Source organism: Aptenodytes patagonicus, chromosome 1 (assembly GCF_965638725.1).
Source record: "Aptenodytes patagonicus chromosome 1, bAptPat1.pri.cur, whole genome shotgun sequence".
Lineage (NCBI taxonomy): Eukaryota > Metazoa > Chordata > Aves > Sphenisciformes > Spheniscidae > Aptenodytes > Aptenodytes patagonicus.
The window spans coordinates 1,012,537-1,152,111 of record NC_134949.1 but is presented as its reverse complement, the minus strand read 5'-3'; the positions used below and the strand labels follow the sequence as shown (position 1 = coordinate 1,152,111).

The 139,575-nt window shown below is 50.1% G+C and overlaps 5 protein-coding genes and 1 long non-coding RNA gene across 15 annotated transcripts; 4 read left to right on the top strand and 2 right to left on the bottom strand.

Moving 5' to 3' along the window:
- The first annotated feature begins 16,944 nt into the window (after positions 1-16,944).
- NET1 (neuroepithelial cell transforming 1) lies at positions 16,945-28,862 on the top strand. 2 transcript variants are annotated; one of them, XM_076345796.1, is made up of 10 exons: positions 16,945-17,073; positions 21,560-21,667; positions 22,478-22,645; positions 23,430-23,492; positions 23,939-24,035; positions 24,158-24,234; positions 24,730-24,987; positions 25,248-25,418; positions 26,314-26,500; positions 26,885-28,862. In XM_076345796.1, the coding sequence occupies exons 1-10, from the start codon at positions 16,981-16,983 to the stop codon at positions 27,283-27,285; spliced, it is 1,623 nt and encodes a 540-aa protein (XP_076201911.1). In that variant the 5' UTR covers positions 16,945-16,980; the 3' UTR covers positions 27,286-28,862. The 2 variants fall into 2 exon arrangements, with proteins under 2 accessions (XP_076201911.1, XP_076201964.1); XM_076345849.1 differs by lacking the exon at positions 21,560-21,667.
- A 4,890-nt stretch (positions 28,863-33,752) lies between these two features.
- On the top strand, positions 33,753-34,831 carry LOC143155642 (calmodulin, striated muscle). The gene is made up of 2 exons (XM_076328612.1): positions 33,753-34,331; positions 34,539-34,831. Exon 1 carries the CDS (start codon positions 33,828-33,830, stop codon positions 34,293-34,295), a length of 468 nt encoding a protein of 155 aa, XP_076184727.1. The 5' UTR covers positions 33,753-33,827; the 3' UTR covers positions 34,296-34,331; positions 34,539-34,831.
- Positions 34,832-46,751: 11,920 nt separating this feature from the next.
- Positions 46,752-57,163, bottom strand: ASB13 (ankyrin repeat and SOCS box containing 13). Of its 3 annotated transcripts, XR_012995961.1 has the most exons (7): positions 57,099-57,163; positions 54,746-54,933; positions 53,728-53,878; positions 52,128-52,262; positions 50,589-50,780; positions 48,086-48,265; positions 46,752-47,742 (listed from the first exon to the last, which is right to left on the bottom strand). XR_012995961.1 is itself a non-coding variant. In XM_076345533.1 (6 exons), exons 1-6 carry the CDS (start codon positions 57,139-57,141, stop codon positions 48,138-48,140), a joined length of 837 nt encoding a protein of 278 aa, XP_076201648.1. In that variant the 5' UTR covers positions 57,142-57,163; the 3' UTR covers positions 46,752-48,137. The 3 variants fall into 3 exon arrangements, 2 of the variants coding, with proteins under 2 accessions (XP_076201648.1, XP_076201779.1); XM_076345533.1 differs by having other exon boundaries at positions 46,752-48,265; XM_076345664.1 differs by lacking the exon at positions 52,128-52,262 and having other exon boundaries at positions 46,752-48,265.
- A 1,960-nt stretch (positions 57,164-59,123) lies between these two features.
- LOC143155641 (uncharacterized) lies at positions 59,124-63,162 on the top strand. Of its 2 annotated transcripts, none has more exons than XR_012994439.1 (5): positions 59,124-59,404; positions 60,057-60,157; positions 61,851-61,994; positions 62,617-62,751; positions 62,848-63,162. It is a non-coding gene; the product is annotated as an uncharacterized LOC143155641 (long non-coding RNA). The 2 variants fall into 2 exon arrangements; XR_012994438.1 differs by having other exon boundaries at positions 59,124-59,518.
- Positions 63,163-68,314: 5,152 nt separating this feature from the next.
- TASOR2 (transcription activation suppressor family member 2) lies at positions 68,315-119,165 on the top strand. Of its 6 annotated transcripts, none has more exons than XM_076344990.1 (24): positions 68,315-68,416; positions 82,324-82,469; positions 83,983-84,078; positions 85,645-85,717; positions 87,119-87,210; positions 87,875-88,012; positions 88,140-88,264; positions 88,361-88,380; positions 88,480-88,579; positions 89,347-89,447; positions 91,079-91,182; positions 94,030-94,102; positions 94,215-94,289; positions 98,103-98,912; positions 100,165-100,401; positions 102,179-103,103; positions 104,208-104,742; positions 107,386-110,988; positions 111,867-111,992; positions 112,538-112,691; positions 113,329-113,434; positions 117,304-117,485; positions 117,906-118,020; positions 118,370-119,165. In XM_076344990.1, the coding sequence occupies exons 1-24, from the start codon at positions 68,374-68,376 to the stop codon at positions 118,371-118,373; spliced, it is 7,983 nt and encodes a 2,660-aa protein (XP_076201105.1). In that variant the 5' UTR covers positions 68,315-68,373; the 3' UTR covers positions 118,374-119,165. The 6 variants fall into 6 exon arrangements, with proteins under 6 accessions (XP_076201105.1, XP_076201195.1, XP_076200928.1 ...); XM_076345080.1 differs by having other exon boundaries at positions 98,100-98,912; positions 100,165-100,335; XM_076344813.1 differs by having other exon boundaries at positions 98,100-98,912.
- A 1,329-nt stretch (positions 119,166-120,494) lies between these two features.
- On the bottom strand, positions 120,495-138,326 carry GDI2 (GDP dissociation inhibitor 2). Its single transcript, XM_076345395.1, has 11 exons — positions 138,153-138,326; positions 129,687-129,794; positions 128,664-128,763; positions 127,430-127,564; positions 125,826-126,024; positions 124,576-124,707; positions 123,900-123,999; positions 122,729-122,900; positions 121,879-122,023; positions 121,560-121,614; positions 120,495-121,484 (listed from the first exon to the last, which is right to left on the bottom strand). The coding sequence occupies exons 1-11, from the start codon at positions 138,195-138,197 to the stop codon at positions 121,329-121,331; spliced, it is 1,347 nt and encodes a 448-aa protein (XP_076201510.1). The 5' UTR covers positions 138,198-138,326; the 3' UTR covers positions 120,495-121,328.
- Positions 138,327-139,575: the final 1,249 nt, after the last annotated feature.

Here is a 139,575-nt window from a genome sequence, read left to right as displayed (position 1 = left end):
AGGTTAATACCCTTGTGATCATCTCTGCAGGTTGTCTTTTGAAAGACACCATCAGGCAGGTTCCCAGGAGACACCAAGAAAAGCCTTTTTCAAGGGCAGTGGGGAGGTCAGAGTGGGAGGCATCTCATGCATTTAGCTAGATGAGTCCCACCCCAGCTTGAGCAGAGGGGTATCGTGGCAGTCCCACGAGGTACATTGCCTTACAGTGTGCATGCCAAAATAAAACACTGCTTGGGATTAAAACCTTATTATAATGCCTGTATAATAGGAATTAAACATGTTGGGCAGTAAATGGAAATCTACAGTGGTTGCTTTAAACCTACGAGTGTAAGAGGACAAGATGATAGTTGTATGATAACTTTAAATTTGAGCTTTTTGAAAGACTGCTGTAGCCAAACTGACTTGATTATACCCCAAAAATCTCTATTTGGTTGGAAGCTGAGTGCACCAGTACAAATGGGCCAAAGTCCATTTTGGACTTTGCCAAGAACACTGCTTGTTCTCAGTGGCAGCTTCGTACCTGCGGTCCCATTGCTCCCCACGGGCAGGAGGGCACAACTCGAGGTGCACCGAGGACCCCAGACAACGCAGCTGTGGGGCAGCTACAAGCAGCCCACATCCATACTGGGATGACTGGGAGTTACTCTGAACAGTTTGCAAGCATCGTGTGGCTTCCAGGCCACAATTTGGCTGCCTCTGGTGTTGGAGATCAAGATTCATGGAATAAAATTATGCTCCGGCTTCCCAGCATAAAAGCTCATGCCTGCCTTAGAGACTGAGGTTTAGTCCATTCCGGTAGCTCTTTATAGCTGTGCAGGGCACAGTTTGCAGACCGTTAATTATCTCTTTGCTTTTCTATCTGTAGTCAAGGAAGGTTTAATCAAACTCATAAATTTTGGTCTGGGCAGTCTAGCAGGTTAGATGGTGGGATTAAACAGTGAGGATTTTTCTTTCTCATGAGAAAAAATGGCTCTATTTTAAATTTCAAAGAAATCCAATGCTTATTCCCAGATTTTCTTCCTGAGCGGTATGTACTCTTATAAATCCCAAAGAATGTTCCCTTCCAGAAGTTTCTTCTCCATCTAGCAATCAGTGTACTGGTATGCAGTTCTTGGAAATGCCACTTTCCTTTCTGGAGCAGTGTCACAGACACAGTGATTGTATTAAAAGGTTTTGGCTGATCCTAAGGTACCTGAAGGTCGTGTGGTCTGAGGAAAAGTTTCCTCTGCTTTTACATAAATTGTAATTCATGTGTATGGTACTTTGAACAAGCTTATTTTTTATATTTATATATTTTATAGATTTTAGGTATTTATTTTAGATATCTATGTATTTAGATATCTAAGTATATATGTATATATAACATAGATGGCATATTTACTATTCTAACCACCTTGAAGCCCATGACAATGTTCCTGCTTCCCGGTTTTCTACTGCAGATGCTGCTTGCTTAGCATTTTCACTGCTCACATGGCAGCTGCCTTGCTGAAACCCCCAGAGCAGGTGAAATGCTCCCCAAACAGGTCCCGAGGGGACTTCAGCCACCCCAGAAGCTGCAGGGAAGCGTTGCTCCTATTCTGTGTGACCTACTGAAGTGGCCGAACAGCTCTTGCTCCCTGTCTGGATCAAAGTATATAATTTTCTGCTAAGGCTGCTTCAGCTTTTTATGTGTGGCAGACACATTCCTTCACCACGAGTGGGGAATGAAGAGAATATGCCCTTCTTGCATGTAGCAGTCTTGTCTTTTTGGCACCAGGTGCCAGATAACAGTTTTGGGTCACCTCCTTGGGTCATCCCAAGAAACAAAATCCGCTGCTGGGACACTGGTCCTTCCTGGAGCAAGGAGCACAGAACCAGCTCAGGCATTCAGCAGTTAGCTAAATTTCTTCTCAGATTTGAGTTTGATGTAAAATATGGTGTCGTGTATTAACAGACATATGCTAAGCAAAGGGTCAGCATAGAAATGTATTTCTGGAGGAAAAGTGCTAATAAGCTCACCTGTGCAGTCTACATCTGCTGCATAAAATGTTTGCCTCATCCCCAAAAGCATCTTGTATTCTTTCACGTTTTGCTTCCAATGAGGTACACTTCATATAACATTTATCTTGTTGATCTGCGTTGGCTGGTAGAAGTGCAAAAGTATTTTCTGGGTGGTTGACTTATATTTTCCAAATACCAATCCAGAACACCCCACCCTGTACAAACCTTTTACAGACAAATGCTTTTTTCTCTTCCGATACGGAGAGCTGCTGACGTTAAATACTACTAATACTCTGTGAGATGAATTTTCAGTAATGCCTGAGCAATGCTGGAGTGCAAGTCTCCTGAAAGTCGGATGGATTTGCATTCCTATATTATTTCCAGGTTTTTGATAATCCTGTGGGATCTTAGTACAAAGAAGAAAGGTACAGCTGGTGAGGAGATGCCTTTTCTGTCTGAGTTTGTGACAGCAAGGGGGAAATCTTCTCCCCTTTAGGTGATACAGCTGGCTGCCTTTGAAAAAAAAGCGTGTGGCCCATTTGGGACTAAAATTCTACATGCAGAAACCCAATGACAGACAAAAATGTTTCTCCATACTACAGCCAGAATAAGCTTTAAAAAATTGTTGCTGGAAACATACCTTAAGTCCACCAGACAGTGAAAGTTGGAACGTAACTTGTTTGCTTAACTCGGTGCTAGTACAATAAATGACTTGCATAAGGCAATTCGTTTACCATTGTTCAAAGAGCAAGGATTATACAAACGGTCTATTGTGTGTAGTGCTTTCTGGTGGTTTAACTTTCTTGGATCACGAATGACTTAATGAAAGACCACAACTCAATTCCTGGTTGTAATTTTATGGGAAACTACAAGGCTGCATTGTCAAAGGTGCAGTTTGTTGCCTCCTTTCATTTCAGCTTCATTAACCTTGGAAAATGAGGCCACAATATTATTATTTATTATTATTATTATTGTTTTATCCTTCCTTTTGGTCAGATTGGCAGGTTTGTGGTCAAAGAGAGATTTTTTTCCTCCAGACCAGCCTGCAGGGCCCAGTGGGAGGTTTTTGCCCGCATCTGTTGCACAGAGCCATTTATTGTAGTAAACCGGTATTTTTAATCTAACACCTGCAGTCGTGGTGGGGAATACTGGCAATCCTTTTGGTCTCTCTTTCCCAAAGACTGTGCTACATCATTGTCTTTGCAACTTTTGTGCTAGGAGCTGAAGATGTATGATACAGTCAAAGCTGTGGAAAAGAGATGTAGTTTATCAATTACTGCAGCAACCTATAAATTATTTACCTTACTCCTTTTTTCTACTCACAGGTACCCTCTGAGACGAGGCAGCTCTTTCACGTTTCTGACTCCAGGACCACACTGGGACTTCACCCTGGTGAGTAAAACAGCTGGTGGGTGCATATTGCAAAAGCATGCAAACAAAAGCAGGAACACAGAGGTGAAGGTCCCTCTGCCTGGAGGAGAAAGAAAATCAACACATTCCTCTCTACCTGGCTAGACACTTTCTGAGCCACTGAGGCTTCTGAGTTGTAGCTGGAGGGTGCTTTTTGCACACAGGGATTAAGAGAAGGCGGGATATCCTGGACACTGTGGTTTCTTTATAAACTTCTTACTTTCTGATGTGTTTCAGCAGTCCTGCTAGCTAAGCTGGCAATGCAATAGGCAAGATGTAAAACATGGTGTAGAAATAAACCCTTTTTTTTTTTTTCTTAAATACAAAAATCTGTATTTTATTTGGTATAGAGAAACTACCTAGGGCAAGTGCATGGCCTTGTACTCTCTTCTCTCCATCCTATAACATACATCCCTTAATATGGAACTGGTTCATATCCAGCCTCTAGAGCTGGTAGAGAAAGATGGACCGCTCTGGAGAGTGGTTCAGAGGACCTACACTGGGTTTCTGTTCTGAATTGCTGCTTCATGAAGTCTATCCCTCTTCATGTACTGAGGATTGCAAGGCAATTTGTCAGCTGAAGTAGGCGCGTAGCGCCTAGTGTTGTGTATATAGATCTTGTCCCATCTTAAAGCTCATTTTCATGAGCTGCCTAAGCTGATTTGCCCCACTGCCCCTGGAAGTGGTGATCACATCCTCAGCCAGCAAAGTGATCTGGCTGAAAAACTTGCCTTACCAAAAAGAAAACAAAGAGTTTTGGATGAGCTGATCCAGCTGACTGCACAAGCTGTATGAGTGCCTGTGTCAGCACGAGGAAGGGCGTGAGAACATCTCTGGAGGTGGGGAAAGGGACAGGACTACCTTTTATGAAGGAAATCCCATCTAAAATCAGATGGAGCTTCCTGTGAAAGCATGCATTTAGACAGGCGCTTTGCTGGGTGTGCCTCGAAGGGCAGCCATGTGCAATTTTGAGGCTGCACAAACACCAGTCCAGTGTGAGAAGGGGATTAAACAAAACCATAAGCTCTTGTAGATTTTTCTTTTGCTTCATTTTAGAAACTTTCATCTGGTGACTACAGCTGCATTAGACATATACGTTTGAATATTACAAAGCCCTAGAAATTATATTCTTTCAAATTTGAAAATATTGTGCTCTAACATCACAAATTAAAAGCATTTTGATTCCTGTTCTTTGCATGTTTTTTTAATCTGCTTTCATTTGGCTATACACAGTTCAACTCTCAGTTACAGTTAGAGTGTATTGTATATCATGACACAGACTGCAGAAAACAAAGAAAATGTTTTTGAAGGACGTAATTCCTTATCTGCATTCCTCCATCATCTCCCTCATCAACCTGGTCCACCGCCACTCCTCCCTTCACACCCAAGTAGCTTCATTTCCAGCTACAGATGGTGGGTAGCCCTGAACTCCAGCCCTTTTCTGGAGAGCCAAGCTTTCCTGTGACTAGCTAGAGGTTAGTCTCGGATTAATACACCACCTAACACTGGAAAAGAAGTAAATACAGGAGGGAAAGAATAACAAAGGAGAGCACATAGCTGTGCAGTTCGGTTACCCAGCAGACATACCCTTACTGCATGGCTGGGGACCAGATCTCTGCTTAGAGGCTTTGCCAATGTAATTACACTGGCATACATTGACCAGAGCGCTGTATTTTGGCAGCAGCCTGTAGGAAAGCAAGAATTATACTTTTCTCGGTGTCATGTCACTCATGTGCTGGAGTGTGTCACACACAGGCTTTTGTTCCCCGTGACCACCAAGTACTCATATGCTGGTCACAAATAGCATCTCTTCATGCCATAGTTTGTGCAGCTGTTTGGCCAAAAGTCTGTAAAACGTACCTGGCCTGAGTCTCAGGGGAAGCGGGTAACTCAGCCAAGTGTCCTTTTCATGCCTGCAGAGGTGGAGTGAGTTTAAAGAGAAGGACTACTACGTGTTCTGCACAATTCTAAGAGAAGACTAATGCAGTTTGGGTTAAAACATCCTCTGGATGGCTTCTGCCTGGAAGCAAGGTTACTCATGGTCTGTTTTCCTTTCTTCCTTTTCATTAAGGAGGATTCGTTTATGAGAAACAGGCACTTGATCTTTGTTGACTTAACGGTCCTGATGCACATTCCTCACCTGAAGCCTTATTGGTGTTTTATGACTTCAGGTGGGCAATAAGCAGCAAAAACCAGACTGATCCCTAAAGAACAAAATATCCTGGTTTAAGGCAAAAAGCCCCTTAGTAGGAGAGAGGAAGACTAGACGACTAGAATTGTTTTTAAATTGAAAACCAGTACTTTCTTAAGAAGTGTTCCTGGAGCTTTAATCGGAGTCCTTGAAATGTAATTAATGTTCATGCTGGTGGTGGTGTTTAGTTCTTTCTAAAATAAAGTCACAAAATATTTAGGTTTCCCCTCCTGATTAGTATTTTTTATGCTTCTCCTTTGCCATACCTCTTTGAGAGCCTAAATCAGGTCTCACGGTTTTTACAGTTTAATAACTTTCGTAGAAGTAACTTTTTCCACATGACTTGAGTTTCGTGAGAAGGTTAACGTATCAGCTCTCTGATTGTGACCGTCTCAAAAATGTGAGAAAACAGTACCGTAGCAGTTGCTTTTCTATCATGTGGCTTTAAACGCCCAGATTTGAGCAGTCTGAAGAGGCCATTTTCTTGGAATCTGTTTCTGTTCTGGCACCACACAGGAATGATACAGCTGGCTCTGTAGTGAAATGTCTAAGTTTTTGTATGAAACTATATTGGGCAAAGGAAATGGGGTCCAGCCAATGCAATACTTATTGCATAAGTCTAGCCAGTTTAAAAACAAAACTTTGGCTTTCCTTTCGTGTCTGGGCTTTGGTCTGGAGCTGTATGTTAAAGATGTTAATATACTTGACTACATAAGGAAGGAATAATATTCAGACCAAAAAGGTGTGGTGTCTTTGTCTTTATTGCGAGTTTTCTTCTGTTAAATAGATGCTAATATCCTTGACTTACATATGGGAAACATAATCTGCAAACCAAAAAGGTGTGGTTATAGCAGTCTTATTGCAGGATTTGATAAATAACCAACCCTGAATATTTTACTAAACCTAAAAAACCAAATGTCTGCATTTGCATGTGTTCTCAAGTCTGCCAAAGGTCTGTTCAAAAAGTATGGAGTGTGCTGGGACATTAATTCAGTGTCAATGCTACAAATATGGTAAGACCTAATGTCTAATGTGAGAATTTTTTCCTCTGTAGTTAGCAAGTCTATCAGTGAAGGGACTCACATGACAGAGTCAGTATGTTGTCTTTGCAAATACAGGGGAAAAAACAAAACAAAACAAAAAAGAAAACCTGAAATCATTGGGGAACTTTGTACTTGAATCCACTTCTGTAGCTAGTTTGAATAGCTGAGAAAAAAAACACAGCACCAAAACCCAAAATATAAGAAACTAGTGAGTGCACTTCTGTAATGCCTCACCATCACACGTGTGTATTTAATAGTTAAATGGTAGAGTCAGCATAGTGTGGACAGGCAAGAAGACACACTGGAGCCTAAAAACGCATCATACAACAGGACTAGCAAACAAGAGAACAGGTTTTTGAGAACCCTCCAGGGAAGCTGGACATCCCCTCAACAGCATCAGATTTTCAAAGGGACCATGGAAACTAGGCTTGTCAGCATTTAAAAATAATTTGAATGAATACTTGTATTCAAACATTTTAAATACACTTACAATGATGACAAACCTCTTAAAGCTGAAACTTTTAAGTTATTTGACTATATTATTAAATTCGAAGAAAACAGGAATTGCATAATTGCTCCTGACAGAAAGTCAAGCTGCCGGACTGGTAGAGCACAAAACTGAAATCTGCTGAAGTTCAGAGTGGACTTGTGGTAGTAGTTCCCCCTGCAGCTGCAGAGAGGGTGTTTTCCCCATTTCACCTAGTTCAATGTCTAGTCTGTTAAACTGATAAACAACATGTAGACCCATATAAAAATACAAAATAGTTTCTTTTCTTTTTCCTTTGTGCTTAATGAAGTGGAAGAGGATGAACTTGACTCATTCTGGACAAGGGTCAAACACAGGATGAAAATCAACTACTTGTTTCATGGGTGACCAAACAATTTATGCTCGTGACCCATGTTTTTTTCCAGACCAGGTGATTTGCAGGCTGGCACAGTCTAACAGGATGAGTCCACAATTAGTTTTCCATTATCTGGGTAATGAAAAAATAATGTAGAAGCCCAGATAATACAGAAATAGCGGGTGGTATCGGGAAGCTCAGTGCAGAGATGTCTTTGATCATTGTTCCACTGGCTTGTGCTCTTCTTCGGAAAGGAAAATAGCTGAGAGCTCCCTGGCAAAAAGCCTCATCTTTCTTCCACAAAAACGCTTATTCTTTTAGCCCGTTGCATTCCTAGCAGGGATGCTTCAGCCACAGCTGTCTACTGGCCATGTCCAAAGTAATGAATTAAATAGATGATCGAAATGCCCTCACATACACACATTCAGCTGTTTAGGGAACCGCACTAAAACAAATCCCTGATACACAGTAAGAATCCCCTGAATAAAATATATTTGGGTATTAGGGCGTAGCTGAGGAGCAGGAACAACCAACCTAATGCAAAACTGCTTTATGTTGGCACTGTCCCCAGGGTGAAACCTGCAGATCTCCTCACTCACAGACCCCTGCCCAAGCCCAGCCGTGCTGGTGAGCAAACATTATGAGAGTTCGATGTGGCATCTTCTGGTGACCCCTAGAGATCTCAGATCCTGAGGATCACCAAGTCTGAGCCTCTTGGTACCTAACGCTTTCAGAAAGCCCAGCTTTATTGCTGGATTGCTGGCCTCAGAAACCACAAAAAATGTTTCATCTAACTAAATGAATCTCAAATCATTTCACAGTAGTAACCGCTGCGTTCTGTCCTGCTGCTGAGATTTCCTGCTGAAGACTTTACTCACAACCACAATTATGAGAGTACAGAGAAACAAGCTTAAAGGCATATAATTAATAGGTATCGATCAGGTGACAAACATCATGAAACTGCATAAACATGCTTTGCATTTGTTTTCAACCTTTATTTTTTTGAGTTATTATGGTTAGTTGGGGGTGTAAAGAAAGAAACTCTCTCTAGTCTGCTTTAAAAAAACCAGAGCCTTCTTTCTGAACGCAAATAGAGTGTACAGCTATAACTCTGTTTCATTTCTTACAGAAGAGGAAGCGTCGAGAGAAAGATGATGATGTAGTCAGTCTTTGCAGCCTTGACTTTAAGGTAATCAAAACATGTTCCTTTACAATATTGTGTAATCGCCTACTTTGTTGACTGCAGTGGCTTCCACTGAGGAATGCTATACTTTCTGTGTTTGCGTTTCACCATCCACAGTTTAGAGACGTGTACAGCTGTGTTTGCTCTTGCATACACCTCTGGGGTGGGCTGAGCCCTGCTAGGGATATCCATAACACTGTTTGTGATCTGTTTTAATCATCTGAATGCTAAATCTGCCACGGTTTTAATGTTGTGTGAAATAAATGCGTGTAACCCATACTTAGCAAGAACATAAGCATTTTCAAGTGCCGGGAAGCAAAACTGTGCAAAGCCCCTTCAAATGTTGCTTTTGTTTGACTTTAGTTAGTGCACTTCATTGTATTGCAAACAAACCGGACTGGCTGGGTGGTAAATTGTTCTTAAAGCTATGGATTAAATTGACTTACAGAAATGAGGGTGGGGAGGTGCAGAGTGGCATCTTTTTCCAAGGACTATCCAAGCTTGGTTTTCTGAAAGAGAAACTACTTCCCGCTGTCCATCTGCCCTGAAGATCTCACTGTCAGACACTTCTCTGAAGAGGGGAAGGAAGAGAAACAGGGTTTTTCCTAGGAAGGTAGCTATTGAGAGTTACCTAAGTGGGGTTTACGGTTTATTAGACTGGGATTAAAAGTAATTTGTTAGTGTGGAGTTTCCTGTTTGACCTAATGACCAGTGCATCCTCTGTTGTTGTCACTTACTTTGCATTTGTGCATTATTTATTAGCCTCACTTAACCTGGCTCCTGCTGGATGCTTTCCATGACCGATTGTCCTGTCCAACAGGCTAACTCTGGGATTTGACCTCTCTAGACTAGATCTCCTGTTCCAGATAAGACCATCCCTGTAATTTCCCAGTAGGGGAGGGAAAAGAGCAAAAAAGATTATCTGCAGAGGGCTGTGACACAGCAGTGCTGATGCCTCTGAACTGACTGTGTTTTGGGCTTGTTTTGTTTCTGGGGTCTTTCTGGTTTTCTGATGCAGATGGGAGTGTTATGGCTAGGAAATCTGCCCTCAGGGAAGAGGATTTTCTTTTCTTTTTAATTGGACCACCTTTTTATGTGTTGGACAAAATTGCATGAATTAGTGTTCCTCCCACAAAGCAATCACTTCAACGTGAAACTAAAATATCAACAGTAATTTGTGTACTCGCCTTTTAAGAGTTTTAACAGAAATCTTCCAAGGAAAAAAGGAAATCCCTAGGCTAATACAGTCAAAAGTTCAGACTGCAGCTTTTGTTTAACCTGACTTTTTAACTTGTTCTTTTGAAAGGGTCAGGCTCTCCCAGACATTTGCAAGTTTGAGGCACATCCACCAAATACACTCCAGTATTCTAGTTAAAATGCATTAAAGGTACTGATTGGATGGTAATTTTCAGGCTTTTTGATACCAACTCTCAAGGTTATTAGAAGTTTCAAAAGCACCACAGTCGACTATTTATAGTCAGATTTTCAAAACACATCACCAGGGCTTCTGAGTCTCATTGAGCACTTATGCTGTAGTACAGATTATACTTTGCTGTGTCTAGATTTGATGCGGGTGAACCAATAGCCTAAAATTTGGTTCCATCAGACACGGATGTATCTATTTCATTGATGAAATAAGGTCACAAGAGAAGATCAAGATAAGTTAAGAATGTTATATGTAGGTCAGACCATATATTGTTTATCCCCATCTTACAGATCGGAACTGATTTTTCAGAGTTTGTCTCTATAAAGTGTCTAACTCCACAACATAACTGTTACTTCATCTCCACTATCTCCCCTGGCAAATGTAGCTCAGCTGACAAGGTGCTCTTTTGTCACCATACTTGTAATAACGGAGGAGTTTTGCCAGCATACTGCATTCACACTCCTACTAGACATAATTGTGCTGACAAAACTGCCATGTAGATGGTGATCCCACGAAGGGCTGCTTTGGAGCAGGGAGTTGCATCCTAGTATCCCAGACTTGGCACCCTACCCAATGTATGTTTTTAAAATAAAGGTAGGGGGAAGGGATTATTTAATTTGGATGTGTACCTGTCTCTCTGAGAAGGTTGAGCAGTCCTTTAATGATGTTTAAACCTCCCATATTCTAGATCATTGTTCCACATACCAGGAAGATGGTATGCAAAATGGCAGGGGAGATCACGCCAGCCCAGACAGACTGCAATGCCCAGGCTATTCTTGTTTATTTTGGCTTGTTAACCTCCTCCTTGCTGCCCAGAGTCCTACTCAAAAGTGAACCAGATCTGTTAGGTCTGTTAAGCTTCTAGTTTGACATACAGCCTTTAGGCTGTTTTAGGGTTTTAACCCTCCAAACATTACCAAAATATGAGTGGGGAGTTACAACCTGAGACCGTAGTTACAGCATACGCTTCCTTCAGCACTGAGCCACCCCTTCTCTTGTGCCAAAACACCCTCCTTTTGGGAGAAAGAAGGTATTTTCTCCACAGACCATGTCTGGAGTCGTACTACAACGTGGGCCGTTGATAATTGTCTGGATAAGACAGAAGGGAGAGTGAACTGCAGTGCAGTGACAAAAACAAGAGATTGAGGACAGGAATTTCTTTATAAAGCAGATCTTTATGCTTTAAAACTAAGGGTTATTTTTGCATTTCAGGTAGGTTTATGACCAACTTTTTGTTAAGTGATCACATATGAAACGTTTCCATATTACCTCCGCAGTTACGTAAGGTGTTGAATGATTCATGGGCGGAAGCAGAACTGTGTTTTTTGAAGGTGTGTGTATCTTGATGTTTGTTAGCAACTAGATAAATACTTTTCGTTATATGACAGGGAATAGACAGATGCGACGGTGTATTTTACCAGAGGCAAAATGAAGCCAGACTGAGTAATGTGTAAGACTCATGTCTTGTCTGGATGGTGTTTTCTGTTGGTTATGGCATGTCCTTGTAAGGCTTTAGGAAGAGGGATTTCAGAGAGGAAGTGAGGTCTTAGTGAGGACTCCTTTTATGCACCACCATGCTGTGTCCTTCTCGAAGCCTTACGCACCTTTTTGGGACCAATTCTGTGAATATTACTCAGCCTGGATAAGACTTCAGCCCAAACAAGCCCTAGAGTTGTACTAATGTTGGCAGCAGAGAGAGACTGTGACAATAAAGCTGACAGTGACAGTCTCTCCGGGGAAGGCAGATAAATACTGATTTTTTTTTTTTTATGTAAAAAAAATTACTTGGGAAAAAAGAGAAGGGGGAGAGAGAATCCTTGTGTGTCTGCATTCTTGCTGGTCCAGATCACTTGAAACCATCAATGAGTGTCTTTCCATGGTCAGAGTCCCCACAAGTAGCTTGGCTTCAGACAGGGATAACACAGCCTCAAGATCATCACTAAATAATGCAAGAAACTGCAGCTTTAACTCCTTCCTTTAGAATATATACACACAAGCTTTAAAGAAACAACAAAAACAGTCCTTCCCTCCTCCCTTCCCCCTCCCAAAGATACAACCGCTCTGGAGGACTTTTATGGGAATTTTATTGGCGTGTCTGATTCATGCAAGAACGTGCCCATGCATAAGTTACTAATTTGTATTTGGAAATAGACTTTGATCAAAACGAACATCTCTGGCATTGGCTACACCATGCAACTCTGAAAAACAACATTTGGCACGTGAGCAGGTTGGGAGCCGAAATCAACTGTAGCTTCTCGCTCCATTACTCGGTTGTCAGGGTAGATGTTGTGTTTAATACTATCATGAGATTGGATAGTCCATGTTTTCTGGTGTTGTATTCATATTCATAAGATGGAAATTGCTTTTCTGGCCTGAGCGCACAAATGTTCACTTCAGGGATGGTTGAGGCAACTCGTTTTCTACAGAGGTCTGCAGAATATCATAGGTTGTATTTCAGTAAAAATGCATCTGCACTGTGGCTTGGGTTTTGGTTTTTTGGGGTTTTTTTTTGTTTTTGTAACTATATAATGGAGTTGAATAGCGGCTAATTATAGTGACCTCCCACCATCCGAAATAAATGCTGGATTCCAGACAGGCTTGTAAACTTTTCAGATGACCCAATAGTCTTTTGATGGATCATAGCCTACTCTTGCTCATTTTCCAGAATACTGCTCTGAATTTGGCTCTGAATATAAATATCTGGGAATGGAATGTTAAACACAGCTCATGGACAGTAAACAACTTTGTGTATGGCAGAGGGGGTCTGACTCCTCTGGGTGCGTGAACATGTATGGGAGAAGATGATTGCCTCTGGAGATCTTATTTATCCCAGTCCTCGAGTGTTCTGCATGTTACGCTATATATAGCACATTAAGAATAGCCGTAAAGTGAGTTTTTAGGTGGATTTCAGTGCCTAGTAAATAGGATTTCAAAACATACACACACAACAATGAAAATGAATATGCTATGAATGCAATGGATGCTTTTATTTTCTCCGAGACTTCAAGCCGCCAAAGGGATTAAAATGTCGCAGGTTCTTTCTTTGAAGAAATTGAATCCAGATGTCAGGCACATCAGAGGCATCCAGGACCTGTGAAAACTGGGAAAACTGCCCGCTGAGGAATACCCGCCTGCCTCCGGGCTCTGTTAATGCACCGGCTCGAGTCATCTCCTCTCCAGCCAGTGGCAGAACAGAGATCTTTTGTCGTTGGCTCTTGTCAGCAGCAGCAAACATCCTTCTTTCAGGGTTAGGTATAAAATAAAGCAACCCTGAAGTGTCCTGGCTGAAGGTCGGGGCTGTGTAACCTGGCCAGACCTGAACTATGAGGATATTGAGGGTGCTGTAATGACTCTCTTCCACTGAAGGTAGGCTGAAAAACACGATCCAGGCCTGCTAGGGTTTTACATTAACTGTGTCTGCCTGCCATTCCTGCATACAATTTGCTTGAGTCCTGCCAAGAGAAGAGATAGGAATGGGCTGTGAGTGCCGGCCACCCTGGACACAGGTGCTGGAGGACATATTCAGCTGTTGGGGCAACATTCCTGCATGCCACGCTTGGCAACCCCTGGCACTAGCCAGATGCCATGTGTCGCTTAAACAACTGAGTATTTTTAACTGTGAAAACTTACATCAGTCTGGAATTGTACACTGGAATTTGGATGCATGTTTTCTTAGGAATTCATCATTTGTTAATCTAAAATTTATTTGATGATACTTTGGGGCTGAAATAACAAAATGGCATGTCAATACCCCAGAGAGCATTTTTATTTAGTAGCAGCCCTACCCAGAATAACTTGCAGGAGCAAGGAATGTCGCAGGTATGAGGCCGCCCAGGACTTCAGGCAAACAGCTCTGTGTAACAGCAGTCCTCCCTTCTCCGTGGAAATGAAAACCCAAGCTAAAAATAAAACAATGAGGGCTGGTTGACTCCTCTGTCACTTGAACTCTTCCCAGCTCCCTAATTTGATAGTAGGATAGGAGTCACCGAGGTACTTTGCTCCTAGAAGTGAAAATTCCCATTGGAGTTTAGGGGAGGAATGCTATTAATACCCACTGGCAGGAGAGCAGGAAGAACTGGTCTGTTATCCATCTCTCGTCGCAGCAACCAGCCGGGCTGCATTCTCGTGGCTTCAGAGCCGCCATGGCGTGGGCTGATCCCTGCCCAGTGGGCTGGAGGGGCAGGGGAAGGCACAAAGGAGGTTGGGGCAAGGGCAGAGGGGTAAGGGGGCACTGGGAAGGTAGAGGGAGATGGTGGTGTGTAGAATAATATGCCCTGAGTTAGAGGGAAGTTACAATTACGGTGCAGGGTGCGTAGGGTACAAATCTGTAAGTCTGGCTTCGTTGCTTCTGCAGCACGAAGAACAACTCTCCTTTCTTTTTTCCATTTGTTTTGGCTTTCATCAGAGAGTTCCCAAGTACCACAGCCTTGTTTGGGATGGTTCGCCCACTGGAGTGGCATTTGCACTACAATGAACTTTACTAACTTAAAGGTCATATTCACACTGCCTCTTGTATGTGTTGTAAGTAGAGCAGAGGCAGGTAAGTAATGTGCAGTGATAGCACCGTGCTCTGAGCTGCTCTAAGGCCGTGCTGATTATGTTGCTGTAGAGGGGACACCGTGGGCCTGGAGAATGGTTGTTTTACCTCTGCAAGATCACCTTCCACCCTTGCTGCCTTCAGGCTTCTCCAGATTTATTGCCTTCCCCGCGTTGCATGTTGGTCAGTGAGTACCCATTGCACAGCACGTGTCTCCACCGCTCAGGGTGGATTTTGCCTCAAAATGGCGCTTGATGATCTATACAGATATAGCGGGCATACAGAAATTATCCCATCTGCTACAGGGGCAGCTGGGAACCACTTGTTTTCGGGTTTTTTTCATTGCTATAAGGCCTTACCCACCCCTTGCTTTGAACGAAGGGCAGTTGTCCCGGGTATGTAACACTTTGCACGTGGCATGCCAGGAGGCATACAAACAGTGAGCCCCGTTGCATCAGGCCAGAGCTTTACGTTTCCACAACATGACATCAGCAGGCTGCATCAGCTGAGGCTTGCATCACCATGAATTAGTTAGCCTCACAAGGTGTCACGAAGAAAATCAGGGATCTCCCTGCCGGTGAATCACGTGCTTCCCCGGTGCGCAGCAGGAGGTCCCTTCCCCGAGGGCTCAGGAAGGAGAAGGACTATTTAACACTTACGTCACAGAAAACACTTCATATGGCATGAAGTGCTTCAAGACGCAGGACATCACGTTCTGGTCCTAACAAGAAGAGTTTAAGTGCCACCTTTGCGTGCATGACTCTGCTTCACGCCTTCCCTCTCGGCTCCTGATTGTTCATCCCCTGTTTTTAGTTGATCTGCACAGCCTGTCTACATCTCACTGAAAAGAAATGCGCTCTCGGGGTCGAGAAGCGTTCCTGAATCTTTAGACCAAGTTTAACAAACCTTTGACCTTAGATTGTAGGAGAAATAGGCATGTTTGATACTCCCCAAAAAAATGATCAAACTCAATGGAGGGTTTGCCTGCTCCTCCCCAAAGTCATCGTCCCTTTGGTCTTTTGTCCATCTTAAAAATGGTTGACTTCAGTAATCCAAAAAAGGATTACCCATATCTGAAAGAGTCAGTCTGTCCTTTCAACAAGGGTACGGAAACTCACTGTATCCCAAGTTTCTGAGAATCCTGTGGTGGACGATCCTAAATGTCCTGGTCTCGTATCGCAGAGGTTAAACGGGCGCAGATTTGCTGAGAGCAGCTCTCCACGGGAGAGAAGCAAACAAAGCTAAAAAAAAAAAAAAAAAAAAAAAAAAAAGCCGGGGAGGGGACGGCAGGACTTTCCTCCTGCCCGTTACTCTGAAAAATGCCGTTGCAAACCCTCTGCCCATCCCGCAGCGGCCACGTGGGAGCCGGGGACCAGCTCGGCGGGGACCCTGCAGTACTCCCGGCCACCCCAAATTTATCTCCTCCGAGAAGAAGGTTGGTTAGCATAGGTCGGCAGCGACGCAGCTGCCCTCCTATTGCCAAATAAACTCGGTTTATTTTTACCAGCACAAGAGACCTTTTATTTTGGAGATTTGTAGCGGTGCCAGGAATAATATGACTTAAACAAACAAACAAAAAATACAAACCCTTTGCATCTATGACCAGGCCTGCTGGGACAGGCTCCCCTGTTAGAAGAGGGGGAGAGGCTCAGCCCAGCCCCTGGCTAACAGAGCCGTGCCAGCAGAACCTTTAAAGCTGAGAGCAGACTTAAAAGCACAGGTCTAGACAAGAATTCTTTTTTTTTTTTTTTTTTTTTTTGAGCAAGGAGGGCTGAGACCGGTAAAAAAAAAAAACTCGCAGCGGCAAATGATTTATACTCCAGCGGTGGCAATGAGAGCTCCCGTCAGGAGGAACGCGTCCCACCGCCACGCTTGCAAGACGGCTGTAGGCGGCGGCGGCGGGCCCTCGTGCTGCGAGTGCCAGCAAAGAAAATGAGGGGAAAAACCCCCAAAACCAAAACATATGTTTGGCTTTGTCTCTTTTCAGCACGAATAGTGAAAGCCCCGTGCTTTTCAAACCGCTTTCCATCATAGGGTGTGATGGAACAGTCCCCTCGACCCCCAGTGGGTGCCTGCGTCGCGCTGCCTTAAAGTAGAGCCTCTCAGAGGTCCCATTTTTGGGGAGTTTAGGAAGAAATAAGGGCTGGGAAAGGGGCCCAGAGGGTCCTCGCCCCCGGGCACCCTGCCTCTGGGGCAGGGGGCGTAGCTAGTAGCCAGTGGGCGTGGTTTGGGTCTGCAGGGGCGTGGTCGTGACGGTAGCCCCGCCCCCGCCGGTGAGGTTGGGGCGCGGCGCGGCGGCGGGCGCAGAGCGGGGATGAGCGCGGGCTGAGGCGGCGGCGGCGGGAGGGGGAGGCCGCGGACAGCGGCCATGGTGGCTCACGACGAGCTCGGAGGGCTGCTGCCCATCAAAAGGACTATCCGGGTGATCGACGCGCAGAACCAGTCCTTCAGGGAGCAGGAGGTGAGGAGGAGCGGGGTTGGAGAGGGGAAAAGGGGGGGGGGGGATTGAGGGGAAAGTGGTGGGTTTGGGAGCCCCCCCCAACCTTCCCGCTCTCCGCGCCTGAGGGGAGGCGGCGAGCCGGGTGCGCACCCCGCTGAAAGCCGGCCCCGGAGTGAGGTGCAGGCAGCGATTTAAAAAAAAAAAAAAAAAAGTCTTTGAAAAGAAACAACAACTTCATAGTCCCTGGAGGGGGTGTTGTCCTGGAGGAGTGGGACCAGGGAGCCGAAACCGGGATTTTCATTAAAAAAACGCCTGTTGCTCTGCGCGCTCTTTCCACTGACAGGATTTTTCCTAATTAGGGCGTTTGTTTGCTGCATAAACAAAAAAAACCACCTCATGGGGGTTGGTTGGGGTTTTGACTTTTGTTTTGAAGCGTTGTTATTTTTATCATCTGTTGTTATGTAGATGAGAATTATTGCATTCTTGGTAGATGCTCGCATGCCTCCTGCTGCGACAGAAGGCAAAAGTTCAGCAGCCAGGTAGGGTCTGGCTGCCCTGGGCAGGGTTTTATTGCCGAGATTAGCGGTGAGATGAGGTGGAAAAGAAAAAAAGGCGGCTCCAGACAGCTCTGGGGCTTGAGGGGCTCCTGTCTGAGTTGCCAGTCTCTTAAAATCCTGGCTTTAAAACAGCCAAACTTGGGCAATCTCATTGTGCAAAAGGGAAACCAGATGTTGGGAGAGAAATAACATAAACCAGATCTCTTAAAGAAGAGTAAATCGCCTCTAATTCTTAAAACCTGTATTTTCTGTAGGGTATAACCAGCACACTGGGTATCTGAAGTTAAATGTTGGGTCTGGGCTTGAGTAATGAATTGACTCCTAAGCCAACACCCCTATTGATGCCAGCTACTGAGTTGCTATCAAGAGCCATTGAAGTTATCAGCGGAGCGTGAGGCAAGATTTCTCTCTCGGTTGCGAACAGCTTGTTGAATTTGAGAAAGGCAAGGGTTGTAATCTCCGTACTGACATGTCAAGCCGGAGGCTGGTTGTTCAGTTTGAGCGCAGACAGCCGTTTTCAGAACAGAGCTTGAGATTCAGCAAGCTCCTTGCACATGAATCTTCAAATAAGATAGTCAGGTGGCGATGATTTCTGGCAGGAATTATTTGAGCAGGTGATTAAAATCCCTTTTTGCTGATTTGGCTTACTAGGAAAAGTTTTGCTGTGCGTGGTTTTTAGATTTGTCACCGTGTTTGTACACGTTTGGGACTGGCATGTAGGACATTGCACTCTAGTAAGTGATCCTTGTAAAAAACACTAATTATTACCTAGTATGGGGGAAAGGTTGTAGGCATGCATACTGCTAAAAGAAAATGTTTGTTGCTCAAAAGCAGAGCCTGGTTTTCTTTTGAGCACCAAGGTGCGATCTTTTCACAATGTGAAGAGTTAACCTGCACTTAGAAGCACTTGAAGAAATTCCACTAGTGTGAAGTCTTGTCTGCCAGCTGAGGCACCGAGGCACAAATTTAGCTTTTGTGCGTATGTTTATGATATATTTATATTCACCTTTAATAAAGAGTCCCCTGGAAAAAAAAATTCTGAATGGAAGCAGAAGTGCTTTTGAACTCACTGGGGTTTTAATTATCTGTCGGTGTTGTAAAGCTTAACACTACTAGCTTGTTACAGAAACTTTCCAGACTTCATTCTAATCTGAGCTTCTGTAAGTAATACAGCGTGGAGACAGGCTAATCATTGTTTGCAAGTACAGAACTAAAAAAAAAAATACTGAGCCAAAGTTATCCATAGCATGAACTGTACTGAGTCTCGGCTTACACCGCGACTGAGTTTGACTGTAAGAGGAGTACATGACCCCAGGCTGAAACGCAGATCTCGGAGAAGGTGAGGTTTCTAAGGAGAGGGATTTTTTTTTCCCCCCTCCCTGCCTTGGATCAAACGATATCGCTGGAAGGAGAAGAAGAAGAAACAGATGCAGTTTTTTGGCAGTTGAGCCATTCATGTCTGAGAATACTCGCAGGACAGAAAGTGGGATTTGTTTCTCTTTAAGAGAGGGGAAATGGCCTTTTGCTAAGCTGAATTTATAGCGTACAGAAGTTTTTCTGTTGGCTGAACACCCCAGGGGAGCACATCGCATGTACAGAAAACGCTCTGGTCACGCCGATCTGTGCAAAATTCCTCCCTCCTCAGAGCAGAGGAGGGTTCCTTGGGAGCCGTGCTCCCTCTTCAAGCCTGTCTTTGCATGTCTCAGTATGTCTCGACTGTTCAGAAAAGTGGCGATCTATAATCCCAGGGAGCCCAACAGAGAGGCAGAAATGCCTTCTGCCAGACCTTGTGCATATGCATGTGTCGCTTCAGCCTAGCACAGATGTGCTGGGAAGGCATTCACACATGTCCCTTAGCGCAGATAGTGTGTCATTGTATCTCGTATCTGGAAAGGCTGCAGAGTTGACCCTTTAACAGCGAGCTGCGAAAGACTGTACAAGCGTCCTAAAGTACTGAGGTTTCTTGCTATTAATTTTCAGTGTCACGTTTTTCTTTTCCATGCTATTTATATCGCTGGCCTTGACAGAGCTGTGTGTGGCTTATGTCTGTATATTTTCTGCTTACGTTCCTGCAGTTTCTTAAGCTTCTCTTGGCTTGCGTCCCTTTATTCTTGTACGCTGATACATGGTTGTCTAGAAGTAAATTACCTATCCTTTTCCTCCACTCAGAAACATCTGCAATTAATTAAAGTTTCCTTGTCTTCTTCTGAGCCCGGCCTAACTTTCCAGCCTTCTGCATAATGCTCTTCCTGACTGACTCGGTCTTGAGTGCAGTGGCTCATGGTTGGCAAAGGAAAGAAGCGACCGCAGTGTTCCCGGTAGTGTGCCTTAAACCCAGCTGAGGGTCGAGTTCCCAGGGTTGAGGACGCTCTCTTGTAGCTTTTCCTCATTTCTATACTACCTTCATAGTCCTGAGATTACCCAAAAGTTTCAAGCACAGCTTTGAACATGCTTTGTGCTGTGCCAAGAGGTCTTTCTGTTCTGCATCACTCATAAATTGTTTCTTTTCATGTTTCCCCCCTGCAACTTTGAAGGCTTAATTCAGTGTGAGCTAACCTCCTCTGTTGCTTAACGCTGCGTGTAGGCAGGCAGACGGGCCACTCCTCGGGTCATGTTGCTGAAATCAGATCTTACATATGCAGCTTTTATGCTTCCTCAGTCTCATGACTGGAATCCAGCTCTGTGTGTTCCTATTCCCCTTTTTTGTTTTCAGCGTTTGTCACTTCTGTTGCTATGCAGAAGCAAAGGGTTTGGGCACCTTATCTTGCAATCTCAGACTGGAACTAGAGACAGTGGAGAGCTTGTCCTAAGCAGTCTTTTCAGTCTTGGCCTTTTAGCCTTTTGAAATGTAAGAGGAGGGACTCAAATGTAATTAACCAAAAATGCCTGATAAAGCTTTGGTAAAATTTCTACTGAGATGAACTCAAAAAAGAGGCTGCTTCCATCAACTCATCTGAACTTCATGCTAAGAATCTTCCTTGTGATGATGAGTCACGTCCAGCCATCTGCCAGATGTTGAAGAGCACTGGGGCACCTCATGTAGCCTTTCTCCTAGCTTTAAGCTCCGAGTCCATCTCTTCCTGGCGTCCCATTGTGCACACCTTTCCTGTACAGTCCTTACAACACAATATTTTTGATATAAAATACGTAGTGTTGCCAGCATGATTTTAAAAACTGATCTGAGCTTAAGCAGCAGGAGGTTTCCATGGGGCGTTTCCTTTTTCTTGGCAGCATTTCGGTCAGGACAGAGTTGAAAATGCTCTGGGCTCCCGGCAGGGATTAGTGGTGTAGAAAAGCAGAAGCTCCATCTTTCAAATCTAAACAACGTGTAAGAAAAATTATGATGACTTGCGGGGGGTGAGGGGGGAGCAGAAGGGGGAGGAAGCTTTGTAAACTGAAGGTTTTAAACTTTATCCACTTCGTGTGTGTGTGTCCCTCACAGGAATGTTCAGCATGTGGTCATTTGCTATTTGTTAGAATAGCTGCTGAGGCCGTCCTGGGCTCCGACGTCTATTTTTCTCTCCAAAATAAAATTAAAATGGAAAAATGCATTCTTTCTACAAAGGAAAATATGACAAAATGGTGAAGCAGATCACAGCTCCATCTTTAGATGACAGTCACTTGCCTTGCAGAGGAGAATGCTTCAGTCTATTTATGTTCAAACCTTAACGGTCCCTGTTTGAGCCCTGTTTTGAATTCTGACTGATGTGTATGTTATCTTGCCTCTTTTACACTGGGCAAAGTCTCTGCAGTTTAATTGCAGCCTTAAAGTTCAGACAAATATTTACAGCCTCTGCTTTCCTTTTAAGATGAATAGCTACTTCAAAACACTCTCTTTGCCGTGTTTCCCACTCCTTAAGTGGGTTCTTGCTTTTTAAACCTGCCTGGGCAGCTTGAGAAATGAAGTAGGAGTCACAGCCAGTACAATTTGTTCTCTGCTTTATTTACAGGAGCCAAGCAATAAGCGGGTTCGGCCTTTAGCACGGGTCACATCCCTGGCGAACTTGATCTCTCCTGTGAGAAATGGTGCAGTTCGACGCTTTGGGCAGACAATACAGGTAAAAAGCAGAGTCTTTGAGTCCTAGAAGTCTAGAGACACAGGGAAGGTACTGGCTGTATGGGGGTAAAACAGGCACTGGGATTTCAAGGCATCTCTTGAAACTCTCCTATATTATTCATGCAAGGACAGAAAGCTTGTTTGGGACTTGGGGATGAAGAAGAGTTCAGGAGTTCAGAGGTAGCTTGCTAGATAACCAGGTTATTGAGGGTTTAAGCAGTAAAAAAAAAATAAACTGATTCAGATAGGGAGAATTAGTTGATAAACCGTTCCAGTACTTGAGATACATGTATTGGAGCATGTGCTTAAATGTGAACTGACCTTGCTGCTCAGTGATCTTTCAATAATGTTAGAGAAGCGTTGTCTAAGGAACACTACACCCCATACATGCCGATAAGACCGCTTCTGTGTCTGCGCTTCAGTAACATTGCAAATCACGAGAGCAAAGTTCAAGTGGCTCCTGATTAGCCCCGTTATAGGTGGAATTATGATCCTAGTTTATTTACTTCCTCATACCTTGGAAATAGACCCAAGCTTTACCTGCCCGTCCTCCTCCCAGGCCCTGCTGCTGGATCAGTGCAGGGAGAGGCACATGGAAAAGCTTGCCAATCCCTGGGCTTTCAGGGCTTTCTCAGCAGCTTGATTAAAGTGTTCCTTTGTCTGAGGAAAAGTGTCTGGGTGTGTTTTCCTGCCCTGTACAACAGAGGAGGATGAAGGATTGGGAGGGGTATGGATAATACTATAATACTTCTGTACTTCTGAAATGGTGGCTCTACATATTTTTTGTTTTACTTTTTTTTAATCCCTATAGTCGTTTGCCCTTCGCAGTGACAGCAAGTCTCCTAGCTGTGCCCAGAAGTCATGTAGCAGATCTGCTGCTCCTACTCCTCCTAAAAGAAGAAACAGCGTACTTTGGTCTGAGATGTTAGATGTCAACATGAAAGAGTCCCTGAGCACCAAAGAAATTAAGCGCCAGGAGGTAGGCTGTCTGTTAAACAGCAGAACTGGGAAAGGCAGCCGAGGCCTCGGCTTGGGCTGTTTCCTCGGCAAGTAAAGGAGTAATGAGCATCTGTGGGTGACTGTATCTTCCTGTGCACCTTCATTTCTAAACCGCTAGATTTATTTCTGCATTAGGCATGGGAAAAGGTAGGCTTCTCTCTCTTGAGTCACTAGGGAGTTCGTCTCCCCAGTTTGACCCTTCAGAGATGCCAGACCCTTTCCATGGGGGTGCTCCGCATTTCTGAAATTCAAGAACCAGCCACACTGGTTGCTCTGCAGCAGACCCAAAGTCAGGTTCCTTGTAAAGCCAGCTGTCTTTCTCTTAAAGCTCTTGACAATTGGTTGGAAGCCAAATAGCAAGGCCTTGGCTTGCCTTTTTCCTGTAGTTCTTAGACAAATCTTCTAGTGACAATACAGAAGCTGACTAAAGACGCCTGGGATTTGACCTCTGTGGTTTTCTGGGGTTTGTTTTTTTCGTACTTGCCTGTGTAAAAGCAGTGATTTAAAAGGCGCTAATATTTAATTTGGCTTGTGCATGAGCGTCAGAGCTTTCACACAGTTGTAAGTAATGTTGCTTTCTCGGAGCTGGGAAAGCCGGCAGATTTACTTGAGGTTGTCATGCCCAGGTGGCATACAGTGATTCAGATGGCAAAACTGCCTATTGAAGCTGCACAGACAGGATGTACATTATGTGAGCTGAAAGGCTCTTTCAGAGGAAGACCGGGATTAAAAATGACTCTCGATGCTTATTCCCTTCCTCGCAGGCAATATACGAAATGTCCAGGGGAGAGCAGGACCTAATCGAAGACCTGAAGCTTGCCAGAAAGGTGAGTGGTTTTTCTCCTGCAGTCAGTAACCATATTACAGATAATAATGAAGTTTCTTTGCACCTGCAAACATTGCATATCAGCTTTATCAGGCCCAGAATCCACAGTTTGAAAGCTGGCCTGGAAAGTTGACGTGAGCAGTCCTACAGTACTGGTTTGATTGCAACAAACCCATCCAAAAAAGGATTGCGCTTTGCAGTCCTGCAGAGCTAGTTGGGGAATCCCTCTCCCAGATGAGAACAGTTCAGACAGGAAAGTCCTTTTCATTTGAAGGCCTTGATGCCTTCGTACAGAGGTGAATCTTTTAGCGCTCAAAGTCGATGTTACTGTTTCTGTTGGCTTCACTTCGTATCTGTCCTGCGCGTGATACATCCCCTCATATTTAAATTGTCGGCTTTTGGGCTTGGGAGATTTGAATATATTTTAATACTGACGTTCTTTGACAGGCCTATCATGATCCCATGCTGAAACTCTCTATCATGTCCGAGGAGGAACTCACCCACATATTTGGAGACTTGGATTCTTATATTCCTCTCCATGAAGGTAAAAGCAGCTGGATCATTTTCACATAATGTGCTGACTAAGAGTTAAACTCTGTGCTTTCTCACATTAGAACAGCTTACTGGGGCATTGATGCAATTTCTATTCTTATGTTTCAATTCCAGACTTGTTGGCAAGTTTAGGAGAAGCAACAAAACCAGATGGAACAGTGGAACAGATTGGGCCCATTCTTGTGAAGTGGGTGAGTACATAACTTCGAGGCAGCAGGCTAAAAATGCGCTTAAAGAACATTTAAAGCTAGAAGCCGAAAAGCTGTGGGCTTTTGTGGCCTTGAGCGAAAGATTGAAACGGAAATCCTGGCTACACTGAAAACAATGGGAGTCTGTCAGCCGTAATGGGCCACGATTTCACCCTGGAGACTTACACTAGTGTGACTGCAATTACTTGCTGATTTATGTTTGAAATGTCTATATCTTCTGGACTGTTTGTCACTGATGGGATTTCAATAGTGTTATCGCTGTTTATCTCTCAAACATCTGAACTTCAAAGGCATTGCACGCAGGATGCCCTTGTTCTCACAAAAGACTAGCTACACATACAAGATAGTCTGTTAGCTTTTTTTATTGGGCAGGGTATCGCAGTAAGGGAAGTAGGACTCCCCAAGTTTGACATGTTAATGTGATTTGCTTTTCCTACGTAGAATTTGACTCCTGAACGTTGTTCTGTTCTCCTGCAGTTACCACGACTCCATGCCTACAAAGGTTACTGTAGCAATCAGCTGGCAGCCAAAGCACTTCTGGATCAGAAGAAGCAGGACCGGAGAGTGCAGGACTTCCTTCAGCGCTGCCTCGAGTCTCCTTTCAGCCGCAAGCTAGACCTTTGGAGCTTCTTGGACATTCCTCGAAGTCGGCTGGTCAAATACCCGCTGCTCCTAAAAGAGATCCTGAGGCACACTCCCAAAGACCATCCCGATATCCAGATTCTGGAAGAAGCCGTAAGTAACAGTGATTTCATGAGCATTGTTCTGACATAAGCATGTCATTCTGGAGCTTCAGAAAGCTTTGTGAAACCCTCAGCGATTTCGTGGGGTGGTTTTCTCGGTGGACACAAATCTGTGACTGTAACCCCTCATGAAAGCAAATGAGAGATCAGTCCACATGGATTCCATCATCTGGAGTTCTTAAATAGCACTTAAAGGGAAGATATACAAACAGAGGCCACTATTTAATCATTTGTAAATGTTTTGGTTTATAGATATCTATAATCCAAGGAGTCCTCTCTGACATCAACCTGAAGAAGGGGGAGTCGGAGTGCCAGTATTACATTGACAAGCTGGAGTACCTGGATGAGAAGCAGAAGGACCCGAGGATTGAAGGCAGCAAAGCTTTACTGTGCCATGGGGAGCTGAAGAATAAAAATGGACATGTAAGTCCCTCATGTTCGTGGTAATTAATTCTCAAGTTTGGAAACGTTCCCTCAGAGGTAGTTAAAACTGTTTGCCTGTTCTAGCAGGACCAGGAGCCCTTCCATCCTTAGGGTTAGTTTAGACAATTAGCTAAATTTAAAAAGCAGAAGAGAAAGCACCTGATGGTAGTCTGCATTTCAGGGTGTAAGGGAAAGTTTCCTGCTGACAGCTTTACAATTGGCCTTCAGAAGCTGGAAAATAATTAGCACAGAATTACCATAGAAAGTGTGCTCTGTGCCCAAGCACTCCATCCAAAGGGATTTCCTGCCGACTGTTTACTTTCAGGTGCTTTGACGTTCCCCATTATGAGCGCTGGCGCACAGCTCTTCCGAACAAAAGCGTTCCTGCAAACGCCTGTTTGGCTTTTGAGGTGAACTGCCAGAAGTTTATCTCCCACTGCAGCAGCGCTGAAAGACCCTGCTGTACTCGAGGGTTTGCTGCCTTTTCTTCTGGCTTGCAGGAGTAACCTCGTTTTAAACATCAAATCTTTTTCTGTTTTCTTTATTTTTTTTGTTGGTTGGGGTTTTGGGTTTTTTGTTTAATTTGGCCATTACACTTCTGTACACATGAAGCATTTTCTATTGTCAGAAAAGATATTGCTTCTAATCATCCTATTCTTGGCATCTCTAAATCATAATTCACTTTTTAAGGGTTGTTAAAATAATAAACCTGTTGATGTAGGCCGAGTCTGTGCCACCACTGCCAGTGCCCCTACATTGCTGTAACAGGAAACTGTCAGAAAGTTAACGTGGGTGAAACTTCAGATAACGTGGCCTTGAATCCCAGAGGATGTGTGGCCGATTTGAATACAGGGTACGACGCTTCGCTCACATTCAGATGTGTTTTCCCTTTCAGAAACTCTACGTCTTCCTCTTCCAAGACATCCTGGTTTTGACCCGGCCGGTCACTCGCAATGAGCGTCAGGCCTACCAAGTGTACAGGCAGCCGATCCCTGTCCAGGAGCTGCTCCTCGAAGACCTGCAGGATGGCGATGTGAAAATGGGAGGATCCTTCCGAGGAGCCTTTGGCAATTCCGATAAAGGTACGGACCAAACCAGTTCATCTGCGTGGTGGTGTTCATCTGTTGGTGAGGAGAGATTACACCTGGGCATAGATCCCCGTGGACCGAGGTTCCTTTCGGATAGCAGACGTGTGACGTGTTAACGTCCACCTTTAGACTGTCACTGCTGGGCTTTGCAGTTTTATATTTGGTGGCCATGAACTTACATACGGCACTTTGCAGCTGGTGCTCAGATTAGAAAACATCTATTTCAACACGTTTTTGTGGGGCTTGGGGAGTTTTTTTGGTGGGGTTTTGAACGCTTTCCCTGAAGCAGAGCAGGGCAGTCCAGGTTGCTTGTCTAGCAATGGAATCTCTAAATATTGAGCTAGGAACTGATCTGCTTTTTCCTATGTTTATCCTCAGCTAAAAATATCTTCCGAGTTCGTTTCCAAGATCCCTCCCCGGGCCAGTCCCACACGCTGCAGGCCAATGATGTCTTCCACAAGCAGCAATGGGTTAATTGCATCCGAACCGCCATCGCTCCCTTCCAGCGGACTGCTGCCGCAGCAGAGCTGAAGGAGCTGCCAGAGCTGAGCGAGGAGTCGGAGGAGAACAACCCCTCCGCGCCCAACATCAAAGCCCAGAAGAGGCAGTCTGCCATGTCTGGCGTAACCGACATGGAGCTAGACGAAAGCACATCCGAGTGTGGCTCCATCCTGGACTCGGAGGAAGCCAAGGGCCTGAAAACACACAGAACACCATCTGGGCACAGAAAAACGAGGGAGAAGCAGCTAAGTGGCAAGCAGAAAGAAACGCTTGTGTAAAGAGGAGCCCAGCAACATCCTGGTGGAAGACTGTTTATTTATAAATAACGTGTACATTTTTCTTGTAATGTGAGCATGATTGGATTCACTCTACTGAACAGAATATTTCTTTGGGTTTTATGTTGTAATGGCAGCTACTGGTATACAGTTAACGCTGTTGAACTGGAGTCTGTTTTTACAAACACGGCCACTTTGAACCTGGTTTTAATGCTGTGAGTGATTCAGAAGCCCTCGTGCTTTCGACTGCCCGTGGCAGATTTGAAGAGCACGCTTTGGTTTCTGAAAGATTTCCACGCGCGCTGTTTGAGGCTGGAAAGCAGTAAAGCTAAAGGGGAAGTCTGGGCCGTCACCGCGAGCCTGGCAGCACCTCCCTTTGCAGGGGGTTTGGATCAAGAGTCCTTCTAAAGTGGACTCGAAACCTGAATTCACGTTTTCTTCTTGTCTTGTACAGCGCATGGTTTGCGGTGTACGGTTATCATAATCCATGCAACTCTTCATGTTGAAAAAGGAGAAAAAAAAACAGACCCCAAGTTCAACAGGTTCTCAATTTACCTACTGGAATCTTTCATCTTAGTGTGTCCTTTGTACATTCCTCATTTTCACTCTTGTAACCTGCCAGATATTTAATTTTTTTATTAGTTGTTTTGTTTCAAGTTTGGGGGTTTTTTGGTTTTCTTTGTTTTTCTCTTTTTTTTTTTTTTTTTTTTTTACTTTTGTAGTTTGTTGTTGTTGTTGTTCAGACTTGGCATTTCCTTTCAAGTACTTGATCCTTCTTGCTCTGAGGTGTGCGTGTACATACTGTTTCTCACGTCACTCCACAGTTCTGCGGAGCGCAGGCAAGCCATGGCGTTACGAGCCGGTGGCTGGGAGGAGACGCTCAACGTACCCCGTTACGATGAGCGACGTCAATGGCTTGTGTGCGCTCCGGACTACTGAAAGAGAACTGCATTGCTAACGGGGTTTAGGAAGGTTTTAGGCACGTTGTAAAGGGTGTGGGGAGGGAAGAGGAGCAGCAGCTAGAGGGGAATAGCAGGGAGCGAAGGTAGATTTTCTTGTTACTGTTGCCTTTTGGAAATGAAACGCCTCCCGCAGGGAGGCAGGACTGGAGGCAACCAAGGGGTTATTGCATGTGGTAGAAAGGTAGAGAAAAGAAAGCGTTTGAAGCTGATGAGGTGTAAGGACGGAAGAGATAGTGGTTGTATATACTCGTAACGGCGACACTGCCATGTTCTAGCGGTCCAAAGATTCGTGTGAGGGGGTGCCAGCTTGGTAACTGCGCTGCAAAGCATCGCAGGAAACAAAGCGGTGACAGATTTGAGCAAAGCCGACAGGTTGTTCCTGTCATTCGACTGGAGATGATGGGGCGAGGACAGCGATCCCGCGATAGCCGTCCTCGAGCCTTACCTGAAATCCGTGCTCTGAGCACCGTAACTCGGGTGTAAAGGGTTATTGCCTGTCACGTGTTCGGCCAGTAATGTTGGAAATGGGAAGAGGGTGTACATAGACACAAACGTGTGGTTCTCTGTAAATGTATTGTACAGTTTCGAGTGCCAAGTACAATTAAATTCCTGACAGCCTCTTGCCTGCCTCGTCTGAGTCGCTGCCATGGGTGCTGCCAGACGGCAGCAGATAAGCACGTACCTGCACTTCTCCAAGCACACGCAGCTGGCCTACCGCCGCACACGCCGGGCGGAGGGCTGTAGCTCGCACAAGGAAGCCGTGGTTTTATTCAAAACCCTTTTTCTGTCACGGTTCCTCTTTGCACCACTGCAGCCGGAGAGGAGGCGAGCCGGCGGTTTTACAGCTCCGTGTGCAGCGTGGGGCCCGGCAGCCACCGCCCTTCGTGTGTGACGGGTGGTTGCTGTAAAACAGGGCACAGCTGCCTGACTCACTCCAGCGCTTGCATCACTCTCCTCCATTTCTGGGGGAAAAGGGATCGGCGGCAATAATCCCTGCCCTCCCGGGGCACCGAAACCTCCTTCCTACAGAAAAGAAACCACCCCGCAGAACCAAAAGGCTCCCCATTTAGCAAATATTTTCAAATCCTCTCCTAGGCCAACCTTCCGAAGCGGCCCTGAGCGGAAGGGGGACGGGGCAGACTCCCCTCCACCGGGGCAGCTTCCCCGGGGCGGTGGGGAGCACCCGGTTACAGCAGCATGACGAAACCGTCGGGTCTCCGCAGCCCTCCCGAAAGCTGCGGCCTGACCATGTAGGGCGGTGTCTGGGCAAGCCTGCAGCTCCCGGGGAGAGCGGCCCCGGCTCCACACCAGCTCCCTCGGGCTGGCCGCGCTCCCCTGGGTCCCCCGCTGCGCCCCCGGGGCCCTGCTCGGGGGTGAAGGCACAGCTCAGTTTGCAGGGACAGGGTTTACAGCTGAGTTTTGACCTATGAAGCTGAGTTTTGATCTGGAGGGGACTCAGCCCTTCCCAAGCAGGGCGAAGCCAGAAAAAAGGCTTTTTGCCAACAAAAAAAAAAAAAAAAGGGGGGGGGAGATTAGTGAGATGCTGGGGTACACGGCTCGTCCTCAACAGAGAGGAAATCCTGCAGAGCGCCTGCTTATCCTCCCACGCGTCGGGCTGGGGCTGAACCTTCGTCTCGTTGTCCTGTAGCCAACAGACAGCAAATTAGCCAAAAAACTTAATTTCCCTTTAAAAGTAAATTCCCCCCCGACTCCCGGTGGTTCCTATCCCCGCTCCGTCCCTCCTGGAGGAATGTGCAGACCGCAGCCGTCCGCCTCAGCCCTCGCTTTGCTAGACTAAACAAGCCGGGCTTTCCTGGTTTCCTCCTGTGCTGAACTCCGTCGGGTCTTGGCCAGCCCTCCCCTCGCCTGTGCTGCCAAACCACTGAGCCAAGACCCCCCCCCCCCCCATCCCATGTACGGGGGGGCCCTGGGACACAGTGGGGTGAAATACCCAAGGGCAGAGGCGGGACCTGGGCCAGCGTCATGTCCCCAAGCCCCGCTGAGCCCCTACGTCCTTGGCCACCCTGGCCGTAGCGACATCCCCATCGTGGCCAGGGAAAGGAAAGGCGTCCGTGCCCGGCGGACACGTGGGCACCTCCGCCTTCGGTAAGCAGCTCCCCGGCCCCGTTATTTACCTTTGGAGATCCACCCAGCGGATACACGCGGAGAGGAGCCAACACCACCCCAGTTTACAGGTAAGACCTTCCCGGAGTTGGGGTCAGAGCAGGGCACGTCCCTGATCCGAGCATCTCCCCAGCACCCCGATCCCAGCCTCCCTCCTCCGCCGCGGTGACTTCTGGCAGGCCCAAAAGTGGAACCGCGGTCCCTTCGCTCGGGCTAGAAAAGCCCGACCTCAGGAACGCTGCCCTGCAGACCCTGCAGTTCGTCCTCGGCTTTGGAAACCTCCGTTAAAACGATGCCTAAAATAAAACACAAGCCACCAAAGCCCGAATTTTACACCCAGCAGCTGCCGTCCCCTGGGGACCCCTGCAGCCGTTGCGGGATCATGCCCAAGCTCAGCCTCTCCAAAATCCCGTTTTCCACATTAAACCCCGATGCAATTTATGCTGGGCTCTGCGGAGGTTCCTCCCCGTCCCCACAGACGCTCACGGGACCGTCCGGCCTCGGTGCGTCTGGGCTCGCGCAGGGGCACGGGGCCCCACGGAGGTTTCTTTGTCGGAGCGGTCTCCCTCTCAGCCTCCAACTTTCTCTTTTTCCATGAATTCATCAGCCTCCCCCCCACCTCAGCCGCCGCCTCGTCTGCAAATGTAAACCCAGATGTCGCCGCACACATCTGTGCACATCTGTGCTTGCGTTACGAGCCGCGCAGGCTCGGGATAATCCAACTGGGTGCTTTAACCGTCTGGTCTGGTCTTTTTTTTCAGCCGTTACCTGGATCAGACCGCTCAAAGCAAGACGCTGAGGTTGAGCAGGGCGATGCCGCCTGGAAAACGCCGTGTGAGGCTTTAACGTTGGCCGCTTGCACCCTCCTTCGTCAAAGCATCGACCTTTCCAGCTCCGGTTGGAGACATCCCGGGAAAATCGGCTGCCAAAATACCCATCAGCCGGCGGCTGCGTGCTCCTGCCTTCCGCCGTGGTGGCCTCGCCGCTTTCCCGTCCTACCCCGCTGCCCATCTCGGATACCGTAAATAGGACTCAACCATAAACAGCGGGATTTTATGGGCCAGCAGGCAGTTTTATTAGGTTAATTATCCTGCCATGCTAATGAGGGCACAGTTAAGCACAGTCAAAATCAAGGGCTGGCTTGACCTTCTCCCAAAGAGTGATGCAAATGTGGGAGGCAATGGGTGCTGATGATGGAGAGGTCGTGGGTGCTGACAGTGGGTGCTGACAATGGGTGCTGGTGGTGGGGAGGTCGTGGGTGCTGACAATGGGTGCTGGTGGTGGGGAGGTCGTGGGTGCTGACAATGGGTGCTGGTGGTGGGGAGGTCGTGGGTGCTGACAATGGGTGCTGGTGGTGGGGAGGTCGTGGGTGCTGACAATGGGTGCTGGTGGTGGGGAGGTTGTGGGTGCTGACAATGGGTGCTGGTGGTAGGGAGGTCGTGGGTGCTGACAATGGGTGCTGGTGGTGGGGAGGTGATAGGGAAGCAAAACCCCCCAGCAGTTTCCAGCTTCGCTCAGCCCCAAGGGACACCCAGGACAGAGCAATCTCTTTGTCCTCAGCAAAGTGACCCAGGGTCCCCCCAACCAGCCCACCCTCATTTTTGGAGCTCAAACAACTTCCCCTGTAGCTTGAACAAACACCTTAATCCTCCCGGGCTTTGAAAACGCCCGGTTATCTGATGGTGTTTGCTTCTCCCAGCTGGGTTCGGGCCAGCTCCCCCTCCTCTTGGCTCCTTGCTTGGCTGCCCGGGGCTTTTTCACAGCAATTTTGATTCAATCTTATTAAATCTGGAGCAGAACAGCAAGTGTGGGCAATTAGACAGACAATTAGGGAGCAGCTCGTTGTACAAGAGGAGCTGCCAGGACTTCCCCTCCCTGAAACGCGCTCGCGGGGCGAGTAGTGCCGTGCCTCTTGCCAGACAGGTTCCCGGCACGGCTCGGCCGATTCCTCCCTGCAACTGCAGCATTTAACGTGCCCGGAGTTTTTTCCAGATGAGGTTTTCCTCGAGGCGGTGATCCCCTCCCAGACTTTGTCCTACCTGGAGGCCCCATTTCCCATGCGTTCCTCAGTTGTCCCGTGGGTTGGCTTCTGTTTTGTGGCCTTCCCTCCAAAGCCCACAGCTCTAATTCCTCACTGGGTTAAACTGGGGTAAACTGGTGCCATTTTCTTGTAGCCAAGAAAGTCAAACTATCTTCTGCTTCCGCCTGATCATCTGGTCCATTAGCTCCTTGGCCCAGCTGGTGAAGGTCGCTTGGCTGTTACGGGCACGTAGGAAAGAGGGATGGATGGTTGGAGGGAGAGGTGGATGGATGATAATGGGAACGCATGGATGGACGGACAGATGCATGGACGGATGGTTGGAGGGAAGGATGGATAGTTGACTGGATGGATGGTTGGGCAACTGGACGTATGGGTGGATGGACAGATGAATGGATGGATGATAACGCGGTTGGGTGGATGGATGCACGCATGGATGGACGGTTGGGTGGCTGGGTGGCTGGTTGGTTGGTGGGATTGATGGATGGATGGATGGATGGATGGATGGATGGATGGATGGATGGATGGATGGATGGATGGATACATGAATGGATGAACAGATAAATGGAGGGATGGATGGACGGACAGAAAAATAGCCCTCATTGTCATTTGCCTCTGAACCCCGCTGTACTCCCTGCTGTAAGAGATGAGTAAAAATGAAAGCAGGCCATTACAACATGGTTAACCCTCAGTCAGCCCCGGGGTTAACCCCTGACTAACCAGGGCAGGACTCATGACACCGCTCACCTGATGCACCACCACATCAGCTGCCCCGGGGGCCACGGGGCTCTTCTCGGGGAGCCCAGAAGAGGCGTCACAGCTGATTCAGGTCTCCGTCAGCGCGGAGCACATCAGCTCCAGGCAACCAGGCTCTGCCTGGACCTGCACAAGGGAACCCTCCCTCGGCAGGTTTGACACGCTGCCAGCATCGCCATGGTGGCCCTGGGGCTGGAGAGACTGGGGGCACCCCTCTCAGCCGCCCCATGCAGGGCTGGAGGCCTTTGCACAACTCCACACTCCACCAAAATTGCCTTAAAATAGCCAAAAACAGTGTGTATCACCCCCCTTCCGCCAGCGCCCTGCCTCTCCCCAAAACCACCGCTTTGCTGCAAGCCACAGCGCAAATCCCTTAATTAGGTGGTTCGTTAGGAGCCGGCCCCACAAAATGCCACCGGCAGCCGGGGTGGCCCAAGGGGGCTGGCGATCACCCTTCTTCTCCAGCACCCTGAAACTCCCCCGCCCGCTCCGCCAGGATCTGGCTGAACCGTGTCTGCTGACCCCGTGGCTCGGCCTCTCCTGCGTGCCCCAGCTCCTGCCTCCTCCTCCTCCTCCTCCTCATCCGGGGAGAGGCAGGGAAGGAGGGAGGAGGCCCCATCCACGCCTCCCTGCCGGCGCGCCGCAGCGTGCCGGGGCAGAGCCGCATGCAAGCGGGGAGCACCATGGCCGAGCGGCTGTCGGAGGAGCAGATCGCCGAATTCAAGGAGGCTTTTTCCCTTTTCGACCGGGATGGAGATGGTTGCATCACCACGAAGGAGTTGGGCACTGTCATGCGCTCGCTGGGGCAAAACCCCACCGAAGCGGAGCTGCAGGACATGGTGGGGGAGGTGGACGCCGACGGCAGCGGCACCATCGATTTCCCCGAGTTCCTCTCTCTGATGGCAAGGAAGATGAGGGACACGGACAGCGAGGAGGAGATCCGCGAGGCTTTCCGCGTCTTTGATAAGGATGGCAACGGCTACATCAGCGCGGCAGAGCTGCGGCACGTCATGACCAACCTGGGTGAGAAGCTGACGGACGAGGAGGTGGACGAGATGATCAAGGAGGCCGACTGCAACAATGACGGGCAGGTCAACTACGAGGAGTTCGTGAGGATGATGACGGAGAAGTGAGCCCCCACCACCACCACCTCCAACCCCATCCCACAGGTAACTCGCTGGGATGCAGCTTCGTGCCCAACCCCACACCCATGCAAAGCCCCAGACCAATGGGGGTCCACCCCACCCATCGCAACGGCCACCCCAAATCTTGGATATTGCCCATCCCGACCACCTCCTGCCCTGCAACTCTTGCTGGCGGTTGGAAAAATCGATGTTCGTGGAGCTTTTTTTAATTTTTCCTTAATTTCTTTGTAGGGAACAGAGGTCGTGGTGATACCCCAGCCCCTCCATCCCCTACTGCCTTCTCTCCACCATCCTGGGCTGGAAAATCCTCATTTATCCCAGCCGGAGCGTCACCAGCCAGCGTCTCTGTCGGATGCGGGCGTCCCACCTGGCAGGATGGAGCTCAGGGTGTGCAGATGGACACGGGGGGTTACCTCCCCACTGCTCCCCACGAGATGCACCCCTCGTGTCCATAGAGGTGCCGCTGGCCACCACGTGTCCCCCGGCACCACGCCGAGTCCAATAAAGAAATGTCCTCCCGCGTCCTGGTGGCTGCCAGTGCTTCCTTCAGCTTCTCTTTGGAGTCCCTGCTAAAAAACAGCCTCCCCAAATCACCGACATCGGTGCATCCCAGCCAGGGTCAAGCCCCGCATCACCCTCCTCCTCTCCCCCCCCGCCTCCTTTTTCCCTACAAGCTGGAAAGATGCCCCTGATGGGTGCTGGGCACCCTCCAGCTGCAGCCCCCTGGGTTGTGGCCGTCCCCACTCCAAATCCCCATCGCTTTTGGGGTCTATCTGCACTCCCAGGGTGTTGGGGGCCCTTTTCTCTCCGCCCGCCCAAGCTAAGAGGAGAGTTGGCAGCTGGGCTTAGCCCTAATCCCCATCCCAAAGATAAGTAGAGCAGGATTCACCTTTCCTGGCCATAATCCACCCTGTCATGCTCCCCGTGACTCAGTTTCCCCACAAAGAGGGTGAAACCCAATTGCAGCAGCCCTCCCGCCCCGGGCTGAGGTGATTCCCTACACAGTGGGATTCGAAGCTGAATTAATTATAATGGGTCTTATTAATGCTCAGGCACTAACGAGCAAACGGGGAGGCGGTGTGAGCGGGGCATAGCTGTTTCACGGGGGATATCGCAGCTCCGGGGATGTTCAAGCTGCCGCGAGGACCTCACCCCCCCCCCACATCCAGCCTATCCCTGGGGCCGGGATCTTTGGCAATCCCGGTTGTTTTTCCAACACTGGGAAAAACGGGCAGGTGCCTGCACGCCGGCCGGCAGGGCTGAGCACATCCACGCTCGCTCCACCCCAGGCACGGCCCCCAGCCCGGCACCCGGCACCTTCACCACGTGCTGCCCTCTTGCTCGTGCACCCAACCTGCCCGCAGCTCTGCAGGGGACAAGAGCGGGGCAAAGCCTGGCAAAAAAAAAGCCCAAATCCAGCAAAATCAAGACAAGCGAAGGGGGTCACACCAGGCTATTGTGCCTGAGCCGCTAAAATTAGACCTTCCAGAAAACATGATTATTTATTAATGCTGTTTCAGAGGCAAAATCATACCCTGTATTTTTAGGCTTGACTTTTTCTCCTTCTATTCTGGGGTGGTTTAATTTCCAGAGTATTTTTTCACACTGCTTATCCTGAGCTGGTTTTTCTTAACGATGGTCTTTAACAGGAGGCTGGACCCTGTCCAGAACACCGGCCTTGCGGCCCCATCAGCAGCGGCAGTTTATTTGTGCTTTTGCACCGGAGACGTTTGCCCATTTCTCCCCCAGTTGGATGCTCAGGAGAGCGGCGGGAAGGTTTCCACCAGCGTCGCTCGGGATGGACAGACAGACAGACGGGAGGGTCCTGTTTGCTTCAGCATTGCCAAGGGAAGGGATTTTGCTTCCCAAATCCAGCTTTCGAGGCCCAAATCGCCCCGCTGGAGGGGAAGGAGCTGACGGGGTGTGCAGGATTCGTCTCGGAGCTTGCACACTGCCTCCCGCCACGCGGGGCAGATCCGTGACTCACGGGGCGGTTTGGATCGGGCATTGCTTAATGATTAAATGAATTGAACGGGTACAGGCGATGCACCCGGTGCCTGGGAGGTGGGGAGAAAAGGGGGGACGTAGGGTGCCAAGGGAGAGACCCGCCATTGCCACCCCAAAACCTGGTCAGGATGGTCCCCTGCACCTGGGGATGGAGATTGCAGGATGGGACCTGGGGTAGGGATCACCTGGGATGGGTCCTGGGGGATCATCTAGTGTGGGACCTGGATTAGGGGTCACCTGAGATGGGTCCTGGGGGATCACCTAGGCTAGGACCTGGGGCATCCCTTGAGATAAGACATGGGGGATCAGCTAAGAGGGGTCCTGGAGGAGGGTCACCATGGAGGGGTGAGACATGGGGGACCATCTAGGATGGGGCTTGGGGGATTATCTCAGCTGAGTACTGGGAGATCCCTTGGAATAAGACCCGGGGGATCATCTAAGATGGGACCTGAGGGGGGACCACATGGGGTGGCAGAGGAGGGATCACTTAGAATGGACCATGGGGGATCACCTGGGGTGGGACCTGGGCGTTCATCTAGGATCAGACATGGGGATCACCTAGAACGGGACACAGACGATCCTGCAGGATAGGGCATGGGGGATCCCTTGGGATGGGACTTGGGGGGATCTCCTGGATGCAGACTGTAGCAGCTGATCCCATCTCCACAGCTGGCAAACAAACTTCCACCACCTTTCCGTATATTTTCCTCCAGCCTTTCCAACAAAAAAGCCACCAAGGGCTCCAGCACCACCCGAAAACAGGGGCCCAACCGTACCCCCCCATCGCTCCCCTTCCCCTGCTCACAGTTCTGCTTCACCTGGACACAGGTTTTCTCTAAAATGATACTTTTTAGGAGAAAAGCAGCTCATGAACCCCCCAGTGTCACCCACCGTGGGGGACCGGAGATGCTTCTGCTCCAGCGCTGCTGAATCAGTCACAAATTCTCCCCATGACCTTTTATTTTAGCAAAATGAGACATTTTAATAATATTTCAACAACTGGGCTTTAAAAACACATTAATTAAACGTTGGGGAAACAATACTGAGACCCCTTCAAGAGGAACCAAGGAGCTTTTCTGAGCCCTCCCAAAGGACGTTGAAAAGAAGGGGAGGATTTTTTTTTCCCCATTTTCCCCATTTGTTCCCCCCCTCCCGCAGCCCCACGGGGCTGCGGCTCCCTGCCTCCTCCCCGGCAATAACTCTGCTCTTAAGCAAACATGACGTATTGCCTGGGAAATGTCGCTGCCCACGGGAAGGGGAGGCCCCTCGACACCCGGCTGCCATAAAAAAGTGAGGAAAAAGAAAGATTTTTGAAGTGGGGTTGATCCGGGTTGGTGGGGCGAGGGGTTAGGGGATGCCACGGAGGAGAGCTCGGTTGGGCTGCAGGAAGCCAGGTTCTGCACAGGGGAATAAATAACTTAACGAAACCCCAAAAAGCCCTTTGCAAATACGTCGTTCCAATATTTAGTTTGGCGGAAAAACGTTTCATTTCTCAGGGGTGTTTTTAAACTTGTTTTAAAGTGCTTTTTCTCGCTGATTTTCCACTTTCAGGTTATTTGTGAAAGGAGAAATTACTGTCTGTGGGAGAAATTAAGAAAAAAAAAAAAAAAACACCACAAATCACCCCATGACCGGGCACGGGGCACAGGGCAGTATGGGCAACGGTGCCCGGGGATGGCCAAGATGATGCTGAATGGAGCAATTTGGTGCCAGACCCAGCGCTGAGCCCGAGGTTGCACCAGATGGGGCATTGCTTCGGGGCAAAGTGCCTGATTTTGGGACCGGAGCAGTTGGTTTTACTCCCTTTTTTTTTTGGCATTAGCCTCTCTGTCGCATGTGGGACTCTGGGTACCACCACGACGCAGGTGCCCCAACAGCATCCAAAGCACCGGAGCTGCTTTGAATGACACGAGTTTCCTTGGACTCAGCTCACAGCCGGGCCAAAATCGTGTTACCCTCTCGGCCGCGCTTGCCAGGGCATCCAGTGATGGGGCTTGGGGGGCTGCGTTGGGCTTCCCACGGTGGGGAAAGGCTCCGGCCCTGAAAGTCTGCGCTGAATCCTGCCGGGTCTGCACCAAAACTGCCTCTGCTGCCCCCGAGAGCAGGGCCAGGGGAGGGGACAAGTGGGACGAGGGGACAGGTGGGACAGGGAGATGGGGATGAGTAGGAGAAGGAGAGGGGACAAATGGTACCGGGAGACCAACAGGACCAGGAGAGGGAAACAAATGAGACCAGGAGTTGGGGACAAGCGTGACCAAGAGAGGGGACCAGTGGGACCAGGAGCTGGGGACAAAAAGAACCAGAAGAGGGGAAAAAATGCAACCAAAAGATGGAACAAGTGGGATCAGGAGACAGGGACAAGTGGAACCAGGAGATGAAGACAAATTGGACCAGAAGGGACCAGTGGGACAAGGGTACAAGGACCAGTGGGACCAGGGGACAAGGACAAGCAGGACCAAGAGATGGAGACAAGTTGGACCAGGAGAAGGGACCAGTAGGACCAGGGGACAAGGACAAGCAGGATCAGGAGATGGAGACAAGTTAGACCAGGAGAAGGGACTGGTAGGACCAGGGGATGAGGACAAGTGGGACCAGGAGACAAGGACAAGTCTTCGGGCTGGGGATAAGTGGGAGCAGGAGACAAGTGGGACAAGAAGAGGGGACCAGAACCAGGAGATGGGGACAAGTGTGACCAGGAGAGGGATCCAAGACAGGGGCCCCCATGCTCTTCCAATGCCGGGTAGTTTGTTGGGGCTCAAGATGAGCTGAGAGCAGCCCCAGGGCTGCTCTAATGCCCTGCGACCTACTGCAAGGAGGGGGACACCTCCCCGGCCCCCCCACCCCCCATCTCATTTCCCCAGTGTTCCCAAGGCTCAGCATAAAGCCCCAAGGGATTTTGCGAAGACACTTGGGGCTCCTCGTGGGGACGCCGGGAGCCCCCAGCTGCCACCGCATTTCACGAGGCTCCTCTCCCCCCTTCCACGGCTGAGGGGTTTCCCAAGTTCAAGTTACCAAAATAAGCCCCCGGTCTCAGCTCCAGGGGGTTTTTGAGTGTGAAATGCAACCAGCCGCCGGCCCCCAGGCGCTCAGCGATGGCCGGGTTTCCAACGTCACAGGGTGGGCAGATACGGCTCCAGCCCGGCCGGCTGGTGGGGGATTAAATTGGATGAAGCCTTTGCAGGTGCCAGGAGGGTTTCCCGGTCGTTTCAAGGGTCCCTGAGCCCCCCAGGAGCTGGATGAGGACCCACAGCAGCCACAGGGTGGCCAAGGTGGTGACCATCAACCTTCAAGGGATGTAGTCTATCGTTGGTACCATGGGATTTGGCTCTCTCAGTCCAGAAAGTCAGACATCCTCGCAGGGGTTAACTGCAGCGGCCGCAATCGGAGCTGCTTCATTTTCCATCCCTGCAGCGCCGGGAGCCGTCGGGGCTTTTAACGGGAAATTAATAGCGCCATGACCTCAGCCACCACGCACGCGGCCCCGCTTGCCGGCGTGCCGGCAGCCCCACGTAACCACAGCCCCCCATGTCCCAGCTGGAGGAGATTTTTGGGGCCCTTTCCCTCTTTTGTCCCCCGGGCTAGGCAGGAGGATGGTGCTGTAGCTCTATAAATCACCCCCGGAGATAAACAAACAATAAAGACCCGCATCCCCATCTCCGCAGCTTTAGAGCCCAGCGCCTTCCCTTCTTTATAGCTTAAAAAAAAAAAAACCACCATAATTTCCCACTTTGGTCCATACTAGCCCCAAATCAGCCCTTGCAAGAAGAGATGCCCAAAAAAAAAGTGATCCCAGGCAAAGCCAAAACTAAGAAATAACTGCTTTGCCGTCCCTCCGTTCCCATTTTTTGCCCTATTTTCATCCCATCCAAGGAGGCACAACCGGCCCCACACTCCCCATCTCCCCCCAGCCAGGCTGGGTTTGCACAACTTCCCCTCAATTCCTGTTTTTCTCCTTAAAAACGCCCCCCCCCCCACCCCCCCGCCCCGAGCCGAGATCAGCGGGAATTCTGTTACTGACAGATCTGGGGAATGCGAAAAAGCTTTTTTGCGACACGGAGAACTTGAAGCCCGGAGGTAGGAACTGAATCGCCCGGAGGTGATTTGTTGTTGCTATTCATTTTTACCCAGGATAAGGGGGGGGGAAAAAAAACCCAAACAAATACAGGTGAAATGGGGCCCGTATTTGCAGACTTAAGAGCTTTGCTGGAATAAAAGAGCATCTTGGCTCGGGGGGACCCGCGATGCCTTTGCCGCCCGCCCACGGAAAGCCGCCCGGGCTTGTTTTGGAGAGCAGATTTTCAAAGCTTTTCCAGGATTTGTCTTTCTCCCGCGAAAATGTGGCTGGTGCAGACCCTGCCGGTTAAATATTTCCCACTCCCCGGGGAGGTTTTGCTGCTCTTACCGGGAGGAGCAGCACCGCCAAGCGGCACCACGGGGGGAAGAGGCTCCCCGCAACCCCAGCTGCAACAAAACCTGCAGGTTTTGAAGCTTTTCACACTCCCATCACAAATCGGTGCCAATTCCCCAAAAACCACCTCCCCAAAAACCCACGGGCACCTTTTCCTCCCCCAACCGGCTCCTCCAGTCCACAAGAAGGATCCGGTGAGCTGGTTGGTCAGAGAGCATCTCTTAGGGAAGTGAGGGACTTGTCCCTTTGTCCCCAAACAGCATCACCTTCCTGCCAATTTCTTTGGGATGTTGATTCCAGCCTCCGTTTTCTTCCAGGACTCAGGATTTCCCCCAACCCCTTTGCAAGCTGGCCAGGGGGAAGAGGTTTTCCCCAGTCCCAGCCCTTGTCCCCAGGTTTCAGCGAGACGTGGGAAGCATCCCTGGGAAACAAGGACTAAAAGTTTTTGGGGGTGTGGCGGAGCTTGTTTTTCATCATGTCAGTGTCCTCTAAAAACCTCAGCCAACGTGCCCCTAAAAGCCTGTGACCACTATAAAAACAAGCCTATTTTTATAGAATCATAGAATCACAGAATGGTTTGGGTTGGAAGGGACCTCTAAAGGCCATCTAGTCCAACCCCCCTGCCGTGGGCAGGGACATCTTCAACTAGAGCAGGTTGCTCAGAGCCCCGTCCAGCCTGACCTGGAATGTTTCCAGGGATGGGGCATCCACCACCTCTCTGGGCAACCTGGGCCAGTGCTTCACCACCCTCAGTGTAAAACATTTCTTCCTTATCTCTAGTCTGAATCTACCCCCCTTTAGTTTAAAGCCGTTCCCCCTTGTCCTGTCGCAACAGGCCCTGCTAAAGAGTTTGTCCCCATCTTTTTTATAAGCCCCCTTTAAGTACTGACAGGCTGCAGTAAGGTCTCCCCGAAGCCTTCTCTTCTCCAGGCTGAACAACCCCAACTCTCTCAGCCTTTCCTCATAGCAGAGGTGTTCCATCCCCCTGATCATTTTTGTGGCCTCCTCTGGACCCGCTCCAACAGGTCCGTGTCTTTCTTACGCTGAGGGCCCCAGAGCTGGAGGCAGTGCTGCAGGTGGGGTCTCCCCCGAGCAGAGTAGAGGGTCAGAATCCCCTCCCTCGACCTGCTGGCCACGCTGCTTTGGATGCAGCCCAGGATACGACTGGCCTTCTGGGCTGCGAGCGCACATTGCCGGCTCATGTCCAGCGTTTCACCCACCAGTACCCCCAAGTCCTTCTCGGCAGGGCTGCTCTCAATCATCTCTATTGATACTGGGGATTGGCCCAGGTGCAGGACCTTGCACTTGGCCTTGTTGAACATCATGAGATTTGCATGGGCCCACTCCTTAAGTCTGTCAAGGTCCCTCTGGATGGCATCTCTTCCCTCCAGCAAATCAACTGCACCACTCAGCCTGGTGTCACCTGCAAAGTCAATCCCACTACACCATCGATGAAGATATTCAAGAGTATTGGTCCCAGTACAGACCATTGAGGGACACACCTTGTTACTAGTTTCCACTTGGACGTTGAGCCATTGTCTAGAACTCTCTGGATGTGGCCATCCAGCCAGCACAGACCTGGGCTGGTTTGTCCTCAGAGGCCGTCTTGGGCTTAGCGACCATGAAATGGTCCTCAGGAGGGTAATTTCAGCTGGTTGCACAGGTCCGTAAAGCCACGGGCTGACGCGCTGCCTGCCCACAGCCTCGCTGCAGTTAGGGATGAGGCTGACAAAGCAAGAGGGGCTGGCAGGGCTCCCACGCAGATCCCACACCCCGACCACAACTGTCTACGGAAGAAACACAGTCGGGCACAGATGAAACCTTTCAGAGCGAGTTTTAATCACGAATAAGACTCCAGCACGTTTGCACCTGCCCAAACCTTACCGCCATGGCGTGCTAGGAACCATTAAAAATCAGACAATCAGGTATAAATACAAATAGCATCTTCGTAGCGTGCTGTACTCTTTCCAAACAGAGGTCAATGCTTTCTGAGCCCGGTGTCTCGGCACCTAAACCCAGAGAAGCATCAGGGTATCACAGTTATAGGGCACCTACCGCAGCACATGCTGCATCTACACTGTCGGGTGAAAAAGTGAGTCGGTTTGGGGTTTTTTTGCAGGACACATGAGGTTTTTGTCCCCGGTGGCATGCAGGGAGGAGAGCCTGGGGTTAACTAACAGCACAGGCAAACCTAAAGGTGGCATGTGGAAGTAGTCAAGCTTTCCAGAGGTCCTAAGAAATCAGTAGGGTTTTTTTTTCCTCCCTTATGCTTTGCTACCTTGCTACAGATTTAGGTGCTGGCTTTAAGTTTGAAAATAAAAACCTTGGCCTCAAAAACCCTGATTTCAAAACAACCGTTGCTCCGGCCGCCCCCAGGCCAGGGAACAGGATGTTCACCAGCCTCCGAACTGCCCAAGGCTGGACCTCAAGCAAGCGCAAGTCAGCAGAGACCTCCCCAACTCAGTTTACACCGGCTCCCGCTCAAGCGTGCGGGACAAGCACCGTCTTCTTGCAAGTGCCTGCATGATCGCTTGTTCCCCTGAAGAAAGGAGGGAAGTGATGAACAGGGTGTGTGAAAGCTCAGGCAAATACTCAAGGTCTTCAGCATTTGTTTGTTTTTTTTTAAATCAAGAGGTAGAACAGATACTTCATGCTCATGCTTGCTCTAAACGTGATGCAACCACTGCATTACTCATCTTCAGGTGCCACCTTCCAGAGGACACTGAGGTCTTTGTTTGCTGCTGCTATGGTTAGGGCAGCTCTTGGGGTTTGCTCTCTTGTACGAAGTCCCCTGAAGGTATTAAAAAACAAAACCACCAACCCTATTTGTGTTTGATGTCCTCCCTTCGCCGCCATTTCTTTACGCCGAGACTTAGGGAGCTGCAACCAACGGCACAAATCCTCCCTTCATGCACGGTGGGGAAGGGTGGCTCCTCTTCACCTCATCCGGAGAAAGCAACGGCTGCTGGCGTTACAAGGAGTTAATTCTTCAGCGCCACGAGGCTTTCTTCCAAGGCATCGGCTTCAGTCCCACCTTGTTTTTTCTGGACAAACTTCACATAGTTGGAGAAAAGCTGCTACGATCAAGCTCCCCGCTCGCGAGTCGACCTCAAGAAGCCCAGCCAGCAGCAACCAGCAGCGCCCAGGAACAAGGCTGACTGTCCAAAAGATGATTTTCACGGATGAAAGCAAAGCCCTGTTCTCACCTGGGCTTCCCCGAAGCAGCGGGGTTATTTCAGACCGCTCCCCGTGCTGCTGGGCCCGTAGCAAAGCTGGTGGAGCAACCCACAGGAGAGGGGAGGTGGCCCAAAATGCTCAACTGGGTTTGCAGTTTGGGGAGCCCGGGAAGGGGACGGATGGAAGCAGGACTGGCCTGGTGGGTTTGGGTTTGTTTGCATTGGATCCATGCCCTGATTTGACACTTGGATTAAAGGGTGAAGGAAGTCAAAGAATAGCCAGAACCTGCCATAAAAATAAAGCAAAGGGTGTAACCCAAGCAGAGTCAGCTGAGGAGTTTCACTTAATACCCGGGATTTAGACAGTCTCTTTCATTCCCAACAATCCCCAAACCCTTTGCAAACCCCTGGGTCCTTCGGCTGCCACCGAAACAGCAAAGGCGCCCTGTCCCTATAAACTAAGCGTGAATTGGGTGTTTGGGATCTCCCAAGTTTTTTAACTCATGACTGAGAGAAGTCAACCCTACGTGGCCAGAGGGTACATCACCCAGGCGAGATGCATAAAACTTCCAGAAAATAAGGTCCTCTTGAGACCTCCTTTCTTATACAGGTAAGAAACAAAACACAACCAGCGCAAAAATAACCGGAGGAGGAATCTCTTGGGGGCAGCCACAACTGCCTTTCCCAATCCATACCTGCGATGCGATGGTGCAATGAGAGACGGGTACGGCTTAATGGGATACAGAACAGCGCGTCCACGGCCTCTGGGCTGTCTTGCAGGCGATCCTGAGCCGTCCACTTCTGTGGCTCGTGTCAAGCAGGGCGACACAGTGCGATGGGTTTGCAGAAGCAGAGTGCTGGGGATGGCTCTCCGATGATCTGTCACGGCCTCTTGTATTAGTAAGTGGAGGTACCCTCAGCAATTCACCAGGAGAGGAGAGACTGTAATCCAAATTTGACCCCCAGCGTAGCCCCCAACCCCTGTTAGGGCAATGTTATCTCCAAAGCTTCTGATTTTCATCTTAATTTGGGATGGCTGCAGTGATTCCCAGCTATCCAGACTACACCGGGGGCAAGCATGATGCCGCTACTCGTGCAGTAACTGCTAACTGCCACCAAAATTGCAGTCTGAGATATTAAGGGAAGCCAAAACATCGCATCGGTTTAATTTGGCATCTACTTTGCCTTTAGTCTGAGCTGTAAAACACAATAGCTCAGAAGATGCTTCACAACCAGCTGCGAAATCCCTGCAGGATTCAAAGGACTGAGGGCTAGACAGGTTGGATAAAAGATTAAAAAGAATCCCAATCTCAATTTTCACTTGCAGTTTAGAAACCCAGAAACGCATAAGTAAACACCCATCGGGGTCATAAATAGCCATGGCATGATCCGGCCACCTGCCTCAGCACCACGGCACACCGGGGAACAACTCGGGCGCTGTTTTCTAGCTCGTTGGCTCTCAAAGGACTTTCCTGGAACACCTCTCCCTCCAGACACAGCCGTAAGAACCAGATGTCTTAAGAAAACTGCTACTGAACGAGTCTGGCTATTACCACCAAATAAGAGGTGCTCAGCTCTCTCAGTAAGTCCTTCCTGGATGCATGCATTGATCAGCAGGACCTCTTAAAAGAGATTAAAAAAAAACCAAACCAAACTTCAGAACCTACCAGAGAGGTGACGTAAAAGAGAGGAAAAAAATAAAGATGACATAAATAGGAACTTGCAATTTTATTCTCAGTTGCTCGAGGAGTCTTTTGTTTTTCCATTGGAAACTTGGACTTTACCATTTCATTATTTTACCAGCTTAGGCAATGTTAAAAAAGCAACCTAACAAGGGATTTGAATTTGAACAAAGAGGGAAGGTTTTCACCCCGGATTACCAAAAGGTGCACTTTCCTAATACGTATTTATCTGTAAGGACATGCATGTTGGGCAGAGGAAGCTTTTCTTGAAAGATACAATACAAAACGGTTATCCGATCACTCACAGGGATGAATCCCACAATAAACATCTCTAGGGCTTCCCTGAGCTTCTTGGTAATTCCACATTTCTGATACTTTAAACACTAAAATCAGAAGAATTATAAATAGGCAATCCCCCAAAGAGCAGGATCTTGAGTTTTTTTCTGTCCTGTTCTAGATGATACCGCACAGTAAAAAAAAAAAACAACAAAGGGGTGCGGGGGGAATGAACGTAACCAAAAATTAAAAACCAAAGTGATTTGCTGGTCACCATTAAAGTGCATTCAGTTCCACTTCAGCTCTTTAACCCTGTGCTTATGCTATTTTCCCCCTCCCTCCCGAGGCTGAGCCCCATTGTGCTGGCTGGGGGAGCAGAAGATCTTGCAGGCAGCAGGCAAGCGACCGTTTGCTCTCAAGTGTTAGTTCACAGCATGAAGGATGTTGAGAGCCCTGAGTTAGCTCCATGCCACGTTAGACAGTTGATTTCGTAACCTTTGCTGTCATTCAGAGAAGGAATTTGTTCTTATCACAGTGCTAAGACTTCCCATGGGGGCATCAGGACATTTGGACATGAGGAAAAATTTCTTTACTGAAAGAGTGGTTAAACATTGGAACAGGCTGCCCAGGGAAGTGGTTGAGTCCCCATCCCTGGAGGTATTTAAAAGACGTGTAGATCATAGAATCACAGAATCGTTAAGGTTGGAAAAGACCTCTAAGATCATCGAGTCCAACCGTCAACCCAACACCACCATGCCCACTAAACCATGTCCCTCAGCGCCTCATCTACACGTCTTCCCTGGGGCACTTAGGGACATGGTATAGTGGGCATGGTGGTGTTGGGTCGACGGTTGGACTCGATGATCTTAAGAGGTCTTTTCCAACCTTAACGATTCTGTGATTCTATGATCAGGGAGCTCCATTCCCTTAGCACTGCGTACCCTGTAGGTTACTGCCTTCAGACACAACACATAATGTCTCATCTGGAAGGCAGACGACAATTTTGGCTCTGCTCATACAAATGTCACCCTGAAGGTTTAAATCACCGAAGGACAAAGCTGCAGTCGCACCTGCTGAAGCCAAAGGATTCGAGCACAACACTCAGCAGCACGTGGCTCAGGGCTGGCTCCCGCTGCCAACCTCTGGAGAGGCTCCAGCATCGAGAGAGAAACTCAGAGGGGGAAAAATAAAAATAAAAATCTCAAAACCCAAGGCAGAGCCCAGCCCTCCTACTGCCTTTCACGTGTGGGAATACATCACAGCGACCTGCTGCACCACTACGCAAAGGACATGCCCTCGCCGTACTTCAGGCACCACCGGGCAGCAGCTCTGCCACTTATTGCACATAAAACCAACAGAGTGGCCACAGTGGCTCAGAGCAAGTGGAGAAATATTCTTTGGGACCAGCCCTCTGGAGGGAAGCATCCTTGGACGTGCAGAGAGACCTGCTTCCTGCTTGGGCTTGAAAATTAGACATGGTGATACCCTAGAGGAACACTACAGTAAGAGCTGGCTCACCTTCAGCGAGGGAAGGAGCATGGGCAAAGTCAACCCTGATCTGGCAGCAGTTTGTCCTCAGTGCTGGTGTTGAGCCAAAGCCTGCTGAAGTTCATGGAAAGTCAGTAACCGGCTGCAGTGCCTCTAATTAGTCCTGAGCTTGCTGGGGACTTAATTTGCCTCCAGCTAGAGCGCGCGGGTCTCTCGAGCCTTGTCCCTTGTCCCTGGCATTAGGCAGCTGTCACTTGAGTTATTAACACAGAGGTGGGTCCAGCGCTCCCACTGCAGAGACACAGACATCCGTATCCGAGGGTATCACCTCTAAATCCCTTTGCAGTCAGCGGAGACAGGTGCTCCCGAGGCGTACTGTATCATCCCAGCAGAGGCATCTAAAACAGGACAGATGAATCATGCTCCAGAAGTATCTATTTCTCTTCACTGACTGCAAAGGGAGCCTGGCTAGATCATACGGAGATGCCTTTAGGCTAGAGACAGGTAAAATTAGGCAAGATTAATCCCGCTCAAAGAGCGAGCGCTACAGCCTCGAACATAGTGACAGTCTAACAGATCACCCCAGGAGAGGTTACAGCTTCAAGCCAGTGCTACACGTTGCCTGAGCGTGTCTTTGCCCACGGAGAAGAGGAAGTGCTGCCTCATAAATACTATTTACACCAGTTTGCTTAAATTAAAATTAGTTTCTTGGGGGGAGGTAGAAGAGAAAGAGACAGATACTTCATACTGCGGGAGCTAAAGATATCGTCCTTCCCGGCCACCTTCGCCCCTGTCAGTTGTAGGACAGGTACTGGATTAATCGCGGAGGAATATTTAGCTTGGCAATCTTCTCCAGTGCTCGCTGCCCGGCGGCTTTCCTCACCGTAACTCTGCAAAGCTGTGACAAACTCAGCGGCGTTTCTAAAATGAGAGAAGAGGATCCAAAGTCAGGGCTGCAGCTCAGCAGATGGCTGATCTTCCCTCAGAGCACAGACCTCCCAGGAGGGTGACGCCTGGCATCGCCCCCACCGTGATCGCAAGCCTGGCTCTGCTTACAAGCGCTCGACCTCCCACAGCACCAAGGCCCAAGGAAGGCACTGCGGAGCCCCGGGCGTGCTCTCTCAAGGCTCATCCTGATCCAGATCCCACCAGAAACAGTGAGCACAGCTGCGGCGCGCTTCTCCCAGCTCCCTTCCTCGCCTGCATCCCCCAAAAGGAAAAAAATAAAGATGACATAAATAGGAACTTGCAATTTTATTCTCAGTTGTTCGAGGAGTCTTTTGTTTTTCCATTGGAAACTTGGACTTTACCACTTCATTATTTTACCAGCTTAGGCAATGTTAAAAAAGCAACCTAACGAGGGATTTGAATTTGAACAAAGAGGGAAGGTTTTCACCCCGGATTACCAAAAGGTGCACTTTCCTAATACGTATTTATCTGTAAGGACATGCATGTTGGGCAGAGGAAGCTTTTCTTGAAAGATACAATACAAAACCATTATCCGATCACTCACAGGGATGAATCCCACAATAAACATCTCTAGGGCTTCCCTGAGCTTCTTGGTAATTCCACATTTCTGATACTTTAAACACTAAAATCAGAAGAATTATAGACAATCCCCCAAAGAGCAGGATCTCGAGTTTTTTTCTGTCCTGTTCTAGATGATACCGCACAGTAAAAAAAAAAAACAACAAAGAGGTGCGGGGGGAATGAACGTAACCAAAAATTACTCGCCTGCATCCCCCAAAGGCCAACGGTGCCCACTGGATCACCTGCTCTGATCCACTGGGGCTACCCAAGACTTTCAGATTTCCCTTAGTGATGCTGTATTAAACCTCAGCAGCACTGTATATAGGAACAAAACCTACTTCCAACACTTCTCTACCGCTCCATTTCTCCATCTAAGGATTGCGTTAACCCTTTTCACTCAGCACTCTGCTGAGAGCTCCAATAAAATTCCCCAAACCCCTTCCAGACAGCCCCCAATCTGCAGCCCGCAGCCTCGACGCCGGGTGTTGATGCTCGTGCACGGACGCAGAGTTACAGTATCGGGCGCATTGCTCTGGAAGCAGTCAGTCCTAAGAAGCTGCTATCCCTACCCCCACAGCCTCTGCAATCACCAGCCTCCAAGATCTGTATCTGTCCTGGATCTAGTCCCGAATTTAATGATACAAATCAAAAGGAAAAAAAATACTATTACAGCTAGCACAGCACTGTTACAACAGTCTGCGTTGAAAAGCAACTACACGTGCAGTTCTGACAGCTGGGTTTAGTGGGCAGTAAACTCTGACGAGATATAAGGACTATTTATGGGCATGTAGGATTCAATCTCTTCAGCCAGCTCAGCTGCAGCCAGACCAGCACACTTTACTGCTTTCTAAGAAAAGAGAGCGATGAATAACTTGGAGGAGAGACTGCTACAGGGAGAAGAGAAGTCAGAGGGAGAAGGGGCTGTAAGGTGCTCACTACACAAAGGAGTGCAAAGCCAGAAAACACTTTGTTCTTCTCTAAGGAAGAAATTTTTTATAAATAAATTTAAGGAGCAATTCTTTTATGATGAGGGTGGTGAGACAGTGGAACAGGTTGCCCAGAAAAGTTGTGGATGCCCCATCATTGGAAGTGTTCAAGGTCAGATTGGATGGGGCTTTGAGCAACCTGATCTAGTGGAAGATGTCCCTGCCCATGGCAGGGGGGTTGGACTAGATGGTCTTTAAAGGTCCCTTCCAACCTAAACCATTCTATGATTCTATGATCTTTAGGATCATCTAGTGCAGCAGCAGTCTGCAAATGCTTGGAAAGGTCTGTGAATTACTCCTCTAAGGGTAACCAAGATAAAGATTGACTTAAAGCCATCCTCAAACCTCAGTTAAATGTCTCCTCCAAAATCAGACAGCCAGTGCAGCTAAAGTTTAATGCGTTCCCTGCCCCAAATAAAATGAGTTTTCAACTGGGAAATTTCCTTGACCTGACTTAATGCACCAAAGCATAAACGCTGATGCTGACACGTGAGAGGGACCTGAATTCAAGTGAGGGCATGATTTGAACAATCTTACCACTGTCATTCAACCACAATTAAGCAAAGCTAGCCCGCAGCCAGCTGGCATACGTTTCCCACCAAGAACTCTATACCTTCACAGGAAGATGATCAGGGATCTACAAATCAAAGTGGGCTGAAAATCATGATGTGGAGCAACGGAGTTGGCAGTCACTGAATTCCTGGGGCAGGGGATCAAATCTCACTTACTTTCGTAGTACTCAAAGCACTTTGCTGTGGGACTGCTGCTCCAGGTGTAATCCGATGGCTTCTTTCCTCGGTTGTCCCTTGCGTAAATGTTTCCTCCAAATTCAATCAGCATCTCCACCAGATCTACGTTTTTCACTTTTGCTGCATGGTGGAGGGCTGTCTCGTGAAGTTTAGCAGCATTCACATTTGCCCCTGCGGCCAGAAAGAAAAACAAACCTGTTCATGAAAGCCTCAATTGAACCAAACGTAAGGAGTGGTTTGACTGGAAAAAAACCCGCTGTTAAAATACGCACGAGCAGCTAGAACAAGATCCAAACAAAACAGCATGAACAGGAAACCAAACTGCTGAACAAGTTCTCGGTGCTGGCAACACATGGGTTTTCTTCTCTGGCTTTATGTTTTCCTTGCAGAGAAAGGATTTTGGTCGATGTTCCTGGGTAAATAAGCTGCTGAGTGTGAAGTTCAGAATTGCTTCCTGAATCTGCGCTGTCCAAAGCCAGCAAAGAGCCATTCCCAGTCATCTCAATGGAGTGCTCCCACTCAAGGCAAACAGTGACATCTTTGTTAACAGAAATACCCCAGACCCACAAGATGTGGCAGCTCACCATCAGACACTACTGCGGGACCAAGTTTTAGTTACAGATATTTTTGCTAAGGAAGTTTGGCTTTTATAAGCTGACAGCAAAAGGTCCTTCCAATCCCCCCATAACTGCTTGCATTTTATCAACTGACTTGTTCAGCAGAGGTGAGATGAACCTCGCTGAATTCAAACAATTGACTTTTAGATACGTGTAGCCACACCGAACTGCCCTTATAATTAACAGGGAGAAGCAGGCATTTCTGGGGAATCAATTAATGGGAGCCCAAGAGAGGGAACCGGAGCGGCTGGACGCAAATTAGCTTAGATGTGTAATTTTTAGACAACTAACGTTCAATGAAACAAATCCCCACCCCTGGGCCAAATCTCCTCCTGGTAAGCACAGGCAAAGACAAGAAGTCCAACTCCAAATCCCCCAAAGTTAGCAGCAAGAAAACTGGGATGTGAAACCTGGAGCACAGAACATTGACTTGAACATCTAGCAAACTCATCTGGCACAACCCTAACCAGCTCTCCCTGAGGTACAAAGTGACCTCATCTCTGGTTTTCTGTACAACATCAAACCCTAACATCTCTCCCTAACACCTATCCAAAACCATATGACTGTGCTGAACACATGCCCACCAGTTAAGACCACTTTTGGGAAGAAGTTGAAACTTTGCTCTAGGGGGCTGAAGAGTTCTAAATTTCATTAAAATAAGAGAATGAGAATGTCAGCGGGAACATCACAAACTGGTTATTGACAGGCATACGCTGAAAAAATGCTGAAGCATTAAGCTCTGCTCAGGTAAAGGCAAAATCTTTCACCTTTGTCATCTATATTATGCTGTGAATGAATAAGCTCTTCAACAAGAATGCCGCTGCGGAACACCGAGGGAAATGCTGCGCACAGACACCACCGTCTCCTGCCCACCCAGAAGCAAAGCCTGTGGCTGCCATACCTGCCTTGAGCAGCAATTTTGCACAGTCCAGATGTTCCCTGGCACAGGCCACGTGTAGGGGCGTCCCGAAATGGCAGTCGTGAGCCTCCAAGTTTGCACCGACGTCAATGAGGAGTTGCACGCACTCTGAGCTACCTTTAGAAAGGGAGGATCCGAGTCAAAAGAAAGAATCCAGCTCAAATGGGAGCATATGGCATGCTGAGATCAGCTTGACCCACAAACAGCCCGCTTAATATTTGGAGTGACGGCTGCAAAACAGAAATGCTTGTGAGCCAACACAATAGACTGTAGGATCGAGACTGAGACCAGGGCACAAGAAATAGAGTCACATCTGCACCGCACTGAGCTAGAGCTAACAGGTCTCGCAGGGAGTCAGGTCAAACAAACCTGAATTCAAGGGTTTGCACTAAATCACCTGTTGTTCGTGGAGCTGGTTGTATTGCTGATCCTGCCCTGGGTGGATTAGATCACCTTCAAGACCACTCCAGGTTTACTTTTTCCAATGCTAATACCACGATTTAACAGAAAGCAGGCAGTCATCATGAACAAACCTTAGGAAAAAGGCTTCACAAGGAAAAGCTAAGCAAGAGCTCACGGCTATGTATTTAAGTAACTACCTGTTTGTCAAAAATGCTGTCTCTCACAGCCTTCAAAGTCGAAGGGAAACTCTGTCCAGGACAGCATATAATAAAAACAGCAAAGGGGAGGAGAGAGGAGGTATTACGTCTTACAAAGAGGAAACTGTAGCACAAAATGATTAAGAGATTGGTCATGATCATCTAACGGGGACATTGCCTCTCTCACATCCTGGCTTTCCTGCTGTTGCGTTCGTGCAAGTGTAAGTTCAGGGCTGGAATTACACCCAAATACGCCTCTGTCACTGTCACGGACACCCCTGATACTTGCTCTTGCTCCATAACCCAGATCCAAACGTCCAGGAGAGGCTTGAGTAGAGGACAGGGGGAGCAGAGAGCGGCTGGCACGTGCCAGCTGGAACATTATTTTGGCCCCTGTAGTTTTCTCTTATCCCCTGGACAGACCCTCCAGCTGGAAAAGGCTGACAGCGGGACAAGGAGCAGTACAGGCAGTTAACGCTGCCCAACAGTCCCTGGCACTTTCTTCCCACTTGACAGCTTCATCAATCAGCTCTGAACAACCAGGAGAGGTCTGGGACAGGACCACCTGATTAAGACGGTCTCGTGTGTTAATCAGAACAATTTATCCCACCTCAACTCGGATCAGAGGGAAAGGATGCAAACTCCCCTCTACTCACAAGAGCAAAGCTACTGGTTTGGCTCAAGGTTTTCTAACAGAGCATCAAGAAGCTGGCGCTTTATCTGCCCAACATCTTATCCCATGTCCATCACGTGGGATAAAAGCACCCAACACAAGTGATGGCTTTATTCATCTGATACCACACTGCTTTGCATTCTGCGTTCAAAGGGAGCTGTGCTCGCGTAAGGCTGATATATTTGCAAGCTGTAATGGTCTGATGAGCAACAACAGCTTACGGTCAAATTAAGATACTTGGCAGCTGCTTTGGTTGGGTTTTTTTCCAAGCTGCAAATAACCGTGCAAAGATAAGACCACGTGGGTTTACCATTCATGCAGGCTTCGTGGAGAGGAGATGCTGTGTAAAGGGGAGGGTTCACCTTGGCGCCGTGGGACAGCAGCACTTTCACACACTCTATGCTACCCGAGGCACAGGCATCGCAGAGCGGAGTGCTGCCATCGATATTCCTGGCATCCACCTTCAAGGTAGAAAAAAAATGTTAGGTGCCCCTAGGCTGCTGTGTGGCAGTACCCTCTTGCCTGTGTTTTCACCTCTTTTAACTCTAGAAATAGTCTGGACTCAGGAAGGAGTTGGTTGCTACTGCCAGCAACCTGGCTTGCGCCGTTCCCATCACTCTCAGGGCACAGATGTACATTAATGTCACAAGTTTAGGCTGTAATTTCCAACGCTATATTTTTCTGCTGCTTTCCTGCTGAAGGTTATAAGCGTCGCGGTTGAGTAACACAACGCAATTCCTCGTCTGCTTTAGTGCAAAGCCCAGCTTCATCAGCGGACTCGGCCAAGCTGGCTGACGTTGCACTGAGAAGGACCACGGAGCGCACACGTGCTCCACTTCACCGGCTTTGCTCTGAGGACAGCTGTCTTCAGCATGTGAGGAGTCACAAGCCCTTGAAGACAGTCGTCACCAGCTATATCCAAAGATTCTGTTTAACTGATTTTTGTTTCCATAATAAAATTAAAGAAATAGAAGAAGAAACAAAAGAATAAATGTAAATCCCCTCTGGAAGCTATATGTCCCCTGGTCCCCCTCTGGCCCCTTGATTCAACCTAGCTAGTTTTAGATACTTGAGCCTTCTAAATTAGATTTCTGGTCACCCTGGGCGCTGTTGGTAGCCAGTGAGGAGAGAGGGGGAGAGACAGAAATACTTCCAGGCAGTTTTTTAAGTCCTCATCAAGCTCAAACACGCTCTGAGGAGGCCTGCCATCCTCTGCTGACTGTCAAGAAAGCCCAGGGTGATGAAGAAGAGCCTAGAGCTAGATAGGGAGAATCCAGACCCCAGACACTAAGATGATGTTCCCAGCCGGATCAGACCCTAATGCAGACCTGGGCCCCTGCAGCCAGCAGGAGCTTGACACACTGCGTTTGCCCTCGCAGGCTCGCCTCGTGCAACGGGGTGATAGAGTCATAGGTGACCGCATTGACACAGGCTCCGCTCTCTATCAGCTGCTGCAGCTGCAGGATTTCTCCCCGCCTGGCTGCTTCATGCACTGGTGTTCGATCGGCCCAGAAGCCTAGAAAGGAAAGAATAAATAAGTAAATAAATAAATAAAACCATACGTGCAGAGCAAATGGGTCTCTGTGCCAGAGAAAAGCAGATGGGGAACACGGTGCAGCAGCTAGAAGAGAGAGCTGGGAATGAGGAGCTCATTCCGCACCATGCCCCCACTCAGCATGTGATTTTAAATCGGGTGCTTCATGTTTGTGGCTTCCCCGTCGACCGCTGCCCTCTCAGGGACTGTTTGTAATGCTGGGTTCCTTTACAGTTTCTGAAATGCTTTGCTGTACTTGCTTGGAACTTTATCCAAGTACAAACCCCAGCAGCATTCATGAGGTCCAGATTCATCCCAGCGAGCTCTTAACTATTTAGCGTTAGGAGCACTGTCCCTCGTGGCTCCATCTGAAATCACTGGAAACAGGACACCTCCAGAGAGCAACTCAGCCCACCTAAAAGCTATCTTCCCAAAAAGTCAACGGAGCTTCGACAATTAAGTTTCTAGCTTCAACGCCTTCGCTGAGCATCTACACTTACATGGGGCAAGCCTGGGCTTAGCTTCCCAGCACTAACTGACAATATCATCTCCTTTCAGGTGTGTTTTGCTTTCAAGGAAGCAACAAGTAAAGAACAGCCCCGCACATTTTCATGCGACCTTCAGCAAGATAAATGCATCCTCTCTGTAAAAACACGAGCCTCGGTCCCCTGCAAAAGCAGGGTTTATAGGAGCAGTATGGTGCTGTTCGCATACAGGTCGATACTAAAAACCATCGGCAAAACAGACCTCGCAGCTATAGTTCCTCCCCTTTGAACACATCTCCGTAAGACCTTTTCAAGGCAAGCACTGACAGAGCGGTGGAAAAAGGATGATTTGCCTTATTTTTGAAAAAATAAACACCTTGTCATGTATTTCAGTCAGACTGGCCATACCTCTCTCCATCCTTAAACAAAGCTTTTCATTTACCAGCAAAAAGCAGTAAATGCCAACACAAGCCAGTGGTTATGAAAGATGGAGCAGACTCCATGGAGTAACACGATGCTGAGGTGTATGGTGGACTAAAACCACCCCCTGAAAGGGAATCATGAGTATCAGCATTTTCACAGCACACAGTATGTGCAGGCTTTTTTATTTGCTTGTTAGATCCTCTTTCCCTTTGCCTGTATCCCTGGGCAGGATGTTTTTCCTTCACTGGAGTTTCTCCAGTGGTGGGTTATGTCAAAAGAAGTGAGAAGTCCCAAAAAGGATGAAGCCCTTGAATTGCCAGCCGCCGAGCAGCATCACTTTGTCACCAACAGGACTGGGAAGAAGAACAAGCCCCAGCAGCATTTCGTTAAAGGCCCATCATATATTCCAAAAAAGCCAAACCTGCAAACTACAGGATCCCCAAATTTCTTCTCTCCTACTGCACAATTCCTTACGTGGCAGGCTCACGTGGGAGATAACATCATCAGTCCCCATGGATGGGGCTCCCATATCCACATCCAGCCGGCTGCACCCGGGGTTATGGATCAGGAGGGAGACTGCAGCCGGGGCCAGAGCTCCTAAATCTGCCCATTCAAGACTTGCGCTTCTGCCTCGCCAACTGAAGCACAACGCAGGGGAGCACGGCCGGTTCCTGATGCAGCTAGAGAGCATCCCTACCAAGGGAACCAGCCGCGCAGCACAGCCTTGCACCCACTGCAGTCTTTGCTGCGGTCCATCCACAGGGCGGGCTGCTTGGCCCACTGCTCCAGCCTGCTGCGCCCCATCCCAGGGGCAGGATTTCTCAGCAGCTATGCAAGCAGCTTTGTCAGCTCCAGCCCTGAGGAGGTAACCCAGCAGGCAGCTGCTGGCGGGAGGCTGGGTTTGGGCCCTCCGGGGTGCTGCATGGCTCCCACCCGCCATCTCCCTCCAAGGAGGGAACCATCCCCTCTCCTCCAGCTCTCCAACACCTCTGCGGATCGCACACGCACGTTAGTTCATGGAGGAACAACGGTAATTCCCCATGCCCCGAAGCAGGGGGTCTCCCGAGAGCATCCTCACCTTCCTCTTATCCCTTTCCTTTGGAGAGGCCACTCGCCCCCCAAACCATCCTGCCCGCTCCCAAAACACGACGCTAACACCAGCCCTCGTCCCTTCCCGGAGCAGATCAACCCTACCCCTCCATGCACATAAACCCCACCACCCCGCCGCCCCCCACGCACTGATCTCGCCCCGCAGGGAGCCGCTGCTCGCGGGGCTCTCCATGGCCCGGGCCCGCCGGCTCCGGCAACGTCGGGGCGGCCGCCGGCTCCGGCCTCCTCCGCTCCGCTCCGCCTCCGGGCTCCCGGCCCCGGCCCCCGGCTCCGGCCGCGGTGGCCGCCGGGAGTTGTAGTGCCCGGGCGGCGCGGGTGAGTGGGGTACTGCGGGCACCGGTGTATGTGGGGAGGGGGTACTGGGGTGTGGGTGGAGGGGGTACTGCGGGCACCGGTGTATGTGGGGAGGGGGTACTGGGGTGTGGGTGGAGGGGGTAACTGCGGGCACCGGTGTATGTGGGGAGGGGGTACTGGGGTGTGGGTGGAGGGGGTACTGGGGGCACCGGTGTACGTGGGGAGGGGGTACTGGGGTGTGGGTGGAGGGGGTACTGGGGGTACTGGGGTGTGGGTGGAGGGGGTACTGGCGGCACTGGTATATGTGGGGAGGGGGTACTGGGGGCACCGGTGTACGTGGGGAGGGGGTACTGGGGTGTGGGTGGAGGGGGTACTGGGGGTACTGGGGTGTGGGTGGAGGGGGTACTGGCGGCACTGGTATATGTGGGGAGGGGGTACTGGGGGCACCGGTGTACGTGGGGAGGGGGTACTGGGGTGTGGGTGGAGGGGGTACTGGCGGCACTGGTATATGTGGGGAGGGGGTACTGGGGGCACCGGTGTATGTGGGGAGGGGGTACTGGGGGCACCGGTGTACGTGGGGAGGGGGTACTGGGATGTGGGTGGAGGGGGTACTGGGGTGTGGGTGGAGGGGGTACTGGGGGTACTGGGGTGTGGGTGGAGGGGGTACTGGCGGCACCGGTATATGTGGGGAGGGGGTACTGGGGGCACCGGTGTATGTGGGGAGGGGGTACTGGGGGCACTGGTGTACGTGGGGAGGGGGTACTGGGGTGTGGGTGGAGGGGGTACTGGGGGTACTGGGGTGTGAGTGGAGGGGGTACTGGCGGCACTGGTATATGTGGGGAGGGGGTACTGGGGTGTGGGTGGAGGCGGTACTGGGGGTACTGGGGTGTGGGTGGAGGGGGTACTGGGGTCACTGGGGTATGTGCATGTGAGAAGGAAGATGAAGAGGGACTGAGGGCTGGTGTTTGTGGGAGGGGGTACTGGGGGCACTGGTGAGAAGAGACTGGGGTGCTGACAGGGGATAGGGGAGGCTGGAGAAGATCGTGAAGCTGGTGTGGGACACGGGGAGATGCTGGGAGGGTGATCTGGGGACACGGGGTGTTTTGGGGGGAGGTAGGGTTGGGGGGCTCGTGCTTGTGGAGAGCTGGGGAGGGGGCTCAGCGTGGAGGGAAAGGACAGGCTGGGACGGTCACCCATGTGGCCGTGGGATGGGGTGCAGGAGCTGGGTGAGAATGTGTTTGGGGGAGTTGCTGTGGCAAAGAGAGGTTTGGGGTGTGCTGGAGCGGACTGGAGAGAGCACTGGGAGGGGCTAGAACTGGGGCAATGTGTGTACCAAAAACGTGGTGGGACTATTTTCCCTGGGTCCCAGATGGCAAGAGAGTCCACTCAGGTCCCAGGGCTGAGTGAGCTGGTCTTCCAGCGTCACCAGGACCAGAGCGAGTTCCTTGGTAATTATGTCATTGATGATATTACCTCCTGGAAACAGCACGTCACACATGCAGCGCAGGACGGGGAGCCGGGCCTCCTGGCCTCTCCGTAAGGACTGGCGTTTCTTAGTTATTTGTATTATGGTTTGAGCTCTCCGGTTTGCTGGGTCGTCCTGTCGATGCAAAATTTATAAGTAGGTAAGACAGAGGAAACAGAAAGATAGAAAGGTGAAGTGATTTGCCAAAGATTACAAAAAGAAATCAGTGCAAGGCTGAAATTACGGCCTGAATCGCTTGATTCCCACTTGATTCACCCAGGAGAGCGCAACCCTTCTCTACCACTTCTCCGCTGTCTACCCCAGATCTCTGCTCTCTCAGGGTAGGAGCTGGGGTGAGATCCATTCCTTAAAATCTTTATTTTAAAGCTTCCAAAACAACCGTGCCCACATGGAGGCAGCCTCAGAACCTGCAGGAAACAGCCACGTACCAGGCTTGATCATGCTGAATCAACAGCATTGCTGATGTCTCAGGTATCCGGTCCCCATCACATCAGCATACCTGCCGCAGGGGCACGGCTCCAAGCCCATCCCTTTCCTCGGCTCAGAAGCCCTACGCAGCAACTGCATCTCATCAACAAATTGCTGATCAGTCACCCAGGGTCACGGAGTGGGAAAGAAGCCACAGCAACCAACCTGCAGGAGACAGGAGCCAAACGTGAGCATATCACACTCAGAATATGAACGTAAATGTCAGCGACTGCCCTAAAACCTTCCACATTCTCCTCTGTTTCTCCCATCTTATCACCTAGGACCGAAATTGAAGAGCCAGGTAATACACAGACTTCATCTTCCACCTTCCCCTCCTCCTCCATCTCTAAATTACTGTTCTTGGCATTAGAAATGCAGGAGAAAGAACCCAGGCTGTGCAGTTATCTGCCGTTCATCCCTGGATTTTCTTCCCCTGCGTGCCAGGTTCCCCCTCCTGCCCCACACTCATGTAGTCACATCCAGAAATACAAAGCATTTGCTGTCCTAATTCCCAACAGATTATTTAGGTAGCTGATATTTATGAGGACTTTGTAAGAGGCCTTGGTGCCTGTATGGGTTTTTTTGCCTTGGCAAAGCAATTTACCCGAAGAGAAACCAGACCTGTGGGTTGGCGTCTGTGTGGGCAAGGAGTTAAATTTGGGTGCTGGTTTGAGAAACGCAACTTGACTCTGCACTTCTTGAACTCTCAAAAAGGTGCCACGCACTCAAAACACTGACGCCTTGAATTTGCTAGCGGAGCCAAGCTTTGTCAACAGCTGCTGGCAGCTTGGGCAACTGCCATGCGATAGTGTTATTAACCTTCTCTCATTTACATCCAGGTCTTGAAGGAGGAGGCGTGTATCAGCTTTCTTGTGTGTCCTACTTTTATTACACTCCCAGTCTTGCAGTCTTCCCCTGACATCCTTCCCAAATTGCTGGAGTAAGTAAGCAAGAAGACATAACAAATGGATTAAAAACAGAGACCAAAAAAATCCCCTTCACCCCAAACAATCTCTGCAGGAGTAGATCTGCAAGGAGAGCTGCTCCTCCGAGGAGGGATTCTGCAGGACTCCTTCACTTCACGGTCCTGCCATACATTTGCAATTCTGTTCACGTTTTTCATTTTGCCCATCTGCTTTGCATTTGTATGTGCGTTTCTCAGGTGGTTGGGAGCTATGCTCTAGGGTACGCAGCCAGCTGAAGAACACCTGCTTCCCCCTTCCATCCACAGCAGGATAAAGGATGAAACCATGTTTTTAAAAAAAGAAATCAAAATTACATTTTTAGAAAAAAAAGTAAAATTCTATTGCTTCTTACTATTCCGCAGTGACTACACTTCTAAAATAGAAATCCGCCCTGTGCTTGTTCCCCGCGTTGAGGGAAGAAGCAATGTTTCCCAGCAGTGGACATTTGTCTCCTGAAAATATTAATTTTGAAGAAAATCAATTTTCCATTGCAGGAAAATGAAGTTTCCAGTGGGAAACTTCTGGTCAGCACAGTGGTGGACCTCCTGCCACTTTCACGTAGTAAGAAAATCAAGTGTGTCTGCACTAACTGCATAAAAACTAGAATTGCTACACCCTGTCAGCTGCAGCAGTACGAGGATTAGCCCAGGATGGGACCTCTCAAAACATGAGATGTTATCTTTTACGTCCATATGTTGCAGCCGTTCATAGCTACCTCAAAGGCAGGACGAGGTAGCTGTGTAATTGTTTTTACATCTTTCAGAGTTTCCATTCCCTATTTAAAGATGCAAAGGGCTGGCATGCCAGCACTGTAACAGAAACACAGACAACAGGGCTGGAAGTGATCTCGGAAAACCACGTAAATTCTCTCACCTCTTGCCCCAAGGTGGGTCCAGGGATGAATTTAAGAAGTGGATAAACTCATCTGCTTAGTGCAGGAGAATAGCAGGTAGTGCCAGGTAGCGGTGGAAAGACTCTGCGGACCTGCATATAATGTCAGCTGCAGTTCAGACGCTGCTGGGGGTTAATCAGCTGTAGATAACAAAATTATGATAGAGGCAATAATATGAAGAGATAAATGCAGTGTCTGCCTCAGTTTGATAAGATCAGGAGTTAAGTGTTCCTGTTTCAAAACATATCCCTATATACACAACACTTGAAAGCAGAAGGCTAAGAACAATGGCATTTTAACCTTCCCAAATTCCTTATCTGTCCCCCAGCAAAGCACTCGCTGCCTCAGTTTTCTCCTCTGTAAAATATGGCTACTACTGATTCATAACATCTGCCTGATGGAGGAGTTTAAGCATCACTGAATGGGCTGATGCAGCTCATGGCAGGAGAAACTTTATTCTCTGAGACCAGCCAGCACCTCTTCAGCCTCACCTGGCTCTTCTGCAGGGAGAATGCAGGATTACATGGAAGGAGATAGATTAGAGGTTGGAAATAGCACAGGCAAAGTGGGAAAGAAGCGGTTGTGGAGGAGGATCATGGATACAATCTAAATTTCCATCTATGAGAAAATAATCCACTGTAAATATCACTTAGCTGAACAGGATCACTTGCCTGCATCTGCAGATAGTCTGAAATAAGAGTGGTATGACCAACTCCAGCCTCACACAAGCCGGTATCAGCTCAATTGCAAATGCTCCCTCTCTTTAATTACTACAGGACTGATTACTGCAAGAGAAGAAAAAGATACTCTGTTTAGATCTGAAGGGTCTCGAGCTCGCAGTCTCACGTTTTGCCATGATCAAACGATAATATTTCGGTTACAGAAAGAGCTTGTATCTCCTGGCTCCAGTCTTGTGCCTGGTAAGGAGTAATAATTCATGTTTAGAAAGTACTACATAAAACTCTATCTCCAGAGGTTGTCAGGTTTACATTGCAAAAATATAGGGTAAGCAGCACGGCTATTAATTTTTAATAACTACCTCAGTAATGATTAAAAAAAAATGGGGGAAAAAATGGCAAAGGGACTTGAAGAAAAAAAAAAATCACTTGCTCACCACTGAAAATGCTCATCTGCACTTTGTCACATTCTTGTCATCTTTGACTCATTTCCTGAGCGGACCTTGTAGCTGCCTGTGCGGTTGTGGTTTTACACCGTTGTGAAAACACCATAAAACAAGCTGGGTTTTGTTAGAGGCTTTTGTAGGGGGTTGTTTGTTTGTTTTAACAACGTTGGTTCTGATTCCCCAATGTCATTAGGACTATTTAAATGTTTGTCATCACAACTCCAGCAAAACATTGGTTTCTTAGGAAGTTGTAAGATATCAAAATAGCCAAAGAAACAAACACAAGAATAAATCAAACCAGAAACCCAAAATCTTAACTGTGCTTTACGGTGGGAGGTGTACACTGTATGAATACACCGTGAGCAAATACCAGAGTTCAATGACAATGAAAATACAATTCATTTTCCAACAAACACAAGAAGCAGCATGTCACTAATGGGCACGTCGTGAAGTGGAGAGTTACTTGGGATTTCCTCGAAGAGACGGAAGACTCTTGACAGATCGGTAGGCTCGGAAAATGTGCTGGCCTATCTAGATAAGCATATGCTGGGAAGGTAAGAAGGAAGATTTTGAGGGAGAAGATTCAATCAGCTGTTTCTCTGGGAGGAATAATCCTCTGCGTTTAATCTCAATCTGTCCGTCACCTGCAGGCTTGGAAAGCACGTGATAAATGTTACAGTCATTCTCAGAGAAACCACATACACGTACCATCGTGCTGGAGGATTCTTGCATCTGTATAGAGCTGGAGATGGTATTTGCTGTGGTATTTTTGAAGACTTTCCCCTATTATTGAAAGAGATGACAAAATTAAAGGTCTTGGGCAAAATTTGGTCCTCTTGCTGCAAGATCCCAAAGTGATTATGGGAGTTTTGCTGGAGTCGAGGGAAGGATGGGGCAAGACAGCTTTGTGGGGGGTGACATACACCTTGACAGTGTTGTAGAATAAAGTAGACCTTTGGGTCAAGAAGTTCCTGACTTTGCATTTCATGCTTTTCCTTGCAGTTTGGCTTGGCACTCCTTTACAGAAAACAGAGTAGAGCAGAAATGAGAGGGAGCAAACCTCTTTCTGTCCACCTGGATTAAACCAGAAGGGCTCAAACTTTGTGGTGCTGTGCAGCAGCCATTTCTGAGCTAGCTGCCTGCTCCCACCCTTTCTCAGGTGCCCAGAAGTCTTTGCATAAACTTTGCATGGTCTGAACATGACACCTTTAAAAAGAGCTCTGCAGTTTTTCTGGGCATACCAGCAGGAATGACCAAACATAACGGGCTACCAGAGGTCAAACAAGCCCACAAGTTCTCTTTCCCCACTTTCTCTTTCAGTTAAAGTCCTGAGCCAACTCTTCCCAAGCCAAATGGCTCTGAACTTGATATTTTACCACAGCACATCAGAAGTTCCTCAAACAACAGATGCTGGGGCCTATCTGACCCTCCAGATTGGCCTGGTGATGCTGCATCTAAGGAGGCTTCTGGTTCAGGCTCATTTCTGTTCAAAACCAGGCAATTTCCTGGCGCAGACTTGTACAAAAAGATCAGTCAGGAACAGTCCTGCTCTGCTTCATTCCTGAAAGCACTGCCTGGGAAGAGAAACTTCATCTTGAAATAAAACCATGCTGGGATCCCGCTGTGACAGAAGCCCATCTCGCCTCTTCTTCCTGCTGTAGCCACTTGCCTGCGGTTCTTCTCGGTTTCTGCAGTTGCCCCTCTCCCCTCTGGGCACATCTGTCCAAAGTCTCCGCAGCAGGGGAACACCGGGATTTTCAGCACCCTCCCAAAAGGCACCCATGATATTTCCATGTGCTTGCATTTTCCCTTTTAGACCTGCTTTAGTCTGTCCCGACAGCCATGCCAATGAAAGAACAATCACGCTGGGCATCAGCCAGCCATGGGGTTCATGATTTGGCTTTGAGGTCTGCACAAATGCAAACATTTATTCAGAATTACCTTGAGCCACTGGTGACCTCCTCCCATCTGGACTCCCTCCGCAGCACCTAAGGGGCCGGTTCACCCTTGGGATGTTCTCACGAGCAGGAGAGGAAGAGGGTCCTCCAGCAGACCACTGATTTTCTAGAAAATTGAAGAAACCAGTCTGTGAAACCACTACCTTGCTGTCAAATTGGGCTGAAACTGGCTAATGGCTTCAAACGTTAATGGAACAGACAGACAGACAGAAATAGTACGATCACAAGCCTCGTTTCCTTAGGAAACCAAGCGAAAACCAAACTGATCTCTCATACCACATATTATAAGGAAATAGGAGAAAACCAAAGAGAAACTCGGTGTTTCCACGTATTTCTGTGTCACCTACTGTCCCATGATTCACCCATGGCAGGAAAAGCGGAGGGAGCCCGCAGGTCCTATGCCATCCGGCATTTGCAGGCTGTGTTTGTACACTTTATGCAGCAGCTGGGACTCCTGACGCTGCCCCACACAGTCAATAATGATTTCAAACCTAATTATTTGCTTTATCGTTGTGTGTTGTCTTTCAGCAGGAGGACACTGTCGTTTTCAGGAACTGCTGCTTCCACCTCCCAGTTGACTCATTTCATTGCAACTATTTTCTTTCACAGAGTGACTGACAGCATCTGCAGGCATCATTCATTTTTTTCTGAATAAAAGAGGAAATAGATCTTCAAATGGCTACTTCTTTATTTTAGACTTGCAGGTATGCCAGAACTTTATGAGTCATTCTTTCAAAGAAGCCAAAATAGAGTATTGCCAGGAACTGGGTCCCCACCACAGTGAGATCATGGGCTCTCCTCTTGCACAGACCGCACATGCCACAGCCCAAAAAGGCGTTGAGGCACCAAACAGCAACATAGAAACTCCAGTTAGAAATGGTCTGACCTCCAGAGGCTCCAGTCACTCTCCCCAGCATAACGATGACAAAATTCCCTCAAATTCCTTGTTTTTCTAATAGATGAAATGGGAATAGACCACTGAGGAAGGAGCTCTCACCAGAAATCCTATGTTTCCTCATCAGAAATAATTCCTAATACTAAAATACTCGTGTTTCATTGTGGCGGCGGCTGAACGGTCACGCTCGAGGTGGAAATCCAGGTGCTCTGACTGTGGATCTGCTCTTCCTTATAGCTGCTGCAGAAGCTCAGAGCCCTTCTCCTGTCTCCTAGGACGAGGCACGCGGTTACACGGGGCTGTTCATCTTACACCCTCACAGGGCAACCGGGGACACTGACCCCACAAAGATATTTCCGTCTCGTCTCACCCGAGTACTACAGCATAGCAACACAGAAAGCCTTTTTTCTTACTCCTAGGCTAGCTGTGTTTAGGACCAGCAACGCCAGCAAGAATTCCAGTCTTTGATATGTCAGCAGGAGCTAGAGAAATCAGCGGATCTGGCAAATCGGAGATACATTGCTACGCGGTCAGAGCACGAGACTGCTATCAACGCTGCCCTTGCTGACTGTAGGACACCACAAAAATCACTCACTCTTCCCCGTGCCTTCGTTTTTTCACTGGGTAGTAGCACTTTGCACTATCTGCTGCTGCAGTAGCAAATTCTTAGGATGGGTGAAATATCTGTAACGGCATGTTACTGACCTGCGGCATTGCTTTGAGTAGTAAGTGACTTATAAGTGAGCTGCCACATTGTCGTCTCGTTGTTCTTTCTCCTTTTTTCCTTCATTTGTCAATCTTTCCTGCTAAGGCTGTGACTACCCCAGCATGCGAAAATACACCCGACAAGGTCAGCAGAGTTAAACCAGAGCCTGGGCACTGGGGAGCTGAGTGCAGAGACACCCAAATGGGCTGTGCAAACACCAGCAAGGATCGGGAATCAGCCTCTCCATAAATTTATTAGCTCAGCTGGGTGACAGCACAGCGCGTCCACGATGCACGTTGCTGGCGGTGCGGAGACAGCACCACGGATCTCGGGCCAAACCAATCAGCCACACAGCTCATTGCCAAAAGTACCTGAAATCCCAGGTGGGCTTCCCTCCCAGCACCCACCAGACTCGTTGCCCAGCACAGGCAAACCCACGTTCATGCAACACAACCATTGACCCATCATTCGGCACGCTGTGTTCACCCCTTGCGTAAGAGATTGGGCAAGCCCAGATCACCCTGTTCCCTGCTCCAACGTCTATTGCAACATTGACTATTTGCCGCCCACCAGGAGCTCGCATTCGCAACGTCCCCGAGAGCCTGGTGAAGCCTAAAAATTATCATCTACTCCTACGTCCAACAATACTGCGAACCATCAGAAGAAACTGTAAGTCCCTTGGGGCAACGTTAAAAGGATCTGGGGCACAAAAGGTGTTCTCCTCTATTCTCCCAGTCAGAGGAAGGGGTTTAGGAGGGAGGAGACAAATTGAACAGGTGAATGCCTGGCTGGTGCCATACTCAAGGTTTTGGCTTCTATGATCATGGATCTACCTTTGAGAAGCCAGATCTGTTGGAGCTGATGGGACTCACTTGACCAAGCGGGGCAAGAGGGTCTTCGCCAGCAAGCTGGCCAGACTTATAGGGAGAGTTTTAAACTAGGCTTAGCGGGGAAGGGGGATGGAGCTTTGAGCAACAGAGAAGAGCCAGGGGCTGCTGATGCATTAGGAACCAACAAGGAAACACCAGTGAAATGCCTCAGAGGAATTAGGGCACGTTCCTCTAAAAAGATGTCGCGGTTGATAGTCCAGCTGAAGTGCCTCTATACTGATGCACACAGCACGGGTAACGAGGAGGAGCTGGAAGCCATTGTGCAGCTAGAAAGCTACAATCTAATCAATATATATATTCAATATATAAAGGGAGCTTATAGGAAAGACAGAAAAAGACTTTTTACCAGGGCCTGTAGGGACAGGACAAGGAGCAACAGTTTTAAACTGAAAGAGGGTAGGTTTAGACTGGACATAAGGAAGGCACGTTTTGCGCTGAGTGTGGCGAGACATCGAAGCTGTGGACGCCCCATCACTGGAAGTGTTCAGGGTCAGGTTGGACGGGGCTTTGAGCAACCTGATCTAGTGGTTTACACGCAGCTACTCAAGTGACAAACCGTCTCCCTGCCGGGGTGACCTAGACAGATCCCAGGTGGTGGAAGGAAACTGGATTATTTATCTGCTTTTTCTGCTTGAACGTTCATTTATCCCCCCCAATCCCGAAGGAAATCCACCCCCAGGCCACGCACTTCCATGTTTTCAACAGAGGAACAAACCCCAGAGTATCCAGGTGGGACAGGGCGCTTTTTAACACTCTGGGGAAAATCCTATTTAAAAGGGATGACCGAGCAACCCCACTGCACAGGGGCCGCTTCCCCAGGGCTGCTGCTGTCAAGTGGGGCCTGGAGCCACCCCATGAGGGGCCCCAGGGGTACCCCACCCCAGGAGGGGCAAAGTGGGCAGCGGGGACAGGGCCGAGGAGGGAAGGGAGGCGCTGAGGTAAGGACCACAGGAAGGGGCTGAGGAGATGAGGGAAGGGGCCAGAAGGGCTAAAGAAAGATGGGGGAAGGCCCTGAGGGAAGAGCCAAAGGAAGGGGCTGAGGGGGCCAGGGAAGGGGGTGAGGGGGGACTGAGGGAAGATCCAAAACAAGGGGCTGAGGGAAGGCGCTGAGGGGCCGGGGGAAGGACTGAGGTGAGGGACGGGGTCCAGGGCAGGGGGTGAAGACTGAGGGGACGCGGGAAGAGGCAGAGGGAAGAGCTGAAGACAGGCGCCGAGGTGAGCAGGGAAGGGGTTGAGGGAAGGTCCAGACCAAGGGGCCGGGGAAAATACTGAGGCGAGGGAAGGTGCCCGGGCCAGGAGGTGAACGATGAAGGGAGAGGGCGCTGAGGGGACGGTGGGAAGGGCCGCTGAGGGCCGGTGCCGGGGCGGCGGTGACCCGCGGGAAGAGGAAAGCCGCCGCCGCGCTCTCTTTCCGGTTCAGTTTTCACTTTCTGTTTTTTTCCCCCCCGCTGCCACCGCCCGCCCCCGGCCCTGCCTCCCCGCCCGCCCGCGCCGTTCCTCCGCGGCGCTCCTTCACTTCCTGGGGCCGGCGGATGGCGGCGGCCCGCAGCGCGCCCCCTCCGCATGCCGCCCCGCGTCGCCTGAGCCCGCCGGCCCGCCCGGCCCGGTAGCGCCGCGCCCTCCCGGGGCCCCGCCGGGAGCGGAGCCGCGCCGAGGGCCGGGCGGGACGGCATGCCGGCGGCGTGAGGGGCGGCGCGGCGGGGAACGGCGAGGAGGGAGCCTCGGCCATGGGCGAGCGGCGGGACGAGGAGACCGGCGGGCCAGGCACGGGTGAGCGGGGCTGGGGGGGACGGGCGGGGACCGAGCCACGGGGAGGGCGGCCGGCCGGCTCCATCCCACCCTTCGTCTAGGGAGGAGAGGCCAAGCCGGCTTTGCCCCTCTGTTTCTCCAAAGCCGGGGCTGCCCGGCCCCGTGGGGACGAGCTTGAGGGGGGTGCCCGCTCCTCGCCGGGTGAGGGGGAGCGTCCCCGGGCCAGGGCTGGAGGCACCTGCCCCGAGCCCCTGAGCGCCTGGAGGCCTTCGACACCTAGAAAGCAGCTTTTTTTATTTAATTTTGACTGGCTCACTGGGGACACGTTGGCTTTTCCAAGCTCCCACTTGCACCGGTAGCAGCCCCCAAGGCCCGTGCAGCTGGGAGAGCGACGGGCCTTTTTGGTTTTATGGCTGCACGCACCTTCCATCTGTCCTTGGGGAGCCGTGCTGGTCAACGCAGGTGCCCTTCAGGAGCGGGATATGGAAATACAAACAGATCGGCTGCGTGCTGCTCCCTTCCTGGGACTGGCATGGGGAGCTGAAGGCTGGAAGGCCTCTTTGCTCCCCCCTTGGAGCAACTGCGCTGCTCTGCAGGGCTGGAAATTGGCCCTAGAAGAGGGGGGGGGGGAAATATGTTTCTGCTCTGGTCCTGTGCAGTTCTGCTCCCAGATTGTCCTGAAACAAATTGTCCCACAGAGGCTTGGATAGGAGCAGGGCTTGCCGAGCTGTAGGTCTGCACTCCTTAAGGGGGGATAATCTGGGATAGACAAAGCAAGCAGGAGGGTGGATGGCACAAAAATAGTTGTAAAACATGTTCTTTACACTATGGGAACAAAGGGGTTGTTTTTTTTTTTTTTAAAAAGTGCAAGAAAACCTGCCTGGCCCAGAGTAATCAGTAGCCCTGTGGTTTGGTGCTCATTGTGGGTGCAGGAGATGCTGGGTGAAGTTCTGCTCTTGTGGGGGATTCAAGTCAGAACATTAACCTCATGGTTTTACCCCAAGCGTTTGGTCAAAGTGGATGTTTCTTAGTGCTGCTTTGATAGCTCTCGTTATAGTGCTTGTAAGAGACTGGTAACGAACGGGGAGACAAACATGGGGCTGTACTGGCACTAGCTGTCCTATGGTCGAGTCTGGAAATTACCAGTCTGCACTTGAACGAATTTGTTAGATACAGTGTGTTGTCAAGAAAATGTCTGATTTCACAGAAATTGCTGTTTTCTAATCGAAAAATTGTTTTGTCTGAGAATTCCCTATCTGCTCTGATAAGAAGTGTAAGTACTCACCTAGGACCAGAGACTGTATTACCCAGCTCTGAAACTCGTTTTACATGCTAGTTTGGTCTATTTTTAGTGTTCCTCTTAAACCTGGCGTTTTTGGTGGTAGCAGAGCTAGCTTAAGTGTTCCCCATTCCCACCCACCCCCGATACCCCCTAATATCCACATCCCACCTGACTTCGAGCTGTGTTGGTACAACTCGTTGTGGAGTCGTGCAGCGATCCAGATTGCTGAACCTATCTGGATTAAAAATAGCCTCTTTTACTTTATTTTCTGCTGCGGTTTGCTGATTTTTTTCATTACACAGCCCCAGCTGTGCCAGGAGGGGAAGAGAAGGAGCATCAGGGCAAGGGCTTGCGTAGGTCACTGTAGCCACCCACTGAAATGCATGTGGGATTACAGCTTTGGTGGAATGGGCTGGTTTTATTACATGAAATATATGTGTTGGTCACTCTGGCACCTGCTAAAGTGACCAACTGATTATTCTTGGTTAGAATCGCTTTGAGACAAGAAAGTGAAATGTTTATTATTTTTGGTAAATGCTATTTTTGCACAGTTCGGCTTTTTTGTTTTTTTTTTTTTGATGGTGAGATAACTACCCGCTAGTTCTGATGGGGTGTTTGGAGTCAGCGTGCATGGGGATTTTAGTACTTGGCTTTGGTTCTGTTTTTATCTGAAACTATAAGTATGCCTTGGTAATTTCCGCAGCCAAAGGGTCCATAGAGAGCGTGTGGTTAGAGCTCTATTGCCGTATGAAGCAGAACAAGAGATCGGGGAAAGAAAGTCAACGCTGAAAGGAGAGCATCTGTAGCGAGAGCAAAAGTAAAGCAACAAACCATGCCTAAGGAAGGATATATCCCTGTTTGGGAGGCTTTCAGGCTTGCTCAAAGGCAAAAGGAGTAAGTAACCAGCAGTCTGGAGGAATGCAGCTGCAGGATTTCAGGCAGGGGAACTGTATGCCCACTTTCTTCAGCCGCAAGCAAGTTGGTTTCTTTTCCTTTTCCCAAATGGGGGAGCTCTGCCTTGGGGAGGTTGTTTTTAACACGTGAACCATTGCTGTTGCTCTCACAAGGCTGCCTGTGTGTCGGGAGACCCTGGACATCGCTGCAGCACATGCAGTTGCCTTGATGGCGCATGGGCTTTAGATCCAGGACATCCCCAGCGTCGACTTTTCGGGGTCCCGGGAGGCAGCAGATGAACTCCAGCTCATGCGGCGGCAGGCTGATGTTTCTTGGGAGGGCTGGATGTTGCTCTGCGGGTGCTGTGTGGTTGGCTGGGTTTCAACATGTTGGTTTCAACATAGCATCTGGGGGCTGCGCGCAAGGGATCCTCGAAACGTAACCTAGTGAAGGCAAGCCTGTCATCAGCAGGTTTTTAGTTTGCTGTACACCAGTCTACAGCTCTCCCACAAGGTCAAAGCGCATCAAGTCTGGCTGTCTTAGGCCATCGGGCTACTGTACTAGCATGGAGAATCACTTGGCTGGCTGGTTTTGCAAAGGAAGGGTTGTCTCTGGTTGTCTAAGTGCTAAAATACCTGTGCTGGTGCTAGATTTGGGAAGAGTCAATGCAGACACCTGCAGCTGAGCAGAATCCACAACAGGTGGCAACCCTGTATGAGATGAGAGAAGAGGGGAGCTGTGGCAGGATGGGGCTTTGAGGAGCATCTGCTGAGATGAAAGGCAGCAACAACTGCCTGTGCAATGAATTAACAAGGGAAAACCTGTAATAACCACATCCTCAATTACATGAACAGCTGAAAGTAACAGGAGGGAGGTTATAAAATCAAAGAAATGTTACCTGGAAGGTTTCTCTGGTGTAGAACTCCTGAATAGATTTTTCACCAACATCAGAGTGGGGCAGCTGTGGCTTTGCCCAGCCGAGGATGGGGACCCCCACCTCTCTGCGACCTGTCCTAAGGCTGCATCACCCTCCAGGTGAAAAATTTCATCCTCCCATCCAGTCTGAACCTCCCAAGGTGCAACTTGAGGTGTTTCCCCTTATTTTTTCCATCTGCTGGTGCCAGAAGAGAGGCTCCATCATCTCTGTGACTCTCCATCAGGGAGTTGTGAGCTGCAGTTGAATCTCCCCAGCTTTTCTCTCCCAGACTAAACAAGCCCATCTCCCTTTCTCTCTGTGTTATGTAATGGTCTTGTTGGGGCTGCCTTCTCTGGGTAGGAATTTGGGGCACAGTTTGAAACAACCAGGTTTGCTGAAATTTCTTATGACACAGGGGTTTTTTACATAGTTTAGGAACATAACCTTCCCTACCCGTGAGGAAACTAATAATGTTTTCTCCCCAGTCAACTAGATGCACTCAGATATCGCTGTGAGATTAAATCTATGTTGGCAGAGCTCAAGTGGAACTGACTGTGTAAAGGTTGCCTGTCCTCTGGGCAGAGTGGTAGCTCTCCTGAGAGGGTGCCAGGGGTTCTCTGCATCGCCTGACTCCTAAAAGTGATCTGAATGAATACTATCAGTCTCTGATATTGAGATGAAAAGCATTACAAAAGCTCCTGCAGCCTAGATATCTGCATTCCCGGGCTACCTGATCCCAGAGGTAATTTAAAATACAATCCAGCACCTGGGTTTTCCAGCTTAGCAGCAATCACCTTGTCTCACTATGGAAGAGTTTTAAATGCATCAAACCAGGAGATTGCAAAAGATAACATCTCACCCCAAACAGGGCCATAACTCCTGGGTTTAAGGCCAAGGATGTTAATTTAGAAGAGTGGGGCTGCATCAGCCTCCTTACTTTTTTCAAGCTAACTGCAAAGGTTGGAGAGCTGTGCCATCCAAAAATTCCCCCCTGCCCGGCAATTTGAAGGCTCGGTTCTTCTGGGGGAAAATAGCTCCACAGTTATGAGAGCTCTTGAACCTCCATGCGAGCCAACCGCTCTCTTTCTGAAAGCACGAGGAAACATCCTCTGCAGAGAGGTTGGTTGTAATGATCTGTTATGATGATTTACTTGCAGGAGGCCTGTAGCAGTTGCAGGATAATTGACTCGATAAGTTCCTGGTCTTGCCCATGAAAGCACCGCATAGAGTAAGAGATGCTTCCTACCACAGTCACGCTAATGTGGCACTGCGTATCCATCGTGTGGTATCAGCCTGGCTCCGTGCATGTTGGAGTAGGGGTAAAACCTTGTGCTGATTTAATGGGCTGTCCCAGCTGAGACCAAATATCCATCTTGGCTGGTATCCTGACTCCAGGAGTGGCCGCTTAGGGAAAAGCACGTAAACAGGACAAAGGTACAGTGCTCTTTCTCTGAAAAGTCATGCCAACTGCACAGGTTTGTGGCTCAGGGACTTCCTGAGGAAGAGCTGGAATCTTTGTATTTTCCCCACAAATCTGTCCAGTTGATCTTTGAACCCATCTGCAGCAACCCATGGTGAGACCTTCAGAAAATGTTGCTTGTTATTAGAGCCCTTCCTGGCTCTGCCGGACGGCCCGTGATACAACCCATGCTGCCTTTTCCATCCCCGGTGGGAGGCCTTTCCCCCTTTCATTTGCCAACAGACTTACTCCTCATCTCTGCAAATGGGTGCCTCCATCAGCCCGGTTTAAGCCAGAGGTCTTGTTTTGGCTGGACCATGAGCACAAGCCTGCCCTGGTAACCCATCCCATGCCCAACAAGGTCAGGTTGGATGGGGCTCTGAGCAACCTGATCTAGTTGAAGATGCCCCTGCCCACAGCAGGGGGGTTGGACTAGATGACCTTTAGAGGTCCCTTCCAACCCAAACTATTCTAAGATTCTAACATCTGCCTCTGGTACGTGTAATATCCCAGCTGTGTTGGCTCTGTTGGACGTGGTTTAGATCAGATCCGTTACCGCATGGCAGGTTCAGCCAGCTCTGCTTATTAGCAGCCCGACAAATACAAGGTTAGAATAGTTGTCTGTGTTTCAGAGTGGAAAAAATGAGAAGGAAAAAGGCGAGAAAGCGAAAGAAAAAGATGCTGGGAAGCAGCAAAGCTGTAAAAGTTGCTGATAATGGCAGGAACAAGGCACTTGTCTGGTGTAGGAGAGTGTATTTTGAGGTTGAAAGGCTTGAAGAACCCACACTAAAACACAAGAGAACCCCTTGAGAGGCTTGAATATGCCAAGGCAAATCATTTTCTGCTTCGGTGCCATGCTAACTGTGCCCTGGACCAGTCCCTGTGGGCATAGGACACCTGCTCCATGGTGGGGATAGCTCTGCTGCGCTGTGAGGAGCGGTCTCTGGGGTCTGCCTTGGGTGATCAGTTTGCACATACAGCTAATATCAGCTAGCCACGTGAGTGGTCTGTGCTACATCTCCTTGTCTGATTACTCCTGGAGAGTAAATGTAAGCTTAGTTTACATCATGTCATTAACTGAAAATACTTTACAACAGTCAGAAGTATCTGCCGTAGACAATGTCTTCTTACTTTGCAGGCACAACACCTTCCTGCTCCTAGACATTTGTGGGAGACGGTGATTTTTGGCTTCGTTTGGTTTAATTTGGCTCAGTTTTTGGCTTAAACTGAAAAAGGAAAGTGACTTCTGTGCTTCAGCGGTAATAAGCCAAGACTTGTTATAAAAGTTGGGCTGCGCAGGTGTAGCAGTCATGGTCATGACCTGTGAGGGTGACCCGACCCACGGGTGGGTAAAGATCGTGACCGTGGGGTTCTCGGGATTCTGCAATGCACAAGGACACAGAGGTCTGGGTTTCTGAGAATTTCTTTATTACAAATTACTACAAAACTACTACTAGTAAAAACAAATGTATACATATATAAATATATACTACAAGCCACTACACTAGGAAAGCAAGTATATGTATTACAAGAGTAAAGCAAATATATGTATATTACAAGTTATTACAGAATTCCAGCTAGTGAAGCAAGTATATGCTTAATGAGCCTTTACCTACGTGTGCAGCTATAAATATATTATGTGAGGTGTCACCGGTGTGACACTCGCCAAACTGCTCCCAGGAGCGGGGCCAATCAGCGCTGGAAAAGTCTCACTTCAAAGATGATCCATGTCACTGAGTCCGGAGTCAGCCAGGCGTCCCTGGCGAGGGTCTGGTCTGTCTGGGAGATCTCATACAGGGACGTTCTTGCGGAGGAGCTCCTTTTGGGTAGGTAGCGAGTTACTTTTTATACCGTTTTGGTGTAGAGACATAAGTGGGTGTAGGACATCAGTTCCCAGAATAGTTGTTGCTGACTTCTGTTTTCTTGGAAGGTCAGTTCTTTATCTCAATTTCTTTGTCCTGCCAACTGCTCCCCATCAAGGAGGTTTTGGCTGAGCTTATCAAGGATGTCTCAGGACTCCTGGAAGAAAGAGACATGCTTCTCCGTCAGTATGTTTATCAGGTCACCTTTGTGGCTGCTCCATCAGCAGGCTGTAGCTAAAAGAAGTTGGCAGGTAAATAGCTGGTCGAGCATGTAGTACCGTGGGTTTTATAATGCAGAGTTAAAAGGGACAGTTCATATAATTGTCATAATAATTACTGCGTGCTAGAAATGGTTAGAAAGTAAAACTAAAGAGCGAGAGCAGCAAAGTCAGGATGGGAGATTATAAAAAGAAGAGAGAAAGTGGACTTCAGCAGAGCCGAAGAAGTTGGGAGGATGATCTTAAGGAGTCTCAGCTTGGCAGTACATGAACTGTTGACGGTACAGTGTGGCACGTGGTGGTGCCAGAACTGACACTGCCAGTGATGCCTGCTGTTACAGCTCACACAAACGATGGGACCAAGCCAGGAAAATGGAGGAAATCCTGGTTGAAAAGAGGCAAGATGGGAGAAGGGCTGTGGGAAGGGACCGTGCAGGAGCGGCTGTGCCGAGGACAGGTCGAAAGCCCCGTAGGTGAGCAGTGCGGCTGTGTTCAGTGTGCATTGACCACAATGGGTTGCAGACTTCTGGAGATTTGACAGCATTTGAGTGTCTGCAGCAAGTGCTGCTAAAATTTTAAGGTTAAAAAAAAAAAAAAAAGACCGGGAAGAAAAGCAAACCTTTTTTCTCTGTACAAGTAAGCAGTTTGAAAGCTGTGGGTTTTCCTCCTGGGCTGACTTTGGAATTCTCTGCGTGGTGAGGTCATCCAGAGGTCACGTGAAAATGGATGAGCCAAAAGAGGATCCTGTTTTTGGGAAGTATAGAATCATAAAATAGTTTGGGTTGGAAGGGACCTCTAAAGGTCATCTAGTCCTTTGGGACTTCAACTTCCTGGACGTCTGCTGGAAATACAACGTGGCAGAGAGGAAGCAGTCTAGGAGGTTCCTGGAGTGTGTGGAAGACAACTTCCTGACACAGCTGGTAAGTGAGCCTACCAGGGGAGGTGCCTCGCTCGACCTGCTGTTTACTAACAGAGAAGGACTGGTGGGAGATGTGGTGGTCGGAGGCCATCTTGGGCTTAGCGACCATGAAATGATAGAATTCTCGCTTCTTGGTGAAGTAAGGAGGGGGGACAGCAAAACCGCAACCATGGACTTCCGGAGGGCGGACTTTGGCCTGTTCAGGGCGCTGGTTGAGAGAGTCCCGTGGGAGATGGTCCTGAAGGGCAAAGGGGTCCAGGAAGGCTGGACGATCTTCAAGAAGGAAGTCTTAAAGGCGCAGGAGCAGGCTGTCCCTGTACGCCGTAAGAAGAACGGGCGGGGAAGACGACCGGCCTGGCCGAACGGGGAGCTCTTGCTGGGACTCAGGAAAAAAAGGAGAGTTTACTGCTTGTGGAAGAAGGGGCAGGCGACTCAAGAAGAGTACAGGGATCTCGTTAGGTCGTGCAGAGAAGAAATGAGAAAGGCAAAAGTCCAGCTAGAACGCAATCTGGCCGCTGTCGTTAAAGACAACAAAAAAAGCTTTTACAAATATATTAATGACAAGAAGAGAGCCAAGGAGAATCTCCATCCTTTATTGGATGCAGGGGGGAACATTGTCACCGAGGATGAGGAAAAGGCTGAGGTACTCAATGCCTTCTTTGCCTCAGTCTTTAACAGGCAGAGCAGTTATCCTCAGGGTACTCGGCCCCCCGAGCTGGAAGACGGGGACGGCGAGCAGGATGAACCCCCCATAATCCAGGAGGAAGCAGTCAATGACCTGCTACGCCACCTGGACACTCACAAGTCTATGGGGCCGGATGGGATCCACCCGAGAGTGCTGAGGGAGCTGGCGGAGGTGCTCACCAAGCCGCTCTCCATCATTTATCAGCAGTCCTGGTTAATGGGGGAGGTCCCGGACGACTGGAGGCTTGCCAATGTGACGCCCATCCACAAGAAGGGCCGGAAGGAGGATCCGGGGAACTACAGGCCTGTCAGCCTGACCTCGGTGCCGGGGAAGATTATGGAGCGGTTCATCTTGAGGGCGCTCACAAGGCATGAGCGGGACAACCAGGGGATCAGGCCCAGCCAGCACGGGTTCATGAGAGGCAGGTCCTGCTTGACCAACCTGATCTCCTTCTATGACCAGGTGACCCGCCTAGTGGATGAGGGAAAGGCTGTGGATGTGGTCTACCTGGACTTCAGCAAGGCCTTTGACACTGTCTCCCACAGCATTCTCCTAGAGAAGCTGGCGGCTCACGGCTTAGACAGGTGGACTCTGCGCTGGGTCAAAAACTGGCTGGACGGCCGGGCCCAGAGAGTTGTGGTGAATGGAGTTCAATCCAGTTGGCGGCCGGTCACGAGCGGTGTTCCCCAGGGCTCAGTACTGGGGCCGGTCTTGTTTAATATCTTTATTGATGATCTGGATGAGGGGATTGAGTGCACCCTCAGTAAGTTTGCAGATGACACCAAGTTGGGCGGGAGTGTTGATCTGCTGGAGGGTAGGAAGGCTCTGCAGAGGGACCTGGACAGGCTGGATCGATGGGCCCAGGCCAACTGTATGAGGTTCAACAAGGCCAAGTGCCGGGTCCTGCACTTTGGCCACAACAACCCCATGCAGTGCTACAGGCTTGGGGAAGAGAAGGACCTGGGGGTGTTGGTCGACAGCCGGCTGAACATGAGCCGGCAGTGTGCCCAGGCGGCCAAGAAGGCCAATGGCATCCTGGCCTGTATCAGAACTAGTGCGGCCAGCAGGAGCAGGGAAGTGATCGTGCCCCTGTACTCGGCACTGGTGAGGCCGCACCTCGAATACTGTGTTCAGTTTTGGGCCCCTCACTCCAAGAAGGACGTCGAGGTGCTGGAGCGTGTCCAGAGAAGGGCAACGAGGCTGGTGAGGGGTCTGGAGAACAAGTCTGATGAGGAGCGGCTGAGGGAACTGGGACTGTTTAGCCTGGAGAAAAGGAGGCTGAGGGGAGACCTCATCGCTCTCTACAACTCCCTGAAAGGAGGTTGTAGCGAGGTGGGGTCGGTCTCTTCTCCCAGGTAACAAGCGACAGGACGAGAGGAAACGGCCTCAAGTTGCGCCAGGGGAGGTTTAGATTGGACGTGAGGAAAAATTTCTTTACTGAAAGAGTGGTGAAACATTGGAACAGGCTGCCCAGGGAAGTGGTGGAGTCCCCATCCCTGGAAGTATTTAAAAGACGTGTAGATGAGGCGCTTAGGGACATGGTTTAGTGGGCATGGTGGTGTTGGGTTGACGGTTGGACTTGATGATCTTAGAGGTCTTTTCCAACCTCAATGATTCTATGATTCTGTGATTCTAGTCCAACCCCCCTGCCGTGGGCAGGGACATCCTCAGCTAAATCAGGTTGCTCAGAGCCCCGTCCAACCTGACCTGGAATGTTTCCAGGAATGGGGCGTCCACCACCTCTCTGGGCAACCTGGGCCAGTGTCTCACCACCCTCAGCGTAAAACATTTCTTCCTTATCTCTAGTCTAAATCTACCCCCCTTTAGTTTAAAGCCGTTCCCCCTTGTCCTGTCGCAACAGGCCCTGATAAAGAGTTTGCCGCCATCTTTCTCATAAGCCCCCTTTAAGTACTGACAGGCTGCAATAAGGTCTCCCCGAAGCCTTCTCTTCTCGAGGCTGAACAACCCCAACTCTCTCAGCCTTTCTTCATAGCAGAGGTGTTCCATCCCCCTGACCATTTTCGTGGCCCTCTTCTGGACCCGCTCCAGGGGGTCCGTGTCTTTCTTATGCTGAGGGCTCCAGAGCTGGACGCAGGGCTCCAGGTGGGGTCTCCCCAGAGCAGAGCAGAGGGGCAGAATCCCCTCCCTCGACCTGCTGGCCACGCTGCTTTGGATGCAGCCCAGGATGTGTCTCTTGGCCTCGGCTGGCCCTCCTGACAGGCATCCAGCACCTGCAGGAGCCCTGAATTGGAAAGGGGAGCAAAGGCATGCAGCTCCTGGGAGGTGTATGGGCTGTGCATGTCTGCTGGTGGGGCACGTCCGCTCAGGCTGGCTTTAGCCAACGCTTTCTAGAGGACAGAACAGGGCACGTCAAGACATTTGCAGGTGTGATCAGGGAGGAAAGGTCAAAGGAGCTGGCTTTAAGTCTAGAAAAGGAGGAGGAAGGAATAGGTTAGCAGCCTTCCACGGAATGCAAGGCTCTTGGAGGATGACTTCTGCACAGCCACAGCACGAAGGAAAGATCGGCCTTACTTGCAGCGTTGACAACTGATGTTAATAGCTGCAAAGGTGACTGTTTTTTCTCCCTTGCTATCAGGGTAGGAAATCACCAGGACAGGCTGTGAATCCCCTCCCCAAGGATTTCAGGGCACGGATAACACCCACTGTGGGTTCAGCTGGGCTGTGCTGGTGCAGAGCTGTGCTGGGTTTCTCCAGCTCTCTTCCAGCTGTTGGTCCTGTGATGCATCTCTTCTGTCCGATCGACCCCGTGCGAGAAGTCGGTCCCATTCCCTGATGATGCTGCATGGTGGTGGTGGTGGCATGTCCAAGCTGCTCAGAGGGGAACGGATACTTTCACTTTTACTTCTGGTTTAGGCACTTTCACTTTCACCTCCTCACAGCCTGCGCAGAGACTGTCAAGTGCCACCTGCCTCTGCAAATGAAACCTGATGTGTCAGGGTTTTGCATGTATTTGTGTGAGTGCAGACTCTTCCTTAGGGTGGGAACAGATCTGAAGGAGCCCCTTAAATCTGAAAGGGGAGATGAGGGTCACAGCAGGCTGCTGGGCTCAGTGCCACGCTCTATGATTGTTTCATCTCATGTATTTATGTATTACTATGGCAACTTTTCTTTTTTCCCCTTTAGACTTTCATTTTTACACTGCAGCTGAACTTGCAGGGAGGAACAAACGCTTGAGTTATCACCTGCAAAATTGCTGTTTATGTTGCATTTCCAAGAGCTTTTACCCCTGAAAGATACTAAATATCCAGTGTTTTTGCTGATTTAACACCCTGCACCCTCAATATGTGTTCTGCACCCAGGGGGGTTTTTAACCCCATAATCTCTCTGTCAACTTGGTGTCTCACATACTCAGCGTGGACACACATGACTGGCTCCCAGCTCGCATGTTTAGACATGGCCTTTCTCATGCTCCAAGACCCCAAACTTGTCGATGATGCAGAGTTGCAAGATGCTATTGGTAGGAGGAGCAGAATATCGCACCCTGAAAAGTGAGATGGTGTGGAGCAGTAGCTGTGAAATTAAATAGCATCCACTGCAGTCCTGTGCTTTTGGGACGTAAGGAGCAGTCGAGGGAGCTGGGCTTGTTTAGGCTGGTGGAGAAGATGCTGAGGACAGGGCTGTCTCTCCTTGGAGGATGACTCCGGACACAAGCATTGTGGTGCTCCAGCAAGAAGCAAAAAGGGACGTTATGTTCAGTCCAAGCCTTTGAGCAGAGCTGTGAGCTGGGACCTAATTCCCTGATCTGATTTACATGGAGGAGTCTGGACTCCCTGACTGCTTCCTTGAGATCCGCAGGATGCAAAAAACACAGACAAAGCAAAATGAAAGACAAGTGAGGAAAAAAGTGAGCAAACTTAACATCCCTTTCTATCCTCATTAGGTTCAAAACAATAATATTAAGAGAGAGCTGTAAGACCTCTTTATTTTTCATTTTTCTGCACTTGGGAGCCAAGCTGTGTTCACCTGCTTTTTTACTGCTTCTAATGATTACAGAGGCATCACCTGAAAGTGGGAGGTTTAGAAAGTGAATGCAAGAGGGCACAAAAGACCCCAGAGCAACGTTAAGACGGGCAAAAGTACTTTTAAAGACTTTCCTTTCTGTGCTCCCGGTTTCCATTCCCACCTGCCCTCTACATGCTTTTCTTAGAACATTTTTAGAGCTGTTTTTCTACTGTTTCCCCCCACTTTTTGCCTTGTCCGGATTTTCTTTTGCTTGGCACAATGCAGACGCTGTCTCCCTTCCCCTGTTAAGCCCCGCAGTGCGGACTGGCTGAACTGGCTTAGAGCAGTGTAGCTAAATGAGTTTAATACATGCAATTTGAACTGTTATTTTTCCTGTTCCTTATATTAGATCCTTTTTTTGGCCTTGAGTAGTTTGAGAGGAATAACAAGATTTGTGACACAGGCAATGATTCCGTCTTTTCTTCTTTTTAATTGAGGGGAGAAAAAGAAAAAGATTATTAAAACTTACCCTTTAAAAATAGGAGTCAAAACACCAAGTAGGTTGCAGGGTGACAACAGATGCTATCTTGCTCAGCACCAGAGGAACGTGGGCCTTTCTGCTTTAGAGGTTAAAACGAGAGATCTATTTGTCCTCAAAAATTTCGGTGAGGTTTTTCTTAAAGAGTGACCAGCATGCAAAACCTGCTCTTCGGGTAGGGTTCGGTGGTTCTACATTTCTTTCCTTATAGATGACTGCTTTATTTTCTAAAGTTTATGGGTCGGAAGAAATAAGCCTTTTCAATGCGTCTATGTTACGAACTCAGCTTGGGATTTGAAATCTCGTAGCTCATGAATCACCACCAGTAATAAAGGTTTTCAAATGTGCAACAGAGACTGAGCCCAGGATTTCCTGTGTTTCTAAGTGGCTGCTTTATTTAATATTTGGATTTTAACAGCTGCAAGAGCACAAATACTGCAGGGCTTTCCTTTGTTTCTGGGTCAATATTTAATTTGTCAACTGCTTTGGGACCTCTTCTTGGTGGGATGCTGTTAGGAAATGTTTTACTGGGATGTTTTCCTTTGGAGATGGCGAGAGAATTAGGGCTTTGAGAAAGCTCTGCCTGTTGAGGCTTTGAAGGAAGGCTTGCTCTTATGGTATTGAAAACCACATTCACTCAAGACCTGAAGATCTTTCTGGTAAAACAGATAACCCTGAGAAACTGAGCAAGCACCGAGCTTTTTCTTGTGTGCAGCCATCAAGTCTCACATTCTAAAAGAGCGTGCAATGAATCTAAGTAACTTTTTAACACAAGAGAAAGCTCTGACCTGCTCAGCACAAGAGAAAACTCTGACCTGCTCAGTGTAAAGTTAATTTACCACCAGGCTTTGCTTCTAGCAGTTGCTAATGATTTCTCTTTTTTTTCTTTTTTTTTTTTCTGTTGCAAAGGAAAAGCTTTAGGGGCTCACTGGCCAACAGGGAGCTGGTATTCCTCCTGCCAAAGGGCAATTTAACTTTCAGACAAAGACTTGGGGGTTGCATGGCTGGAGGGGAGCTACTGCTCCCAATGGGAGCCACAGAGCTGATCTGCTCCGTGGAGATCTGGGCTTGTTAAATGAGGCTGGTGTGCGATGAGTCACACTCAACTGCCACCTGCCTCTCCTGAGGCAGGTAGTGATTTGGGGATGCCCAGAGTTAATATTTGCACCTGCTTTTTGCTTTCTTCCTCCAGGTTTTCATCAGGAGTCGGAAGAGTCAAGTTCCCTTTTGCAGACAGCAGTTTCGGTGCTGCAGAGCTCCTACTTGGACTCTACATCTCAGGACGGTTTTCAGTACAGCCAAGCAATTCTGGTGGAAAATGATGTTTTTCTAAGTGAGGTAAGGCCGGCGGGGGAAGCAAGGTGTTGCCGGCAGCTCGGAAGGGGTGGTGTTTCTTTGGGAGCTGCAGACGGCTGTAAATGCTGGTTTATTGGCAGGTCGTTCCTTTGCAGCAGGTGGCTGATCTGCCTGCCTTGTAGAGCCTCATTTGCAGTTCCTGACTGAAGGGAGCCTTTGCTTTCTTGCACCTCTTCCTTCCCAGTCTGATCAGGAACAAAAGGTCCCTTCAGCCAAAGTTGCCAAACATTCAGCAGCAGTTCCTGGAGCAGGCCTTTGGGGCAGGTTGAACTGCTGGTTGGATATCTAGCAGGAGAGCTTTAATGTTATTGCACTTCTGCTGATTCACAGCAAGGCAAGTTTCCTTGTGGTATTTCTTTTGTCTGCCCTCACACCTGTGCAGGCACCAGTTTTAACCCCATTTCCCTTTTTCCAGCTGACTGGGGCACGTACAGAACCACTTTTAAAATGCCTTCATCCCTACAGTCCCGCTGTCATTGGCATGGAAGACAGGCTGTCTCCTCTGGGGACTGGAGATGACCAGTCTGCTTGTTGTCATGAATTAAATAGAGCTTAGACATTTTGGCTGCCTAAATCTGGGATAGTCACTGTGGAGCTGGATAAAAAAACTGGGAAAGCAGGTATAAAGTCATTTGCTGATTTGCCTGTGAGTTCTAAAGCCAAAATAAGCAAAAGCAGTGATGAGACTGTTGTTTTCTTATCTTCTAACCCTGTTTAAAAAAATCCCATCCTTCTACAACTTCTTTTATTAAAGCCCCAAAACATCATGGACTCAGACCCAGCTCTGTTTGCTCCCATGATGTTGTCCCTGTCTGCACTGAGAACATGCTCTGCTTTAATTATCAGACAAAAGAAATCAGAGTAATGTGTTATTTGGCTGTAGCCAAACCCTCTGAGCTGTAGTCGCATGATAGCACCTGCCCTTTAGTCAAATAGTCTAGGCTTCCCTGGTCAGTGGAGAGAGAAAGAGAGGTGCCTCCAAGCATCTCCCCTTCTGTAGGCATCTTCTCCATGACTGAGATGATTTGTCTTCTGATGGCCATAGCTGGCTACTAAATGTGATGCTCCACCAGCCCACATGCTGCTCAGTGAAACAAGCTCCCCAGTAGCTGATGACGTGTGGCAAGAGGGGCAAGGTGGAATAAGGCTGGACGTCCCTGGGATGAGCACGGCGTGACATTGTGGGGCTGGATGCGCCTGCTGTCCCTTGGAGGACATTGAACATGTTCTGCTGGGGACAAAGGCAGAGACAGACAGATGCATGGATTGGGGTCCCTGTGGTGGGAGACTGGGTGTAGATGTGCCTGGGGGAGGGGACGATGCGTGGGCACATGAGCTAGTCCAGCATCACCTGGCTGCTGCCAGCTGTCCCATACTGACCACGACTGGAGGTACGTGGGACACGCTGTCCTCACACCATGCGTTTCGTGTACCACTCAGTCACTTGGCTCTGGCACAAACGGACTAGAACAAAGTGGTGTTGTGTCTTCTGCAGCTCAAAGCTTTTGCCCAAGCAAAGGAAGCCGCTGGGTACAGCCAGGAGGAGCTGGAGGAGACCTTTGCATTTCTCCTGTTTGATAATGAAGAAGAGGTAACCTGAAATGTTTATACAGCTTAAAAAGTTTGATGCCAAGTGCCTGCACGTGTGCTTTGTCCCACCAAACCCAGCAGATCTATTGACAGAAGTGTCCTGGCTCTCTTTAGCCCAGTTACCAGTGCAATTACTGCTGTATAAATAGTCCAGAACAGATTCTGAAAACAGCTCCTGGGAGGTTTTAGTGATGGATCTTATTTTGCGTGTCTCCAGTTGATTACTGTTGGAGATTTGGCTGCCTCTTTTGCCCTCTGCAGGGATATAGAAGGAGTCTCCCTTTGTCCCAGTGGATATATGGTCAAGTACAGGCAGGTGAAACCTTTCAGGTACGCTTAGAAGAGAAAAACACCTTTGTGACAGAAGACAGGAGTTTGTCAGGTGGTTTTGGGCAAGTTCACTTGGTTTTGCCAGCTAGGTGGAGAGAGAGCCTGACACAGCTATTGGGAAAGTTACTCCTGCCCATTTTTCACAAGGATGCTTTTGATTTTGTGAAAAGGGTTTGGCTACACAAGGATGCTTAGGGAATCTAGTGGGAATTCACTTTTAACGTGACTTAATGATGCCATGCTGTCGCTGTAGGGATGATTTTGTTCAGGATGAGAGTGGCCTGAACGCAGTTTAGTTCTGTTCAGTTTGGATTGAGCTACAGCAAAATAAACCACTTCCAGTCTCAGTTTGGGAGTGGGAATTGTCCCACTTCATTTTAGCTGTTTGAAATTTAGCATAGTCTGTGCCAAGTGACTGAGGTCCTCGTACAGACCCTAGGAAAGAAGGAGCTCTCCAGAGGACAGTTGGACCTCGTTTAATGCAGGCATCCAAAATCCTCGGGCTAAATTGCTCTCTGGAGGTGCCTCTCTCTCCATTGTTCGGAGGAGAGGGCTAGCTGGCTAGTCTAAGCTAGACACTTGCCTTTCAGGAGGCAGAAGTTGGGTGAGATGAGTGCCCCTCGTGTTGCTTATAAAGGGACTAAGTACAGTTTGACTGGTTTGCTTTTATTTCTCACCCCTAATGAGTTCAAACTGCTCCTATTGTCACTCTTTGGTCAATATACATTTCGTCTTTGCACACTTTGAATCTGCTTTGGACATGGATTAAATCAAAGCCGGTGAGATGCTCCCAAGGCAGTAATTGTGCCTATGGAGGAGTGAGCACAGAGTAGCAAATGTCCTTTGCCTTCGTGCCTGCCCCGTTTCATTTATTTTTCCACAAATTGCCCATGCAGATAAAGAAAGCACAAAGTCCAGCCTTGCACTTGCAGTGGTTTCTGGAGATGCTAGTTTTTTTCCAGATTTTTCTAAGCTTTTGCTTCCACAGAGGTTTTTGTAACAACACTTGATAAATACAAGTAATTAGTATCTGAAACAACAACTTTTCTTCCTGTGGACGTTGTGTTTCATTTTCTTTATACCCTGGGTGTTTTGGGACTGTAACAATCTGTAATTGACTTGTAGCACGTGTTTGCCTGTTGCAAGTATTTTGCCAACTGTTGTGCTACAGATTTCAGTAGCTCTATCCCTTATCTTTGAGAATAGATGGTAAAAGAGGCTGTCTCTTCTTTTGAAGGCAAAAGAGGTGTGTCAGACAGGCCTCCGTGTAAACAGCAGTTCTATTTCCACGCTTGGTGACCCAGCAAAAGGTAAGATTTCCATTCAGAGGACCAAGAGACCCGTTTGCTGTTCTGGGGGTATCAACTCCTTTAAAAACAAAAGCAAAAGCCCAGACAAACTCCTGGTACTGCCTTGTTATTTACCGCAAAGATCCATGGAAACTCCTGTGTTTCTTACATGGGAAACTGCATTTGTTTGGATCAAGCAAGCAGCAGTGTTTCCCTTCTGCCCCCTCAAACAGATGAGGATGGGATCTTCCCCAGGGAATGTTGTCGTCTCTTCACCTCTCCATTTCAGTTTTTTTTTCCCTTGTTAATAACAACCTTTGTCACCGAAGTGGCTTTTTGGCATCTCTGCCCACCGGTTTGCTCTTCAGAGTCCATTTGCTGAGCTTTTGCCAGCAGTCCTGTTAATAACCAGAGCAGATCGTGACATGTCAAAGCCCTTTTCAGTATGTGCTTGTTCCTTGCCCAAAGGTCTGGGGCCTCAAGATGTGCAGTGCAGGACGTGTTACTCAAAGAAATCCTTCTGCCAGAAGCAGAACGTCTCCCAGTGCTCATTCTGCAAGTCTTTGCAGGCCAAGACACCTATTTATTGAACAGTCAATGGCAGTGAATGCAAAACCAAGCAAGAACGGGTTATTTATCTGGGTGTATATCTGATGGACTGAGATGAATATTATGGTGTGTCTCTTTGTAGCCCTTCCCCTGCCCAGTCCCTGGTTTCCCCCCCCACATACTTCTCTACCCATCTTGTCTACAAATATAAAGCAGGAGTGAAGAGCCAACGCTCCCCCCGAGTAAATCCACATATGATATGCCCTGAGCATGGAGAAGGGATAGGAATAAGCCATGTTGGAATAGGCCTTGTCACAGGGTAGAAGGTTCACGTTGGCATCTGGGATGCTGAAGGGCCATAAAGAGCCAAGGAATGGGCCTGGGAGGGTCTATGCCATGCCATGGGCCTGCTCTTGTGCCCTTGCCATGTGTGTTGCCCACATATAAACATCCACGTTGCCCTTGCGTGACTCCAAATTGAGCAAAGTACCTGCCCCGCTTGCAGTCTGGCCTGGAAGCCCTTCACCAGATCTTCCTGTAAGAGACAAGCCCTCGCTCGGTATGTTTTCATGTAGTGTGGGCAAAACTGACGTTAGCTGAGCTACTTCTCCCAGGAGGAATCCAAGTTAACTCCTTTCCTAGAGCTGACCCTGAAACATATAATGCTGTTCCATACCAGCAGTGGAAAAAAAAAAGGAAAAGAGTCAGAAAGAGTATCACCCTTCTATGGCAGCAAGTGCTACTGTGGTTTGCAGCACTGGCTCTGCAGAGACTCCCATTCCCGCAAGGAGGGTCCTCTTTACGGGGTTTTTTTGGCAATCAGCTTTACTTGATAAACGATTCACGTTATCTTGCATTGCTTTGTTTTCACAGGGGTTTATATTTCCAAGTATGCAGACTGTCTTCATCCGAGACCCTGGTATCACGGAAAATCAGGCTATATTGTCATTTGTAAGCTAATTAAGGTAAAATGCAAGTCTTTCTTTTTATGTGGAATGGTTTTCAGAAGCCACTGTACAGTGCAAGCAGTTTTTAAGGAGACATTGGTGCCCGTAACTGTGGTGGGGTGGGCTGTAAAATCGGCTCTGAGAGCTCATTGGGATTTTTGACTATGGGATATGTCAGACTAGAAAGCAAGAGATCAGACTGGGCTTGGCTGGTGGCCTGCAGGGGGGCAGAGGATGCAGCGGACCTTCCAAATTCCACCAGTGAGATCAGAAATTCCCCATAGGGTTACCTTTTTCCCTGGACTCTCGTGCATTTGGGAGGTTTGAGGGGGTAACCTTCAGGTGGCTGAGATCACAGCCTCATTCCCTTCCTCCATGGGGCTGGTGTGTGGTACCTTTCTCCCCTCCTCACGGGCTCCTGCTCTGTAGCTGGCATGAAAAACACACTGCTCCTGTTGGCTCTCCTTAGCAGCGCTGATTTGTCTGCTGTGCTGAGCTCAGCCAAGTCAGGCCCTCCTGTTTGGAAGGACGCAAATGCACACAGCCCCCTCACAGCGGGGAATGTGGGGCTGCCAGCAACACTGTCTTTGGGGAAAAGGAGGATTCGGGGATCTTTTAAAATAAGTTTCTGCAAAAAATTATGTGGGGTTTTTTTTTTTTTTTGGTAAATTTTCTGGCACAGGGGAAGGTCAAGGTGGTATCTGAGAATTACACAACCAGCTACACCTGCCCATCTCCCGGCTATGACTGCCACGTCGCCGTGAGCAGAAATAACGTACCATCAAAGACCAGCGACTGCCAGGCCTTCGAGCAGAGCCAGGTATAGGTCTGCAACAGGACTGTGCAGACAGCTCACTTGCGGGCCGCAGGGGAGCGCAGCGCTGGCCCGGGTGCCTCGCTCGTTCCTCAACGTGGTTTTTTCATCAGTGTTTCCCTTCTCACCCCAGTATTACGTGTATGAAGTGTCCGATGGCAGCACTGCAGAGCGCCCCAGGCAGATCTGCCCATACATAGTCATCGCCTGCCAGTACAGGGAGCCGAAGGAAATGCCCGTCTTAGCTATAGAGAGCCTGTAAGCAACTTGTCGTTCCAAAATATCCGGTCGTTTTTGTGGGCTGTTTTCCTTTTCCCATTGCTAAATGTTCCTCTTTTTCTCCCTTTTCTCTAGACCTGAGCTTAACCACAAAGGTAGGAGCATCTGGTGGTTGGTTTTGTTTTATAAATGTACCTTTCTCTGTTTGCCCTCCTCTCCTGCTTTCTCTGAGCTGTTCTCCCTTTTGCCTGTAGCATTGTACTGTCCATGGAGGGGGCGGCTCTCCATCCGGGGCCAGCTCTTGTGCAACATCGCCCTGAGGACCCCATACAGCTCCACGATTCCAGCCCAGCTGTAAGTTGCCCCTTTCTCTTCTTTCTGTGCAATTTGTGGAGTGTGAAGCATTACAGCCACTCTTGCGGATCGTTTTGGCATCACCTTTGGTATCTGTGTACCAGCAAAAGACAGTTTTGTCTCTCCTGCCCCATTCCTTCATTGATCAGCATCTTCTTGCAGCTGTACCAACTTACCACCTGCACGGTCAGAGGGAATCGTCAGTGTCAGGAAAGTGATGTTGGGCAGCCAGTGGTGCAGTGTCACAGCAACAGCTGGATAAGGACATGAGATCAGGCCCTGAACTGCAGCTGGAAACGGCTGTATTTTGTTATCTCTTTTTTTTTTTTTTTTTAACTGCTTTGGGATGTTTATTCCAAATCAATTAGTCCTGCTTGGGATTTTTCTCCTTGTAAGAACTGGGCTTCCTGATGGTGCATGTACGATCAGCCAGTTGTGTTTACAGATCGGCACGACGGCAAATAAAGTATTGAGGTAACTAGCGTTCAAAAAAATGAGATATTTAAAATCTTCAGTAGTCAGAAGCCAACCAGTGGGCAGCAATTTGAAACAGCCAGTAACACAGCCACCAATATCAGTGTTTGGAGGTGTTTACAAACAGGATCCTCAAACCAGCAAAGTGCTAAGCAAGCTGTACCTTCTCCAGCTCTCTCGAGAGCTGCTTTCTCTGGTTTCACAGTGACAGGGCAACCAGGACTCTTTGCTATGCTTAATCCTGAGAGCCTTTTTTGCTTGTGATCTCACCTTCTGCTGCTTTATCCCCACAGGCCTCCCAACCTGGACATTAACCATGTCATGGGTTTGTCCGACTTGAAGAAAAAGCTACCAGAAGCTGCATTCGGGAAAAGAAATTACATTGAGAATGAAGGCGAGTGCAAAACCTGCTGGCATGATGAGTAACATATGCTTGTGCTGTGCCATAGGAATTGCCGCAGGGGGTCAGAGCTCAGGTCCACGTAGCCCTGGGTCCTGTTTTGAAGGGTGGCTGATTGCAGATAAGCGAGGAAAAATGCCAAGGCAGCGCAGGGATGGTTTCCTGTCCACGCTCCATATGGTTTCCTGGTGTGATACAATCCTCTTCCCAAAGCAGCCCTTTGATCGGCTTGTTCCTGGGATAGGACAGGGTGGGAGACCCTGTTTTGAGACCTGGGCTCCCATCCTGCAAGGTGCCAAACGTGGTGCAACTGAGAGCAAATGCAGGGAGACAAACTTTCCCCTTCTTACATGACCTCCCTATGAGGTGAGGGACACTCCACCTCTTGGGGTCTGACCCAGTGTCTCCTGCATCTGGGCGAATGGGGGAAGCTGCCAGCCAAAGCCAAAAGATGTGGCTGCCTGCAGTAGCTTTGGGTCACGGGTAACCTACTTGTCACTCCAAGGGGACTGACAGTGACAGTGAATGGCAGCGAGAGAGGGGAGAGGACTCCAGAAACCTTGGGGAGAGGCAGGGAATGCTCAGCAATCAGCAAATAAAAGCACAGCTTTGGGGAAGGGAGAAGGGCTCTACTGTCCCCTTAGAGGTGCTGAGAGACCCTACTTGCCTATAGTCAACCACTCTCTGTCCTGGTTAGTGCAGGGTGGGGAGGAGGGGACCTGTGTCTACGCTTTGGGGTTCATACTGCTGATTGATTTTTGGGTTGGAGTTTTGATGAGCCTGGCAGCTCTCAGCCCCAAGGTGTTGAGCTCCCGATGGCTGCGAGTGGCTGCGCATTGCAGCGGACACGCAGTTACTGACACGGATACTGCAGGGTGCACATGGAGAGCTCTGGATGTGATTTGCAGAAGCTCCAGGTACATTTCCATGTCGTCTTGCACCAAAATAAGCGTGGGCTGCTGCAGTGTTGCCTCCCATCTGTGTATCAGCTCTGCTGAGCCAGGTCAGGGCACTGATCGGACCAGCTGACAGCCAGCCTGTTTTGGGGGTTAGCATTCAGCTCACAGCGCAGATGGACACAGGATAGTGCCAGGGGCAGGGGAGGAGGCAGGAGAAGTGGGGGAGGCCACAGCAACACTTGATGAAGGTGCCGTGGAACCACAGTCTTATGGTCGGCTGATGAAAGAGAGGAAATACTTGAACAGAAGAATTCAGAGGGGTAAGGTGGGACTGAGATCTTGCCTTTGTTAAACTCCCTTGGGGATCAGAGTGCAGAATAAGGATACTCCATAGCTGGGGAGAGTATGGCATGTTAGAATGAGGTATTTCCCTCTGAAAGGCTCCCTGTCTCTGTTGAAGCACACAGCATTGGTTAAATTGCTTTTGTTAGCTGCAGATATAAGATAGGAAACATCTCCTATGAACCATGGGTTGAAGAGGAAACTCACTGCAATATGAATGCATGTACCAGCTTAGGAAATCTTGAGAAGTTTGGTTTTTTTTTTTTAAAACCCAGTGCTTCTACCAATTGCACACCCATCTTCCTGGTACAGGAGCACTTGTTTGTTCAGAGTTCATGCAGGAGGCACTATTTCAATGTCAAATTCTCTCTCTTTTGTTTGCAGTCTGCTTTCAGGGTGTTTACTTCAGTCTGTATGAAGTAGAAATATCAAATAAGGATCAATATAAAATGGATCAGTTAATAGAAAATCTAAAGGAAAAAGACTTGGTAAGTATTTTAAAACATTGTCATTCTGGGAGGAAAGTGGCGTTTTAAATGATCTCTTGAAACTTTTGGTAACATTATTGACAGATTCTGAACTAATGCAAAATGGAATTAATTTCCCTGCTTTTATTATTATTTTCCTGCTTGGTTATTCTCAAACGTAGTTTAGTCTTTCCGTATATAAATTGTTAATTGAAGATTACCCACTATGAGCTGGGAACTGATTTCTAGGGTGAGCATGCCCTGCTGAGCAGAAGGCATTATATGAGGCAAACCTCTTCTTTGGCCATGTTTATGTCAAACGAGATTATTCTATTGTCTTTATTAATGATTTTCCCCCTGCATTGCAAACGGCATGGTGGACAAGGACTGCAAGGGGATCTTATATATTAAGAAAGCAGAAGCGAAGTCCCCCAGTGCCAGAATGATAATTACTAAGCAAAAGACATAAGCTGTCACGTGCCCGCCTTTCTCCCTCGTGGCTGAAAAATAGCCCTCACTCAGCTAGGTACTCACAGTTACGCTGCCGAAACCTCATGGGCTTCCAGGAGCTCTGAAGATGTTGAGATTTATCCTTTTTTTTAATGGGGAATTTCCCTTGTGCTATATTATCTGATAAGGCTTTTTTCCAGCACACTGGGGTCTTTTTGTTCCTAGCGTGATCATCACATCTCCTTGTGGCTCCAAGGGATGAACTTCACCCCTGTGGAGCACAGCACCTGCGTCTCTGCTGGGATTTGTGTGGTTGGTTTGGCTTTGCTGCTGATGGTTGCTCTCTCACATCTGATGCTTTCTGTAGATTCAGGGTTGTGAATTCATGGCCACAAACTCGCAGCTGGCTGGGCACGTCCTCCCCTCACTGTAAGCTGGCAACAGCCCATGAACTGCCTGGAAGTGCTGTTGCTGTGCGGCACTTCTGAAGAGCTGCCCGCCAATGTGCAGCTTCCCACATGTAAGGTACCACAGCAAGCGTTTGTTGTGGAACCCTGTAAAAAAACCACTCTGACTCCCTAAAGTGTTGATTTAAACTATCTTTTATTGGTAACAATATGAGAAGAAAGACAATCTTAATGTCCCTTCACGTGCGGGTAATCCTGAAGTGTGCAGCATCAGTTGGACCTCTGGTTGGGGCACAGATCTGTCTGTGTTGCAGCTCATCTTGAGGTTCCTGGCATCCGAAGGGACATAAGCTTATCTACGCTATCCCTTTTTTCTTCTCCTGTTCTCACCAATAAAAGATATTTTAATCAATACTTTACAGAGTCCAAGTGCCTTTCTTACTGCAATCTGTGACAACCGCTTATTCCGGTGCATTACACCATGCCTGCAGCCACTGAGGGTTATAACATACATCCTGCCAAGCCCAGCAGAGCTGGGCTCTCTAGAGGAGTCAGGGAAGATGAGGTAGTTGAGTTGTGGCTGTGAGCAGTGTGGTATTGAAAGCCATCAGGAGCATCATTTCCCTAGAGCTTCTCCACCCTCATATATCTGTTAAACTGGATTAAAATCTCCCCCCTATTTCAATGAGGAAACAGTCGCAGCCCATTTTGGGTGTGCTTCTTCCCTCCCCTTAACGTGCTGTTGAATGACCCATGGGTGAATCCGCTTTGGTGGCAGCTCCCAAAAGTGCGAATGAAAAATGCCCTCCGTCTCCTTTCCCTTTCAGTGGTGCATGAGCCAGGCACCTACCTTGCGCAGGGCTCAAGTGAAAATGAAAGGGTGGCTGGGGCTAGGTGGGGTTGCCTGAGGCCAGCTGCACTCCTGTGGCTGCTGAGTGATGACTCTCAGCTCTGTGTCAGGTGGCTGCTGCCTTATGGCTTGACTTTCCTCCTTACCTGCCTGAAAATCATCTTGTCGGTGGGAAACCACAGCTATTTGAGCTGGGTTTATGCAGCAGAGATGCTGGCTCTTATCCCATCTGCTGTGCTGGCTTGAGACAACCAAAGCAAGGAGCTACTGTCCTGAATAGTGAATATTACACTGAAATTGTTCAGCATTTCCAAAGTTGTTCCGTTGTCCTGGAGAAGTGAGGCTGTGGACATTAGTCCAATCCTCTGTTATGTCTGAACATACTGAATGGGATCAGCAAAGTTTCACAGAGCATTAGAAGCCCTAGGGTTATTTGGTTCCTGTAATTTTCCTGAAAAGATGTGTCTGCGTGCAAGAAAGAGATCCAAATGGGTGTCCCCATGGAGGGACAGGCAGTCCAAGCCAAGCTCTGCAACAAGGCATCAAGCAACACCCAAACACAAGAAAAGCCTCGATAAGTGCACCTATCTTCTTAGACATGTGGTCATCCAGCTCTGAGACAGAGTCGCAGGAGTCTCTTAGACTCAGCAAATTTTTTTTCACGTATTCATTGATACTGGTGCTGCTAATAAGCAAGCTGCACGGCCTGAACTTCAGTCGGGCTTGTGGCTGGAACAGTTGGTTGTGTTTTGTCAGATGCTGGTGTCCAGCTTTGCTTTCCCTGCTGGGAAAACCTTCCCCTTGGGCTGCAGAAAGCGATTCCTGGCTGAGATGCCCAGGAACTTTTGAACTGAAGGGACAAAAATTATTAACCTTGTTCAGTGACTACAGCTAGTTTGGCTAAGCATATTTATTTTTTAAGGAACAGATGGGAGGAATTTGGGAGCTGAATAACTACATAAACGAAACGCTTTCGGTTACAGGTCCCAGTTGTCCCAAGTGGCGTGGTCCGAACAGTGTCCTCCTCAGCAGGGAATGAGCTGTTGGTGTTGGCACACATTCACCGGCAATCAGGGCTTGTTGACAGTCATGATGAGTGATATAAAGTGTGCTAAGGAGGAAAGGGAGTGGTTGCTCTAACTTTCTGTGTGTTTGTTATAGGCAATCATCAAATATTTACAAGATCAAGGAGTCCTTATCCTCCTCACGTCCTCTGCCTTGGCACGAGATGATGGTAAGACATGGCTACATACAAAACAATATCTGTGCTTAAACATCCTGCTCTGTTTTAGAGATGGAGGGTGGGCACCCTCAGTCTAAACAAAACCTGTTGCTTTCTTTCACAGGGTTCGACCCTAAGGAGCCCGTCAGCCTCCTGGCCCTGTTTCTGTTCACCTCGTCCCGGTCGGTGTGCCTGAGAGGTAGGGAGGTTCCCTTTGCTGGCTTCAGACACTGTGTTTTGGGTGTGGGATCCTCACCAGAGGATTCTTGCAGACACGTTCCTCTTGAAGAGCTGATTTCGTTCCTCTTGAAGAGCTGATTTCGCTGCTCAGAACCACCTACAACTTTAGTGCAAAGGGTGTTAAAAGAGGGGAGAAAAGTCCCAACTCTCTAGCTATGCTGCATTTTAAGCTGATCTAAACCAGCTTGCCTGCCTTGCCCATTCACTGCACATCCTTGCCCCTTTGCAGGAAGTTGATGGGAGTGACAGATAATTACTTTTCTCCCTCTCAGTCAGTTTTCAGCAGCATCCACTCCCTCAATTGTCTTATGTGTGCACACGGGAGTCTGACTCTTGCAGAGCCTGGCTTACATCTCTAAAGGTGTGCTGGAGCCGTGCTCAGGGGGGCGAAATGACATTTGGTGCTCGCTGGACCCTGCACAGAGCTGATGTGATTTGCTAAACCAGCAGGAAAACAGCCTGCCCTAAAAAAATAAGTGAATTGTTTTCTGCTGAGATAACAAGTGAAATGGGCTCTGTGAAAGGTTGCTGCTAGGGTGGGCAGGGGGAGGAAAGGTGGGGAAGGGGGCATTGCTCACTAAAGAGCAGCGAGGGTTTGGAGGCTCAGCCGTATTGTGTGACTTCTCTGCTGTGGGCTCCATAAAAACTGGTGGCAGGGCCGTGATGACCGGTCAGGGTGCGTGATGGCTGAGGGAGGGAGGCGGGGAGGTGGTGTTGGGCAGAGCTGCTTTGCTGCCATTAAGGTGAGTCACAGCTCTGGGACCTGGGAGGTGAATCCAGGCTGTTTGCAGCTCCAAAACGTGCTGCTTTTCATGCAGAACAAATGCAGAGGCACTAAATAAGAGAAAATAAAGATTGCACAGTTTGAACCCGCTGATCTTGAAATAAGAACGAGCTTCAACCTCTGTTGCGTTTGCCTCAAATTTTCTCCGTATCTGTTGGCTTTATACTGCACTGTCTGTGGAAATATTCACACTGCAGTTTCCTCTTGTGGACATAAAGAAAGTTACTGCTCTGCCTCCCCGGACAGCTTCATCCACGCACCTCTCACTGCAGCCACCTCACCAGTAATACTTCAAGCAACATATAAACAGGGGCCTTTTGCTCTGCGTAACTTCTGGCTTGCTTTTTGTTGAGTCATCTAGGGACAAGCCAAGAGCCTGTTTACGCCAGCACACACTGGTATTTCAGTCCGCCTCTGAGTGAGTGATGGCTGGCATTGCCGACAGAGCTGCACAGGACATACCCATCTCCCCTCCCCGGAAGATAAAATTGGTAGAAGAGCCGACAGAACCCACCGGCACATCTGAGCATGGATTGCTTTGTCTTTTTCAGTGTTTAACCTCCAACTATAAACTTTCTCCTTCGGGATCTGCATACGAAGTGGGCTTGTAAGTCGGGTGAAGACGTGATGGTAACTTGGCAGTGTGGGGTGCGAATGTCTTTGATGCCTGAATTCGGTCAGCCTAACTTTAAGGACGTGCTGCTGGTGGCTGTGTTACCGTGGCAACTTTTCTAGTTTCTTTTCTAGGGGTGTAGGAGAGAGCCAGGCTCTCCCAGAAGCAGACTGAAGATCCAAAGGGCCAGGTCAAACCTGGGATCAGTACATTGTTGCTGTGATACCTGGAGCAAGGGCCTGAAGTTGGGTGAGGTGAAGGGGGAAAATGCCTGGAGACCAGACTGGAGGTGGGAACTGGCCACCCACATATTGAGATCCTGCTGACCAGCCCCGCAGCGGTCAGAAAATACCCTTCAGAGCAGAGGTATCTATTCCTGAAAGGCTGACTGCGAGCACTGTATGCTGGGGGAGAGGAGAACAGGGCAAGGAGGTTATTTATCTTGAAGAGGGTTATTGTGGAAGAAGGTGGTGGAGACAGGAGAGGGCACCATGCGGAAGGAGCATCCTGGAGTGAAGACAGTGCAAGCAGCCAGTTTGTAGGAAGGTTTGGGGCTGTAGCAGATGTTGCCTGTGGCTGGTGTTGATGCTAAAGAGGAGGCAAAGCCTAGGCAGCCAGAGAGCAGCTGGTGGCAAAGCGAAGAGGCAGGGGGAGAGGATAATGTTGAGCAAACGCTCCATGTTGTTACGTGTCGTGATCTGAATGTTGATGGCTTCCAGATGTTTTCCCTCTGGTGCCAGCAGGACTTTTGCACGTGCTGTCTCATTCTGCCTACGCAAGCAGCATTACCCCAGCCAGCCCTGACTGTCCCTTGGGGCCGAGACCTCTTCTCACTGGGATTATAAACCCTTTTTGCTTTAGGGCTTCTCCTTTCTATGAAGATAAGCAGAGCTGTGCAGGGGTTTGGGGTTGAAAAGGGATGGTCACTGAAGACAGCAGGCGTGCAGGGGAGATGCAAAGAGAAAAGGAGGGTGAAGGGTGGACGCATTTGAAGTCGCTCAGCTCAGACTCGAAGCATGAATAATGTTTCCCGTTTCGAAACAAGCAGCCTCTGAAGCTGTTCCCTTCCTGTCCAGACAGCCGTCGAGAGGAATGTAGGGCAGGCGTAGCAAGCCTGCTGTGCAGACGTGCCGCAGCGTTCCTGAGCCAGCAGCGGAGGCAGGCAGCTGGGATCTGGCTCGTGGGGACGCCTGGGCTTGCCGGTAACAGGGACCGGCATTTCCAGTGCAAGGCAGCAGCAGCAGGGCCAATAGGCGAAGAAAATCATGCATCTGGGACAGGAAGAGAAATGCCTTTGCCTTGCTGGGAAGAGATGTGACGGGGAAGGGCACTGGAGTTGTCAGCCTGGCCCTGCAGCCAAAAGAAACCTCGGGAGTCAGATCATAACACGCAGATGAGCCAAGCCTGCGGATGCAAAGCGCCGGCATCAGACTGCTGGGTTGCAGCGGACGAAGCCGGATAAGTCTGGCTTGTGCGGAAAGGGAGCTCCACTGACAGGCTCTGCATATCACACCGGCTTTCCAGGCGTTTCCAGACACCGAGAGGACGCTGCTGTGCCAAGCAGAGCCTACTTCCATGGTGACGTCTGCGAGGGCAGGCACCCTTGAGCTTTGGGACTCGTTCATGTTGATCCCTATTGGGAGCTAAACTTTTATGATACTATGCGTTGTACGTGGTGGGGCGTTAGTCCTGCTGAAATGAGAAACACCAACTGTTTCCAGTAGGATCAGTCCCTCAGCTTTAGAAAATCACCCAGGGGTTCATGTTCTTTATTTTATACGGTCCCCAGGTCTGCTTGAGGAAGTCTGTGTTCCCCATCCTACTCCAGAGCACTAATGTGGTGTCTTCATGTGACTGTGTCCACCTACGCTGACAGCAGGTAGAGGTGGAGCTGCTGGAAGTTGCATCTGAACAGGGACATAAACAACACAAGTGATCTGAAAATGGTGCTAGTCTAAACACCCTGCATGGGCAACCCTAAATTTAAAGAGGTTTAAAAAAAAAAAACAACAAAACCCATGTATTTTCAGAGCTCTGACTGTCCTAAATGTTGGATTTAGCGAGAATTGCTGGAATGAAGGGACTTAGACCACTATGTGTGCGATCTCACCCTGTATTTTCCTGCAGAACGTGGCTAGCTGATACAACAGCAGTCTTTCATCTTTGTTTAATCCACGTTTGACTCCCACGTGCAATTCTTTTTTACCTTCAGCAGTTACAAGCACCCATCAAACCAGGACATCGTCCCTGGGGCTAGCTTTTTGTAGGCTGGCTTCTGGGGCTTTTTCATAGCTTTCATGTTCTCTTAGCATGTAACTGTGAGGTGATTTGGGGAATTTTAATATGAGTAAAATTCTGTTCTTTTCCTTTAGCAGTTGAAAAGCACGATCCAAAAGATGAAAGGGAAGATAGTGATGATAGTGACATCTCATTAAAAATAGCCTCAGTTTTGCCTGGACTTCGCTATGCTTTACAGAAAGTCACCAGTTCTTCATGGGGGGACACAGTCAGCACCAACATACGTATCAAACAGCACTTCCAGGAATACGCAAAGCTTGATCAAAATCCACAGCCCGCCTCTGGCCAAACCAGCAAAGTTCCCCTTTCTTCTCTCCTCTCGCCAACTGAGGATGAATGTACTAATCCCTTCAAAAAACGCTCAGAGCAGTCCTTCTCCCAGCTGCAGCATTATCTCTCTGATCCTAGAAGCTATACTCTGGAAATGTCGGCTGCCTTAGGATGTTTGACCGGTGCTGTTCAGTCTCTTTGCTGCGATTCAGAGGCTGATTGTAAAGTGGACTTCTCTTCAGCTGTGCCACCGGACCCTATTCCTCCCAAAACAGCAGTGGAAATAAAAGTCAAAAGTGAAAACCCAAAGCCCACAGTTGGGCTGGACCAGAGTGGTGAAGGGCCCGCAAAAGACGTCAACTCGGCCAGCAAGCTATGGCTGCAGCAGAGCAGGAGGAAATCCAGCCGAGCCGTTGTGACCAGCACCAGGAAGAAATGGTCACCCCTCAAGATGCAAATGCATCCTATGGGGGACAGCGGCAGGAACAGGAAAGCAACCAAGAAGAAGAAAATCAGCATCGCTTTCTCTTTTCCTAAAAAGCCAGGGCTCACGGCCAATTCCAATGAGCCCATGGTTAAATTAGCCAATTTGCAGTTTCCGCACAGAAGGAAAAGAGGTAAGTGCTATATAAATGGGACTGACTTCCTCCTGCTTCTCCGGGGTATCCGGCCGGGATACTGAGGGTTCACTAGGAGCCATGTCCCCTCGCCATCTTCCCGGGCGCCCAGAGCAAGCAGATGCCTTCTGAGAGCATCCAACTAGGTCTGTGGTGATGTCTCCACAGTCTCTCGTTCAACCTGGGGAGGAGCCCAAGGCTATGACAAGGGATTTCAGTGAAGGTGCCTGAAACCTGGGTGCGGTGGTCCATGCTGTTGCCTTCCTTTGCTTAGGAGTGACTGTGCACAGGGACATCAGCCAGATCATGGTTATCGCATCACTTGTGCACAGGCTGTCGATGGCTCAGGCAAGGAGGAGTTGCCAAAGCCGTGGTCATTACGGGCTGCCTAGATAACCAGCTACCCTACATGGTCACGTTGTGACTCCCTGAGAGTCCACTTTCTTGCTGTGGCCTTGAGGCAACAAGAAGTGTGAGACTGATCACAGCCAGTGTACTCTTCTGAAAGCGGGTGTCTGGCCTGAGCCGCTCATGCAAGGTGTCTCAGTGGCATAAATTGTCCTCTGAAGGCTCCTGTCTTACTGCCAAGGATAGGCTAAGCCTGTCCTTTTGAGCCAGCCTGAGCCTCCACCTGATTGGTAGAGACACTCGAAGTGGGTTGAGATTAAACTCAGCCTTGGTGATGAAACGTGGCCGTAAACATCCAAAGGAATCTCTCCTGGCATTTACATACATCACAGGTAGCGGCAGCGACTGTGGAAATGGGCTGTCATGCAGCACAGGGGGTGGCATGGTGTCCGCCCACTGTGGGCTGAAGTCAGCTCCAGTTCACAGTCCATCAAGCTCTGTCCTGGGGCACGTTGTCTTAGGCTCGAGTGACATTGCTGGTGGATCTGGGAGAGGTTCTTGTGTGCTTCTTGGAGAGGTAAATAAGTACCCTCAGGGTGCAAGTGTGCCAGGCAGGCATTAGAGTGACTTATCCCCAGAGAACATCTATTCTAGGTCAGAAAAGCAAGGCTTTTAAGGAGCTTAAGAAGTGATGCTTAATTTTTAATAACTGCTTACTGATCACTCGCATCAAGTAACAAACCCATTTGTAAGATCAAATGCCTAAGTCAAGTCATTGAAGACTATGCTGCTGCTGCCAGTCACTTCTAGAGCATTTTCCTTAACTGGATGTTCTGCAATTACTCCTTTTTAATCTGAATATGTCTCAAACCAAAACAAATGCCCTCCCTTTTCCTCGTCCCAGGTGCGGAGGTCCTGTCTGCAGAATTTGTGCACAAAATACAGTCTGAACCTGTCCAGAAGGAAACCTCAGCTCCCGACGATCCTGGCTTGGAAACAAAGAGACTAAAGACACTGAAGAACCCAGACATGAAAAAGGTTCCTGTTGCTGAGACCGTCACGAAGCCAGTGAAAAGTAAGATGCTAAAAAGTGCGGCTAACAACCCATCAAAACTTCAAGCCAAAAAGCAAGTAGAAAGTGGTAAGAGCGCTGTTCCCTGTGGAAATCTTTCCTTTAAAAGCTGAGCTGTCAAACATCATGGACAGGTCATGACCAGATGGTAGTAACAGAACGTTCAGCAGCAGCCAAAGGGCCTTACGACATTTAGTGCTGAGGGTCTGGATTGGGGTCTGAGTGCTGCTGCCCCACAGCCTGCAGGCTCCCAGTTATGCGCTTACAGTGTAAAATATGAAGGCGACAGTGAAAGTCACCGTTACAGGATGTCCAAACCACACGGGGTCTATTCTGAGGCCTTTCCTAAGCCCTCAGTTTGCATCCTTGGCAAACTGCTGGGATAGTTTAAAACAGCCTGATTTTTAACTGCTGAGCTCTGAAACTGTGTTGAGGCAGCTCAGGGACAGAGTGTTATAACCTCTGCTCGTAGCCAGCATCTGCCTAGATTTTTAGTCCGTTACATTATAAATCCAGTCATTTTTAAAAGAGTCGAATTGTCACAGCCTTCGCAGACAGACTGCAGTGGATTTAAGAGGCAGCGTGGACAGCCCCTGAGTGTAGTGTCTGCAGGTGCTGGCTGGGAGTCTGCTGTTAAACTGAGAACCAGTATTACGGTGCCAAACTAAATGATGGAACAGGAGAGTCATTTTCTGTTAATTTGTCGTGTTTTCTCACACTCGCGCTTTGATGTCCTTTTTCAGATCTGTCTCTGGTCTTTCTTTTTCCCCTTCCTGGGGGAGGTGGAGGCTTTGGAGACTGGTTTAGCCACCTCGGCTCAGTTTATCCATTCGTCTTGGTTTTTTATTGCCACGTGTTCCTGAAACGTGACACTTTTCATCAGCGTGTGTGTATCAAACGTTGCCTCTGTCATGTGGGGGTTCCCGGAGCGGATCTGGCCAGTGCTCTCACACAGGCAGGGTGTCAGATGGGTCCTGCTGAATGCCAGGATCTGCCAAAAATCCAAAATAAGAGTGTTTAGGAGTAAGAAATACTCAATTTATATGTCTTACTATGCCGTTCCCAAGGAAATTAAATGTAACACATAGGACTTTAGCACAGATGTGATTTAATAAGGTTTTACTTGAAGAGAGATTTTTGTGCTGGTTTTTAGTAGAAGGCATTAACCTTGTTTAATGACTTCATACTGTTTTTATGAACATGGGCCTTGAGCCATGGTGAGGGGCATTTTTAACACTGAAAACTAAATGAACACCTAATTTGCTGTGCTCTGACTGCCTTGGGGATCCCCCAGGTTTCTGCGTGTACTCTGAAGTACAGCTCAGGGACAAGTTATGCCCTTGAGAGGGTGTGCAGTGGGAAGCATGAGAGCAGCGTGGTTTTTCCTCTGTGTTTTAGAGGGGGTTTTTTTAACACTGGATTATTGGAAGCATAGCACAGGGTTTATCTGAGAAAATTGCAAAATACGGCAACTGGAAGAAAATGTAAAGGGAAAAAGAAGATTAAGGAAACACTTAAAATATCTCAGGTTGTATTTAAGTAGCCAAACTACCCTATGCACAGAGGCCAAGGGAAATTTTGTTCACTCTGGATCCCGTGCCTTTTATTTCTGAGAATAAACCCCTTTCCTGAAGTTGCTTATATCCCAACTCTGGATCCTTTTGTAGCAGCCATGGAGGTGGTTTTGTAGCATGATCATGGGGGTGGTTTTTTTTTTTTTAAGTGTGCAAATTCCATGTTGGAGAGACACTTTTTTCCTGCCAAACTGAAAGCCTGCTTCGAACCCCTTCTCGAGGCAGAGCTCTGTGGCCTTTGTTTGTTCTCTGACTTTGTTTTTCTCATGCAGAGTGGAAGGAGCCATTCTCTGTCCTCCCGAGCGAAGTTTCTTCCCAATGCCACGGAGCAGATAGCCAAACGAGTGAGACTTACCCAGGCAGGGTTGCTGATCTCGGTTTCGATCTGAAGGGGAACGACTACGAGTCCCACGCCTTGAACTTGCTGGCTGATCTGGCTCTGGGTTCTTGTATTCCTTCATTTATCCCCAGGGACAGCGGGATGATCGCTGTGTCCTGCAGCCCCTCCAGCGACTCTGCAAAGGAGCAGCAGAGTCATCGCAAGCACAAATCCTTGCGTGTTGCTTCCGACCATGAATACCACAGGGTAGATAAGCTTGCAAAGGGAGCCACCTCTCCTAGCAAAGCATCGCTAAACCAGAATCCTCCTCCTGCTGAAAAAATAGACTTAAATGACTTAGCCTCTATTCCCATGGAGAAAAGCCCTGGGATTTTCAGCAAGAACAGTGCAAGCCCCAGCCCTGCAAAACCTCATGTGTTGCCTCCAAGAGAGACTCAAAAAGCTGCCGAGGTGAACAAGCACTCCTTCATCTCTGCCGAGCACTCATACGCCTCGCAGATGCCTGAGCACTCAAAGAAACACATGTATCCCAGAGGTGCCCCCTACCCCGGACCAGCACCCTCCAGAAACGGGACCAGGAACGCCCGAGCAGGACCCCTGATTGGGAAAGTCCTGCCTTTCCGCCACCAGCAGAACAGCACCCACCACCAGCGGCCCTTCAACGCTGTGACGATGAGGCGCAGGAGCAGCCTGCTCTCCCCCAGGCTGAAGGAGGACTTCGCCAAGTCTCACACAGTGAACATCTGCGGAGAGTCCGTGAAGGTGACGTGCCATTGGGAGGCAGAGTATCTCTTCAATTTGGACAGCAGGTACACCAACGATGCCCTGGAGAAAACAGTCATCCGCGCCCTGCACGGGTAAGTCAGTCTGGATGGCCATCTGCAGGGGATGTCTCTTGCTGGACATCTGGAGCACTTTTGGAAGGGGCTTTCTTTGCTCTTTTTTGCTTTGCTTTGCATGATAATTGCCTTTTCCCCCATGCTCACGTGCCCAGTTTTGCTGCGTTAAAGCTGGTGTGTCTTCCTTGTGGAGAAGGACTTGGGGACGCTGGTGGGTGACAAATTGGACATGAGCCAGCAATGTGCACTCGCAGCCCAGCAAACCAATCGTATCCTGGGCCGCATCAAAAGAAGCGTGGCCAGCAGGTCGAGGGAGGGGATTCTGCCCCTCTACTCTGCTCTGGTTAGATCCCACCTGGAGTACTGCGTCCAGCTCTGGGGCCCCCAACATAAGAAGGACATGGACTGCTGGACCAGGTCCAGAGGAGGGCCATGAAGATGATCAGAGGGCTGCAGCACCTCTCCTTTGAGGAAAGGCTGAGAGAGTTGGGATTGTTCAGTCTGGAGAGGAGAAGGCTCTGGGGAGACTTTATTGTGGCCTTTCAATACTTAAAAGGGGTTTATAAGAAAGATGGGGACAGACTTTTTACCAAGGCATGTAGACAGGACAAGGGGCAACGGTTTTAAACTGAGAGAGGGTAGGTTTGGTTTGGACATAAAGAAGAAATGTTTTATGCCAAGGGTGGTGAAACACTGGCACAGGTTGCCCAGAGAAGTTGTGGATGCCGCATCATTGGAAGTGATCAAGGTCAGGTTGGAGGAGACTTTGAGCAACCTGATTTGGTGGAAGATGTCCCTGGCATCTTCCCCCATGGCAGGGCGGGATTGGACTAGATTATCCTTAAAGATCCCTCCTAACCCAAACCATTCTGATTCCCATGGCTCTGCAACTAGAATTGGTACCTAGAGCCATGAACAGAAGTCCTCCTTTGCAGCTGTGAGTTTCTAATTTTTTTCAACAAGCTGGAAACCGCATCAAGTGATCTGTTTCTGCAGCTGGGCATTTGCAGCCCCCCTGCATTGGGGCTTAGCGCCGTGGGGAACCAGGAGATGAGTTACCTTGTGCTAGTCAACTGGAGGGAGGATGAAGATGTTTCAGGCTGTGTTTGCTTTCCCTTCCAGGCCCTGGGACCCTGATCTGCCCGATGACGTGGAAGAGATGAAGCTGATACTTCATATGTGGGTGGCTCTCTTCTACAGCAAACCCAGCAAACTCCTGAGCAGCACGAGGAAGGTGGTGGAGCACAGCAACCCCGAGAAGTACGTCTCGTTAAATAGCACTGGGGACTTTCTTGAGCTGAGTGATGATGGTGAGGATTGTTTTGGGTTGGAGACGTGCCCTGCAGACTCTCGGTCAGACCCTGACCAGACTCCCAGCAGCTCTCTGGATCGCAGCACACATTGCCAGGGACCTTTCCACCCAGAGGAGAGCCCTGCAGACTCTCAGACTGATGCTGATGGGGCTCCTGGTGTTGTCGATAGTACGGTATCGTCGTCTTCAGGGGAGCTGCCCTGTGGGGAGGAGGAGCCTTCTTCCACAAGCTGTCCCGAGAGCCTTTTGCTCGCTGAACATGCTGATGAGGGCCTGGCTGTGAAAGAAAGGCAGCCGGCGGTCGTTCCTGAGGAGCGCATGCATGACATCTCAACCATCGCTGCGGTAAGAGCTTGGGGTTTGGGTGTTTGGTTTTGGAGTTTGGGTGTCTACAGGGCACACAATGCATTTTGCGCTTATAGGAGTAGGGTCTTCTGAGAGGAGTGGAGCAGATGTGCTTGTGGGCTCTCGTAGAGCTAGGTAGTGGGGGTCCCCAAAGCAGGACAGAGAAATGTCCCCCAGCATTTAGCTGCCCCAAATGATTGCCACACAGACATGCTCAGAGTCACCATAAAAAAGAAGCTTTCAGGTCTCAGTCCGGGTTTGGATGTCCTCTTGGACTGAGCTGGCATCCCTGGGCTCTGGCACAAGCAGTATCTATCTGTGTCCAAGCGAGCGGGGCCTCAACATGGATGCTCTTCAAGGGGGAGGAATCCCAAAGAACTAGAGCAATTAAAGTGTCGAGCTCAGCATCTGTTCCTGGTTTCAGCTGTGAGCTGTGTGAGCTCAGACGAGGTCTCAGACCTGTGCTTAACTGAGGGAGGAGAGGAACCACAAACACCCCAGATCGGGACTCAAAAGCTTGCCTGTCTCCTGTGGGCAGCTGCATTTGCCTGCCCATGGTTGCAGCAGCCCAGACGTGTCAGGGGACGCACACAGCTTTTCCTCCGCTTGTTTGGGAGAGCTGAGGTTTGCTGGCTTGGAGAGGTTTCCCCCACACAGATGGCAGTGCAGTGCTTTGCAACATTTCCCTCGCCCCTCCAGTGAAGTTAGTTAATATTCCATTCTGGGTAGGGTTTTTTAAATTAATTTTTACAGTTTCTACAGTCTGCAGATGGTCAGGAGTGGAGGTACTTGGGTAAATATAAAACATGGGTGTCTGCTGACATTTTTCAAGCCTGAATTCTTGAACTAAAATAATTCCTTTAAAATTTCCACTCTGAACAAACGGGCAGCTGCCATAGGGCTGCAACTGTTTTGCACGAAGGAAAAAATATCCCAGCATTTTTTAGCACCTGGGTTTAGTGCTGTGGCGCAGGCAGAATCGTTTTGGGAGGACATGTGGGATCACTGTCCATAGTGTCCATATAGAATCATCATAGAATGGTTTAGGTTGGAGGGGACCTCTAAAGGTCATCTAGTCCAACCCCCCTGCCGTGGGCAGGGACATCTTCAACTAGAGCAGGTTGCTCAAAGCCCCGTTCAAACTGACCTTAAACACTTCCAGGGACGGGGCATCCACCACCTCTCTGGGCAACCTGTTCCAGTGCCTCACCACCCTCACAGTGAAGAATTTCTTCCTTATATCTAATCTAAATCTCCCCTCTTTCAGTTTAAAGCCATTGTCCCTTGTCCTATCACTACATGCCCTTGTAAAAATCCCTCTCCAGCTTTCTTGTAGGCCCCTTCAACTACTGGAAGGCTGCTATAAGGTCTCCCCGGAGCCTTCCCTTCCCTTCTCTTCTCTAGGCTGAACAACCCCAACTCTCTCAGCCTGTCCTCAAAGGAGAGGTGCTGCAGCCCTCTGATCATCTTCATGGCCCTCCTCTGGACCCGGTCCAGCAGTCCATGTCCTTCTTATGTTGGGGGCCCCAGAGCTGGACGCAGTACGCCAGGTGGGGTCTCACAAGAGTGGAGTAGAGGGGGAGAATCACCTCCCTCGACCTGCTGGTCACGCTTCTTCTGATGCAACCCAGGATATGGTTGGCTTTATGGGCTGCAGGCGCACATTGCCGGGTCATGTTGAGCTTCTCACCAACCAACACCCCCAAGTCTTTCTCGGCAGGGCTGCTCTCAATCCATTCTCCGCCCAGCCTGTATTGATACTGGGGATTGCCCTGACCCATGTGGAGGACCTTGCACTTGGCCTTGCTGAACTTCATGAGGTTTGCACGGGCCCACCTCTCTAGCCTGTCAAGGTCCCTCTGGATGGCAGCCCTTCCCTCCAGCGTGTCGGCTGCACCACACAGCTTGGTGTCATCAGCAAACTTGCTGAGGGTGCACTCGATCCCACTGTCCGTGTTGCGGACAAAGATGTTAAACAGCGCCGGTCCCGATACCGACCCCTGAGGAGCGCCACTCGTCACTGGTCTCCACTTGGACATTGAGCCGTTGACCACAACTCTTTGAGTGCAACCATCCAGCCAGTTCCTTATCCACTGAGTGGTTCATCTGTCAAATCCATGTCTCTCCATTTTAGAGACAAGGATGTCGTGCGGGACAGTGTCAAATGCTTCACACAAGTCCACGTAGATGACATCAGTTGCTCTTCCCTTATCCACCAACGCTGTAACCCCATCGTAGAAGGCCACCAAATTTGTCAGGCACGATTTGCCTGACATAGCTTGCTTGGACAGATAAACTCAGTAGAGATAAGAGGATGCTGCTACATACATTACCTCTGGGCACCAGCTGATGGCCCCTGCAGTTTGGCCTATTTTTTAAGCCATTTCATGGTGTAAGGAAGGTAGAAAGTTTCAAAACCTTTCCCTGTCTGTCTGTGGGACTCTCCTTGCTGGCTGCAGTGGGGATGGTAGTGGCTCACGTGGGGTAAGGATTCAACCTGGACTTATTTTAGAGACAAACTCAAACTAATCTCCCCAGTTGCTGTTGGGATGGTTGTACTCACAAAGTTTGAGCATTTAAAATATCCATGTCCTCCTGCATTTGCCTCCCTTGAAGATTAACCTCTAAATTGTATTGTTTCAGGAGGAGCCGCCCAAGGAGGGACTGCCGGATGCTACGATCGCCTCCAGCCCTTCTGATGAGCTTGGCGATGCCAGCAAGCCGCCACCTGCGCTGGGAAGGGAAAACCCATGCAACAAAGCCCTGAATTCCAGTACAGCTCCCTGGAGTGATGCACCGAGTGCGCTGTATGGACCTGGAGAGCAGCAGGAGAGCTCGTGGGCAGCAGGGTCAGGGGGTGGCCCTGGCCCTCCCGAGGACAGGGAGAACATGGGAGATGCTGGGCACTGTATGGAGGTTGAGGACGGCAGCTGGGCCACCAGCGACGGACCGCAACATGCCTGTGATTTCATGCCCTTAGAAGCGCATCCCAAAAGTGCAAAGCCCGATGGAGCCAGTGGGGAAGGGAGGGAATCACAAGACCCCTTTGGACATCCAGAGAAAGAGGAGGAAGAGGTGGAGGAGGGGAAAAAAGAGAAAGAGGGCTCTGAATATGAAAGCACGGTCCTGGGGCCTGTTGATTTAGCATTTTCTGAAAGCAGTGATGCCGACATGGAGCATGAATGCAGTGAGCAGAAGCCAGTGAATTCGGCATGTCCAAAGGACTCTGGTGTTCCTGGAGAGGGCCCTGTGCCCAGCCCTGCTGCCTTAGCATCCCCCTGCCCAGGCAGATCAACGCCAGTGCTGTCAGATGGGACTGGGACTGAGACTGGCCCTCAAGGGCTGCCTGGTGAGATGGCACCAAGCCTGGACACGCTGCAAGAGTCCTGGGAGGCTCTGGCCACCCCAGATGCAGAGACAAACAGTGTTGGTTTGGCACACGCAGCCAGTCCAGCCGATGTGGGGTTGCCCCGTGACAGCGGGTTGATGCTGCCGTTACCATCTGATCCAAGCCTTGTCTGTGGGGCACAGCCAGACAGCATTACAGGCAACGTGGGACCTGCCGGAGAGATGCTCAGGGACGGCTTGGAGCAGAAAGGCAAGGATCGTGCGCCCTCTGCAGAAATGTGGGTGCCTGCTGGGAGCAAAGCTGCCGGCACAGCTGGCCTCGAGTCATCGTGTGGCCAGGGACTGTCACTAACCTTGTCCCCTGACTCCAGTTCTGTCTGCCTCACGTCTCTTGATGAAGCAACAGATCTGGGGGCTGCTCAGGAGGACCAGGAAGCCATGGCAAGCATCCAGTCTCCATCGCAGAGTGGCCAGGGAGGGAGCAGCTGCCTTTCCCAAAGGTGTGGAGGCGACATTTATGCTGACCTCACTTTGCTGAGCACTGGTGAATCAAACCAAGAAGGGAACAAGTTTGTGGTGGAAGAGCAGCATGGCAGCCCTTCTGCCAACCAGACAGATGTGCTGGATGAGTCCTCAGGAGCAGGTGATGGCCAGGGCTTTGCCTTCAACTGTACAGCCTTAGCAGGTGACTCTGAAGCTGGGGAGAGCGGTGATGTGTGCCTCGGTGCAGAGAAGTCCCCCAGGAGCGATGAAATGAACACAGGGGTGGTGACTAACCCACCGCAGGAGCCAGAGACCTCTTTTCATGACCTGCTGGAATCGGAGCCCTCCTCCTCGGTGAGAGAGGGGATGTCTGCCATGAAGGAGCACCCCAGGTGGCAGCAGAGCTCCCCAGACAGCCTGTCCCCACCTGGCCGTGCAGGCTCGGCTCCTGCTTCTCCCCGCCAGCAGGACCCTCTCCCCCATGGCGGAGACGCAGACCCCCACCACCACTTGTTAGAGCAAAGCGAGCAGGGGCCAGTCCTGTGCCAACATGGGAAGTCCTGCGAGCAAGTAGGTGCTGCAGAGGTGAGCGTGGCTGCCGAGAGCCTGGATGGCTCCTTCAAGCTCAGATGTGCAGAAGACATGAAAAAAGACACAGGTCCATGCGATGCAGAGCCGGAGGAGAGCTCCCCCGTGGATATGCTTGTGCCAGGTGACCTGGGATCGATGCCTCCTTCTCCTCCGCATGGTCACAAGGCAGGTCTGCACAGCGCTGAGCCTGACTCAGTCCTCAGTGTGCACCCCAAGACGCTCTCTCCTGGCACGAGTCTGGCTCCAGACGGCGCCCCGTGGTCCTGCTGCGTGGGCACCTGCCACAGGTGCCCCAGCCCTGGGGGCCAAGCAGTGGATGCGGTAGGGAGCCATGAGAAGGAACCCATCCTGCCTGAGGATTCAGAAGGAGGAAGCAGCGTCCCTCTTGCCAGTCCTGCATCTTTTTTGGGAGGGGAGGTGCTCATGCCACTGTGCGAGCCCCAGTCTGTGTGCAATCAGGGCAAGCACGAGGCCGAGGGATCCGACGCGTTTGCTGATCTGCACTATGCCAGCATGGAGGTGGGAGAGGGAGAAATCCCCAGTCTCCCCTTCCCGATGTTGCCGTTACATGGACGCAGGGGAATCTCTGAAGAGAGCCTGGAGCTTAGTGACACTGAGGATATTTTGGACGTGCTCCTGAGGGAAAAGCAGCTCCCCAGCAAAAAAGACAGATGCATGGGCTTGACCTTTGAAGATCTGTTTGAGACTTTCTCCGACAACTCAGACCAGGAGTATTCTGGGGGGACTTCACAGTCCCTGCTTACAGCCAGGGGTTCCTACAGCACGAGATCCGCGGGTGCTGCAGGCACAAGGACTAACTGTGACTTCTCCTCCGTGAGCTCGGTGCACACAGAGGGGCGCAGCGAGGACTGGGGCTCGCTGGGCATGGAGGGGGTCTGCTCATGGGCTGAGCGCGGCTGGCCGATCAGCCCAAGGGAAACCAGCAGCGGGCACGTTCCACCGTATGTCAATATTAGGGACAGCCAGGGGATCGCCAAGGACTACCGGAACTTCATGGTCACCAAAAAGTGCCAGGAGAGGATGGGAAATTTGCAGCCTTCGAAGAGGCACAGCCACTGTGCGGGGCAGTCTCATTTGTTAAGGTCACTGATGGGCACTTGGAGGGGTTTTGAGGAAATCACCCAGCACACTTTGGACATGGAGTGTCTCCGTTTCCATTATAAGCTAAAACAAATCCTAAGGAGTGGGAAACCACCCTTTTCTACCTCCAAAAGCATCTTTCCAAAAGACTTTTCTCCCCAGGTGATGTTTGAGACATTGCCTGTGCAAGAAGCTCCCACCCAGCTCTCCCCACGGAGCAGGAGCCCTTTGCGGGTGACGATCCTGCCCTCCAACACGTGGCCAAGCGGGCTCGGCTGGCACCGGCGAAGCAGCTGGCATGGGGACCCGTGTAGCCCGTGGCAGGACACCCTCTGCAACGAGAGGAGCAGGGCCAGATCCCAGAGCCAGGGCCACGCAGTTCCCTTCCACTTCAGCAAGCTCAAATGTGATAATAAGCTAAAGGACTCGCGGGGGGACATCGCTGTCATCCTCGACGAGTACGCTGAGTTCAACAGGGTGATGCTGAGCAGGACTGACACGGGGAGAGAGGGTGGAGGGCCGGTCCCGGCACACGGGGAGGCCACGAGCAAGTGGACGTGTGCGTCCCTCCCTGGGAGGATGGCCGCCTTCGAGGAAATGATCGCGGACCTGTGCAGCACGCTGCGTTTCCGCCTGCACAGTGTGGCCAAGGAAGCCTGCGGCCGCACCAGCATGTTCTACCTGGTGGAGATGGGCAAGGACCCTTTCTTTGCAAGAGTGAAGGTAACGGCTGGTCCTGCCGGCCTGGACGGGGACGGGTGGCCCTGGGGTGAGAGCCAAGGGCAGCAGGAGCAGGCGCAGGGCAAGCTTGCTCAACCCGACACAGATGGCATTTGGTTCCCTTGAGCCAGGAGCCACCTCTGCTGTTTCATCTCAGCTCCCACAACCAGAAATTAGAATCATAGAATCATTTAGGTTGGAAAAGACCCTTCAGATCATCGAGTCCAACCAGAAACCTAACACTGCCAAGTCCACGCCTAAACCATGTCCCTAAGCACCACGTCTACACGTCTTTTAAATACCTCCAGGGATGGTGACTCCACCACTCCCCTGGGCAGCCTGTTCCAATGCTTGACAACCCTTTTGGTGAAGAAATTTTTCCCAATATCCAATCTAAACCTCCCCTGGTGCAATTTGAGGCCATTCCTTCTTGTCCTGTCACTTGAACATCCCCCGGGCTAAAACAGGTCAGAGTTCATGCAGGAGCAGCCCAAACTCAACCCCCCCAGGGTGGCTTTTGCTTGAGCTCTCATTAAAGGGTTGGAAACTCAGGGAGGGTGATTGCACGGGAAGATTTTCTGCTCCAAAATAGCAAGGAGACCCGATGCATGGTACGGTGAGATGCTCGAGGTGGTTTTCTAAAAGGTTTTTGCCGACAAAGATAGACGGCTGCTTCTTCCCCCTCTGGCTGGAGCCCCGGCCTGGAGTGTGCAGTGCCTTTGACAGACAACCACCGTAGGGTACCCTTGACACCAGGGTACCTGGTTGGGATCGCTGCCTCGTTCCTCAATCCTTGTCCCCAGACACGTGTGCCAGGAGCGTGGCACCGCTGTTGTGAAGATATTCTCTGTACAAACCTTCTTACACGATTTCTGTTTCAGTCCTTGCTGAGGAAAGATGGCCACGTGGAGATCGAGCCTCTGAGCTTCTGTGAAGCAAAACACCCGAACGCTGACAGGCTGCTTGTCGTCATCAGGAACGAGGACATTTCCTTGCACATCCACAAGGTAAGGCCTGAGTCTGTCCTTTTTTTCTACCAGCACCATTTTTGAATATCAGGATCCATGTTAAAGGTTTTTAAATTTTACGCTATATATAGCTGTAGATTTAATTGTCAGCCTCTGCAGATACACTGTTCTCTCCACTGAAAGAACAGTGCTTCGTGAAGAGCTGTTAAAAACAAATATCTCAAAAACACGAAGCCTGTCAGTTCTGCTTTTCTTCTGTCTCCATTTTTGGTCGCTGAATAACATCACTTGGAGTAGCCCAGCTCAAAGGAGTCAGGCTGGGCTTATCTTGTGTAACAGAGCAGTTCAGCCAGGCTTTGGCTCATGGGCTCCAGTGAATATTGCAGCAGACTGACCCACCTGTAACTCCCTGTATTGCTGTCCACGGCTTTGGGGTCGGGCTATGGAGACACGAGCATCGGGGTGATGCAGACAGGGGACGGGGTGGGCTCCTCAGGTCTCCCAGGAGCGGCTGTGAGCTGCAGGGAGGTGCAGATGCTATTGAAACACAGCTGTGTGTGCAAAAGCATGTCTGCCTTGAGCAGGTCCCGTGCTTGCTGAAGCTAAAGCACTGTCCGAACGTGGTGTTTGCCGGAGTGGATAGCCCCGAAGATATAACAGGTCGCACGTACCAGGAGCTGTTTCAAACCGGTGGCTTCATAGTGTCGGACAACGAGGTGTTGGAAATGGTAACGCTGGGTGAGTCTTGCTGTGGCCTCTCGCTTGGATGCAAACACACAGTGTTGGCTCCCAGCCTTGTCCGCTGGTTTGCCGACACCTTCCAAAAACTTGCCATGAGTGTCCTCTGCTCCCGCTTTAGCGGGGACAATTCTTTCCTTCTATTTGACATTTGTAGACCCCATCTGGATAGTGCGTCCGGGTCAGGGCTCCCAAAAACATCGAAGTACAGTGAGGGCCACCGAGATGGTCAGGGGCTGGAGCAGGGGTTGTACAAGGACATTCAGCCTGGAGAAGGGAGGGCAAAGGGGAGACCTTGTTGCTGCCTTCAGCTCCCTAATAGGAAGGGGCAGAGAAAATGGAGCCATGCTCCTCCTGGAGATGCACAGTGGTGGGACAAGAGGTGACAGGGACAAGTTGCTCTTATCCTTTTAGATAGTAGGGGGAAAACGTTCACAGCAAGTGTGTTCAAACACCAGGACAGGATCCCAGTTTGACGACCCAGATTGCGAATCTCCATCCGTGGAGATATTCAAACCTCACCTAGACAAAGCCCTGAGCAACCTCAGGTGGCCCAACTTTGAGCAGGGGTTGGGCCAGAGACCCCCAGGCACCCTCTCCACCCTCGGTTATCCTCTGGCTCTTGCTGTCTCCCCAGGCCAACTGAAAGAGGTGGTGAAGGTGCTGGAGAAGCTGAACAGAAGCGGGAGGTGGAAGTGGCTCCTTCACTACAAGGAGAGCAAGAAGCTCAGAGAAGACGTCAGGTAATGGCTCTGCAGTGGCAGCTCCCTCATCCCTGCTGTCCTCGTCACCACAGCAAGGACATACCCACCGTGGTGGAGTGTGGTGTCCCATTCGGTGCACTCGGTGCAGGGACACAGGGTGAGTTAGGTGCTTCTGGTTGGGTTTTGGCCTCTTACAAGATGAATTTGAAGATTTTTGTTTAAATAAGAACTTTTCTTATCAGTGGGAGACGGTGTGCCTCAAGTCTGGAATTGCCAGAGGTCAGCATTTGTGCGCTAGCAAGTAAAGTGCGATAGATTTTTTTTTTTTTTTTATACCTATATGAGATGGAGCAGCAGGACGTGGGACCTGGAGAGGATCAGATGGCCTGAAACGTTGTGTCTTGCACGTGATCCCGGATGAGGCAGAGCTCTGGCAGCTGCTTCTTGCACCCCGCTGTATCTCCATAAGGCAGTTCCCCCCTCTTTTTGGCAGAGACACCCTCTGTGAGCATTACAGCCTGCAAGGGGCTTGAGGAAAGGCACAAATTTCATTTGAGGAGCTGCACGCTCCAAAAGCTGCCGCTGCAAACTGAGCTCCCTTCCCACCAGCTCACCCTAGCTCCTGCACACACACACCCCGGGAGCTCAGGGTACCTTCTTGGGCCTCTCTCTGCCCCGCCGTCTCTTTGCTGTTTCTTTTTCTGTCCCATCACTTATGTGATTTGGGTGAGCAATGAGGAGCTCTGGCTTTGTAACGTGGAGAGGAACTGGGGTGTCTTGGGGAGCGCGTAAAATCAAACTCTGCTGGGAAAAGCAGAACTTCTCCTGTTCGTATTTGCTACTTATTTTAGGTTATTTGCAACAATGTGTATTTAAATGATGCAGTTTGAAAAAGGGAAGTAAGATGGCGAATATTTTTGTCGTGGTTTAACCCCAGCCGGCAGCTAAGCACCGCACAGCCGCTCGCTCACTCCCCCGCAGTGGGATGGGGGAGAGAATCAGAAGAATGAAAGAGAGAAAACTCGTGGGTTGAGATAAAGACAGTTTAGTAGGTAAAGCAAAAGCCGTGTACACAAGCAAAGCAAAACAAGGAATTCATTCACTGCTTCCCATGGGCAGGCAGGTGTTCAGCCATCTCCAGGACAGCAGGGCTCCATCACGCATAACGGTGACTTGGGAAGACAAACGCCATCACTCCGAACGTCCCCCCCTTCCTTCTTCTTCCCCCAGCTTTATATGCTGAGCATGACGTCATACGGTGTGGAATATCCCTTTGGTCAGCTGGGGTCAGCTGTCCCGGCCGTGTCCCCTCCCAGCTTCTTGTGCCCCCCCAGCCTGCTCGCTGGTGGGGTGGGGTGAGGAGCAGAAACGGCCTTGACTGTGTGTAAGCACTGCTCAGCAGTAATGGAAACATCCCTGTGTTATCCACACTGTTTCCAGCACGAATCCCGAACATCGCCCCATACCAGCTACTGTGAAGAAAATTAACTCTACCCCAGCCAAAACCAGCGCATTCTCCACCCCTTATTCCATACCAGGTCTCACACTATCCAATACATTCTAATTACCCACCCCCCCCCTTCCCATCCTTTGATACGATACGCAGATATCATTCCCTTAGTCCATGGACCACCCCTGTGAAATGTCTGTAAAATGTCCATAAATGTTCACAAATGTCCACAAAATGTCCACTGAGCTCATTCAGTCCATGACTTTGGGCTCCATCTGTGATGGTGGTCGCTCAGGACAGGAGAGGTGGCCTGTTGCGTGGAGTTACTGGGCACCAAAGCCAGCTCAGGTCGGGTCACTGCTGCACTTGCACTGCTTCTTGTAAGGCTTCTCCTCCATTGGATCAGGTGGTTCCTCTATAGTAATTCCCGTAACATGCAACTCAAATCCTGGGTTACAACAATTTAAAGGTATTTCCATTGCAATCTCCACCCCTGGTCCCTTTGGACCGGACCATGGGGTTTAACATTGCAATGAACTCCTCCCCTTGCTCTTACCTTGGCTAGCAACAAGGGTTCCTGCTCTGTCGTGGTCTTATCCGTGGCCGCATGCTTTGAGGTGCTCCAGCATGACCTCATGCACAGCCACAGATGCTTCGATGTGTACCTGCTGCAGCGTGGCCTTGCCCTTGGGCCACAATCCCTTCAGAGGTATACTTGCTGCGGCACAGCCATAACCATGGCCACAGATGCTTCGAGATGTACCTGCTCTGGCATGAGCTTATTCACGGCCACAGGCTCTTTGGAGCGTCCTGCTCCCGCCTGGACTCACCCACAGGTCACAGTCCCTTCGACTCGAGTTCACGCTGGAGTTCCAGCCTGTCCAGTGCAGCAGCACAGGAACAGCAGCGATGCCCCGGCCGTCTGCCAGCCCAGGCGCGTGGCCACTGCTGTTATCAAAATGTTCCCAGGCACGGCAGAGTGAGATGATCAGCAGCACAGCAAGCAGCGAAAGCAAAAAGCAGCCACTAACGAGCACTAGACTCTAATATACAGTGAGGCAAGCGAGCCCCACGGCAAGCACAGGAGCCTGCTGATTAACAGCTAAACAGTAATAACAGCCATAAATTCCACCTAGCACATTCCAGTCAAACCTGTCGTTATCTTGAACCCTTCGAGCCCCACGTTGGGCGCCAAAAAAGGACTGTTGTGGTTTAACCCCAGCTGGCAACTGAGCCCCACGCAGCCGCTCGCTCACTCCCCTCACAGCGGGACGGGGGACAGAATCAGAAGGGTAAAAGGGAGAAAACTTGTGGGCTGAGATGAAGACAGTTTAACAGGTAAAGCAAAAGCCGTGTACACAAGCAAAGCAAAACAAGGCATTCATTCACTGCTTCCCATGGGCAGGCAGGTGTTCAGCCATCTCCAGGACAGCAGGGCTCCATCACGCATAACGGTGACTTGGGAAGACAAACACCATCACTCCGAACGTCCCCCCCTTCCTTCTTCTTCCCCCAGCTTTATATGCTGAGCATGACGTCATATGGTGTGGGATATCCCTTTGGGCAGTTGGGGTCGGCTGTCCCGGCCGTGTCCCCTCCCAGCTTCTTGTGCACCCCCAGCCTGCTCGCTGGTGGGGTGGGGTGAGAGGCAGAAACGGCCCTGACTGTGTGTCAGCACTGCTCAGCAGTAACGGAAACATCCCTGTGTTATCCACACTGTTTCCAGCACAAATCCCAAACATCGCCCCATACTAGCTACTGTGAAGAAAATTAACTCTACCCCAGCCAAAACCAGCACAATTTTCCATTGAAATATCCTGTTTTTATCATGTTTGAAGTCAGAGGGGAATGTTTTTACGTGTTAGTGCCAGACCACAGGCCAGAAAGGACAGCTTTCTAGTAACAACCTGCAAACAAAGAGGAAACTGGTCTGTTCTGTCTGAGCAGAAAATGCTACAACAAAGGGGGAGACATCTCAGATCCTCTCCACACTCAGAATTATGGTGAGAGCATGAAGTAATTGTTCTGAAGACCTGGTTTTCAGTCCTTGAGCGGTGAGATGTCGCAGAAGCTCGGGGTTGGGTATTTCATCGCCGTCTGTGAGATGAGGACTCAACCTGTGCGGAGCGGATGCCGTTGTGGAGCAAGTATTTTCTTTGTGCTCCATCAACGGCACGCACGAGGCATCTTTCGACTCCACTGTGGTGGGATCATGAGCCACGGTCTGAGCTGCCTCGAGCAAGGGGTCATTTTGTTTCCCCGCTGCGTGCATGACCTGTACGGTGCCACTTGCTCCTGCCATCTCCATTTAGTGCAGGGTAGCAAGCGTAAAAGCACCCGTGAGGCTGGAAGAAACAGACGTGGGGAGAAAGGCGGGTCCCATCATACCTGCTCATTCCCCGGGAGGGGAGAAAGGGGTGAAGCCCCTCGCCACCTCACCTTGCCCCTCTCCCGGCAGGCTGGACGCCAACACCCACAAGAAGCACTTGATCCTCAAATCGTGCCAGGGAGCCAATCTCATCGAGGTGCTGCACTACCACGCCTGCGACTCCCAGTCGTCTCCCAGATCCGAGTACGTCAAGTGCTTGTTGAACCTGCAGGTTCAGCACGTCAGCGCCAGGTTCGCTGTGTATCTCACAGGTAAGGACGGGCTCTGGGTGCTGCCCTGTGCTGGTGCCCTCAACCCCCATGAGCTCTGTCTTAAATTGGCCTGGGAGGCGGTGGACGAGGGACAAGAAACACCCCATTTGCTCCCATTTCTGCTAGAAGCACAGGTAAGGTGTGAGTTGCTTCACTGCAAGTCAGCGCAGTAAAAGGCAAAAATGAACAGATTTTTGGAGCGCTGGTAAACTCTGGCAATCTTTTGAGCCTGCGGATGGCTTTACGTCACGCTCCAATTCTGGCCTTGCTGGGCTGAGGCTGTTTGCAAAGCAGCGCTGTTTTAATCTGCTCACATTTGCAAAACGGAATAACTGCAGTGGGATTTGGGGATATTTTCTGTCGGTTTCAGAACCACCTCGGTTGCTTGTTTGAATTACGGTGCCGCTCCTTCCTTTGCAGAAAAGCCCAGTGTCAGCAGGGAGGTCCTTGAAAGCAAAGGAATCCTCGTGGCCGACGTCAACACCTTCCTTGGGACGGTGCAGGAAGCGGCTGCCCCCTTTAGAAGAAGCTACTGGTAAGGGGGGGGAGGTCAGGATTGTCCCATTCTCCCCCAAAAGTCCGGGAGCAGCTCCTGGCTTGTCTGCGGGGTGGCAGGAAGGGAGCTGGGGTCCAGCTGCTCCCGCAGCAGAGCAGGGACCTTTCCCAGGGACTGGCTGCAGGATCCGCTCTGGCTCTGCCAACACTTAGGGCCGACTCCTGAAGCCGTAGCCGGGAGGACCCGTGCTTGGCAGAGCCACGCTCAGCACCACTGGCAATGGGAAACACACCGGCGCTTCCCTTGGGGAAGCTCTGCAAGAGGTCGGCGCTGCCCAGAACGAGGAGGGGAGCAGAGCAATAACCTGTGCCACGTCGCTGTGTTGCAGGTGACGAAGCAAAGCTGCGGCAAGGCTCCTCCCCAGGCCCTGCGGCGCCGGTTTGGGCATCCTGGTCCTCTGCGGGATGGCCCCGACGTCCCGGTGGGTTTTGGGTGCTGCCCACAGGAGCCGTGTGTGGAGAGGTGGCGGGGGAAGGTTGGCTCTAGTTCTGTATATAGAAATTATTTAAAGATGGCTAATGCAAATCCTCCCGAGGATTTATTCCCTGCCATCGAGTTGCATATAGGACAGAGGCTATTTTAACATTACACAGTTTTAAATTATTGGAATGTTTTCAAGTGGTTAGTGCAACTGACAGCAGAAGAAATAGGAAAATAAAAATAATAAAAAAAAAAAGCTGTTTACCTGAGGGTTAGAAGCGGTACGAGTCCGTGATAATAAATGCGTTTTCCACGTGGCTGTCGCTGTACATACCGTACACAAGACGCATGCGTCAGCCGCTGGGGCCGGTGTACATTTTAAATGGGCGTTAGCGACCGTCGCCCAAGTGGCGGCGAGCCTGCGGCACAGTCCGCTCTACACTACATTTCAAGTTGCCCCTGTTGCCTCTTGGTACCATTTCACTGCTGGGACTCGAGTGCGTTCCAGCCCCTGGGAGCCTTGTAAATAGCCAGATGACAGGACAGGTGAAGAAAAAGCTTTTATTTATGGTAGCTCAGACAAATACGCGTCGGGAAGAAAAATGCCGCATTAAAGACCTTTGTAAGATACCCTTACCTAGGGATGTGGAGGACAGGGTTGTCCTGCTTTTTTTAATTTTAATAAAAGGATGCAAGACGTTACATATAGGATGAGTTTGTGTAGTTTTGATTAATAAAACCTAAAAACTAAGTTTCACAGCCCACTGCTCTCCGGAGAGGGGTTTCCCTGCTCAGCACCCAGCCTCTCCCGGCAGCAAAGGCAGAAGACAGCAGCTTTCCCAGCTCACACGTAGATCAGAAATCAGCTTCGTTCTGCATCACCCCCAGCTTTGAAGCCCACGCAGGAAGGAAAGAGCGAGCAAGACCCTTTGGCTCCAGCCGGGGTGGGCTCATGGAGACTTGGGGCTGCAGGATCAATACCCTCCCTCCTTCCCAGCAGGAGAGGTGTACCGAGAGCCAGAGGAATAACCAGGTTACGGCAGAGAGGGGCAACAGAAGCATTTTTAGGGGAAGGAGCTCATTCTCCACATGCCTTAGGTCTGCCTTGTCTCCGAAAAGGCTCAGCTTGGTGACACTGAGCACTGAAGCAGCTGAAGAGAGGAAGCACAAAGCAAGGGAGAACTTCCCCAGCCACCGCTACATGCCTTGCTCTGGCAATACAGGCACCAGGCTCCCAGCCGGCCCCGGCAGCTTAAAATGGAAAGGTGCTTCCTGGAACCAGTGCCCAGGGAGAGGAAGTGCCAAAAGCCCCAAACCCCAGGGAGGGAGGAAGGAAAGGGGCAGCCGCAGCCAGGTTTAGCGCAGCGCCGCTTCGTGAACGAGATGTGGTCAAAGACCCAGTTCCTCTTCATCAGCAGCACGAGCGCGGCACAGCTACGGCTGAAGAGAAGGATGAACCCTTTAGCAGCAACCCTACCTGGCCGAGCACGGCAGCCGAGAGCAGGAGAAAGCCGTCCCAAGGCATTTTCTCATTTTTCCTGGCGCTTGGCATCGTTGTCTCCTCGCCGTCCACCTGCCGCCCAACAGCAGGATTGCTTCAGGCTGCAGGATCCGAGCCAGGGGACCAGTAAGGCTCACTCCGAAGAGGAGCCTCTCTTACTCAGAGAGAGATCAGCACCCTGCAGAGGAGCCGTAAGGGCAAGAATTATTTACTGCTGCTTCAAGCAAGTGCCATTTCTGGATGTAGGCGCTAGGGGGTGGCTGCAGGGAGCGAGCAGGCTTGCGCCTACCCGCAGCTTTAGACGGAGTGACAGGCCTTGTGCTGCTGCATCTTCTCCCCTGCCAAAAGCAGCCCCGAGAGCAGCTGGAGCAGCAGGGGCTGGGGAAGCCAAACCAAGGAAGTCTGAGCCCGTTTTCTAGTAGGAAATGCTCTGTACCACTCACGTGTCAACCCTGGCGGGCAGAGATCCAAGGGATCTCGGAAAGGAGATGCTGCTCGTACAACTGAAGTGAATCAGACCAGAGCACAGGACTGGTTTCCAGAATTTGGCTTTACTTCGCAGTACAGAAATCATTTGGAGCCTTCAGGAGACACGAGAAGCACAGGCTCTGTCATATCGATACCGCAGTGCCGTTTGGTCCATCCGAGAAGCCACCAGGGTACAGAAAATACTTCCACATCTTGCCTGCTCTGTAATTTGTTCTCTCAATTTTATTAAGATTAAAACACAAAGGAGCCTTAGGCACAGCTGTGTCCCAACCAATGTAAACAGTTTTAGAAGCTTAAGTGGAGGTTAAGTTCTGTGCCCAGAACTAAGCCAACATTTGCTGCTACAATAGATGTGGGCTTTGTCCATAATACAACTTGCCACAGAGTTAGATTGATGGGAAGAGACTTTAGGGATGCTGTCCACAATAATGGAGTGCTCAGTTTCTATTTCCCTTGATATCAGGTTTGAGTGACAACCGTCACATCTACTAGCTCACCAGAAGCACATAATTGTGAAGGATGTTTACAAATGATTAAAAATACAAGGTAAGACACAGCTGTCAATGAGTTATTTCAAATCTGCACCAACGTCTACGTCTGCAAAAAAAAAAAAAAAAGGTTCAGTCTGCCTTTCGCTTACGAGGTTAGTCATTAAATCAGTCAGTAATTTGCCAGATTCTGGACAGCAGCCCTACTAGAATGAAATAATTAACACATGATATCCAAAAGGGGAACATTACCAGTGCAGTACTCTTCAATCTCTCAGAGATGGGATTACAAAAGCAGGCCTTACAATATTGAATTTCATACAGTGTTCATTAAGTTCCTTATATATTCATATTAGCCGATTTAAATTTCTCCTAATTAGAGATTCTCATTACTGCTGCTCCTCCTCCCCATAGATATCATTTTTCTTGCGTTTCATCTCTTCGAAGTCAAACTCTGATCCCATCATCCTCTTATAAATATCTTTGATGTCATCGCACGTCGTCTCAAAGTGAGTGGTGGCGTCATAGGTGCGAGAAATGAAGATCTGGAAAGAGAAGCAGGAGTTTAGCATCGAGCCTCTCTCCTCGCCCCCTCAAACACGAGCTCGGCGCTTACTAACCTGGCTTTCGGTTCCCAAGTCGGTCGGCGCGAACAGGTCACTGATGCTAACGAACCTGGAAGGAGGAAAAAAGAAAGAGCTTCGGAATGCTTTAAAAAGCATTGCTGAGCACCAGTATGGGTGCAAGAACGGCTGAATGGAAGGGCATTGCTCTGCCCAGCGCAGAAGCAGTCAAGGTGCAGAGGAAATTCAGAGTTTCAACACCTCTGTGCAGCCAAATGGCCTTCGGATCCCCTCTGCCTTCACGCCTCAGGCCCGAGCGCTCGCAGCGGAGAGCGGCGAGGTGGGAAGGGGGAGAGGGGGCTCGTCAAGGGCTTACTTCTGCTCAATGGGCTCCAAGAGGTCCAAGGCCGGCTTGATTTCCTTCTCTGGGTCCGCAGTTTCCACAGTAGTGCTGGCAATGGCGATGTACTTCCCCTGCGCTGCCACGTTGTGTGCAGAGGAGATCATGCAGACGTAGATATCTGGGGAAGCACATCACAGCGGCAGGTCAGAATGCGCCAGGCAAGCCAACAGCCCGGGTCAGGCCTGCCTCATCCCAAAAGCCTCCTCTAACTTGCGCACTCATGCGCCTCTTCCTGCTCCCCTGACACTTCGTACCTCCCTGTCTTGTTTAAGGCCACGCTTGAATGAGTTCCATCCTTGCCCTGCAGTCCTACACGCTTTCAAGTCTCTCGGCTGAGGGGCCTGGACACCAGCAGCCCTGCGAGATCTCCGAAATTCAGCTTCCTGTGGCTACGACGGCTCCTGAAAGCCAGCGGGGGTTCCCCAGCAGCCAGCCCACCCCGCTGTTCAAGGGCGAGGAAGCATTTTCCCCTCCTGCACTCAGCCCTCGCCCCCCTCCCAGAGCACCCCCGTGCTCCTCACCCACTTCTCCCAGGTTGGGGCACTCCCTTCAGCGGGTTCCTCACACGGCTTTCTGACCACAGGCACCTTCTCCCACCTCCCCCACCGCTGCTCTGAACCGAAGCGCAGCCTCGCCGGGGCCTAAAGGATTGCTGGAGAAGGACGTGAAGTCTGCCGCAGGAGCGGCAGCAAGTGCATTTTCCTGTTTGATTCGCATCTCACCGGACCGTGGGAGCGCGTGTTCGGCGCGAGACCCGTTTAACGACCGCTCTGCCTCAACCCAAGCGCGACAAGACCTGCGCGCGCCCCAGCAGTCCACGCACCTGATTTTCGGTTGACCTGATTCTGTGGAATGATGATCTGGCACGAGTTGGCATCGTTCGTATTCTTGATCGGGTGGCTCAAGATACAGATTACCCGAATCACTTGGCCGACCTTCGTTACGCGGTCCGAGACGTAGCTGGGGTCGCAGATGAGCTGTTTGCAGCGAGCGACCTGCAGAGAGACAGATGGACACTGAGTGACCACCGCGCGGAGGTGTGCACGCAGCCAGCCAGAGGCGAGGAACCGGCTGATTTTGAGGAAAACCAAGAGCCGTTTTGAGGCGGCTGTTCCTGCATCAGGTTCTCATTTCACCGCCGGCAACATGCTTCAGCTCGGACAATCCAAATCTCGGTGCATTACTCTTAAAGGACTACACAGAGCTGCGTGTCGTCACATCTTCCCCTTCACTCAGTACACAGTTAAGCTCTAACCGCTACAGAGCCCAGTCCTTCCAGTCTAGGACCGTAACTTGCTGCGGTCAAGGCTGAACCAGAGACGAATTGACCGGTTCGCATTAGAACTCATTTTTACAGTAATAGTTTAGTATTTGACCAATTTGAAGCCTCCAGGCAGCCGGCACTTGGGCACATCAGTCTATAGCACGGATTAGCACCTCCACCGCTAGCCAGGACACGTCATCCCCTCCCCAGAAGGGACATGTTACCCTACCAGCAAGCGCTAAACTGTCCTGCGAAGCTCCCGCTCCAGTTGGGAGCGCATTTATAGCTTCCAAGCAGTTCGCAGCACTCTCCTTAGTTTTTACATTGCCAGGTTGAGAAGAAGCTGCGGAAAGGCTGCGTGCCAGCTGCCCGAGCGGCTGATACTTAATGTCAAGGGCAGAGCTGGTTTCATACCCAGGTCAGACACAAGCAAGCAGCTCCTTCCCAGTTTAGCCAGCCTGATTTATTCAGAAAACCACCTTGCCACCCCATGAAGACTTCACTCCAACTCCCGGAGTGGGACTACGGTACTGTACTCCTCACCACGAAAACATCCACATGTCTTAAGCGAGCTGGCACGGGGGGAAACGGCACCGGCCAAGCAGTTTTGGTCCTAGGGTTTTGATGAGGGGTTTTCTACTTCATTTGTTCAGATCGATGACCGACAGCTTCAGTTTTGAGAGGCAGGATGTGGGGTGGGGAGTAAGGAAAGAATTGGAAGGTACCGTACCTCCCCTTCAGACTTCACACCAACCACTTTGCCGTTTTCTATCACAATCTCTTCGATGGGCTTGTTCAGCATGTAGGTGCCTCCATATATAGCGCTTAGCCTGCAAGAGTAAAGCCACTTCAGCATGTTCCACAGGTGAGCGTTTGGTTTTTAACAGCCCTTCCAGCCCCTCGTTTCTGTTCCACTTGGACAAACCACACATTAGACTTAAACCTCTTCAAAATACGCTGCTGAAACATCTAGGCAGCAGATAGTGTCTGCTGTTCCTTCTGCGAGGTATCAGCTGGTATTTGGAGCAAATTACAGGTGCAATTACATCCAGCTAGAAAGAATCTGCTTGGTGCAACCCAGACAGTCCTACAGTGTAAGAGCTGCAGGCTACGCCACATGGGCAAACCCGACTTCTTGGAGAGACCACATGCTGCAAACGGTTCTCTCTGAGCAAACCCAGAACTACCACCCCTAACAGGAATCACGGTAAACAAGCCCAGAAAGAAGCAGTCTCACATGAAGGAATCGCTTCTTGATTAAGACAGCGAGGGAACCGTTAACGACCGCAGTATTTTTATGCGGCATCACATTCTGGAAGCCCGAGCACTGGCTCCACACATCTGATCCCCCACCAGGTACCGCAGCAGGGTTGAGAAAACACTGGAGTCCAAAACCAAGTTCTCACCTTGCAAATCCCTGGGGCAGCTCTCCAAGGCCGTAGAGGGGATAAAGGTACGGGCTTTTACCGTATCTAGCCAGCGACTCACTGTAGAGCTTAATCCTGTTGATTGTTTCTTGGCATGGTTGATCTAGATAGCTGGAGGGGCAGTTACACGATTTGCAACGTTTCACAAACCAAGACTTACAGCAGAATACACTCAGAGAGCAAAACGTTTACTTCCCATGAAGTTTCCTTCCCCACCCTCCGGCTGCTCCCGGCAAGTATTTCTCTGGAATTTCCCTTTTAGAAGCACTTAGTGTCACAGGGGGTTTTATTCAAGAAGGAGATAGAATCATAGAATCATTAAGGTTGGAAAGGACCTCTAAGATCATCAAGTCCAACCGTCAACCCAACACCACCATGTCCACTAAACCATGTCCCTCAGCGCCTCATCTACACGTCTTTTAAATACCTCCAGGGATGGGGACTCAACCACTCCCCTGGGCAGCCTCTTCCAATCTTTAACCACTCTTTCAGTAAAGACATTTTTCCTCACGTCCAATCTAAACCTCCCCTGCCGCAACTTGAGGCCGTTTCCTCTCGTCCTATTGCTTGTTACTTGGGAGAAGAGACCAACCCCACCTCGCTACAACCTCCTTTCAGGTGGTTGTAGAGAGCGATGAGGTCTCCCCTCAGCCTCCTTTTCTCCAGGCTAAACAACCCCAGTTCCCTCAGCCGCTCCTCATCAGACTTGTCCTCCAGACCCCTCACCAGCCTCGTTGCCCTTCTCCGGACACGCTCCAGCACCTCAACGTCCTTCTTGGAGTGAGGGGCCCAAAACTGAACACAGTGTTCGAGGTGCGGCCTCCCCAGTGCCGAGTACAGGGGCACGATCACTTCCCTCCTCCTGCTGGCCACACTATTGCTGATACAGGCCAGGAGGCCATTGGCCTTCTTGGCCGCCTGGGCACACTGCCGGCTCATGTTCAGCCGGCTGTCGACCAGCACCCCCAGGTCCTTTTCCACCAGGCAGCTTTCCAGCCCCTCTTCCCCAAGCCTGTTAACTTGCTTCATTAATATTAACATGCTTCGTTAACCCCAGGAACCCACAAACTTTAAATACCCCGTCAGCAGAGGACCCAGTATTTTAAGACTCATGCAGCGCTCAGGGACAGAAACACTTTGCGAGACATCCTACCCTCAATTTGCAAGGCCTGTGCTGCAAGCGCCCAGCACCCCAGCCGATTTGGGGGAGCAACTGAACCCACACTTACTCGTCAGTCCTGTAGAGCGCGAGGGCATGGCCCGTGAAGTCTATAACATCCTGCCCCAGGTCAAACTTCTTATACACGTCGCGCATGGTGGTCTTCTTGGGGTCAACGCCTTCGAAAGTTCGGGGGTCGTTCTCATCAAAGTTGGCAACGTACACTAGGAATTTCCTGAACCGGCGTTTCTCAAACAAGCCCATTAAGCCTAAAAACAAGGTATTTTGTCAGAACTTACACAGCTACTAAATGGCTTCTCCGTTGCCACAGAGTATCAGAAGCGGGTAAGAACTGACAAGTGTTTTACACATCACTCAATAACGTGGAGTTCGGCCTTGAGTGCTGACCGAGGCTCTCCATTCAAGCAGGAGACACACAGACGTCTGCCAAGCCGGTCCTCACTGGCAACTGTCCTGGTGCGCCAGACCTCGAGGTGGTACAGCCAACTTCTCAAAGGCGTGGCTGGAGGCCGAGCTTCTACGCTACTTTCAGCTGGGGGAAAGCTTGGAGAGCAGTTTCCACTTGGCCCGGTGTAAAGCCCGACCTGAGCTTCCCTAAGCAGAGACCTGCGCTTGGTATCTACCAGGCTTAGCATCACCCAAGCGTGGTGATCAAAGCTCCATCAGAGCAAGCGGTGCTGGGCTCTCCTGCAGCCTCGCCAAGGAACTAGCAAGTGCTGTGAGGGTCAACATTTCAAACACGAGATTGGACGAGGCACCATTTATACGCTTGAGTTTTCTACAGATTGGAGAAGCGAGACTGGACTTGCTGAAACACGAAGGCAGAGACAGCACCAAAGGCACCTCCTACTTCTGCCAGTATGAGTCTCTTAAGAGACCACGGTGAGACAGCAACGCGGCCAAACTGAAGGAATGACCGATTGCTTCACAGCAAATGGGAATATCTGCCATAAGGAAGGCTCCAACGCAGAGAAGCCGCATACCAGGAGCCTTATTTGCAGGAGTCACTTTATCACGAGATTTTTTTTGGAGATGCTACTAAATACATCCCGCATGTGAAGCTAATGGACTGCCCTCTGCCAGCTCCTAACGTATTTCACTACGCTATTATGAATGATCAGTAGTTTTATCTGAAGAGTGAAATTTAAGCAGACAACAATTAAGATTGAGCCAGGTGCCACATATCGGAATTAGTCATTCCAATTTGCCTGCTGATAAACGCAACAACGTTTTTCACACACATAATTCCATCCAACAAGGACTCAACATTAAATATTTATGGCAGAGCTGGGAGCATAAGCCCCAAATGTAACCTCTTGAGGAAGTAAAATACTGCCAAATTCTCACCAGATGAGCCATAGAACAGGCAGCTTGACCGGCTCCATCTGAAAGCTCCAAGAAAATGGTAACTCAAAGCTCAGGAAGCCCAAGACTCCTTGAGGTGTTTGAAGTCAAATGAGATGCAGAAGACTCCTATGCTAAGCACAGCTTGTTACTGAGATGGAGTCTACACACAGCACCACGTGAGGAGCGTCAAGATTTCTTTTCTACATGAGCACAGAACATCCTCAGACGTGGGTGGCAGAGACCTGTCTTGCTTTTGTTTAGAGACGGTAGCCTCAGGAGGAAACAAAGCAAGGTGCAACTACTCACTGGATGCCAAGGCTTCTGCCTCAGTGGAAGGAACTTTGTAGATCTTTCCTCCCTTGTAGACGAAGCTTCCCTCGATCACCTTGAAGTCTAAGTAGCGAGTGACTTCTGTGTAGAGCAGCATCTTTACCAACTGACCTGGAAAGGAGGTTTGGCACAAGTCAACCAGCTGGTCTGTAGCCAGAAGCCAAGAGGAGGACAGTGCTTCCCACAAGGCAGACAGTTCTTCCAACACAGCAAACCCTTCAACGGCAGCACCACGTTAAACCCACACAGCTCTTACACCTTTGTGTAACATACAGGTTGTGGCAGATACTCACTAGCGCATTATGAGGCAGTTTTAAGACTTTCTTACAGGCAATTAACAGCTTCCTCGTCACTCCTGCGGTTTCCGTCAGTCCTCTGAGTAAAGGCCATCCCTCAGCATGTTTCCCCCTTCGCTGTCCCCACCCACTGTCACATCCCCAGAGGGATGCTGTCCCTTCAAAATGCACCACAATGCCTATGCAAGCCGAAAGTAAGCCGAGACTAGAGTAACCAAACCTTGACTGGAATCTATCAAGTCTTCCACCACGCTAACCTTGAGCGAGACTGGCACTACACGATACATCTATCCCCTCGTGCTTCAGGGACAAGAGATTCCAGTAGCAAGTGGTTGGTTTTTGGCAAAACGAGTTGCCCCTGAACTTGTTTGCATTGATAATCGCTTCACCGATAGTGGATTTGGTCCAGAAGACCTGTCCCAGTACTGGAACACATAGATTAAAGAATGAGGATTTGTAGCATCAATAAGAGATGACAGAGTCTGCAAGCCATAAAATAGGAACAAAGGGGATTAACAGTCACCATGGAATCAACCGTTTCTTCCTGAGCCATGGAAGAATAACAATGCACAAATTCATGGCATTAACCCTGGCTAGAAATGCAAACACTTTAAGAGAGGATGTTGGAAAACGGACGTTCAAACCTTCCAGACATGCCACTGCTGCACGCTCCAAGCTGGAGCCATCTTCCGAGTTTGAGAGGTCCACAGGCGAATCGAGTCACAGAGCAGAAGCCGTGGTGCTTCTGGCATAAGCGCATGCAGATCAGCTCGAGTGAGCTTTCTGCAGCTCTTTGATTAATGCTTCAACAAGTTCACGAAGAGCTAGCTGAAGGGCTGTTCATTCCATTACAGCACTGAACACTAACCCAGGCTAAGCTTACGAGGCAGATTTGGGAGCTCAGCATCACTTACCGTTAGCCATAAGGAATTTTGGAATTAGGTCCACGTTCCAGTCTCTTCCTCGCCCCATAGATTCTGGTGGAGTTCCTGGTAGATTAAACCTTTTGTAGAGCTTCGGAGAGAATACAAAACTTATTATAGCAGAGGAAATATCTATGGGTATAATTTCTCCCACACATGTACACACTTTCCACCCCCACATCTCCCCAGCTGAACATAAGCTCTTCACAGCAAGCTTCTGGCCAGCGTTTTAGCTTGAATTTGACTTTTGAGGCAATACACAAAGCACATCCAGTAAATTCTTACAGTAAGAATCAGGCAGCATTATTCTGCTCATCCAGTCTTCCTTCCTCCAAGGCTTAAAGCTTGGGAATTTATGACCTGCTGAACCGAAATACTGTTTAACATAGCTAAAGGTAATCTGATCACAATTCCTACTTCAGGAGAGGGCAGGCTCCTCCATATACTTAAAATCAGATTCTCTGATATAAATATTTAACGCAATTAATTGCAAAAAAGCAATTAAGGAGAGCAGTGATTTCCTGACATCTGATTAATCAGCCACACTAATGGCTTTAGGGGTACACAATCACAGGGCGCAAGCACTAACCAAAGGAGATGGCGCCTATCTAGCTGGAAGTGCTCGCAGACCGAGGACCAAGTGTAACGTCAAGGCACGGAGAGCACACGGCATTTGTCAGGCCAACATTCGCCGGCAAGCGCAGCAGTAGCAATTTAGCCGAAGAGTTTTAACATCTAGCTGTCGGGCATTATACCTCCGAACGATCGCTCAAGTGCTGCGTGCCTGAATCTCGGCTGGGAACTACAGAAAACAAGTGCTATCTGCCAAGTATAAACATACGCACCAGTTTCTCCCCCACTATTATCTGGTCTGGAAGTGCCATAAAACATTCTTACTCAAAGGAAACCCTTAAGAGTAATTACTTTGGATCCACCCCTAGGATAGCTCGAAATAAAGCCCCCTTTATGTGCCTGGGGAGGACACAATAGGTGGGTGTCAGCCTCCGTACTTACATCCTCCAGGGGTGTAATGGATGCGCTCTCCCCTCCATAGTAAGAGTTACGATCCATGTGAAGGACTTTCTTTCCATTCACTGACATGATCCCGGAGAGGATGCATTCCTACAGAGAGAGGAAACAAAGGACGCAAGGGACACATTAGTTGCATTTGAGCCTCCTTCCATTTTTACTACCGATGCTCTCTCAAAGAGCGTGTTCAGACAGCCTGCTGCATGCCTAGATCTGAAGGTACCTGCACAGTCCTTTGAAAAACACACCAGTTGCCTCACTCCAGAATTGAGACATGCATGCTGAAAGACTTCTAGTTGAGACAGATTAACCCCTGCTAGGTTCGCTGTCTGCTCTGGGCAAGCCAACCAAGATGTTTTAACTACACAACCACCGCCTACCAGGGCTCCCCTGAGGATATTTCTGGGAAGTTCACGCATTTGGGCTAGATTAGGAAAATCTATACTCCTAAACCACCAGCTATCAAGTTAAGGATGTTCACAGAGAGGCAGCACCCTCGTTTATGGGTGACACCAGGAGCATAAAGCCTTGCCTTACAGGACTCCAGGTAGTCTCCTCAAAACCTCAATCTTTGATATCTGCCACACCGGGACACGCAAGAGAGTCAACAGCTACTCTTAAGAGGATAGAGGTAGCATAAAGAATAAATTAAGCCATTTGGGAGCTTTATCATCTCAGTAGACACTTTGCTATCCCTGCTATGCACCCACTGAGATTAAAAACACCAAGATTACTCTGAGCAGCAGATCAGCTGCTGTGTCTGAACGCAACACCACGAGGCTGAGACTAATCGCAGAGGGACACAGGTTGTAGCTTGCAGAGCAAGCTAAGGACTTGCACGGCTAAATCCCCATTAAAACCCAACTTTGCAACTAACCCGGTCACCGGCTCTGGCATTCACAAGCCAAAGAGCTTAACAAAAACTTGAATACTTGCATGCTTAGGACTGCTTATTGTGGAGGTTTTACCGATCCTTCCTGCTCTGCCTCAACTCTCTCCAAAGGCAGAATTACATCTGCAATTGAGTTCTCATTCACCACCACCATTATCTAATTTGTAGGTCCCGGCTACATCTCATGTTATCTTTCTTTCAGCCTGTAAAACCCCACATCCAGCTGCTGAGAGATGCCACCGCTGCACGCCTGCACGCTCAGGAGCAGAGGAGCCGTTCGCTCAAGAGAACCGGCAGCTTGGCCCTCCCGGCAGAGATCCGCATCTCCGTGAGATCCTTCGTGTTTACTCCACATGCATCTCGCCCCGCGGAGCGCTCAGGGCTCTCCTCGTGTGTCACTTCCCCCTTGCTGCAGCGTGTAGGAGGCTTATTTCAAACTATGTTATGGCAATGCCGGCCAATACGGGTATCGGTTAGCGCACTCAGCCAAACCACAGTTATGACGCAAAAAGTCTCCCACCGTATACTGTTTACATGACTTGCAAATCCTAACTCCGGTAAATCCTCAGCGCGAAGGAAGCTTTTTAAAATCATCTTCAACTTTACCAGCCAAGGACCAACCCACGGTAAAGGCAGCTTTCAGGAGGGGTTATTTTGTTCTGAAGCGTCTCAACACCTGTAGATGCGTGGATGGTTGGCAGGGATCGCTGGCATGAGGACTTGCTGTTCTTGCGCTTCCAGGTGGCAACGGGCAAGTCTTCTCTACTGGGAGAGCAAGGCACTGCTAGCCAGCCTGTTACCCACCAGGATGCCACAGTAATTCAGCCAAGGCCCCCAAAAGCAAAGCCAGAGCTGCCTGCCCGGTGCACGGCAAGAATGGGCCACTCTGAGTTTAATCCCTCAAGTCATGGGTGGTTTCAAACACGGTGCCCACAAGGCCTCGTGGTCACCACACGGATCCTGAATACAATTAGCCGCAGGACTTCCCACAAAACCTCTCCATGACCCATCAGCTGCTCCTTCCAGCACCGTACCATCCTCCACAGACTCCAGATCCCTCATGTCCTACAAGGCCCCTTCACTTTTTCCAGACAGGCTGAAGCAAGCAGAGACCCTTACAGCAGACACGGCTGCACCAAACCCTGCGTTAAGACACTACTCGAGAGCGCCATAAGCCCTACAAGGCTGAGGAACTGCAAGAGCGAAAGTACAGGTGGCTTTTATGGTGTCAGTTCAAACGTTAATGATTTACCACAGGCAAAGTGGGACTATCACACCAAGTGCATCACCACTAGCCAGCACGATCTCCTCAGTTAAACCGAATTTCACAGAGCTCTACGCGAGGGCTCCGGTTTGACTCTTTGCTCTAACCTGTGGTTTTATTCCCCCGGAACATCTTCCAAAACACCGGCTCACCAGCTCTACCAGTACAGGACTGCTAACATCCATGCCGGAGCTGAGCCACGAAGAAGCCAACCAGGATTTCAAAGCAAAGTAAGTATCAACTGGAGGGATGAAGTTACAATAAAAGCTGCAGAAGCTATATTCTTCAGTCCAGATGTCGGCTGATTTCCTTCCTCCATTTAAGGAAACTTCAAAGCATTTCTTGCTCTGTCTTCTCAGAGTAGCTCACCCATCACTTCCCAGTGAGCGTGTATCCTTTCAACAGGTTTGCCAGCATCCCCCAGAGCGAATTTGGGTACCAGCAGAAGATATAAGAGGTCTTAAGTATCTTCTCAACCTTATTCCATACCCATTAAACACCGATATGGGGATAGAGGTGGAGGTATTACAACACTATTTTATCCAAGGCTCATTTAACAGGTTCGTTATATCACCCAGGCTCCTGCAGAGCCCCGAAGCGTTGAAATCCCACGCAGGCCTTTCACCATCGCTTCCCTTCGCAGCCGATGAGGCAACAGCACGGTCATAAAACACACGAGACGCACAATAGATTTATCCTCCCAGCTCAGCAATTCCTTTCGACGGCTGCGCTGGCTGACCGCTGGCTATACCCATCCACGGTCGCGCTAGTCTGCGTCTAAGAACCGCTTGATATGTCATTATGTCGTTTGGGTCAGGGAGCGAGGAAAACAAACAGCCTGTACCGATAAGGGAAGGGCTAGAAACAGTTTAGACTGCAAATAAAAAAGGGGAAACGTCAGAGTTCAAATCTATGGCTTTCTGACCGTCTTATAATCATCAACCCCGTGCAAACAGGTAAAACTGAGCCGCTGCTGACAGCAGAAAGGGCACCAAGACACAGCAGGGAAAGCTCCAGGTATCCAGCCGGGGTCGAACACAATCTTCGTGGAAATTACAGTCACGCTGTGCTACTATAATCCACCGCTTCAGCCAGTTCAGGTTACGATGGGCTCCCGGCTCCCGAGAGCTCGCATTGTGTTGCCGAATGAATGACAGAGCAAGTCTTACAGCGATCAATGTCATCTGCAGCGCCGCTCGGCCACTTCAAATGGCCGGAGAGCACAGAACCAGAGAGCAACGTGCATCAGAAACGCAGAGACAGCACACTCGATACAAATCCATGAAAAAAAACCTAGTAGTAAGGGGTAACTCGGAGGTATTGGCGTTTCCGTGCTTGCTTAAGACCATCAGCTCTTCCCTTGCTTGCACAAACTGGTCACGAATAGACCTTCTGCACGCAGAAGCCTTCGGGAACCAAGGGAAGCAAGTAGGTTTACATGGATTTTCTCCAAGTAGGGCGGCAGTTCAGAAAGGCTCAGACAGACCGATGGAAACTTGAGCCAGTGTCGGTCCATCTAACGGCGCTGAGGGCAGGATTCTACGCAAAACGTTTAGCAAAATCCCTTCGAGACTGGGTTCTGGCACAGCAAGAGCTCTTTCTTAGAAAGACAGGGCCGTGCCGTGGTGAGCAAGAAGTTACACACAGCTCGTTGGCATCGCCCAGGCTATTCCAGCTCTAACATAGGCTGGCTACGTCTACCGTGCCAGACTCCAGCAAGCAAGACTCAAAAGCTCTGCTTAGCCATACAAACTGCAAAAGCAATTACTCACTGCACTTGAGCAATCCCCTCAGCTCCCAGGGGATGATGCAAGGGACAGTGACACTCCACTTGGTCCTCGCAGTCACTCTGATGTTCTTTATTTAGGCCCTTTAAGGAATGAGGCCTGTGCCTATATGATTAAATGTATCTTGAACCAAAGAGTTTGGCGACTCTGCTCCTATAGAAAGTGAATCTGTATCTTTGCGATGGATTTATATAGCTTTAGCGCAGGGAGGCAGCTGGCAGGTAAGAAGCTTAGTTCAACACACTGGTGCCTGCAATGAGTGAAAACCCAGCAGGACCATGGTCTTCATCTACCGGGGCTAAACAGGGTAGTTTAATTACGCCCAACGCTCATGTCGTCTAACCCACGTCGTCTGGAGCACAGAAAGCAGATAACAAACGCCTGTCAGGGGGCACAACATCCCACTCCCGAACGTCCCGGTGAGCGAGTACCGAGTCCTTTCCAGACCACAGAGGCGTAAGTTAAGATGAACTGAAAATACAAGTCTGAAAATAAAACCACTAGGTGTTCTCCAGCCTGCCGATTGCTGCACCAGATTAAAAACGGGTTTGTGCAGTAGGTCTGGAGAAAGATGCTGCCTAATCTGCAATGCACGACGCACCTAGCAAGCCTAAGCCAAGGATCTTAAAGCTATTAAGACTCGAGCAACTTGGAGAAGCCATTCCCACCAGCACCTCCAGGATGCGGTAGCTGGAAGACCCACCAGCTCTCGCGCTAGGGCAGCCAGACCCACCAGCGCTTTGCAAATACCAGCAGACACGGCCTGACACTTCCCCGCCGCTCAGTGCACGGAGGGATCGGGAGGAGCGTAGCACTCTCGTCTGAGCGCTGGGAAGTTAATTATACCTTGTGTAAGTTTGAGGCTGTCGTATCAGCAGTAATTCAGGATTAATGATGCTCTGGGATTATTTTTCCCCATACTGCTAAGACGTATCTTTACAAGCTTGGCGCTGCAATGGGGTCTCCCATTTGCATACATAAGGGAAAAAGTTAAAATATCTCAGTGCCAGTAATCCCAGTCCTAAAGCTGCCTGAGCTCTTCATTACTGGTTGAAGAAGAGATTAGCACCTGAAATATTCACGTTGCGCTTTCAGATCCATCAAAAGTGGAATTTATGCATGCACTCTTGTGCACTTACGTAGCGGTGGCCCTGCAGACCCAACCAGAATGACCACTGCAACGGACGTATTTGTGGCTCTTTTACAACGGCTCCAACAATTTATTTTTTCCTCTTTAAACCAACAACTGAACTTTCACTTTGGCAAGAGAAAGAAAAAAACCCTCCAGATCAGCAGCCACTCGCCGCCTCTCCCAGATGGTCTGGATTACCGCTATTTTGTGGGCTTTGTACAAGCCCTAGCGATGGACACTGGGACAAGTCAACCGGTAACTCTCATGGCACAAGACGTAAGATGGGCACAGCCCAACAGGTAGCCTGGCAGAGGGGCACGGCGCTCGAGTATCTAGCGAACAGGACCCCCAGTTAATCTCTTTTTGTTCAGGCAGCATCAAGATTGGTACTCGAGGTGCAAGTCGGGCTTTTCAGCAGAGGAGACACAAACTCACTCAGCTACAACAGTTGCCCGGTGGGACTCCAACAGTCCATTTCTGCAAGGGCCAGCTCTAAGGAAAGGGTGGTTGAAAACATCATCTGAAGTTTCATGGCAGTTCAAGGCTCTTGGAAAAGGAAAGAAACAACTGAATGTGTTTACGCAGCGCGTTTTCCAGTTCCTTTTCCTCAGGAAGCCTGACTCTGCCAGCACTGGTACCAGACCAAAGTTGGAGGAGCAACCTTCGAGCTTCCAGTTTGATGCCTCATCTGACCGCAGAAGTCCTGTAGCCCAGCCCGAACCAGGCTCTGCTCCGACACCACTCGCCAGCCAAAATGGTTGAGCCAACACCATGCATTTTAGGATCGGGAACATCCTGGCTGCACCAGGACCTCTGGTTTCCATTCTGCTTTTCCACACAAGCTGCTCAAGTCGAGATGAAGTCCTTCCTGTTCTAATTGGTATTTCAGAGGTAAAGCCTGCACATCAGAAGCAAAATAAGCGCTCCTGCACGCTCTCAGGCTCTGGAGTTTGGTCAGCACACCTTAAAATACGGCCATAATTTATTCCTTTTAACTCAACTGCTGATCATTAGCATTAGCTTGTCTTAAAAGTGATTTCACAAGAGGCCTTTTGTCAAATTTACATTGGCATTTGTCAGTTTGAGATTAAGCACGGTGCTTACCAACTTGGTACCACAGCTCACTCTAAAGCATAAATTAACATTTTAATGGAGCTCAAGATCTATTGGAGGCCCCTTCGCCAGAAGCTCATTATATTTCACCCCCCAAAAAAAAGTCCCTTTCTCTGGTGAGCCAGAGACAGGTTTTAGGACAGACTGCAGCTTCCCCTATCAAAGGGAAGCAGCTTTTGCCTCACATAAGTCATTCCTGCTACCTCAAAGGAAGAGCCTTTAGAGAAAGGAATGAAAGCAACCAGGAAAGTTGGGTTTACCCTATGGCAGCAGCTGGGAAGACTCTCCCACACTTTGCACATTTTCTTTGTGCCGCGTCCTGGTTTTGTTACCATTATTCCCATACTCAAAACAGGGGGATGATCAGCCAGATCTGCCTTAAGCGGCCGTGCCCCGGTCCTGTGTCAGCAGACATGATGCCTTCGCCGCTGTGGCAGCCCCCGTCAATCACAGCGCCAAAGCCACAGTAGGAAGCGCATGTATTTCTATTTACAATTACCATCAACAAGGGGAAGTGGGGGAAATCCCTCACAGCCAACCCCGAAGATATCTCTTTGTCTAGCCACTTCTCCCCGTTAACAGGAGGGAACAAAAGCAGGAAAGGCTATTTAACAGCAAAGAAAACCTCCTCTCCACCATATTGAATTTTCTTCCCCCCTTCTTCAAACAATGCCTCTTAATTGTAACCTGCAATCCACCCTTCATCCCCTACTAAACCCGCCGCGAATAAGCTAGTGGCGGCTCCAGGCATCTCCCCGGTTCGAAGGAAGGCAGGAGCCAGAAGAAATCCCCACCAGCAAACCTCACGGGCAGCGGCATTGCCATTTTTATTCCCCCCCCCCCCCCTTCGGCAGCCTGCAGCGCGGGCTGCATCCTCCACAATAGGACAAAGCCCCACCACGGCTCATCCTCCTCCCTCCGCCGCACCCCCAAGTGCCATCAGCTGTCAGCCTTCCTCAGGGATGACCGAGAGGAAGCAACAAAGCAGAAGAGGATTTTTTTTGGGGGGGGGGGGTGGGGGTGGGAGAGAAAAGGGGGGGAAATCAGGCAAATTTGACAGGCGTGCAGGGCTCGCCCGCCTCCCCATCCCCCTCCTGCTGCAGTCAGGGCTGGATGGAGAGCCGAAGGCTGCAAAGGCGGAGCAGGGAGGGAGAAGGGGGGGGGGTAACCAGGTCTGCCTCCACCCTAAGCCCGGCTCGGCTCCGGGGAGGGCACGGCTCGGTGGACCTGCAGCCACCTCGGGTCGGGAGATGGGGGGGGGGGGAGTGTGAAGGGTAAAATAAAATAATAATTAAAAAAAAATAAAAATCAGGCAATAAATCCCCGTTAGCGGTTTATTGTCCGTCGTCCCCCGCCCTCCCTCCGCTAAACAACTGCATTTCCTGGGGCCTCCCACAGGCAGCGCCGCGGACCGGGGGCCTCCCGGGAGCCTGGGCCCGGCCCCACGGGGCGGTGGGGGAAACCCAGGCGGCCGGGGAGCGAGGTGGGGGGGGGGGGACGGGGACGGGACACACGGGGACACCCAAACATGGGGGTCACCTATAAAAAACAGAACCCAGCCCGGGGGTCTAGTTAGGGATGGGGGGGGGGGAGGGGGAAGGACCCAAGTGGCCGAGCAGGGGGTGGGGAAAGGATTCAAGCGGGGGGGGGGGGAGAGGGGTTAGTGATGGGGGGTGCGATGATAATTAGATGAGAGATGGGGAAAGGACCCAGGTGTCCTGGGGGGGGGACACGGGACGGGGACCAGGACCCAGGCACCGCAGGGGAATATTCGGGGGGGGGGGGGGGGGGGGGGAAGCAGGAAGCCAGGCACCCCAGCCGGGGTTGGGGGGGGGGGTTACGATGGCAAAGTGACAGATGAAGAAAAGGACCGCGAGGTCCGAGCGGAGTGTGGGGGGGATGATAACCAGGTGAGAGACTGGGGAACAGACCCCGGCATCCGGGGGGGGGGGGGCGGGAACCAGGCCCCCGGTGCCCGAGGCGGCGAGGGAACCGCAGACCCCAGGCGTTCTAGCCCGGAGCCGGGGGGGGGGGGGCGGGATAAATCAGGTGATAGATGGGCAAAAGGACACCGGCGCCCGGGGGAAGCGGGGATCAGCACCCGTGTGAGCGACGGGGAGGGGGCCAGAGGTAGGCAGGACCCAGGCGCCGGGGGGGGGTGGGGGGGTGGGGGGGGGTGGTGCGGCGGGGCCCGGCAGGGCGGCGGCCGCCCGCGGCAGGCCCGAGGCCCAGGCAGGCGGCGGCGGCGGCGGCTCCTCCTCACCGTGAGGCCGGTGCCCAGCACGATCACGTCGTACTCCTCGTTCATGGCGGCGCGGGGGAGGGAAGAACGGGGCGCGGGGGGGGCGTCTCTCGGGTCTCTCTCCGCCGGCCGGGGCTGAGGCGAGCCGGGCGCTGCGGGGCCGCGGGAGCGGGAGAAAATGGAGCCGCCGCTGCCGCCGTGAAGAGACCGCGCCGGGAGGGGGCGGTGCCGCGCCGCCCCCGCCCCGCCCGCCTGCCAATCACCGCCCCGCGCCGCCCGCCATTGGCTCGCCGCGCCGTCGCTAGGGGGCGGGCGTCGCGCCGCGCCGACGGCGCTGCCACCGTGGTGGGGGGCGCGGCGCGCATGCGCGGCTCCGCGCCGCGCTCCCTCCCTCCCTCCTTCCCCCCCGCCCCTCCGGGTTTGTGCAGCGCCGGGCACCGCCGCGGCGTCCTCAATTGGAGGGGGGGGGGGGGGGGCACACGTGTGCACGTGCTGCGCGTGCAAAGGGCGCGCGGGCACCCGGCGGGCGCGCGCACGCGCGCGTGCAAAGGTCGTGCAACGAGCAGGTGCGAGCGTGCCATGGCTGCACGTGTGCAATGGGCGCAGGTGCGTGCGACGGGGACGCGCACGCGCAACCAGGGCGCGCAACACGCGGGCACCCGTTGCACACCCAACGGGTGTGCAACGGGTGCCCGCGTGTTGCGCGCCCTGGTTGCACACCCACACGCCGGCCACATGTGCGTGCAACGGGTGCCCACACGGCCATGCAGCGGGTACGCGCGTGCAACGGGCAGGCGCTTGCGTGCAACACGTACCCGCACGTGTGCAAAGGGGGGGGGGCACGCGTGTGCAAGGGGCGCGCACGTGCCGGCGCGTGGCCCTGCTGGATGCTCCCCACGTGGCCGGGGTGGCTTCGACACCGTCGGCAACCCCAGGGCACCGCGGGCATCACCGGGCGCAGGGCAGAGCACCCACGGGTGCCCCGCTTGCTACCCAGAGAGGACGGAGCCGGCGCTTTTCCACCGGGGACCGCAGGGAAGCGCTTTTAAAGGCAGCCGCTTTGTTAATTATCGCAATGGACAATAATAATTAGGGTGTATTTCTGCTTCCCAAAGGCAGGTTTCACTTCTCGCGTGCGTCACCTCTCACATTTCCCCCTTTTCACCCCAAAATACGCGAAGAAGAGTTTTTGCTCTCATTCAGGATCACGCTTGGTGCGGGAAATCCCCCCGTCCACAGCAAAACCACAGCACAGCACCGACGCAAAGGAGACAGCGCGTTTTCAAGAAGATTTGGGCCTTTTTTTTGTTTGGTTTTTTTTTTTTTTGCATGTAAGAGGTTTTTTTAATCCACGCCGCTCCCCAGCCTCCGCCGCCCACCGCTTCCTTGGAGCGAGGCAGGAATTTCCCGGCTGCACCCTGGTTTTAACGGCCCGTAGATCTGT

Bases quoted from the DNA above. Each gene is read 5' to 3' on its own strand.
- NET1 (XM_076345796.1), top strand. From the start codon at position 16,981: ATGGTGGCTCACGACGAGCTCGGAGGGCTGCTGCCCATCAAAAGGACT. The intron at 17,074-21,559 runs GTGAGGAGGAGC...CTTTATTTACAG, and splicing joins AGTCCTTCAGGGAGCAGGAG to GAGCCAAGCAATAAGCGGGT. The intron at 25,419-26,313 runs GTAAGTCCCTCA...TTTCCCTTTCAG, and splicing joins TGAAGAATAAAAATGGACAT to AAACTCTACGTCTTCCTCTT.
- TASOR2 (XM_076344813.1), top strand. From the start codon at position 68,374: ATGGGCGAGCGGCGGGACGAGGAGACCGGCGGGCCAGGCACGG. The intron at 85,718-87,118 runs GTAAGATTTCCA...TTGTTTTCACAG, and splicing joins GCTTGGTGACCCAGCAAAAG to GGGTTTATATTTCCAAGTAT. The intron at 88,381-88,479 runs GTAGGAGCATCT...TTTTGCCTGTAG, and splicing joins ACCTGAGCTTAACCACAAAG to CATTGTACTGTCCATGGAGG.
- LOC143155642 (XM_076328612.1), top strand. From the start codon at position 33,828: ATGCAAGCGGGGAGCACCATGGCCGAGCGGCTGTCGGAGGAGCAGATC.
- ASB13 (XM_076345533.1), bottom strand. From the start codon at position 57,141: ATGGAGAGCCCCGCGAGCAGCGGCTCCCTGCGGGGCGAGATCA. The intron at 50,781-52,127 runs GTATGGCAGCCA...TTCTGGCCGCAG, and splicing joins AAAATTGCTGCTCAAGGCAG to GGGCAAATGTGAATGCTGCT. The intron at 48,266-50,588 runs GTAAGTGAGATT...CTCTCATTTTAG, and splicing joins GTGCTTTGAGTACTACGAAA to AAACGCCGCTGAGTTTGTCA.
- GDI2 (XM_076345395.1), bottom strand. From the start codon at position 138,197: ATGAACGAGGAGTACGACGTGATCGTGCTGGGCACCGGCCTCACG. The intron at 128,764-129,686 runs GTAAGTACGGAG...TTCTCTCCGAAG, and splicing joins CCATTACACCCCTGGAGGAT to CTCTACAAAAGGTTTAATCT. The intron at 121,485-121,559 runs GTTAGTAAGCGC...TTCTCTTTCCAG, and splicing joins ACTTGGGAACCGAAAGCCAG to ATCTTCATTTCTCGCACCTA.